The 126,037-nt window shown below is 35.8% G+C and overlaps 1 protein-coding gene across 1 annotated transcript; it reads right to left on the reverse strand.

Annotated features, from left to right (window-relative positions):
* Positions 1-43,819: 43,819 nt before the first annotated feature.
* On the reverse strand, positions 43,820-113,889 carry CHD1 (chromodomain helicase DNA binding protein 1). The gene is made up of 36 exons (XM_044916666.1): positions 113,837-113,889; positions 90,729-90,930; positions 89,213-89,320; positions 88,371-88,435; positions 86,276-86,425; positions 85,864-86,135; positions 84,291-84,516; positions 83,571-83,671; positions 83,166-83,344; positions 82,165-82,292; positions 81,507-81,723; positions 80,774-80,863; positions 79,560-79,750; positions 78,656-78,844; positions 77,186-77,348; positions 76,202-76,354; positions 73,735-73,806; positions 73,152-73,301; positions 70,304-70,452; positions 69,612-69,708; positions 69,395-69,490; positions 67,304-67,480; positions 64,657-64,817; positions 63,296-63,337; positions 62,085-62,215; positions 61,237-61,375; positions 60,862-61,012; positions 59,583-59,705; positions 58,643-58,771; positions 57,921-58,184; positions 57,416-57,556; positions 52,714-52,892; positions 50,080-50,176; positions 49,092-49,143; positions 48,358-48,568; positions 43,820-46,620 (listed from the first exon to the last, which is right to left on the reverse strand). Exons 1-36 carry the CDS (start codon positions 113,887-113,889, stop codon positions 46,275-46,277), a joined length of 5,394 nt encoding a protein of 1,797 aa, XP_044772601.1. The 3' UTR covers positions 43,820-46,274.
* Positions 113,890-126,037: the final 12,148 nt, after the last annotated feature.

Genomic DNA, 126,037 nt, shown 5'->3' on the forward strand with positions numbered 1-126,037 from the left:
TTCTTTTAAGATAGCGTGGACTGCAACAACTTCCTTCTGGTGGGAAAGACTTGGGGGCACGATTTTTTTTTTTTTTTTTTTGGCTTTGGGAACTTGTAAATCTCCTTTTCTTGGGTGTTCTAAAAAGAGACATCACAAGATCTCAACTTGTTCTTTGTGCAAGAAACATGCCGAAGGGTAGCAAAACTTGAAAAAGAATTAAACCCAAACTTCAGTCAAATACTAAATGGGACAAATTACAACTGGAGGAAACCTATATAATCATTTCTTAAATAGAAGGTTTAATCCGTACTCTCAGTGTTCATCTGTAGTTCAGAATTAAAAATAAAAGTCATCTGAAACACACAGAATTGGATGACAGTGATAAAGCCACTGACTACCTAATGCATAAGCTGGTAGTAAATGAATACTAAGAAATAATCCACATCAAAATGAAGTCTATGCTTAGAAGTCAAAATTTCTCTTTCAGTGTACTCTTTATGTCCAGAACCCCAGCTTTTCAGGGATTGAAATTTAAGTGACTGCCCAAAAACCTAACAGAGGTCTTTATTGTCTTTTTTTTTTTTAAAGATTTTATTTATTTATTTGACAGAGACACAGCGAGAGAGGGAACACAAGCAGGGGGAGTTGGAGAGGGAGAAGCAGACTCCCTGCTGAGCAGGGAGCCTGATGCGGGGCTGGATCCCAGGACCCTGGGATCATGACCTGAGCCGAAGGCAGACGCTCAACGACTGAGCCACCCAGGCGCCCCAAGGTCTTTATTGTCTTAAACAGCAAACGGAGACATTAACAAACCCTAAGAATCCTGTTATCTATTTTTCTTTTCTTTTTTTTTTGGTAGCCACAACATTTAGCATTCTACTGCCTGAAGGCAGTCGGACTAATGCAGTCTTGGATTGCAGCAGTCCTTTCTCAGAAAAGATACTTTGTTTATGGGAACAGCAGGAAAAAACTCTAGCAAGGTCTTTGCATGTGTACCAAGGAGTATCTCCACCAAGGAGCATCTCCCTGCATCAGAGAATGTAATTAATAAGACAAGGAGAGGGGAGAGGAAAGGGGAATGGGGAAAGGGAAGGGGAATAGGGAAAGGAAAGGGGAATAGGGAAAGGAAAGGGGAATAGGGAAAGGAAAGGGGAATGGGGAAAGGAAAGGAAAGGGAGGGGAGAGGAGGGGGGAGGGGAGATAAAAGGAAAGAAAGGGAGTGAGGGAGGGAGAGAGAAAGGGAAAGGGGAAGGGAAAAGGGGAGCAAAGGGAGAGGAGAAAAGAGGAAAGGAAGGAAGGAAGGAAAAGAAAGAAAAGAAAAAGCGAGCAGTTCATGGTTCCTTATCTGACTGCCTAGCTCACCATATTGTTTCTCCTTTCATTCATTTTGTCTTCCAAATGGAAAAGGCATATTCACAACATTATTATTTAAACTGTATTTTCCTCTAAACTTACTACTCTCTACCTCCACCAAGTAAACAAGATGTGTAACACTATCAACTAAATAATAGGATATACAGCCTTCTGTACCCAAAACATGAAGCATATGCGTGGAGTGCAGAAGTGTTTGTGTTTCTTATGAGTAACATGTAGATGTATAAGGAGAGTGGGGCATCTACAGCCCAGGAGGATACGCTAATAGATCCTACACAGGTGGAATGTTCACCCTTCCCAGGTTACGATGATGTTCGAACCAAGTGAACAAACCAGTCTGGTCAGCTAACGTATATTAAAGTATGTCCATCAAACTCCAGCAAGAAGAAAACGGAGCCAAGTTTTCTAATTGAGAGTTCTTCATGTAGGACAGTTCAATGACCCCCCAACTTTTTTTAAATTATAATAATGAAAACTCCCAACTCCAGGAAAAAAAAAAAAGGCACTCTGCTACCAGATGGAATACATAAGACCAAACCATACACAAATTAACCAAGTAGGAACTGCATTTGGCATAAATGACATATTAAAAAAAAAAAAAATGATCATCTCAATCACTAATATAGCAGCAGCACCTAAATATGTGAAACAAATACTAACAGACATAAATGGAAAATTGACAGTAATACAGTAACAGTAGGGGACTTTAATAAACCCTATTTACATCAGTGGATAAATCACCCAGACAGAAAATCAGTAAGGAAACATTGGCCTTAAATGACTCATTAGACCAAACTGACTTAATAGATACATATAGAACATTCCATCCCAAACTGCAAAATAGACCTATTTTTCAAGTGCACATGGAATACTCTCCAGTACAGATTACACGGTAGGCCACAAAAGAAGAATACATTCAAGAAGACTGAACTCCTATTAAGCATCTTTCCTGACCACAACATTATGAAAGCAGAAATTAATTACAAGATAAACACAAAACAAAACAAAAAAACACAAACACAAACACATGTAGACTCAATACATAAGTGAACAATTACTGTGTCAGTGAAGAAATCAAAGAGGAAATCAAAAAATATCTTGAGACTAATGGAAATGTAAACACAACTTATCAAAATCTATGTAATGCAGTAAAAGCAGTTCTAAGTTCATAGTGATACAGGCTTTACCTCAAGAATAAAGAAAAATCTCGAATTATCTACTTTATACATAAAGGAACTAGGAAAAGAAAGGTAAAGCTCATAGTTAGTAAAAGGAAATCATAAAGATCAGAATAAAAATAAAGATTTAAAAAAATGAAAATATCAATGAAACTAAAAGCTCGTTCGTTGAGAAGATAAAATTGATAAACCTCTAGCCAGACTCATCAAGAAAAAATGAGAGGTACCTGGGTGGCTTAGTAACACGTTAAGCGTCTGCCTTCGGCTCAGGTCATGATCCCAGGGTCCTGAGATCAAGCCCCACATCGGGCTCCCTGCTCGGCGGGAAGCCTGCTTCTCCTTCTCCCACTCCCCCTGCTTGTGTTCCCTCCCTCGCTGTGTCTCTCTCTGTCAAGTAAATAAAATTAAAAAAAAAAAAATTTAAAAAAAAGAGGGCCCAAATAAATTTAAAAAAAAAAATGAAAGAACTTACAACCAATATAAAGGATCATGAGTGGTTACTACAATTATTGACAAGTTGGAAAATTTAGAAAAAAAATCATTAATTTCTATGAACACACAACCTTCCAAGAATGAATCACAAAAAATAGAAAACCTGCATACAAGAAACAAAATTAAGTCACTACTTTTAAAGCTCCTAACAAATAACATTTTAGGACCAGACAGCTTCACAGGTGAATTCTATGAAATATTAAGGTGTTAGTACCTATCCTTCTTGAATTATTCCAAAAAATTGAGTAGGAAGAAATGCTCCTATATTCATTTTACAAGGCCAGCATTATCCTGATACCAAAACAAGGCAAAGACACCACAAAATAGAAAACTATACACCAATAATCCTGATGAACACAGATGCAAAAATCCTCAACAAAATATTACCAAATTCAACAATACATTAAAAGAATCATACACCATGATCAAGTGGGATTTATCTCAGAGATGCAAGGATGGTTCAACATCTGCAAATCAATCAACATGATACTCCACAATAACAAAAAGGATAAAAGTTCTATGATCATCTCAATAGATGCAGAAAAAGCATTTGAAAGTTCAACATTCATTTGTGATAAAAACTCTCAAGTGGGTATAAAAGTAATGTACCTCAACATAATAAAGTCCATTTATGACAAACCCACAGATAAGATCATACTAAATAATGAAAAGCTGAAAGCTTTTCCTCTATCAGGAGCAAGACAAGGATACTCACTCTTGCCACCTCTATTCAGTGTAGTACTGAAAATCCTAGCTGTAGTATTTAGCCAAAAAAAAGAAAAAAGAAAGAAAAAAAAGGCATCCAAATTGCCAAGGAAAAAAAAAAGTACTCCTATTCTCAGAAGACACAATCAAATATACAGGAAACACTAAAGACCCCACCAAAAAAACAAACAAAAAAACTACTAGAATAAATGAATTCAGGAAAGTCACAGGACAAAAAAATGGATGAACAGAAATTGGTTGCATTTCCATACACTAATAACAAGCTATCAGAAAAAAAAAATTAAGAAAGCAATCCATTTACAATTGCACCAAATAAAACACATAGGAATAAACTTAACCAAGGAGGTGAAAGACCTGTAATCTGAAAACTATAAAACAACAATGAAAGAAATTGAAGAGGACACACGTATAAAAAACATTCCATGCTCATGAATTGAACGTGTGCCTTCGGCTCAGGTCATGATCCCAGGGTCCTGGGATTGAATCCCCCATCAGGCTCCCTGCTCAGTGGGGAGTCTGTTTCTCCCTCTGCCCCTCCTCCCACTCATTCTCTCTTTCTCTCTCTCTCTCTGTCAAATAAATAAAATCTTAAAAAACAAAGCAATCTACAGATTCAATGCAATCACTATTAAATACCAACAGCATTTTTCACAGAATTAGAACACATAATCCTGAAATTTTTATGGAACCACAAAAGACCTTGAATAGCCAAAGCAATCTTGAGGAAGAAAAACAAAGCTGGAGGTCTCACAATCCCTGATTTCAAGTTACACTGCAAAGCTACAGTAATCAAAACTGTATGGCACTGTCACAAAAATAGATACATAGATCAATGGAACAGAATACAAAGCCCAGAGAGAAATTCACTTACATGGTCAATTAATCTATGGCAAAGGATGCAGGAATATCCAATGGGAGAAAGACAGGCTCTTCAACAAATGGTGCCAGGAAAACTGGGACAGCTATGTGCAGAAGGATGAAACTGGACCACTTTCTTACACCAAGCACAAAAATAAGTTCAAAATGGATTAAAGACCTAAATGTGAGCCTAGAAACTATAAAACTCCTACAAGAAAACATACAAAGTAATTTCTTCGACACTGACCATAACATTTTTCTAGATACGTCTCCTCAGGTAAGGGAAACAAAAGCAAAAATAAACTATTGGGACTATGCCAAAATGAAATGCTTTTGCACAGCAATGCAAATGATCAACAAAATGAAAAAGCAACCTACAGAATGGGGGAAGATATTTGCAAATGATGTATTCGATAAGGGATTAAAATCCAAAATACATAAAAAAACTTACACAGCTTGGCACACACACAAAACAATCCAATTAAAAAACAGCAAATCTTGGGTGCCTGGGTGGCTCAGTCGGTTAAGCATTTGCCTTCGGCTCAGGTCATGATCCCAGGGTCCTGGGATGAAATAAGTGAGATAGAGAAAGACAAATACCATAAGATTTCTCTTCTATATGGAATCTAAAAAGCAAAACAAAGACAGACTTACAGATACAGGCAACAAATTGTGGGTTACCAGAGAGGGGAGGGGGCTGGGGTCAGGCAAAATAGGTGAGGGAGATTGAGAAGCACAACTTCATTGACTGGGTTGCACTTAGAAGGTTTGGAGACAGGGCCTGTGATGCTTGCATCATGACCTTAGCTCTTGTCTGTAGATCCTTTCCAGACTAGGCCAGTTATAGCATACTTAACTTTTCAGAATGGCTTATAGTAGAGAATGACAAAAGGCAAGAGGCTCACCATGGCCACTGAGCAAGTCCTCCCATTCTCTGATCTTAGAATTTTTTTCAAATATATCAAGTGAGAGGAGAGGAGTTGTGAGAAACTGCACACAGACTCAATAAGAAAGCAACATGGACAAAGGTTAATGAAAAGATGTTGAAAAGGACTACAAAATAATAGCATTGAGAAGGAGAAAGTGACAAAAAAGTAAACCGTGTAGGAGGGAGGACTGAAAAAATTGTATACCGCTAAAAAAAAAAAAAAAAAAGACCCGGAATGGAGATACAAAAATGCAGGGAATGCCAGAGATATTTATGAAGAAAAGCAGTGGCATGGAATAATCAGATATCCTCTGTATCAGTCAGGGTTCTTCCTGAAATAGAACCAATGGAATATATATATAACCACATGTACATATATAAATATAGATAGTGATGTGCTGCATATATGGCCGTGTGTGTGTGTATACGTACATTACATAGATGTAAATATCTACAGTTGATCCTTAAACAACACAAGTTTGAACTGCATGGGTCCATTTAGGATTTTCTTAACATTTTCTCTCACTTAAGAATACAGGATATAGGGGTGCCTGGGTGGCTCAGTTGGTTAAGTGTCTGCCTTCGGCTCAGGTCATGATCTTTCAGTCAACAGTAGGCTATTAGTAGTTAACTTTTAGGGGCAAAGTTATATGAGGATTTTTCACTGTATTGGGAGTTGGGACCCCCAGGGCCCTGTGTTGTTCAAATGTTAGGTGTGGGGGGACAGGGAATTTGTTATAGAAATTGGCTCATGCAGTTATGGAGGTTGAAAGGTCCCACCATCTGCCATCTGCACACTAGAATACTGGGAAAGCCAGTGGGAGAATTTAGTCTGAGTCCAAAGGCCTGAGAACCAGGGCACAGCTGGTGTAAATCCCAGACTTTGAAGGTCCAAGAACCAGCAGCTCCAATATCCAAGGGCAGGAGAAGATGGACGTCCCAGTGCATGAAGAGAGAGAATTCACCCTCCCTCCATCTTTTTGTTTTTTTCAGGTCCCAGTGGATTAAATGATGCCTACCCATATTGGTGAGGATGGATCTCTTTACTCGTTCTACTGAAATCAAATGCTAATTTCTTCCAGATACACTCACGCAGACACGTCCAGAAATAATGTTGTACAACTCTCCGGACATCCTTTAGTCCACTTAAGTTGACATATGAAATTAAACATCACATCCTCCTTTTATATATTTGCTTTTAAAATTTATTATACATTGCCTCAGGCATTGGAAAGAGTAATAACTGATCAAGACTCTATGATTTCCTCAACAAAATTCAATTTGAGCTACCGCAAGCACAAAGGGAGGAGTGGGAGAGTTCTTCTAAGGTTTCAGAGGTAGCTTACAAAATCCCAAGGGCAGGGTGGAGTCAGGCCCACAAGGCTGAAAAATGCCTGGAAAGGCATTAGGGTCTCATCTCTGCTTTTGATTCTACAAGTACTTTTTTCTCTCTCACTCTGCAGGCTGCTTTCTCTACTTCACAGGAACTCTTAGTGGAACATGGCCACCTCACCAAGTTGTAGTTCCAGCTACCCACAGAGAGTTTAAATCCCTAGGAGAAATCTCTCTGGCCCAGTTTAGGACAGATAGGGAAACAGAACACAAAATGGGCAGGGAGCCTCTCCTTCACTTCATCACAGACTTCCATGAAGTTTTGGGATTTTAAAGCTCTAGGACATTGGTGCCCACTTTTTTCAGGCTCTGGGAGGGAGGGAGGTAAGGAAAGGAAGGAAAAGAAGCAAAGGAAGGAAAAAAGGGAGGGAGGAAAACAAGCTAAAATTCAACTTAGTGATGCCACAAGAGTAGAACTAGGACTGAAATTAGAACAAAGAAGGAAGGAGTGAAGAATAAGGTGACAGATGTAACCATTATCATCATAAAGACTCCAAGCTCATGGTAACCACTTTTTCTGACACTTACCTATTAGGAATACCAAGATGGAGGCTGTGTGAAAGAGATGAAGTTAATACTAGAAATGGGCTGATCTTACACCCAACAGAGGGGAAGCAAAGGGATTTGTTGATCATCTATTATGTCAGTGCAAGCAACTTGCAAACTCCATGTGGTTTGAGGAAAATGAACAGAGGTTGACTAATTAGAGTGTGATCACCAAGCAGTGAGAGGTGAAGCTTACATTAGCATCCAGGTTCACTGAGATTCTAAAGTCCATGCTTGCCATGTGAAACCATGCTCCAGTCCAATCCTGTTTTACTGTTGCTATATGATTTACATTAAATTATAGCACCTACTTGAACGAAAATGTTAAGAAAGTCAAGATAAGTAGCCTATTAAAATCATTCTTTTATGAATAAATATTACAAATTATTTTGTTTGCATCTAAAATATTTGAGGATGTTGTCATAAGAAGGTAAATCACATATCTATAATCTTACTTAAATACTTTGGTCAGTTACTATAAAAATGAACTTCACCATCCCTGTTTGAATCAACAGGGTCAAAATTTTAAAATATTTAGGCTGTTTTCTGTGTAAATACTGATATAAACACATGTATGTGTATAACATCAATAAAATCTTATTAAAGGGGTGCCTAGGTAACTCAGTCTGTTGAGCATCTGCCTTCAGCTCAGGTCATGATCACAGGGTCCTGGGATAGAGTCCTGCGTTGGGAATCCCTGCTCAGCAGGGAGTCTGTTTGTCCCTCTCCCTCTGCCCCTCCCCCACACTCTCTCTCTCTAATAAGTAAAATCATTACAAAAAATAAATAAAATCTTACATAAATATCAACATTACTAACCACCTCACAAAAACATGCTGAAACTTGTCAACTCATCATAACCACATTCTTTGGCAATCATGGGATAGGACTATAAGTTCACTTTATAAAGTAACTCCCTGCAATTGAAGAGGGATCTTAATGAGTAGAAGAATTGGATTGAGTGTAATGTTAAAGGGAAGAGTTACTCAGTTAACAAACATTTCTTGAGTACCTACTAACTACAAAATACTGTTGAATGCTAGAGATCCGAAGCTAAATAGCCTATTTCCTTACCTAGAGAAACTTAAAGTCGAGCAATGAGGAATATTATGTTCAACCCTCAGTGCTCAACTTTAAAAAGGAAATGTTTTTAAATGGGCTAACACAGTTTTCAAAAAGCAACATTTCATTTCTAGACTGTCTATTCACAGTTTCAATAATGTAAAGTACTTTCTGTCATGGTTCTATGGATTAGCTAGACTCAGCCGGGTGGTTCTTCTTTGAGCTCTCTCATGCAGTGGTGGTTAGGAGTCACCTGGGAATACAGTAAACTAAATGCTCACTTGGGGGGACCTGCGTGGCTCAGTTTTTTACGCGTCTGGCCTTTTGCTCAGGTCATGATCCCAGGGTCTTGGGATCCAGCCCCGCATCAGGCTCCCTGCTCAGCGGGGAGCTAGCTTCTCCTTCTCCCTCTGCTGCTCCCCCTGCTTGTACTCTCTCACTTCTGTCCAATAAATAAATAAAATCTTAAAAAAAAAAAGTGAGCAGACTACAAAAGCAGGTTCCTAATGCCCAGCGAAGATCAATCAAATGGAGTTAAGGTCTAATACCAGAAACCAGCAGAGCATCACTTACTTCCACTACATTCCGTAAGTCAGAGCCATCACAGGGCTTATCCAAATATAAGGAAATGGAGAAATAAACCATCTCTTGATGAGGGAGTATCAAAATCATATGTAGACGGTCATGTAGGATTAGACTTATCTTTAGATATCTTTGGAAAACACCATCTGACAGATATAAAAGCATTGGTTTGACCAATATTTTATTTCAAATTATTTTCACTTACTTTTAAAACTTTAAATGCAGTAAATTATCATCTAGCTAGCTTAAGTTATCCTATCTACACTTTCCTAAGGGAAACAAAGAAATGCCTCATTTGGGGAAAGAACTCCCTTCAAATAGTAAGATAAGTACTAGTTCATGTCTAACATGTACATCACACACACCCACACCCCACATAGAACAGACACAAGTCTTCAATATGCAAGGCAAGATCATAAATCCAAACACAACTTTCACTGATTATAAATCTACGTGCTTATAATTCAATTCCAACTGAAATTAATCTACTGAAATCATTTAGATGAGACTGTTAAGTGTTTCAGACTGTATAATCATGTCTTCTTGGAATTTACAACCTATGTCAAGGGGCAGAAAAATATTACCTCTTCTTCTTGATGAGTCTTAACAACAGTTGGTGTGTCCCTTATTACTGTTAGTTTTTTGGCTTTTTTTTTCCCCCCAAATGGCTACCAAAACAAGTTGCACAAAATACAGAATTGAGTGGACTTTTAACCTGTTAATTTAGAAACAGTTTCAAGCATCTCTTGTTGTTCATCAATAGAGATGAGATTACTGTAAAAATCTCAACATTTTTCTATAGTGCTCTGTATAAAATAGAAATGTGAATCATTTTTACAGTAACTAACACAAATTAACTTTGGTGAAACTGTTCTCAACTCTTCATTTCTTAATAGGGTCATTAGGTAGACTTGGGAAACCCCAAAATATTCTCCTGATGCTTAAAAATTTCTAGGTCTCTATATATTTTAGTCTTCTTACAAAGACAATTTACCTAAGTGGGGACTTAGAAAATCCCAGATGGTAAATATATGGGTTCTTCCAGGGCCAGAAGAGAGAAAAGCATATTAGAAGATTGCAGTTTTTCCTGAGAAGGACTTCCTCCTGCCTCACTTTTTGGTGCAATGGAGAGAAGTCCATACATCTCCTATTCTCCATGAGCAAAGATTCAGTCTTCTTTCCTAGCTCCCATCCCCAGTGTAAGCCTTGTTGGCATTTATCAGTATAGAGAGTCCTGAAGGCTCCCAAGCTCTCTGAATGAGGAGGTTAGGAAGAAAGTAGCAGGAGGCTGGTTCACTGAAGCGCACTTTGAATCGATTATTAACATGTGTTGGGTATGCAGGTCAGTGAATGCTGGGAGTGGGCTCAGGTGGCTCACTGAAGAAGGTTACTTCCTTGGGCTACCTTTGACCTCAATCTAAGCAATTTATTTATAGTTGGGATAATGTAGTGATAACATGACCTTAAAGTAAATTGAACAAGCCCATTAATAATGCAATGATCACCCATTATGAAGCCCATTTTTTACAGGAAAGATGCATTTAGGTCTTGGGTAGAACTTGATAGGGACCAAGATGGTAGAAGCGTGGGAAGAAATTGCAGAAACAAAGATAAAGGGTTTGTTTTCTGAGGACTAAATGTGTCAGTGTTCCCAACACTCCAGTTCATTAATCAAGTTGGCAGGAGCATCAATAAGCTTAACTGGTAGCAAATTATTAAAATGGGAAAAATAATATATCCAAATAGGTGGGAAATGCGGTCTAAAGTTTATAAGATTTTAATAGACTCTTTTTTTTTTTTTAAAGATTTTATTTATTTATTTGACAGAGAGAGACACAGCGAGAGCAGGAACACAAGCAGGGGGAGTGGGAGAGGGAGAAGCAGGCTTCCTGCCGAGCAGGGAGCCCGATGTGGGACTCGATCCCAGGACCCTGGGATCATGACCTGAGCCGAAGGCAGACGCTTAACGACTGAGCCACCCAGGCGCCCCAAGATTTTAATAGACTCTTAATGGATTCTTTTCTGACTGTGCCAATAATATGTTAGTAACACTTCTTTGGCCAGAAAAAAAAATCTCAAGGATTTACTTCTTCATTACAGACTATATCCCTATTCTCTTGAGAATCTTACTCCACTTAAGTTTACTGAACTACACTGATGCAATATAAAATTAAGCTGATTTCAGTTACTCTTGTTCATGATGCTAAAATTGAATTCCTTAAGGTCATACTTTGTTCTATTGTCTACACATTTTGTTGTGCCATTCCCAAAAATCTCTAGGTAACTAAAAATGATAAGGGTAAACATGAAATCGCTAAGTGAAAATCAGATGTAATATACCAAAAATTCAGAGAATCAAGGAGTGTTCTTTTAACTCTACCCATAGAATATGAAAATGATAGAGAGAGGCAATGTCTAACCCCAAACACTTGCTCTAAGGACAGGCAAGCAATGTTTCAATTGGGTACAGATGGGTATCTAGAACATTCAATCTCTAAGCCCTGAGCCTTTAACACCTCTGCCTCCCACACTGGATGACTCAGTGCTACAGTCTGGTTTATCTAGTCCTCACTTACCTGGAACTTTTTTTTTTTTTTAAGATTTTATTTATTTATTTGAGAGAGAGAATGAGAGAGAGAGCGCATGAGGAGGGGAGGGTCAGAGGGAGAAGCAGACTCCCTGCCGAGCCAGGAGCCTGATGTGGGACTCGATCCCGGAACTCCAGGATCATGACCTGAGCCGAAGGCAGTCGCTTAACCAACTGAACCACCCAGGCACCCTACCTGGAACTCTTGATTAACTAATCTATTATGTATGTCTTACAAGAGGACTTTCCCAGAAATACTTCTGCAATCTCCTGCTCTTGAAATATTTTACAAGACATATTTACAAGAAAGCTCTCCCTCTGACAGCTTACTCAGCATAATACTGTATTCTGTGTAGCTTAATATTACATTTGTCGGAGCATCAGTTATCTGGAAAACTTGGCTATCCAGAACACAACCACGAGTAAATAGGAAGATAAAAGGTCAGGTGAGCCACAAAAGGAATCTAACAGAATATGTGCACAAAATCTTATGCCTTTTACCCACAGGAAAATTTCTTGGCCATCACTCAGGGCTTAGTTCTATTTTAGACACAATTCTTACATGTTTATCAGCCAACTTCTTATTCACCATCAGAAGGAAAATAACAGATATACAGAGGGAAAAGAGAAGGCTAAGAGAAGCAGACAGTAGAAATCACCAAAAATAAACCCGACAACTGTTTTGGATGCAGAAGTGTGAACTTTAAAACATCCATCAGAGTAAAAGCCACATCATTGTGAAGTAGAGTGCAGAGAGTGTGGGCACAGACAGGCTTCTGCCTCTCGACCTCCCCTGAGGCCATCGGGGATGTTCATGACAGTGAAACTGAGTCCTCAAGAGTAGGTGAAATTATATTTTGAGTTCACCAAATAAGAAGGCAAAATGTGTACTGCCCATTATGTAATGTTTTCCAATAAAAATAGCTGAAATAAAGGATTTTGTTCATTCCTTTATTAAATGGATTTTGAGTGTTTATCATGTGCCAAGCTCCACTCCTACCCCCTGCCTTTTGTTTTTAATTTTAGATAACTGAGCGCTGGAAGATCAGCTATGATCCTCAGGATATTCTCCAAGTTAATCCTAGACTAAGCCAGGACATAAAGATAGTATGTCACTGAGCCAGCCCACAGCTTTCTCCCTTCTGCAGGTCTGCCGCAGCCCCAGGCTGCTCTCCATGGACTGTTTATGATGTGACAGAAAAGGATGATGAGACACAGCCCAGTAAAACCTACTGCTTCAGTAACTGTGAGAAACTTAGTGGCAATGATAGATATTAGGACCTGGGGATGTACTTTTCTCTCTGCTCTTAATATAAGAAACAGTATTATCTCTTGTTTTTAAGTTATGGGCTCTATGAATCATATAGCTGATTGCCTTTCCTATTTTGTCTTTGTCTTGTACCACAAAGCTCAAAGCTAACTAATGATTCCACTACTTTTAAAAAATTTCTTTAAGTAATTTCTACACCCAACGTGGGGCTTGAACTCGTGACCCTGAGATCAAGGGTTGCATGCTCCTCAGACTGAGCAAGCCAGGTGCCCCTCCACGTCTTAGTAATAGTAAGGGATTTCTTTTTTTTTTTTTTAAGATTTTATTTATTTATTTGAGAGAGAGAGAACGAGAGACAGAGAGCACAAGAGGGAAGACGGCAGAGGGAGAAGCAGACCCCCTGCCGAGCAGGGAGCCCGATGCGGGACTCGATCCCGGGACTCCAGGATCATGACCTGAGCCGAAGGCAGTCGCTTAACCAACTGAGCCACCCAGGCGCCCAGTAAGGGATTTCATGGGCATATTTTTGTGTACTGGATTTTGTTTCCAAACCCTTTGTTTTCTAGGTGCCTCATCCTCACTTATTTTATCTCTTTTTGCTATGTTGTTTTATTTTTAAAAACTTGTATGGAATTTACCACATGCTAGACACTGTTCTAAGAACTTTACAAATATTAACTCAGTTATTTCTCATAACTATGCTATGCAGTAGGTACTATTATATCCACTTAGAGGTGATCAAAAATTGAGGCACTGAAAGATTAGTTATCATATAGATCTTTTAGTCTACATAAAATATTTTTGGAAAACAAGAAAATATATAGCAATCCTTAAACAATTAATAAAGTTAACTGGAAAATACACTTACAGATACATATCTTTATTTCCCAGCAGGGTCAAATATACCAGAGATATAGATACAATGCTTAAATTCAGATGATTTTAAAGTGCCTATTGGATTCTTGAGGCCCTTAAAATACACCCTGATCTAATCAAAGACCTTGGGGTGGGAAATCAGTGATTTGATGATTCAGAGAATACTTCCTCCTGGCCTTCCAATGGATGTGCTTCCCACTTCTTTATTAGGAATCTACAGTGCCTGGGCCCCTGGGTGGCTCAGTCAGTTAAAGTTAAGCATCTGCCTTGGGCTCAAGTCATGATCCCAGAGTCCCAGGATAGCATCCTGCGTCAGGCTCCCCACTGAGCAGGGAGTCTGTTTCTCCCTCTGACCCTTCCCCCTCTCGTGTGCGCTCTCTCTCTCTCTCTCAAAGAAAAGAAAAAAAGAAAGGAAAAGGAAAAGAAAAAGAAATCTATGGTGCCTATACATGCCCTGGTGAATGGCCTCAGTCACTCACAGCTTAATAGTGCTCTTCATGCCTGAGAATAAGTATTCCAAGTCTTCAGAAGTTCTGAGAATCCAGGAACAGAATTTCCGTGAGTATTTTAAGGATTCTTTTTGAGGTTTTTAGTGCAGCATACTGTGAATACTTCCTTGAATTATTAAAAATCATGGGACATCTGGGTTAATTAGCAGAGAAATCTGAATGAGTCTTTTACACCCAAAGCACTTCTTCTCCTGGGTTGATATTATGCCCTTGAGTTTAACTCTGGGCAATTCAGCAGAGGCATTATTGGCTCTGACAAGACTAATCCCACTATGAGAACAAAATGGCAAAGAAGATACTTTCTGACTCCTTATTCCCTTTAAAATCAGCCCAGGAATGAGTACAAAGAGAGTCAATTTTTGATGATACTAAAATAAATTCACATTCCCTAAACCATGTTTAAATCAGAAGTGAATAGTGGAATGGTCATGCATTTACCAGATAAAGAAACATCCAATGCAGGTGAAGGTAGATACAGTAGAAAGCAAGTCAATTTGCCCTGAAGCATTTCTGAAAGCCTCAGGAATGGGAGTAACAAGGTATCAAGAAAAGCCTGGGTCATTCGGGCAACTAAACAGAGGGTCATTACCTATGAAGCTGTGAGAACCCAGGTATCCAGTCAAAAACTGGCCCAGAGAAACAACCTATAGATAACTACTCCTGGAGGAGACAACCCTTCATGAATGAGACCAAACCCCCACCTCTATGCTACCCCCTAACCCTACCCTGAGCTTAAAAGGTGCTGGGGAGGGGGCAAGTGAGGGGAAAAGCAAAATGCAGGGAAAATATTTTCACGACCACAGCCAAAGAACTGGGTTCCATTTTTTCAAATCCTGAGAACAAATGAGGAACTCTGGAAAACTAAAAATCTAAGAGCAGAATTAAAGATACTACTAGGAGAATTGGAAAGTAAGTCTAGGAAATCACCAAGAAGGTAGAACAGAAAAACCAAGTAATGAAAAATAAGAGAGAAAAGGTTTATTTGGTTTGGTTTTACTTAGAGTATCAAACCTGGATGTGAACACTGACTCTCAGCAGTGGCAGAAAGACTGAACTAAAAAATAATTTGGAAAAGACAAAAAAGGTTGCAGAATGAAAGCAAATAAAACATGAAAGCACTCCTGGTGGGGAAATTGGGCAAAGTCATACAAAAAATGTTACCGCACACTACTGATCCATTTAAGAGAAATATTTGAGCATACTAATTGAAACACTACATGAATTTAACTAAAACTTGTGATTGCACCATATTGGAAAAATTAGGTGGATGAAAGATATAAGAGGGCAAAAATTATTATCTGCTATAAAAATTAAAAAATGCTTAAAATTGATGAATTATGAGAAAGCAATAAATATATAGAAATATAGCAGTAAATGCCAGGACAAAATCTTACAGTTTAAAGTGGTTGCTTTTGAAGAATGGGATCTGAGTGTGAGGGTCATGGGAACCGTGTGGGGTTTTTTGAAGCCTTTCCTTAAGAAAATTTTTAAAACAGGAGCATGATTATCCTAAAAACTGAAAAATACAATTACTACATCTACACAGACTTTTCAGATCACAAAAATGACTATCCTTTGATAAATGTCTATTCTTCACAGAACGCATATGGATAGTAATGATGATACATCATAGGGGATTTCCTGGGTAACAAAGTGAAATTTAAGGTAGTACTGGTCAGAATCTAGATCTGTCTACATTTGAGGCTATTAGTACAAGTCTTTGGACTGTTTGAGTTCTACTTTTCTGAAACACAATATGGAGCTTTTAATCTCTGAAGTAAATGCCTCAGGACAGTGTGTTTCAAAGTGTTTTCCTCAGACCCTGGGCGGTTCCTGAATCTATGAAGGATCCTCTCTTTGGCAATTAAAACATTTTTTTAATGCTTACAACTGTTTGCATGTATTTCACACATTTGAAATTTAATGTGAATTTTTATTTTTGCTAAAATCTCGTTATGTTCTAACAATTTCTAAACTTTTAGAATTGTACATGTGCTATTTGGACTGATCACAAAATCTTGCTTAACATTCAACTACACTGAAATATTGTCTGCTCATGGTATTTTCAAGTCAATTGAATATTGTCATTTAAATTTGTTAAATTTGAATTTTTCATCCTTACCATCCTAATTCAAAGAAAATATATCCATAGCATGAAGTAGTTCATTAAAGATTAAAAGGAGTGATGAAAATGGTAATGTAAGTACTGGGTCTCATAATAAAGGTAGACATATAAATAGGGTGTGAAACACCTAGTAGTATCTTTAATTCTGCTCTTAGATTTTTAGTTTTCCAGAGTTCCTGGGACTCTGTGAATATAGAAAGTGAATCTGAACAAGCTAGAGCAAGAAAATCTAGACATGTAATGATTTTGCACAAGCAGCCGACAAAAAAAAGTGTGATTAAATACAGTAATGAATAGAAGATAAATGAACTTTATTGGAAAATTGATCCCCTGCCACCAGTCCCAGTACATTATCTGTTAAAACACTTGTCTATGGTGGCATACAGTCCTAGAGGGTTTCATGCACAGTGACTGTTCTTGTAAACTTCATCACAATTTTGTAACACTGTGCAAAATAATGCTATTCAATACACAGTTGCTAAATTTTTTTTTCTGAGGGCAGATGAATGACCAACTACATACTTGTATTTACACACCTGCTACCTTTTACAGCTGTGAAGACTTTAAAACCAAAAAAGGTCAATGTCATAGGTTATATTGGAAAGAATTATTTTCAAAAAAAACCAAATGTTCAAACAACGGGTCTTACCAGGTATCAATAACTTATATAGCACTATGACAACAAATAAACTAGTGAACAGAATAAAGGCAAGAAATTGACCCAAGTACATGTAGGAATTTGATATATTATGCGGATCTATTGGAAAGTTTTCTAAGGATGAAAGCACTAGCAGGCCTGGCTCTCGTGGAGATGTTTTGGACACTATCTATTTACTTGCCCCAGAGTTCCCTGTGGACTCACTGGCCCATCCCACCCACGTGACCCAGAGCCCCTCCTAAACAACTCACCACCCTGCCACACCTGACAGGCACCCATGGCCATCACCAGAGCCCTTTTTTTTTTTTTTTAAGATTTTATTTATTTATTTGAGAGCGAGAGAATGAGAGAGAGCACGAGAGGGAAGAGGGCAGAGGGAGAAGCAGACCCCCTGCCGAGCAGGGAGCCCGATGTGGGACTCGATCCCGGGACTCCAGGATCATGACCTGAGCCGAAGGCATACCAGAGCCCTTTTAAAGTGTCTTATCATCCTACCATTCCCAGCAGGTGGCCTCAGCCAGCACCAGAACACTTCCTAAACATCCATGTCCCCAGAGTCCAGCCCAGCGCATTAAAACACCTACAGGAGTTGCAGCCAGACCTCGTAGCGAGCCCCACTGGAGGCCTGTCTTGCTCACTAGAACGCTATAGTAGTCATAGCCAGGCCTGTAGCCAGCCATACCATGGGTTAGCACCACGCCCAAGTGGGCCCACAACAGTCGCAGCCAGGCCTCTCAGAGACAGAAGCCAGGGTCCAGCCCCAATTACTAGTACCCGATAGCTGTCACAGCCAAACCTCACAAACTTTTTAGATCATAAAACCCTTCATTTAGTGTCTTAGGAAATTTTAATTTTGTCACACTTCTGCACAGACAGAAGAGTCCTACACAACAGTGAGTCTGCACCAATCACAACCCAGCCACAACAGGGAGGTGCATTCAGCCCAAACAGGGGATCCTGGGGCCGCTGGCTCAGGTTACAAGATGGGTGTTACTGAACCCCAAGGGGGTTACTGAACCCCTTCGCGTTTCTGCACAAAGTCACTCCTTTAAGATGGAGAGACATAACTGATCTAACAAACACATAGAAACAGAAAGTTAGGTAAAATGAGGAGACAGAGGGATATGTTCCAAATAAAAGAACAAGAAAAAAAACTTCAGAACAAGAATTAAAACCAAGATAAGCTACCTATCACATAAAGAGTTCAAGGTAATGGTCATAAAGATGCTCACTGACCTCAACAAAAGAATTAATGAGAACAGTGATAAGAACTATAAAAAAGAACCAGAGTTGAAGAATACAAAAACTGAAGTGAAAAATACACTAGAGGCAATCAATAGCAGATCAGATGACACAGAAAGACCAATCAGTGATCTGAAAGACAGTGTGATGGAAATCATCCAATCAAAACAGCAAAAAGAAAAAATATGAAAAAAAAAAAGAGGCTAGCTTAAGGGAACTCTGGAAGAACATCAATGGTACTAACATTCACATAATAGGGGTCCCAGAAGGAGAGAGAGAAAAAGGGTGAGAAAAACTGTATGAAGAAATATTGGATGAAAATTTCCCTAATCAGGTTAAAGAAACAGACACAGTTTTGTAGGAGTGAAATAATAAAGATCACAGCAAAAATAAATTAAATAGAGACTAAAAACAACAACAGAAAGATCAATGAAACTAAGATGGTTCTTCGAGAGGATAAACAAAACTGATAAACCTTCAGCCAGACCCATCAAGAAAAAAAAAAAGGACCCAGATAATTAAATAAGGAAAGAGAAGTTGTAAATATACTACAGAAATACAAAAGATTATACAAGAATAATACAAACAATCCTATGCCAACAAATCCTAGAAGAAATGGATAAATTACTAGAAACATACAATATTCCAACAGAGTCAAAAAGAAATGCAAAATCTAAACAGATCGATTACTAGTAATGAATAGAATCAGTAATCAAAAAACTCCCAACAAAAGTCAATGACCAAACAGATTCTAGGGTGAATTCTACCAAACATTTAAAGATGTATATTTCAAACAGTTGAAATGTAGACTACAAAATCATATCTACTGTAATATAAGAATTAAAAGAAGGTATGAATTAATACATTGATTTGGAGAAAGAAATGTCTTCCTTGAGCCTTAAACAATATGTTTATTTAGATAGAAATGAAATCTGGGGCTTGTATACTTTTCAGTGTTCCTCACATGTTCTTAACTCAATTGATTTCAAAAGTCCAGAGGTGAGAAAAGCCCATATTTTGTTTTAAGGTAGTTAGGACAATGATCTTCCAACTGGCTTACATTAAGACTTTTCACAGTGCACATGATTTCCAGATTCTCTTATTTCATATGTAGTATTTCCTAAAATAGTTCTACCTGAAGACATCCTTGGGGCTGAAGATGATGCTGGTTTTCCCTGCCCACTCCCTCTACATAATCACCTTTCTCCCAATTTATAAATGAAATGCATGTCCCTCACTCATCCCTAGTCTTACCGTGGGACAATGCCATGATTTGAAAAACCTCTGGAGCATCAAGCCACAGGACAAGTCAAAATACTGCTGAAGCAAGTGAATGGATTCTAATGAATGGGTAACACTCATTTTACAAATCAAGTAGTTTTCAGTTCTTTCTTACTGCAATATAGGAGTATCTAAACCAGTCATCAACTACTAGACCATTAAAACATTTCTGATGATCAATCATTGTGACTGTCTGCATGTGACAGGGGAGGAGTTTAAGGAATTTTGTTACTGCCTTGACAAAACACCTGCCATTTCTATCTACATATTTATGAGATTGTTTGTCAGAAGAAATAAAATTGATGCTGAATCCTGTATCATTCTAAAATAAATATATCCTCATCCATCTCATCAATATCTACTTTTTGAGTGCAACTTTACTTTTTAGGTTTAATAATTATCAACACTTAAATTTATGCTATCATGCTTAATTATATATTAGTAATAACTGTAATTATGCTCACTTGAAATTTTTTTAAAACTCTTCCAATTTATATTTGTTGCAGGAAAAGTTTGAGAAGGCAATCTAGAAAACCCTACAAATATATATGTTGTGATGGAAGCTTGTATACGAGAAGTAGAAAAAATACAAATTTTCTAAATGCTAAAGATTTTCCTTATAATATTTTTACATATTACAAAGGTTTTTTTTTTTTTTTTAATTAGTTAAATACAATGATAAGGGGCAGCTGGGTGGCTCAGTGGGTTAAGCATCTGCCTTCGGCTTGGGTCATGATCTCAGGGTCCTGGGATCCAGCACTGCACAGGGCTCCCTGCTCAGCAGGGAGTCTGCTTCTCCCTCTCCCTCTGCCTCTGCTCCTGCCTATTCTCTCTCTCGCTCTCTCTCTCCAATAAATAAATAAAATCTTTAAAAATAAATGCAAGGATGAGGCCAGGCAGGGCAGGAGTAGAGGAGTACCACCCATAGAAAGCACAAGTTGTTGGGCCCTCCCTCCTTTGCTCCCCACCATCTAACTTTTAAATGGATGGTGATGGGGGCGCCTGGGTGGCTCAGTCGTTAAACGTCTGCCTTCGGCTCAGGTCATGATCCCGGGGCCCTGGGATAGAGTCCCACATTGGGCTCTCTGCTCAGCGGGAAGACTGCTTCTCTCTCTCCCACTCCCCTTCCTTGTTTTCCCTCTCTCGCTGTGTGTCTCTCTGTTAAATAAATAAAATCTTTTAAAAAAATAAAATAAAATAAATGGATGGTGATGGCTAGCAAATTGTCATGTGGTTATCTTTCTTTGGCTATATGGAAAAAGTGATATATATTTTAAAATGTCAGTATTTAAAATACACTGGAAATGATCTTTTGTTACATAAAAATTATGCCCTTGAAAATTTTTAGATACCAACTTAAATATATTTTAAATATCTTAAATTTAGTTATCAATTATCTGAGGGGAGTCTGAGAGCATACATTTCGCAGAACACCTGCCAAGTTTAATGGGTGGATTCACACTGCCCTCTTGTGGTTATGATGATGGAACACATCATTGGGACCTGGGGTGTATTGGAAACAAGAATTGCATTTCCTTCTTGTTGCACTGGATAAATAGCAACTTGTAGAGATGACTACATCTCACATATTCTCCCTAGTTTTATGAAATGTGGTTATAGTAAAAGGATTGTGAAAGTTAGGATATGACAACCCAATGGATCAAAAAAAAAAAAAATCAGCTTACTTGCCTTCAATAATTGTGATTTGGTATTGACCAAATAACAAGATTTCTGCTTTCCACAGACATCCAGACCACACATTAGAGTCCAGAGACAAACACAGACACTCCATCAGCTGAATGTAACATCAGCCTATAGTTTCAGGTTGCTCTCAGGGCAACCGTGGAGATTTACCTTCATTCAAACCTCCACACAGCTTCCTCCCTCCTTGCCCCCTTCCTCCTACCTCTGCCCCAAGGAACCCCATACCCTAGTGCTGTCAGCAACTAGGATATCCATTATGGAGAAAGTGTGGCATGGTAGACGGAGCAGGGGATAATGAAATTTCCAACAACAATATCTGAATTTTTACCCCACCCATCACTAGTTGTGATCTTGGTAGAATTAAGAGAATTCTCCTGGTTAATTTCTACAACAGTAAAATATCAGCCTCACGGATAACATGTACAACTGTAAAAACACATAGGTAAGGCGCTCAACAATAGCAACCAACTATAATTACTGCCCTTTTACACATGAGAAAGATTAGCAGGTCTGCCCATATGGAGGATATAGATTATAGCCCCAGGGGGTCACTTACGTTATCTTAGTCATTTTTATTTACTCAGTCACAGCAATGCTATCACATATATCTTCCCTCCTAATTTTCTTTCCTAATCTCGGAGAGAAATATTTCACCCTTTTTAAATCTTTATTAAACTTGCTTGCTCTTCTCCCTTCCTCAGGGGATGGAACTTGGTTTATGAGGAGTCTACAGATGCAGCCTCTACAAATACCAGCCTCTCAGCAATCACAGCCTGAAAGCACTGCCACGCTCACTTCTTTCGCGATGGAGAGGACCAGCTTCTCCCCATATGCTCTCAAACTCTAGCACTCTCACCTTCATGGAGGCTTGATCAGTGCAATTAGCCCCTCTCCTCAGCATCATGTTGCTTCCCTTTCTAATGAGAAATATCCTCAGGTATTTGCTTCTCTTTCAATCAAACAACCTCTACCCCCTAAATAAAAATTGTCTTTGTATTCCACATAACCCTGTAGATAATGATTTATTTCTCTGTTCCCCTTCATCATTAAACATCTTAAAAGAGTTGTTCATAGTCACAGTTTCTATTTCCTCACCTCGCATGCTTTCTTCAATCTACGCCATGTGGAATAAAGTCCTTCCCCTTGACTGAAACTTGCCAAAGTCAGAAATTTGATTCTGATACCAATTCCAATACAACTTTCTCTGTTCTTAACAGATTCCTTAACAGCTTCTGACGGTTCACCACTTAAATGAGAAAAAAAAAAATGGTATGTGTAATGGTATCTTAGGGATGACTTGGTAGTAAAGAATATGAACTCTCTCAAAGTAACTTAAATAGAAAAAGATTCATTTAAAAAAAAAATCTCTATTATCTCACAAAATCTCAGGGCAGGAAATACAGCCAAACCCTATAAGATAATTCACTAGGCCACTCTGGGGATGCATGGTCTCTTGTTCCTCCTGCTCTCCCCAGGTCTGCTTCATTCTTATGTTCCTTTGAAGATTTCCGATATATAACTTTCTAGGTCAAGGGATCAATGAAGACCCTTAAGAGTCCCTAAGTCTCTCACAGTAAATTTCCATGAGAGAAACCTGATTAGTCCAAGTTTGAAGTGTACATCTTTTCTCAATTAGCTATGGCCAAGGAGTGGCAGGGTCACGGTGATGGTTAATTTTTACATCAACTTGCCAAGGCTACATTCGGTGCTCAGTTGTTTCATCAAACACTAGTATAGATGTTGCTGTGAAGATGTTTTTAGATGTGATTAATATTTAAATGAGACTTTGAGTAATGCAGATTAACTCCCTCCCCCCCCAAATTTGAGAGAGCCTTATTCAATCAGTTATAAGCCTTGAGAGCAAAGATGGGTTTCTCAAAGAAGAAATTTTGCCTCAAGTTTGCAACATAGAAACCCTAACTTTCCAGCCTTCTGACTTGTCATAAGGATTTTGGACTCGCCAGCCCCCACAATCATGTGACCCACGGCCTTAAAATTAATCTCTCCCTCTCTCCCCTCCCCTTCTGTATCCCACCCTTCTCTCTGTATGAATACAGATAAGCTGATAGGTAGGAAAGTAGGTAGGTATGGATAGAGATATAGATATTGATTCTCCGGAAAACCCTGACTAATACAGTCACAAAGAGCAAGCTTGACCATAGCAGTCTGTTACTGGAGACGAGCAGAGTGGCCCCAGATGTATGATGCATATAATTACCAGAGAATCTCAAACTTATTTATATTTATACCTCAATGTGCATGCTCAAGTAAAAATTTGCCAATGTATTAACATCTGTTCATTACTATTTAATATAACAATCAATTCAAATATTATTAGTTACCTAATTAAAATTTCAATCTCTTAAAGAACTGCCTATTAATGTTGACATTTTATAGCTTCAAAGGCTAGAATTAAAACACAGAAGATTCTTTGGAACCCTCTGCATTCTTGGAGGGAGAGAGGTGATAGTTTAAAAAAAAATATCCTATATATAAGAAAAGTTCATTTTAAGGGAGAAAGAGGTGGGAAGCCCAAGGACAAGAGTGGGAAGGAATCCAACCCCCTTTATGACAGCAGTTAGTCACCAGTAAACCTTTACTCTTGCCCACTTCTTTCTAGAATAGCGAAAGACGATCTTGAATTCCATCCTAAGTATTCATATAAATGCTAAAATTACTGAAGAAATATAGATGAGGTGGTGTTTTGTTTTTGCTTGTCTTTTTTTCAAAACATTTATAATTAGAGTAAAACCATAATTAACTTGAACTCTGCTTATTTTTATCAACCGTTTTCTTTCCTCAAACCGTCTCTCCTCACCTCAGATTCTGCATCGCTCATTTTCTGCTCAGTAGAGTTCAAGGTGCTAGCAGACAACCAGACTCTAAAAACAACTTGTGAGTTGGGGAGAGGTCACCGTTATTGGACAAGGAGGTGGAAACCATCCACCGAAACAATATACTTAAAGGGGCAAAGGTCCGCGGGATTGCTAAGGGCAAACAGGTCAAGAGAACAAGTAGAGTTGGTCCATTTTTAAGGATTTCAAACAGAGAAAAGAGGTCTGACACCAGGGAGATAGAACATCTGCTATGCAGCAGGCACTATGTTTGCTTGTCGGGGACATTTTTCCTCTTTCACTCTTGCCGTCCAATTCTTAGCGGATTCCACTGGGGAGCAGAGGAGTTACTGCCGGCTCCAGCGTAAATCCTGATTGAGCTAACCCATCACTTGTCCTCCTTTCCTTGTGCCGCAGACTGGGTTAGGCATGTGCACATACACATACATGTATACAGTGCTGGCTGATGGATTATGAGGGGAAACCCAGTGTGGAGACTTCTGAGAAAAATACCTTTGATGTTAATAAAAAACCCGGGAAGAGGAGCCCCCTTCTGCTACATGATGTTTCTCTTAGAACAGCAGAAGCAACAATGCAGTGATGAAGGGCACTATCTCAAGGAAGGCAGAGTAAAAGAGGAAGTAATCTGGGCTCTTGATTACATCACTCAATTGTTGATAATTAGCCTGGAGACAAAGTACTTCAGGACTATCGGAGGTAACTTCCCCTCATTGTTCAAAAACAGTTGAATAAGATTTTCTATTACTTTACTTGCTGCGCAAAGTGCAAATTAATACCTAAAATACAGCCGGAGTCTTAAAATCAAGGCAAGTGAGAATCAACAGTGTCAAAAGCTCTCAATAATTCAAGAAGAAAAGTCATTGGTCTAGATGCAAACTGAAAGGAAAAAAAACAAACAAAATCTTTAATTTTAAGGTACATGTGCTAATTTAATGCATGCAGGTGAGGACATTTTAAGCATATTTGTATCAGGGTTTAATCAGAGAAGGAGGAGGACAGATGGGGATTTGGTACAAGGATTTGAACTTATTGATTGTGGGAGATGCTTAAGGAGTCTCTGAAAGGCAGCTGACCTTGCATGTGATGCTGGAGTTTGATGTGCACATGTCAGACAGAATGGGAAGGGAAGACAGATATAAAGTGAGGAAGAGAACAATCCCAAACTCACAAGCAAGAGCTGGAGCCCACAAAATAGACTGAAAAAAATGTGTCCATTTTTATTGCCTCTCACATTAATTGAGTATCCTGCAGAAAATAGGGCCTTTGATCAAGCCAAGGGGTCAGAGACAGGTGCAGTCCTGGCCACTGCCCATGCTAGGAGGTAAGCCACAGGTAAGTGACAATATGTGTAATGCACAAATGGTGCCTCTTCATTCTACTCTTCATATCCCCTCAGAAATCTCCCTTGTGGTCCAGCCTTACCAGCAACATACAGGAAAGGGAATTCTCGGGAATGTAATGTAGACTAACCAAGTTGACACACAACAGAGTTACCCACATTTGCCAGTCTCATGAAAGAAAGAGAGTCTATATTATCATGGTGTTACTTTTTCCTAATCTCATAGAATGGCCTTTGGAAAGGACATTTGATATTTACATATCAGTATCAGACTACTAGAGTCTTTTAATAACACCTGTTTTGCAAAATACTTGCACCTGCTCAGGCATCCTCCTATTTCAGTAAGAAGTTACTAATAAGGGACCATTTATCAGCACTGGACTATACCCTGAACTTGGTGAGTACGCAGATAGTGAGAAGGTAAATTCTGAAAAGAGTTGCTTTTAAAGACATATATCTCTTGCTATGATGTCAAGAGACTTCTACCAAACGGCCATCCTCTGCTCTCAGTTTTACTCAAATTTATCAAAAGTTCTGTTGTCTCAAACCAGAAAATTTAACCCCATAATGAGGGTCATCTAGAAACAAAATAATGTGAAAAAAAAAATGCTTAACACCTGAAAAATTTATTTTGCCAAACATGTTTTCCTATGTTATAACTGAATGAAAGACTAAGCAGCAAATAAACCATAGATATGTTCAGAACTATATAATAAAGGCCAAGTTAAGAAATATGTACTTACTGTTGACTTCACCAGTAATTAACCTGTAACACTTGGGCAGGTCAGTGTACCTCTTTGTGCTTCTATTTTCTTATTATACTAAGTGAAATAAATGAAATAAATTTTAATTTCTGACTCTTATTCCATACAGATCAAAACCTCTAAATGCATACATATATTTAAGTCCAAAATATTTAAGAAGTATAGAATAGAACAATTTAAAATATAAAGATATTTCCACTAATTCTGACACTGGCATAAATATACTGTGAACATATTATAATGAAGTCTTTAATTATTTTATAATGATTTGCAGAGACCAAAAAACAAATCCAAGCAGAGAAATTTTGCATTAAATGTGTCATACATTTTTCCTTATACATTAATTTGTATGAATTAATTAGAAACCTTAAGGCCCATATAAATAATGTACAAAGAAAGAAATACATTTGCCTAAAGACACATAATTTTGAGAACAGCAAAGAGGGTAGCTTTGCCCTACCATGTAGTAACACTTTTGTAATGCAGTAATGATGCGGTCAGACAACTGGAGGACTGAAACAAAATAGCACAAAATTCCACTTATGTATACATAATAACTTGATATAGGTCAAAAGTTACACCATGAATCAATGGGAATAGGAAGGACTATTATCATATAGTGTTACAGAAACTAGTTCACAATACAGAGAAAAATAAAACTATATCCTTACCTAAAACCTTGAACAAAGTAGTTTCCAAATTAATTAAAAACTTAAAAGTAAAATCTAAAACCATTAAAAGTGAAAAGAAGATAATGTAGAAGAGTGTTTTGTGACTAATGTACAGATAAAGGACATAGTCAAGTTCAAAAGTACAAACCATAAGGTAGGGAAAAGACAATGGATTTGATTATTGTTAAGAATTTTTGTTCAGGGGCATCTGGGTGGCTCAGTAGGTTAAGCATCTTCCTTCAGCTCAGATCATGATCCTGGAGTCCCAGGATGGAGCCCCATGTCGGCTCCCTGCTCAGCAGGGAGTCTACTTCTCCCTCTCCCTCTGCCCCCCTCCTCTCCCCCGCTCAGATTTTCTTTCTCTCTCTCTCTCTTCCAGTCTCTCAAATAAAATCTTTAAAAAAGAAAAGTATTTTTGTTCAATTAAAGACACCATGTAAAAGTTAATGATAGATAATAAATTGGGAGGAGATATTTACAATAGTTTAAACCAATGAGGGACTAATTTTCCAGCATCCCAAAGGAATGAGAATAATCAATAAGAAATCAAAATAAAATAAGAAAAGCAATAGGAAAATGGGCAAACTATATGAACAGGCAATTCACAGAAGAAACTCAAAGGAATATGAACTATAGGAAAAGATGCTCAAACTCATTGTTAATCCAGATGTGCAAGTAAAAATAAAAAATTTAAAAATAACACATGAAAAGATGCTCAACATCCTACATCATTAGGGATATAGTTGCTAATTAAAGTAACAATGAGATACCCCTACACACCTATCAGGATGGCCAAAATCCAAAACACTGACAGCACTAAATGCGGGAGAGGATGTAGAACAATAGGAACTCTCATACACTGCTAGTGAGAATGCACAACTGTAGACTCTCTTTGAAAGACAATTTGACAGTTTCTTACAAAACTAAACATACTCTTACCATATGATCTCTTTGATATTTACCCAAATGAGTTGAAAACTTGGGTCCATACAAAAACTTGCACATAAACCTGCACATGAATGTTTATATGAAAGCTTCATTCATACTTGCCCAAACTTTGAAGCAGCCAAGACGTCCTTCAGTACGTGAAGGGATAAGTGAATTGTTACATCTAGACAGTGGATCATTCTTCAGCACTAAAAAGAAATTAGCTATCAAGCCATGAAAAGATAGGAAAAAACTAAGTTGCACATTACAAAATGAAAGAAGTCAATCAGAACATGCTACATATTGTATGATTCCAGCTCTATCACACCCTAGAAACAACAAAACTATGGAGACAGTAAAAGGATCAATGTTGCCAGGAGTTGGAGGAAAGGAGGGATGAAAAGACAGAGCATAGAGACTTTTTAGGTCAGTGAAACTATTGTGTATGACATTATAATGGTGGATACATGTCATGCATCTGTCACAACCCACAGAATGTATACCTCTAAGATCAAGAACAAGACAAGGATGTCCACTCTCACCATTTTTATTCACCACAGTACTGAATGCCCTGGCAGCAATTAGACAAGAAATAAAAGGCATCCAAATCAGTAGATAAGAAGTAAAACTGTCACTGTTTGCAGATGACATGACAACTACATATAGAAAACGCTAAGTACTCCATCCCAAAATTATCAGGACTGATAAATGAATTCAGTAAATTTGTAGGATACAAAACTAATACATAGTAATTACTTGCTTTTCTGTACAGTAATAATGAGCTATCAGAAAGAGAAATTAAGAAACCACAATCAATTGCAAAGAGAATAAATACCTAGGAATAAATTTAATCCAGGAAATGAAAGACCTGTACTCTGAAAACTGTAAGACAGTGATGAAAGAAATTGATGAAGATACCAATAAATGTAAAGATAGATCATGTCCATGCATTAGGAGAATACTGTTAAAATGTCCACTGCCCAAGGCAATCAACAGATCTAACGCAATTCCTATCAAAATAATAATAGTATCTTCCACAGAACTAAAATAATCCTAAAACTTGTATGAATTACAAAAGACCATGTATAGCAAACAATATTGACAAAGATAAAAAAGCTGGAAGTATCACATTCCCAGATTTCAAATTATACTATGAAACTATAGTAATCAGAAGAGTATGGTACTGACACAAAAACAGACACACAGATCAATGAAATAGAACAGACTGCCCAGAAAGAAATCCACACTTATATGGTCAATTATTCTATGACAAAGGAGGCAAGAATATACAGTGGGGAAAGACAGTTTCTTCAATAAATAGTGTTGGGAAAACTGTACAGCTACATACAAAGGAATTTAACTGGATCGTTTCTTGTACCATACACAAATATAAACTCAAAATATATTAAAAACCTAAATGAAAGACCTTAAAACATAGGCAGTAAACTCTTAGACATTGGCCTTAGCAATATTTTTCTGGATCTGTCTCCCCAGGCAAAGGAAACAAAAGGAAAAAAAAAAAAAGGAATTGGGTCTATGTCAAACTAAAAAGATTTTTAGCAGTGAGGAAACCATCCACAAAACCAAATGGCAACCTACTGAATGGGAGAGGGTATTTGCAAGTGATATATCTGATAAGGGATCAATATCCAAAACATATGATGAATTCATACAACTCAACACCAAAACAACAAATAAACAAATGAAAAAATGGGCAGAGGACCTTAATAGACACTAGTCATAATGGCTAGTATCAAAAAAGACAATCCTCTTGCAGTGTTGGTGGGAATGTAAACTGGTGCAACCACTATGGAAAAGAGTACAAAGTTCCTCAAAAATTAAAAATAGAAACATTATATGACCTAGTAATTCCACTACTGGATATTACCCAAAGAAAATGAAAACACTATTTTGAAAAGATGCACCCCTATGTTAATTGTAGCATCATTTATGATAGCCAAGATACGGAAGCAGTTGAAGTGCCCATCAAGGGATGAATGGATAAAGAAGATGTGTGTATCTTCTTTATATATATACACACACACACACACTGGAATATTTCTCAGCCACAAAAAATGAAATTTTTTTGTGACAACATGGATGGACTTAGAGGTTATTATGCTAAGTCAGAGAAAGACCAATACCATATGATTTCACTCATATCTGGAATCTAAAAAATGACACAAATGAATGAACAAAAAGTAACAGATTCATAAATACAGAGAAAAAACTGCTGGTTCCCAGAGGGGAGGGTGGTGGGGTAATGGGCAAAATAGGTGAAGGGGATTAAGAGGTACAAACTTCCAGTTATAAAATAAATAAGTCAAAAAAATGAAATAAGTCATGGGGATGAAAACTACAGTACAGAGAATATAGTCAACAAAATTATAACAACATTGTATGGTGACAGATGGTAACCACACTTAGGGTGGTGAGCAATGAGTAATGTATATAATTGTCAAATCAATATATTGTATTCTTGAAGGGAATATAATTGTATGTCAACTATACTTCAATTAAAACAAAACAACAATAAAAAAATAGTGACAAAAGAAGAGGAAAGAAGGAAGGGAAGTGAGGGAAGGAAGGAAAGAAAGAAGGAATGACCCAGGCAAATAAACTACTGAAAAAAGATAAAAAGCCATCGGAGGCCTCTTCATCTCTTCCACCCCCACACTATTGCTCTTCTACTCTGCGCACCTCCCTGGTACCCTTCACTTTTTCATTCCAGCTCTCTTGCTGAACTTCTCTTTTTCTCAGAATCCCTCCCTATCCCCCTCCTTAGCACCCAATTGAACCTGCCCCTTTAAAATTAGACCCTGTGAAGATCCTAATGTTAAATCCTTAATTTCGCATATGCCCTGGACTAAAGATTTTCCCAAAGTAAGCGAGGTTTCCCACAGATTTGCTGAGGAGGGGCGCCTGGGTGGTTCAGTTAAGCATCCACCTTCAGCTCAGGTCATGATCTCAGGGTCTTGGGATGGAGCCCCACGTCGGGCTCCCTGCTCAGCGGAAAGTCTGCTTCTCCCTCTCCCTCTGCCGCTCTGCCTGCTTGTGCTGTCTGTCTCTCTCTCTGTCAAATAAATACTTATTTTTTTTTAAAATTGCCAAGGAATTTAACATAGTTGTTTGAACTTACCAACCTGGTTTCTCACACATCACCAGCTAGTTCACGTGCTCCTTGGCAAAGGCCAAGCCCAACACTGGAGGCAAACAGCTAAGCAGGACGATTCTGAAAAATCTCTAGGACTGCAAATGTGAGACCAGCTCCCGGCCTTGTATACTGTCAGGGTTGCAATCACTAAGCGACTTCACCTGGCAATGCCTAGGGCTTTCTCGAAGCCTGTTGACTGGAGTAAGGTTCAGACTTGCATTCAGAAACCCGATGAGCCTGTGCACAACTATTGCAGTTGACTCCAAATTGTTTCTAAGGAAAATTCTGGCCTTCTACCGATGTTGAATCCACTTGGGTAGTCTTCCACTCTGTGTTTATGAACAGGCTGAACTGTGATCTTTTCTTTCTAGCTAAAAGGACCAGGATGGAATGGGAAACCACATCCACTCTAGCTTTGGTTAAGTTAGAACATCGGCTCGTGCTCACCGTAGGTGTTTCAACTAAAAGGAAATCCACTGAAATCCTTAATTTTCAACTCCAACAAATGGAGGCCCCTAAACGAAGCCAAACTTTGTCTGGTCTTTGTCATTACTGCAAAAGCTAGGACACTGGAAGAAAGATTGTTACCAATTTAAGCTCTCCAGGAGCCTTCAGCCCTCCAACCAACCTTTTCCTAATTACAAGACTCTGAGGAATTACAGGAGCATTTCTCCATCTTTCTCCAGGTTGGAAATGAATCTCTCTCTGTGTTTATTGACACCGGAGCTGCACTGTTGGAGCTCAACCCCACTGTTATTTCACAGTCCCTGCCTCGACAGATTCAAATGGTTCAACTAGCAGGAGTTTCTAATAAACCTCAATGCATTCCTGTCTCTAAACTTATTCCCTTTTATTTACGCCCTCTATGAGATACTCACCCTTTTCTCCTGACTTCTTTCAGCCCTATCCTTTTATTGGGCTAAGATTTCTTAGAGAAATAACACACTAAAATTTCTTTCTCCCGAAACGGGGAGATAATTCTAGAATTTGATAGCAGTAACCAAAATAGGCGACCAGATGAATCAAATAACCCTTCAATATCTTTATTTGTTCCATCTCTGGCAACACGAGACCTAATAGTAAGGATACTAACTATGGGTCCCTATTGGATAAGCTGTAGGGCATCAAGCCCATAATAAAAAATTATTAGGAGTATTCAGGGGTTTACGGCCTCCTTACTTCTGCCCTGGGGATAGGATGTGCCAATATCTCCTTACCTTTATTTAGGAGCGTAAACATTACAACTAGACTCTAATGCCCCAAGGATTTACCAAAAGTCCTTCCTACTTCTTCCAAAATTTAAAAGCAGTTTTAGATGATACAGAGTTACCTGGAGGCTCTGCTTTATGACAATATGTAGAGCACTTGCTTTCTCTGCTCCCCTTCTCAGGCCTCTTCGCATGGAAGACAGCATCCACCTGTTAAACTTTTAGCCTTAAAGGGACACAAAGTCTTCAAGGAGAAATTGCAGTTTGCTCAAACTAAACTTTGCTATATGGGGCACCTAATTTCAGAACAAGGGCTACATTTAGATTCAAATGGGCATCTTGAACTTGCTCAAACCCCAAACCAAGTGCCATTTACAAGGTTTTCTTGGCTAGCAGGCTACTGTATTAAAAAACAACATGGGGCACCTGGGTGGCTCAGCCAGTTGAGCGTCTGCCTTCGGCTCAGGTCATGGTCCCAGTATCCTGGGATCGAGCCCCACATCGGGGTCCCTGCTCAGTGGGGAGCACGCTTACCCCTTCCCCTCTTCCCCCTGCCAGCTCGTGGTCTCTCTCTCTCTCTCCCTATCTTTCTCTGCACTCTCTCTCTCAAATAAATAAATTTAAAAATTAAAATAAAAAACTTAAAAAAATAACAAACCTGACCCTATTATTTGGGAAGATCAGGATGATTTAGCCTTTAAAACCCTCAAGAAGGGACATCTAGGTGGCTCAGTTAAGCATTTGCCTTCAGCTCAGGTCATGATCCCAGAGTCCTGGGATCGCGTCCCAGATCAGGCTCCCTGCTCAGCGGGAAGCCTGCTTCTCCCACTGCCTCCTGCCTCTGCTCATGCTCTGTCTCTCTCAAATAAATAATTAAAATCTTTAAAAACAAAATAAAACCCTAAATGAAAGCTTAAAAAAATCCCCTGCCCTTGGACATCCTAATGACCAATTTCCTATTTCCCTCTCCCTCCTGAATTCTCATTACACATACCCACTCCTCACATAACTAATCTTAACCCTGCCACCCTCCTTCCCTCTTCTGTGGATGGTACTCCTCAGGAGTTTTTGTCTCCGACAGGTCACCTCCTGCCCCTGCCTGATGACTTACAGGGAACTCCTTTGATTAACACCAACTTTTTTGTACTGACAGTTCTTATTTAAAAGGATCAAAATGGTAAATATTATGCTGGGTATGCTCTTCCAACTCCTTTGGAAGTCATCAAGGTACCTTGGTTACCTCGCCCCAACAGTCCGAACTGTCTTACTTGAACTTGCATTTTAGCCGAGAGCAAAGCCACATATACGTATATGACAATAGTGATGTCTTTGCAGTAGCTCATGACTTTGGAATGCCACAAAGTACACTGCTCTCAAAGGAACCAACAACCAAACTTCTGTCATGGTCCACGGAGATGTTCCTTCAAATGATAATCTAGAAAAGTTGACTAGAGATGCCCAGCAGTTGGCCCTAGAAAAGGAAAAACAATATTGGAATTCTAGTAATTGTTAATTTGGTTAAAAAAAGAAAACTCTGGCTTACGCCAAAAATAATCCAGTCCTGCCAGAGACTCCAAATTTCCCATTACTGATTATTATCCATGCACTGAATCACTGGTATACTGAAAAAAATGATAATCTTTGTGAATCAGCAGTGGGATATATTAATAAGACTGCAAAGAGTGCTGCTTTGCTTGCCTACCCCTCCTGCTGAAATATGATTCAAGAACACCTGTTCACACTGCTCCCAAGCACTTTAAATTCCCGAATGGAGGTTTGATATTTGGGGCACCTCATTTCAGAATAAGAAAAGATCTTGATCTACTAGAAAAGATCATCCCAACCTGAAGAAGCCCCTGGAACTTCAGAGTGATGGGGGAAGTCCCTTCACTGGACAAGTGTTTTGACAGATCTGGGCTGTTTGGGCAGTTTTACAGCACTTTCACTGTGCTTACAACCCTCAATCCTCAAACATGAGAACAGTGTAATTAAGACCCAATTAGCAAAATTTGCAGAGACCCTTCAAATACCCTGACCAAAGGCACTGCCATTAATCCTTGTAAATCTCTGGTCTACTCCTTTTGATGATATTGCGAACACCTCATTGTTAAACCATGCTTTAGTAAAACAATCTTCAGGCAGCTTGCCCAAGGGGATGAAGACCTTAAACATCTCACCATGCAGCCCAGAGATTTTGTCTACTGGAAAAGATATCTCCAGAAAGATTTCATAATGCAACTCTGTTGGAAAGGCCCCTCTCAGGTACTGTTAACCAACCCTTATGCAGCCAAACTCCAAGGAATCGATTCTTGGATCCATGTGTTGCATCTAAAGAAAGCACCAAACCCTGACTGGACCTGCACACCAACTGGTGGCCTGAAAAATAGATTTCCAGGAATCAAAACAGCTGAAGGAGAGAGCTTTCCCCAAAATGACAGAACCAGGCTTGTTTACCTTCTCCTTGCTGTTGGCTTCTTACCTTATTTCCTTCCTTACTTTCTTGACCCAATCTGTTGCAAAAAAAGGAAACCTTTCTGACTGTTGATCTGTTACCAGAAACTCTGATCTATTTCATGACGTCAGGGATCCCTTGGTTTTATCTGTACGCAATTTTTGTTTGATTCCAAGACCTATCAGTTTAGGCTGTTAGAGCCAGATGTTCTCATACCTGTTTCAACCTTTCTCTAACCATAACCATACCTCTTTAGCTGGTTGTCTTCAAGTTTGGCTCCTGGTTTAGAACTATTATACACATACAAACTGGGGTCATTATTCTGCTATGTAATCATTTTTAAATTTTGCACCTGTTGCCTGTCAAATCTCTACAGAAGTGATGCATCCAGGAGGGTGGTGTTAGCTCAGCACTTACAGATGGTCTCCAATGCTTCCAACCTTGTAAGATCTAGACCTCAGATGGGAAATGCCTGAGAGTTATCCCTCATTCCCTTCCTCGTTACTCAAATGAGGCCTCAAGAGTTTGCAATCTGTGTATTTTCCCTCTGATGTGGAACAGGACAACCAGTAAATGTCCTTCCTGGCACCAAGGGACAAAACCACTAAGTATTAAAAATCTAATCTTGAGCAGCAATGTTTTGAGGAAAGATCTTAATCAAAAGGGAGAAATGTGAAAATAAATAAAAGAAACCTCATTTAAAATTGAATAGGGAAGCCCTGAAGCATGAGCTTTCATGTACTGCTAGTCACCCTAAGAAGCAAACCTCACATTTCCCAACAGGAAACTTATTTTACGTACCCCAGCAGTGCGAAGGAAGAATTTCTCCTTATCTAGCAACAGCCCAGCCAATGAGAACTCAGTGAAACAGCCCTCTCAGCTTCCTCCTTTCTTCTGTAAAAGCAAGCCCCTCTCCTCTGTCCTCCAGACTTGCCTCTGGTTCACCATAATTTGCTTGTCCTGAGATGCAATTCCTCTGCTATTCCCCAATAAACTCATTTTGCTGGTAAAATAGCTGGCTCTTTTGTTTAAGGTCAACAAATATGAAGGACTTAGAGTAGCCACAATAATTTGGAAAATGTACAAAGTTGAAGCACTCTTACTACCTGACTTCAAGAGGTTTAATATAAAGATATAATAATCAAGACTATTTTATTTTAGCATAGGGATAGTCAGTAGAATATTCAGAAATAGACGCACACATGTGGTCAACCGATTTTTTTTAATATATATAAAGAAGTCAAATAACTCAGTGAGGAAAATTACTCTTTTCTGGAAATTATGGTGGAAAAACTGGATATCCACATGGAGGAAAAAATGAGCCCCAAATCTTAGCTCTCATCATATAGAAAATTAACTTGAAATGGAACAATGACCTAAATAACTCTTCTAGGAAAAAAAAAAAAACACAAGAAAATCTTTTTGACTCTAGGGTAGACAAAAGCTTGTTATATGGATGGATACAAAATGTATGAAATATTAAGGGAAAAAATTAGACAATGGACTTCATTAAAATTTAAAGCTTTTGCTCTTTGAAAATTATTAAGAAAAAAAGGCAAGTCATAGATTTGGAGAAAGTATTTACAATACATATATCTAGTAAAAGACTTATTTAAAATATATTTATTACAGAGATGCTGATAATGTGAGAGGCTATGCATATGTTGAGGGCAGGGGACATACGCAAAATCTCTAGTTTCTGCTCCATTTTGTTGTGAACATAAAACTGCTTTAAAAAATATAATCTATCAAAAAAATATAATCTATTAAAAATACAGGACAGAAAAAAATGCTTACAGCTCAATAACAAGAAAGCAAATAATCCAACTACAAAATGGGCAAAAGATTCGATAGGTATTTCACATAGGACCTATAAATAGCCAACGGCACATGAAGAGATCAGTATCATTAGTCATCAAAAACATGCAAATTAAAACCATGCAACTGCATTACATAACTATTATAATAGCTTTTTTAAAAAACACCATAGCTAGTGCTGGCAAGGATGCAAAACAAGTGCAACTTTCATGTATTGTAAAATGGTACAGCTACGTTGTACAAGTTTGACAGCTTCTTTAAAAGTTCAGTGTTTATCATATGATTTAGCAATTCTTTTCCAAGGTATTTATCCAAGAAATGAAAACATATGCACAAAACTTGTAAAGGAATGGTCATAGAAGTTTTATTCATATTAGCTAGAAGCTGGAAACCCATTAAGTGAGCAGTGGATCCATACAATGGAGTATTATACAGCAATATAAAGCAATGAACTACAGATACACGCAACACGAACTAATCTTAAAAACACTATATTGAGCAAAAGAAGTCAAAAAAGAGTGTGTGATTTCACTACTTATTAAACTCTAGTTAGATAAATCTATCTGTAGTAATATAAAGTAATATAAAGCCAATCATTAAGTGGTTTCCTAGGCTACAGTTTAAGTATGGAGATTGACTGGAAAGAACACAATAAAAACTTCAGGGGTGATGGAAATATTCTGTATCATGATTAGGTTAATGTATACATTTCTCAAACCTCACCAAATTGCACATGTATGGTGCATGCAATTTACTGTGGGATATATATTATGCCTCAATAAAATTGACTTAAAAACCCATTTTAGAGTGCCTCTTCTTAGGATACAGTTGTAAGAGAACATTCCTCCTATCCTAACATGAAAAAATAGTTAATCTAAAAAATCATAGTTTTACTTGAACCCATTACAGTATAGAGGTCACCAGGCAACAAAGTGAACTAAATTCTAAAAAATGACAAGATTCTCCAAGGGGAACTGATATAAATGAACCGTATATTTGACAAGACAAGAAGAAAGAGTGCATAAAGCAATTAAGAATAAATCAGTTAGGGGCGCCTGGGTGGCTCAGATGGTTAAGTGTCTGCCTTTGGCTCAGGTCATGACCCCAGGGTCCTGGGATCGAGCCCCACGTCGGGCTCCTGGCTCAGCAGGGAGCCTGCTTCTTCCTCTCCCTCTGCCTCTCTCCCTGCTCTCTCTCTCTGTATCTCTGTGTCTCAAATAAATAAATAAAATCTTTAAAAAAAAAAAAAAAGAATAAATCAGAGGCACCTGGTTGGCTCAGTCAGAACATGTGACTCTTGATCTTGAGGTCATGAGTTTGAATCCCATGTTGGGTGTAGAGATTACTTAAAAATAAACTTAAGCAAAAAAAGAAGAAATCAGTTAATGTTTAATGGATTTTTAAAGGATGACTGTGCTAGGCTAGTGCTATAGTTTGCAAAAACAGCAGAAACAGAGGTGCTACAGGAAATGTTAAATTTTTGAAAGAAACACATTCATAATGTCCATCTGTCCAAAATATTAACCAGCAGTTTGAGATAGTTCAATTTCATCATTAGATCCCACTACATTACAAAGTTGTTTTTTGATGGTTTCTTTGATAAAAAGTACTATGAGAAAATAAATGTAGAATAGGTATTGAGGGTGGCAGTCTCCAATCTGATTCCGTGATTTAAGAAGTTGTACAACAGGTGCACACATCCCAAGGATAAGTACTTGTGGTTACTATTTTCTTTCAATACTCAGAAAGCTAAGATTAGAAGGGAACTTCCTTGACAAGATAAAGGTCATATACAAAAAGGCTATGGCTACTTCCATACGCAGTGGTGAAAGAATGAATTTATCCCAGATGGGAATAAGGCAATTCTTATAATAGGACGCCCATTCTTACCAACATTATAAAAGAGGTCCTAGGAAGTACATTAAGGCAAGAAAAAAAAAAAGGCATAAAAGATTGCAAAGATACAAATAAAACTTTTTTCCAAGATATGATAATCTATGTAGAAAATCTCAAATCTGGGAGAAGCTGTTATAACTAATTATTGAGTATAGCAAGGCCACAGGAAAAAGGTTAAATCCAAAAATCAATAAATACTTAAAAATTGAAATTAGAGGGGTACCAGGGTGGTTCAGTTGACTGAGCATTAGACTCTTGGTTTCAGCTCAGGTCATGATCACAGGGTCATGGGATCAAGCCCCGCATCGGGCTCTGTGCTCAGCTAGGAGTCTGCTTGGGATTCCCTTCTTTTTCTCCCTCTCCCTCTGCCCCTCCCCATGTTCTCTTAAATAGAATCTTTAAAAAAATTGTAATTAAAAAAAGCATTTATAAGGGATGAATTTAACAATTTAGCAAGATTTGTATAGTGAAAAATCACAATGAGAGAAATTAAAGACATAAATAATGGAATATATACTGTATTAAGTCGGACATCTCAATCTTGTTGAACTATCAATATTCTCCAAATTGATTATATGCTCAATATAATCCCAATCAAAATCCTAGCAGGCTTTTGGTAGAAATTTACAATTTGATTCTAAAATGTATGTGGGAAAGCAAAGGAATTTAGAAGGCCCTAACAATTTTGAAGAACAAAATTTAGAACTACCACCTGATTTCATAATTTATTATTTATTTAAAGATTGTATTTACTACTGAGAGAGAGCATGAGAGCACAAGTGGCGGGTGGAGGGGTAGGCAGAGGGAGAGGAAGAGAGATAATCTCAAGCAGACTCTGTGTGAGCAGAGAGGCCCACATGGGGCTTGCTCCCAAGACCCTAAAATCATGACCTGAGCTGAAACCAAGAGTCGGTCGCTTAACCGACTGAGCTACCCAGGTGCTCCCATAATTTACTATTTAAACTGCAGTAACCAAAACAGTGTGTTGTTGGCATAGGCAGAAATATAAATTAATAGGACAAAATAGGAAGCCCAGAAACAGACCCACCTACATATGAACAACTGATTTTCAATAAGGTAAAAGAGAAATTCAGTGGAAAAAGTCTTTTCAACAAATGATGTTGGAAAAATGGATATGCATATCCAAAAAAACAAAACGAAAACCTAAAAATATCCCCCCATAACTCCTTTCGTTCATACTGCACATTATATACAAAAAACTTGAGATGGATCACAGACTTAAATGTAATTCCTAAAAGTATATTTTTAAAATATAAGAAAAATATAAGAAAAATCTTTGTGATCTTGCGTTAGGCAAAGACTTCTACACACAAAGAAGGAACCATAGAAGAAAAGAAAGGGAGAAACTGGATTTTACCAAAAATTTTTAAATTCTACATTTCAAAAGACACTGTTAAAAAAATGAAGACAAGTCACAGACTAGGAGAAAATATTTGCAGTTTATCTGATACGTGAATTGCATCAACAACTCTATTTATAAAACTGGAAAAAAATTTGAAGACTAGAAAGAAGAATGACAAACACATTAAAAGATGTTGAATACCATTAGTCACTAGGGAAATGCAAATTACTCGTTACCACTAGACACCTACCAGAATGGCGACATGAAAAAAACAACAAACAAGCAAACCCTACCATACAAAATGCTCACATGGTTAAAGAGCAACAAGAACTCTCATCTATAGCTGGTGGAAACATAAAATGGCATATCCACTTTGGAAAATAGTTTGGCAGTTTTTTGTAAAGTAAAACATATACTTTACCATACAACCTAGAAACCCCGAAGTATTTCCCAAGGTTAGAATATGCCTATCCAGAGACTGGTCCATGACAGTTTACTGCATCTTTATTCATAATGGCCTAATGACTGGAAACCCAGTTGGTGAATGGATAAACTGTAGAACATTCAGTATGAAGAACAGCACTTAATAATAAAAAGTAATGAGCTACTGTTAATGCAAAACACATTAATCTCAAAAACATTATACTAGGTGAAAGGTCAGCTCAAAACCTTTATTTTGTATATTCCTTTAAATAACATTATGGAAAAGGTAAAACTATGGGGACAAATCAGTGGTTGCCAGGGACTAGGTATGAGGAAATTAGTATAGGATAACTTTTTTGGGGTGCTGGAAAGGGTTTTGTATCTTAAATATGTTGGTGGTTAAATAACTGTATAATATGTCAAAGCTTATTACAATGTATACCTAAAAAGGATGAATTTACCTTATATAAACGTGATCTAAATTTTTAATGGGAAAAAATATCAAAAACCAGCCAGGGAGGGAATTTTTTTTTTTTTTTTTGGCTATTTCACCTTAAAGACATTGGAAATGCAACATGTTTCTCTTGCATTATGGTGTCTTTACAAGTTGTGTTCTTTCCTTATGAGTAGAAAAAGTCTATCACACCACCTAACAACATATTTCCTATCAAAAGATAAAGGAACAGACAAATCAAAATGTTTTATATTTTCCTATTATATATCACACCTCTGAATATCTCTTCACAAAGTATCATCTTTCCTAAGCAGCCGTAAGTTACAAATACCAGTTTTCATTTATATATAAGCATAGTATTTTAATTTTAAGAGGGGACTTAACCTCTGTATTATTCAAGTCAATAAAATAAATATTAAAATCCCCAAAATCGTATTACTTAAGGCCTTTCTCTATTTTAATTTCTAGATGAGACTTAGGTATTTCTCTATGTTTCAGGTGATTCTTATTAGTTGAGTTAAAAAGCAAAAGATAGTAAAAAGACTCTAGTAATAGAGATACTGATAAGCCATATAAATGTTCCAAATATACTAACAGATCAGGTAATAATGTAAAGACAAAAGTTTAATAATGCTGGCCACTTATGGCACATAGCATTTCTGGGAAAGAACCAAAATAATGAAAAAAATGCAACTGATATGTGAGGCATTGGTTTAGCTCCTGGGGTTACAGCAGTGGATAAGATGAAGTCCTTCCCCTAATGGAACTTACATGTTCATGAGGAAGCAATGACAAATGAAAAAAAACAAAGTCAAGTAATGGTAAGTGCTAGAAGGAAAAGCAAAGAGATTAAAAAAGATTGATAGGGGCAGGGTACCAGTTTAGAGACTTGATATGACTTGTGAGCAGACTTGAATTATTTAAGCGAGGGAGTAAGCTTTGTACAAATTAGGGATAAAGACATTCTTGACAGAGGGACCAGCAATGCAAAGTCCCAGAAGTATTCTTTGGGGTATTCTAAACAATGGAGTAGTGTGAGTGAGAGAGAAAGACTAGAAATAGCTAGGGGTAAAGTGCCACATATTATAAAGTTGTGAATGCCAAGTCCATTCATTTATCAAAAATTACGGAACATTGGCAGTTGTGTTTTTTCTTAATGTTATTGGTGGAGAAGGGCGGAGTCTGGTTTTCCGTATTTTAAGATTAGATGCCTATTAGATATCTAAGTGCAGATGAGTTCAGGGGAGTAGCTGAAGCTGAAGATACTCAGCACAGAAACGGAAAGAAAAGGAAAAACAGTAAAGCTGGTGAGACAGAGGACAGAGATAAAAAATGTTATGAGAGTAATACCACAGGTTTCCAGAAAGTAGAAAGAACTGGTCGAGACAAGACCTGATCTAAAAAATATAAACAGTGCTCCATGCATTACGTGCCCTCCTTAATACCCATCACTGGGTTAACCCGGAGCACTGGGTGTTATATGAAAACAATGAATCGTGGATCACTACCTCAAAAACTAATGATGTATTTTATGGTGACTAACAAAATAAAGTTTAAAAAAATTAAAAAAATAAATAAACAAAACCACACCTAAACTCAGCATAGTGAAATTGAAGAACACCAGAGACAAAGCAAAGTTTTGAAAGGTAAAAAGAGGAAAAAACAATGAGTGCCAGGTCAGTTCCACAGCTCATCGACAGATTGGAAACCTAACAGTAGTCTATAATAGTAAAACCACAACGCAATCCACATTTCTGCCAGATAATGTAGATCAGTGAAGTCAGTATCTTAGCTCATTTAAGAGAAGCATGATGAGCTCAGGTTTTGTTTGGGGACTATTTATACCATTTCAATTTAATATTTAGATCAAGACTCAAATGTAGACTGGGACATAGAATTAAAAGCATCTTATTCATTTGGGAGTTTGAACTACCAATCTTGTTTCAAATAAAGATTGGTTAAGTTTGTTTTAATTAAAGGACAAGGTGGCTGATGGCCTTTTAGGATAGAAAATATGGCACATGAAGCCCCACTAAAGAATTTGTATAGATATTTGGAAAAAATCTGGAAAGTATTTTTTAATCCTACTTTACCAAATAATCTTATCTTTCGTTCTTTAATGTAGTTAATATCTCTTACCCTTAGGTCTTTCTTTATAAAAGAATCCAAACATTTCCTGTAATAAAATCAATCTATTAGGTTAAAAAAAGAAGAAAAAAATTAGCATAAAGCATCTATAAAGTCAATTACTGCAGTCATTGTCAGGAGAAAATATAGTATCAACTGTTTTGTTTTAAATGTCTAAATTTAGAAGACTTAAAAATTTCAACACAAGTTTTTTTGACATTATGTTGCCTCAGGATATTTTTGTTGTACTATTGCCTAGTTATCTGCCCTTAAACATGTTCATCACAAATCTTGCATGAAGTGCTACAATATGTATAATCGATCTGTATTTTTAAATTGGGTCTTGAATTTAAGTAATGGGTTTGATAGTTGGTTTATATTAACATGCTTAAATATCAATTTAGAAACATTTAAAAGTATTTTTTGCATTATTTGCTAAGTAACAAACTACTTAAAATTTTAACAATGAAGCCACATTTGTGAGTTCACATTACAATTTCAAATGAAGCTGGGTTAAGTCCAAAAGAATCCCATATTTAAAAATGACCTGTTTTTCCACCACCTAGGCCCACCCCAAATCAATATACTCCTTGCAAAAGAAAAAAAAAACACAACTATAAAACTCCATTATTATTTAGTCAGAAACAAAGTAACGAACAGGAATTATGCCAATTACCCCAGTGGGTATTCTTTAAATCTCATGGAAATGAAATCAGTGTCAATCAGTGTATCTATACAACCTTTTCATTATTTAACTACAAAAATGGATTATAGAAATTATCACATATGTAATCTACTATGTTTCATGCTATAAAGGTTTGTTTTATTAAACCACTCACTCTGAAATTAATGAACAAATCATTCACACTCCAGTTTTCCACAGCTTTCCAGTCTAAAATTATTTTCTAACATATCCTGAACAGAGTATTTTCTTTATAAGCAAACAGGCCATTGCTTTTAATAAGAATCATTTATTGTATATTATTAAAGTGGAGGGTTAACTGGTACAGTACTATGCATAATCTCTCACCCTTGAAAATTTAAACACAAATGGATAAAAATAGCAAAGCAGAATGAGCATGTAAAAGACAAAATTTAAGCATATTTTATAGAGAATGTTCCCTGTGATATTTATGCACTAATGTTCTTCTCCATTGTGTTTTAATAAATTTATGGCTTATTCCTCTTCTACAGGATTGTGGACTTCTTACAAATAATGAACATATTTTCCATCAGTTAATGTTACATACAGTTTTAGATTTTTCATTCAACTCAACTAATTAGGTGACTAAAATATTCAACTAAATGTGGCATTGTTAAGAAATTAGAGCCCATTCCATTGCCTCAAAATATGTAATAATGTTCTTCTATGTAATCTGTACAATAGGATATAATGCAAATATCCCAGCTACAAAATGTGAATTAAAAATGCCAACCCTGATCTGCTTACTGTGTTAATATTATAATTTCATTAAGTATTATATTTTTTTGTTAAATGCTATCTGTGGAATAATCATTTATAATAAACGTGGAAAAAAGTGGAAAAGCTTAAAAAATGTGTACCGGCACTAAACTGTTTAATCACTTTTATATTTAATTATAAATTAATGTTTAGAAAATGAGCTATTCTTCCTATGTTATCTGATATGCCAGGAAAAAATAGATTATTATTTTCCAGGGTAACTAAAAGAGGTATCACTACTCAAAAAAAGGGGGGGGAGGAAAGCTTTGTTTTGTACACATAAAATTTTAGACCTAAATGGATAAAAGGAAAACGTTTAAAAAATACATCCATCTATGGACGAATTTCTGTAGATTGCTCCCACAGTTAATCAACAGGGACACATTTAAGAATATTATAGGCATATACCAATATACTTATATTTGTCAAAGTTAAGATTCAAATTTGCTACAGCACAGCACACATCCAAGAATGTATGCTACATGATTCAAAAAGTTCCACTGAATATAACAAAATAAAAATCTGTGAATAAATATAAGGCTTTCTAAAATAAAATCTGCAGGAAACCAACAAGAGTCCAACAAAGATTTCTACGATCTAAATTTTACTTCATAGATTCATATAGTCTTCAAAATAGATTTAGTTGTAGTGCCACACATTAACAATAGTTAACTGCTTACCAAAATACCTTTTTCCTGGTAGCTAAACGTTACTACTTAAAAAAAAAAGAAAAAAAAAGTTAAGTGCTTGGAGTAAGAATGCAGCAGAAAATTACAGGAGCCCACATATCCTTTTTCTTAAATTTAATTTGTCATATATAAGGTTTTTATATACAATCAGTGTGCATTGTAACAGTTTATATTAAAAGTCAATCAAGTTTATCTAAAATGTTACCTGGCTGCATAGCACATTTGACATTATTGCCCACATGAAAAGGGAAAACAAATGGATTTACAATAACTTTTGGCCATTTTGGATTCTGAAAAGTGTTCATACACCTACCCTTTTAAACCAAATGCATCTGAAAAAAATGTTTCCAGAGCATGCAGTTTAGATTTTACATATTATCTCACCATTTTGTTACTACAAACACAATATTTACTACAAAAGAAAACAAAGAAATAACATGTATCTAATAAAATAGTCAATATAAAAAGAGGACTAATGGAATTAAGTGGCCCCTTTCCCCATTTTTACATTCTAAACAATGATTCCATCAAGACAAATCATTAAAAAGTGTTATTACACTGATATTTTTAAATGATAAGAAGGCCTGAGTTGGTAGGGAAAGGAACAGTCAAAAAAAGCCTGAGAAGGGAAAGGAAGTAAGGAAAGCTCATTTAATCCATTTACAATAATTTACAGCCATTTGTGTGTGTGTGTATGTGTGTGTGTGTAAAAAGGCATAATAATAGATCACAAACAGGAAATTCCTGGCTATTTTACAGATATAAGTACAGAATTTAAATATTCAAGCTTGTGATGAAAAGCGGCAAGGTGGTCGCAGTGTACAATGTAAACAAGTAGCTTTGGAAAGTGAACAAAGTCCTTGAGTGTTTTTTCTTTATTAAGAAAAGAACTCTCTTTCATTCCTTCCTGAAACATGATCACAGGTCAGAGTAAAGTTCATATACAAACATAATTTAAATGGAGGTCAGTCTAAAATCACTGACTTAAAAACAGTTTTATCCAGCCTATATGGAAGGGCAGTGTTGAGGTCCCTGTAATAGTAAACATTTTCCATTTCTTTAAAAAAGAAAAAAAAAAAAAAGTACTACAGTATTTGTAGTACAGTGCAGCATAATCCTTAAATATAAAAATATTTTCTCTTCTGTTGGGATAATAGACCTTGCATCCTGGAAAGAAGTAACAATACTGCTACTGATAGAAGATCTGTTTATATCTTTCAAGTCATGTAAGGCAATTACTGTGTTGGTTTATGATATATGGCTAAAAGAAAAGTCCAGAAAGACAAAATATCAGTTTTTGTTATGTTTTCCGACTACTCCAGGTATGCTCAGGTGTACTTTTGTGTTCAATTGAGTGTTCAAATGGAGATCTGGAGCCATAAGGAGACCTCTGATCTAGTGGTGATCTGGGGCCACTACTGGAAGCTCTGTGGTCCATTTGCCAATCTGAGTGATACCTATAATCCCTGGAAGATTTATGGTGTGTATATTCAGAACTTGCCCAATGGTCTGAATGTAACCGATGGTCTGAATGAGAACGATGATCAGAATGAGATCTATCCTTTAAACTTCCTTCCAAATTTGACCTGTGATCTCTACTCCTGTGATCATCCAGTTTTCTGTGTTTCTCTCTATCACTGTAATACCTAATAAAAGACAAATTAGGAATTAAATTAATAATGCAAATTAAATGTTTCCAAATAAAATAATTATTAAAAAATAAAACACAAAAATACTTTAAGGCATCCTTTTGATTGTATATAAGCTCTGTGTTTCACTACAAAAACTTCCTAAGTGAGCTTTAGTTATTGGACCTATCTCTGCATGCCTCTCTGGAAAAATCATTCAATTCACAAAACTAAAGTGAACCATACAGAACACCTCAGGCAGCATCTAATTTTACATGCCCATTTTATTTTTTAATTATTTTTTTAACTATTTAATACAATTTTATTTTTAGCTAAAGCATAACTGATGTACAATATCACATTAGTATCAGGTCTGCAACATAGAGATTTGAAATTAAACACATTATGAAAAGCCCATCATGGTTAAGTGTAGTTACCATATGTCCAAAGTTATTACAATACTGACTATTCCTAAGCTGTACTTTATATCCTCACAAGTTATTTTATACCTGGAAGTCTGTACCTCTTAATCCCCTTTACCTATTTCACCTATCCCCCCCCATTCCCCTCCCTCCTGACAACCATCAGTTTGTTCTTTCTATGTCTGAGTCTTGATTGTTTTTTTTTTTTAAGATTCCAGACACAAGTGAAATCATATGGTATTTGTCTCTGAGTTTTTTCACTTAGCTCACATGCCCATTTTTCAATAAAGTTGCTACATTTTATTCTACGCAAAAACTGTCCTAATGCATCTTAGTTATCTGGAAGTGAGGATTAAGATAATGATCTAGAATACCTTGAAATCAGAGCCTTTTATAAACCTCTAAAGCAGAAAAAAAATAAAAACCTCTAAAATGCAGTCTGTGACCTAATTTGCGGGAAGGGAATTTTCATTAGTTGGGGAAAGGTCGTTGTTATAAACAACATAAATTATGTTCTATAAGCCTGTGAAATTATAAAAATTTACTACTACAAATACAGCTTTTCGTTTTGTGTGCCCTTTTCTAATTGTGAGAGCCATTCTACAATTGATATATTTAATGACAGTGCTTCTACTACAGAAGGAATTATTACAGTGAGCACAACTAAAATGCAAAGAAAATCTACTAATTTATTTCTCATTTTTTACTTTTCTGTTTTTTCTTTTTCTTTTCATAATTATCATTAACTTATGAAAATATTCCTTTACCAAGTAAAATGTATTTTGTTGTTATTATTTAGGTTGTTTACTACTTAAAGGCTTCAAATAACAATAAACAGAGAAACCTTCCTGATTTCAAGACTTCCCAGATTGCTGTGATTAAGTTTAAAATCAGGAAAGTGTTTTCACGTGAGTTAATTTTGCCCATTTTTTTTTAATGGAATGGAACACAGAACTCCCCCCACCAAATTTCAGTCATATTCCATTGAGCTTTTATTTTACTCTACTATTGTATTTTGAAGAATATTTGAGCCAATATTCTAACACCAACCAATAAAAATGAATCCTATGACTTATCAATTACAGAACTCTCTACACTTTCATCTCTTACTCCACACATGGATCTTAAATTTAGAATTAAAAAAAATTTATAGAAATTCAGTTCTCAATATTAACAAAAAGTGCTATGTATCAGTTTTTTTATTTGTAAACAAACACCTTTATTTCACTTAAGATTTGTTATGATTACCTGAATACTGAATTGACTGATAAAGTATTGTAAATTAAAAAAAGACATGAATAAGCAAAATTTCAAAACTAATTGTCCAATTTACCTGCTTTCCTGCTTGTAATGATCCCAGTCACGATGATCTTTACCATTGCTAAAAGAAGAATAGGGTCTTTTCCTAGAGTCACTCTTTTTGTAAGAATCTCCCTGATGTCGGTCTTTATGATGATCATGATACTGAGATAAGTGTCTGTCAGATGAATAACTGTCCCTGCTGCTATCATCATGATTTGTATTCTCTTTTAATCTTTCCACATCTGTTAGAGAAAAGAATACAGCTTTTGTTAATGATGTAAAAAACAAAACAAAACAAAAACATGGTAAGCAAAATTAACTTTGCTGCTAGGTTATAAGAACTCCTATTTCAACTCCAGAAAAACAAAATCAGTTGCCCAACAGACAGTTAAAGACTTTACAAATGGTCTATAAAGGCAGTATAGTAAGGCCTACAAAAGGGTTACTGTATTCTGAAATGTGAAAAAATATAACTGAAAAATTTAAGGCCCATTTTCTTCTCAGACTACACTTTTGTGACTCTTGCACCAATAGAATACATTATTCGAAATAGTATTTTTAAAAAATACATTCACTTTAACAATTATTCTATAAGTTCTAGGAACTGACAAAAGGTTGATTTATGGAAAGGTTAATTAGCTAAAAAGAATTACTGTTTAAGATAACAGATTCGATATAGAAATGTGGGTATGTATTATGCAAAACAAACCTGAAAGAGGAAAACAATTTTTAAATTTACTCTCTAAAACAATTAGTAACACTTACCTGGATTTCTAATCACTTGAGCATTCAAGTTGCTGTTCTGGTCATTATTTTGCTAAAATAAATGCACATATGTAAGAATCTTTTAAGTGGCTTCAAATACCCTTACAAAATAGGAAAAAGAAAAAAAAAAACAAAACACCCTAAAAAGAAAATTCTGATGCTGAAAGAAGTCCTCATATATTAGAATGTATAAATGTATCACTTCCAGATACCTTTTTTTAAAGCATAGACTATTTGTCCCATGATTTTCTTAAAAATTTGACTTGAAAGACTTTTAGACTTACAGAAAAGCTGCAAAAATAGTACCTAGAGTTCCCATATGCCTTTTACCCAGCTTCTCCTAATGTTAGTATCTTACACAACACCACAGCATAATCAAAACTGAGTAATTAACATTGGTATAATACTATGAACTGAACCTGAAACTTTATTCAAATTTTACATTTTCCCACTAAAATCTTTTTTCTGCTCCAGGATCCAATCTGGTATTCCATATTAACACTGAGTTTTCATGTTTTCTTAGTTTCCTCCAATCTAGGACAGCTTTTTTTTTCTTGTCTTCGATGACCTGGACACTTTCGTAGAGTACTAAACAGTTATTCTGTAGAACATCTTTCAATTGGGTTTTGTCTGATATTTTTCTCATGATCAAACTAAGGGTATGCATATTTTTGCCAAGAATTCCATAAAAGTGATGTACCTTTCCTAGTGCATGTAATGAGGGTTTATGATGTTAACTTTGATCAAATGTTTAAGGTGGTTATTAAACATCTTGGAGGAGATACTCTTAGTTATGCCATATCTTGTTTTCATGCCCACCAATTTTAGCTTCCTTCAGAAGATCCTACCTGTAACAACTTTTATTGTGCTCTAACAGTGATTTTATATTTCCTTCATTCCTTCTACATTTATTAATTGAATTCTTCTATAAGGAGGTATGTCTCAGTTTTAGTAACATAAAGGAAAAAAATATGATGCATTAATTTACCTGAGATTCCTGCCGTTTTTTAATAGCATGTTTATATAATTTGTGTAATTTTCTTGCATCAAACTCCGTAAACTTAGATACAAAAATCCACAGGTTTCTAGAAGAAGAACAGGTAAATTAGTCTGGTGGAAAATATTTAGATTTTTCATGGAACCCCCTAACCTCTAGATAGAAACACACAGTCTTCTATGGAACAAAGTCTAAGGACATTATTTCTAGTATTTTTAAAAACTTTATATGGCTAAGACTCCAATCTTTTTTTTTTTTTTTTTTAAGTAATCTCCTCACCCAACACTGAACTCACAACCCTAAGATCAAGAGTTGTATGCTCCAATGATGGAGCCAGCCAGGTGCCCCCATATGGATAAGACTCCAAATGAGACTAAATACTAAGTTTTACTTCTCTCCAAAATCCCCTCATTTTATAATCTTTTAGAGTGAAAATAGTAATCCATCCTAATTTGAAACCAAAAAACTGTAAACTTACAAATCAGGAAGGGACTCACATTATGATTTATATTAGTATAAAAGAAACAAGCTATGGTAGTAGTCCGACTAAAGATACCATTAGATAATGTGGATTAAGTTTGTTTAAGAAGGGTCCTAAAGAATGTGTTAAAGAGCAACTGTATGGGAGCCATGAACAGAGAAACTTTAACTCTGGACCTTGAATATAAAAAGAAAATGTGGCTATATTTCCATTTAAGCCTAATATATATATATATCTATATATATCTATAAAATTGATCTTCACTGTATCCCTGTTCTATGGTTCTGTAGTTTGAGGGACATGATATGAGTTGAAAGAGCTTGAGATGTATAGAATTCTGTTTTACAGGGCGCCTGGGTGGCTCAGTTGGTTAAGCGACTGCCTTCGGCTCAGGTCATGATCCTGGAGTCCCTGGATCGAGTCCCGCATCAGGCTCCCTGCTCGGCAGGGAGTCTGCTTCTCCCTCTGACCCTCCTCCCTCTCATGCTCTCTGTCTCTCATTCTCTCTCTCAAATAAATAAATATAATCTTCAAAAAAAAAAAAAAAAAAAAGAATTCTGTTTTACAGTATCTAAAGAAAGCATTAAAACTCCAGTATATGTATTTCAGCTATAAATAAAAGATTAAGCTAGACAATATAGTACTTTAGGATTATTTCCTCTCCTTCCTCTTATCATCTTTTTTTAAAGATTTATTTATTTCAGACAGAGAGAGTGAGCAGGGGGATGGGCAGAGGGAGAGGGCTTGATCCCAGGACCCTGAGATCACAACCTGAGCCAAAATCCAGAGTCAGATGCTTAATTAACTGAGCCACCAGGTGCCCCTCCTACTATACCTTATCGTTATCATTCAATTGAAAAATATACAGTCCCTTATATATAGTTTATAAAGGGTTTTAAGTACAGATGATGTTATTTTGTGGATGATTACTAGTGGGCTCAGAGATATTCTGTAACTGTTCAAGGTCACAAAGCCAATAATTAGCCAAGATGGGGACCAAGCATGTCTTCTGATGCCAACTCCAGGAATCATTCCATGGCATTATAAGCACATTAACTTCAGGCTATTATTATTGTCCATGCATGGCTTCAGTGTCTTCAGACATGATAGCTCAGTTTCATTTGTTTTCAAAAGCCTAGCGATCATAATCAACTTCCTGTCTCCTCTAACATGGGTCATGGTTGATTTTAAGGAGAAAGGGGACAAGGATAGAATCTTTAGTGTAATCATCAGTCCTTCAGAAATATGTCATTATTACAGTTTTTTGCTTTGATGTGTAGCTGCACTGCCTAGAGCAAGGAAATCAGCAGGCTAATAAACTGATATGACTGGCTGTGGTCATTTTGCAGTATTCCTAACTTGTCTAGTAGCTTGACTTAACACCGATCTCGGTCTGGTAGTCATTAAGTGATTTGTGTAATATTATAGCAGCTCAGATTTACAATTTTAAGACCAACTGTGTTGCTGCTGCTTCTAAAGCAAAGGGGAAGATAAAAATCTGCATTTTACACTGCCTGAGAATATTAATTTTTACAAGGCTGTATACTTACACCTGGAAGATGAATTGCTAAATTCATGTAGCAATAAATTTATTTGTTTGGTGCTGCAAATTCTGAAGTTATTACTAAGAAAAATTTGGCAAACTAGAAATTTCTAAAAATAAAATGCAACCTGAATTTTAATGAAACAGGTTTCACTTTTTTTTTTTTTTAAGACTGTAATTATTTGAGAGAGAGAAAGAGAGAAAGCACATGCGAGCACAGGCAGGCAGAGAGGCACAGGGAGAGAGACAAGCAGAGTCCCCACTGAGCATGGAGCCCAATGCAGGGCTCAATCCCAGGATTCTGGGATCATGACCTGGGCTGAAGTCAGATGCTTAACCCCCCAGGCACCCCTTCACTATACTGTATTTAAAGGAAGAGGTGCCACCTGTAGTTTATCATGATGTAAAATTAAGCAATCATTCACAAATAAAAGCTTTAAAGTTAAAGGAAAAAAATGAAAACAATCACCCTCAGATTACCTCTTTAAACATTATTTTGTTACCTAAACTTCAGAATAAGAAAAATAAATTGAAATATAAGACACAAATAGATGGTTACATAATTACAAATTTAACATTTCCTGAAAAGTACATCACTTACTTTCTCCACTGCTTGATTTGTTCAGGATTTGTATACTCTTTCAGACATTCTGTGATATGGTCTCCAATTTTTATTAAACACTGTCTAGTATGCTCCAGTTGTTCTCTTTCTGAAAGGCCTTTTTCAGGCCTATCAAGTTGTTTCAAAGCTGCTTTGACAGGCCTCATCCTTTCTTTACACTTTAAAATGGGAAAATAAGAACATGTATGGAAAATAAGAACATGTATTAAAAATAAAAACTCAACAAAGATCTACTTCCTTCAAATGATATCGATATGAGTAAATACAGCACTGTTTGATGCTAAAAAAGCATTAAAGCTTGCCTCACAGGTCTTAAATATCAGGGTTTTTCCTCTCAGATTTTCTTCAGAAAGTAAGGTTTTCCATTATCATTTAAATTCAATCTTTCTGTATGTAAAAGCTTTGGGTTTATTTACCTTCTGTAAAAATGGTTATTTTACACCCTGTAACACATCATTAAGCAGTCTTAAACACAGAATGTTAAAAAATAATATATCTCAGAACACAACTTAGTATCCTAGAATCACTCTAATATAGAGTAAAATGTAAAAAAAAAAAATAAGGATCTTCATAAAATAAAATATGCTGGCAAAGCTATTAAAACCAATATAGCTATAAGTATAAACTGTCTATTCTTCTAAACCTTTGGAAAGTAAGAAAAAGAAAGTAGCTAATGAATTTTGCTCTTATATTTTGGTTGGTCAGGGAATTGGGGATGCGTGATAGGAGCCAACCTTTTCCTTGGCCTACATATCACTGGCATGCCAATAAAAGGATGATGTATCAAAAACTGTATGATTCAGTTAAAGTCCAACATGTGCAATAAACACTATAACCTTAAGCCAAAACTAAATTAAGAATATTACTAAAAAAGCAAACTATACATAAATTTTATTTATGTATCCAAATGCAAAACAAATTTAAAATGAACGGTAATTATATCCTCAAGTAGCAAAGTTGGGTTAGTTCCAGGAATGTTAAGGATGATCAACTACAGACAATATATTTAGCTGATCCAACACCATTTATTTAAAGAAGAAATCCTATCACTGCTGTGGAAGGGCCAGTCTTATTAAGTGTCTATATATGTATGGAATCGTTTCTGAGTATTTTATTCTGTTTTACTGACCTATTTGTCCAAATCACTTGGAAGTTATCCATCTTCTGTCAGGAATAATTTAAATAATATTAGAATTACATGCTTTTTAGTTATTAGAACTCAGCCAGGCCTGATGTCTTTTTTTAAAAGGGGAAAATCTTTTCCTTTCTAATTTTTAGCAGTACTCCTATCTGTTCTCTACATTTCCTGCTTCTTGCTTGATTTTGGTAGTTTCTATTCTGCTAGAAAATGATTCATAAAATGTATATAATTTGAGTGCATACCATGTTCTCAGCATTGTCCCAGACCCAGGAAACAGAGCAGTAAATACAAGAGATTTGCCTTTGCGGAACCTGTACTCTACTAGGAGAAAAGAGCCAATAAAGAAACAAGATGCAGCGTGTTGGATGGTGAAAACTGTGATAAAGAAAAATAAAGCAAGAAAAAGGAGAGAGATTCCTCCTTCACATAAGACTTCAGAGAAGAGTGATGTTTGAGCATATATCTACAGAAAATGAGGGAGTAAGCCACTTTTGAGCAGAGGGACGAACAAGTACCTATGTTCTAAAACTTGTATGTTCAAAGGCATAGTATAAATGCCAGCGTGGCTGGAACCTACTGAGTGAGGGAGGTAGCAAGAGATGAAGTAATAAACCAGGTGCAGTATCTTTTAGCCTATTATCATGAATCTTTCATCCTGAGCGAGGGAAAGCCACTCAAGGATTTGAAGTGAAAAAAAAAAGAGGGGGTGACTTGACCCTCTCTGTAACAGTCATTATCACTCTGGTTGCTGTGTGGAGTATGCACTGAGGAACGAAAAGGGTATAAGCACAAGAAGAGTGGGGAGCAGTGAAAAACAGCTATGAAGCTATTGAAATAATCGAGGGCAGAGATGGCTGTAGCTTCAAGTAGTATGGGAGTGCCAATATGATTTGCTCAATGACTGATAGCGGTAAAGAAAAAAAGAGGAATTCATGACTAAAATCTATGTTAAGGCCAAGGCCTGAAGTTGGGAATTGGAGCAATGATAACAAATATTTATAAAGCACTTATTAGGTATCAGAAGCTATGTGTTGTGTAAAGGCACCTCATTTGATTCTGGTAGTAGATCTATGCAACACTATTTTATCGAAGAAACTGAAGCTTAGAGTGAAATGACATCTGTCAAACCCAGGTCTGATCTCAAAGGTTGTACTCTTTCTTAACTGTTAAATTATAAAATGAAATTTAGGAGACAAATCAATAAGACACAAAATCAAAAGGTGTCAAATTAGGCAAAGATGTGAAGGAAGGAAAATGAAGACCAAGAAAAGGCCACTGAGTTTAACAGTCAGAGCTAGTCCCAAATAAAATTTATATAGCAGTAAAATCCTAATCATGCAAGCTCAGAAAGTCTGGCTCCAGAGTCCATGTTTAAAACTATTCCATTCTTCATTTCCATAATACAAGTGATTTTAAGATCTATCATGAAAGTTAATGGAGAAGAAACTCGTGCACTGGGTACAACAGGAAGTCTTCCATTTCAGCAGTTATATGAACAAGGCAGAAGGCTAAGGAGGAAATGTAGGCAAAGAAAGGTGGCAAGAGGTACAATTTCACCTCTCAGTAATGAACAGACAGAGTAAGGAAAGCAGTTCAAAAGAGTTCAGTCGTCACTTCAGAAAAGCAAAAGCACACCACCACCTCCTTATTCCCACCCAATAGAGAGGCTTTTAAAAGAAAAAAAATCAACAGAAAATGGATAGAGAGGCTAGATTAAGAACCAGGTCACAAACAGAAAGGTTAACCTTAAAAAGATGCTAAGGAATCAGCATGTAAACCTGAAGAGATAAAGATGAAAGTCCAGAGATATGTTCAAGTAAGATGGAAGACAGGAACAAGAGTAGCTTATTCTGACTGTCCCCAGCATTCTTAGGGATTGGAGGGATGTAAACAGCCAAAGTGAGGAGGAGAGTAAAACTGTGTTAAGGAACTACTACACTTAAAGAGCATGAAAAATATTTGAAGCTATATTAGGGCATGCCAAAGAATTAGCAGGAATGAATAAATGGGTTCATTGATCAACATTCTCTAGTTAGGGTACAGAGTAGAAGAAAATGAGACAAGCAGGTAACCTGGGCATCAAGAATGGTGTAAGAGGTAAAACAAAAACATGATTTTAGAAGTGAAAATTTCCATCTTTCAAGTATAGCATTTGATTAATATTAGCAATAAAACTGACTTAAGATTACACCCAAACAGCAAAAAGATGCAGATTCTAGAGATCCTAAAGAGGAAATATTCTTTTTTTTTTTAAAGATTTTATCTTTTTAGAGAGAGAGAGCATGCGTACTCGCATGTATAAGAGGGATCATGACCTGAGCCAAATCAAGAGTCGGAAGTTTAACCAACTGAGCCACTCAGGCGCCCCAAAGAGGAAATATCTTATATGAATATATATTTACATATATTTGTGCACACTGTAACTGTATATAAATAAGATACATTTATATCAGACTATAAATTTTCCCTTTAGGTGCTACCAATAATAACGTATCTCTTACTGAAGGATAATTTGTACCTGTCTCATATCATTCAGTCTTTTTTCTCTAGTAACATTACTACTCCTTCCTGATTTTGCTCTGTATCTGGATTTTTTAGTCCTTTATCAATCGATCTGCTGGCATGTCTATATTCAATAAGAACATCCACCCCAACCACTACCAATTTTTTGAGCAAAGCACTAGCTGAAAACTTTCCATGTATCAACTCTTCTGGTCATCATACTGACTATCCTAACAGCAGCACTCTGGCTCCAGAGCCAGTACATTCAATTGCTACACATAACTGCTTTCCCACACTGCAACCTCACTATAAAGTTTTTCTCAAAATATTTATCACAATTAATTTCAGTTGAGACTATTTTGGGTTCCTGATTATATCCAGTAAATAACTCATTTGGAAAGAGGCCAAGATAGATCCTCCCTGACTTTGATGAACATAAAAGCATGACAGTATGTAAGACCAGTGTTACTTAAAGTGGCCTATGAACCTGTACTAGTCCACAAGGGGGAATAGGTACAGAAATTTTAGAAACCTTTGTATCAATTTGACAGTGAAATTTTATGTCTACTGAATCTAATAACATAACGGGGCTTACATTTTGCATTTTTTTCCTTATTTTCACTTTTCTAATGAAATATTTTCACTATTTGTTTTTATTGTACTTTCTAAGAATACTGGTCTACAAAAGATTGGGAAAAAAAGCTAGTTCTTCACCGTAGATAAGAAGCGATGTTACAAAGATAAAAGGTTCAGGAACAGAGTAGTTGACAATTCTAAAGCTGAAGGGAAAAAAGTTTGCTCCAAGTATTCCCTAAATGCCTCTCCTTAAAGTCTTTAATTTATTAAAAAGTTTTTCCAAGTTAATTCTAAATTTAAGATAACTTACAAAATTTAAATTTATTGCCTTTATCAATCTGAACTGCAATACTACCCAATTCAAATACACTTCTAAATTAAAAAGCTCCAAAAGATAAAACTTCCAATTAACATAAAATATTGTATGAATTCTTACTAATAACCAGCAAGTCTACTACTTACAATGCTGAATGTCTTCTGATCTAGCTCTTCAGATTCTTCAGATATGGGAACTGGTTCACCACTTGCGGTGATATGAACTGGAGCATCTGACACTGAAGATTTCTTGGATCTTTCCTTGCTATCAGACTTGGATTCGCTCAACTAAAGAAAAAGAGAAAATAAAAACAAAAGCCAACAAAAACAAAGGTGAAATGATTAAAACTTCCAGAAAACAATTAATATCTCACTTTATTCTACAATAGTTTGTTCACATTCCATACTCTATTTTATCTTTCTGGGAAACCAAAAATAAATCTACTCTGTAATGTTACCCTATATGTAAAGCATTCAAAAAAAAAAAAAAAAAAAAGATTCAAACCTATTTTTCTCCTTTTCTAGATACCCACATGTATTTTTAAAGAACTCAGTTATTCAGGCTAATTTGGGCTGACAGGCAATTTATTTTCCTAAAATGTAAATATGCTGATTGTGTCACTTTCTAAGTTTTACATTACGATTTGCATACCTTTTCTTCCTTTATGTCTTTTTCTTTCTGTATAGCTTCTTTTACTTTGTTTTCTCTTTTCTCTTTAAAATCTTTTTCCTTTATATCTTTCTTATCCTCTTTTTCTTTTATCTCCCTCTTAAGTTCTCTTTTATTCTCTTTTTCTTTTGCTTCCCTCTTTTCTTCTGATTCCTTCTTTATAAAAACATCTGGCTCAGGTCTTTCTTCACTGTCTCTTTCTGTTTTAATTTTTTTATTTGGATGTTTCACAGAAGTGATCTCATCCTGAAAAGTGCAAGTATGGCCAATGTATTACTAACCAAATCTTGACAAAGACTAATTTCTTTTCTTTGCATGACTACGGAATGCATGTATGTGGATTCAGAAAGAAATAACCCAGAATCCCATTAATAATGATACATGCAATGTTCACCTTCCTATAAAAACTAAAGGAAGCCAGTCCCATTCAAAATTCAAAATAAAATTAATGGAAACAGAACCTCATTTAAATGGCAAATGTTTGAAAAGGAAGGACCTTTGCTCTATATTCCTCTTAGTGATATTCATTAGATGAGTAAAATTATGTTCCATACGTGAGACTATGTAATGAACTACAAAAAAGGAACTTCAAGTACCTAAAAGTAAAATTTCAGGTCTTAGTTCAAATTTTAAATGTCAAGTATACTAAAACATGCTATGTCCCTTTCTAATACAAAGTCTGTTTTTCTAAAACACATTCTTACCTTATCATCATCTTCATCGGATTTCTCTGAAGGCAGGGGCGAAGAATCACTCTTTATTTCTTCTTTCACTTTTATAGACTTCATTGCTTTATTCTTCTTAGCTCTTGCTTTTCTCCTCTTTGACCCTCCCTAAAAATAATTATTTTTATTCTAACCAACTCCACAGATTCAGTCAAAAAAAAATTTCTTAAATACTAAATCTAAAAAGCTAAAAGAACACATATTCCTACCCAATCCTTAGTCTAACAGTAGTAAGCTACACCAATCTTAGAAAGTCAACAAAAGTGATATAACTTAATGAATCAAGTACATATTATGTATAATAGATACTAACTATAACTATCTTTTCAAAAAGGATTAGAGAAAAGTGGAGGTTGAAAGAAACAGAAGGAAGGTTTTTCACCTTCCTAAATTACTATTATCTGAACTAAATTTGATCCTATCAGAGATAGCATTAGAAATATTTTTATTGGTACACAGTTACTGACATTGTGGTTATAATGCAAATGGTTAAAGGCTGTTAGTTTCTAATCACCTCTTCTTCAGTGTATTTTTCCTACTTTTTTGGCCCCTCCCTAATAAATAAGCTCAGTGATCTTTATGCTGTACCTTCAGCTCTCCAACACCAAATAAAACAGTAATAAAGGCTTGACCCCTTAAAAAGTATACCATTCTAAACAAGATGCCCCAGTACCTATCCAAACACTAGGAAAAAAAAAAAAAAACAGGATCCCACCTCTGAAAGAAAGGACTTACCAGTTTTAACAGGAATGCAAAGATAACTTAAGGCAAAATATCACAATATGCAATTAAAGTTACCAAATTACAGAAAAATACACTTATAAGGTCATATTAGCCTCAGATGTCTAGGGCTATCAGTAAACTAAATTTATCTTACTGAAAAGTAAATCGCTCTTTAAGCATCTAAATTTTAACTTACTACACCAGAAAGTCTCTGAGCTTCTTTTTTTGCAAGATCTCTACTAAGTAATTTGATGAGGTAGTCTGCACGTGTCTGCAACTGCTTTGCTTGTGGTTTTTTATCAGGATCATCAGGAAGAATCTGGAAAGAAATTAATTTTTTCAGGTTGTCTTTAATAAATAATATGAGAAATTTATTGCCTATAAAAGGCTTACTCATTTAAAGAAATACATATAATTTACTGGCAAGTTACAACTGTTAAAATTTGTAGGAATAAACAACTAAGAATGCAAAATACATTTTTTTTATACTACACCACAGCAAAGATTTCATTTGCCTGGGAATGAGTTCTAAATAAATACTTGAAAAAAAAATCCTTTCATTCAAAATAATAATACAAAGTGTGAGACTAAAAATTTCTTTCAAATATACAAGTGTATTTAGCATCCAGTGTTATTAAACATTACAGTATTTTTAGATTTCTTTCCTCTCTCAATAACAGTATATATAAAGTATATAAAAATTCCTTAGGTACAATGTATCAGCTATTTAGGTGACCCAAAGCATGCACTCTGAAGAAATTTTTACAGTCAAGTTTGGCTTCAGAGGTAGCAAATGACACAACACCAATATCAAAAGTGACTGTGAAGAAGTAAAACATAAAAAGATAACTTAAATGATAATAAGGCAATGTTTCCAGTGTTTTCCAGTCTAGGCAAAGAAATGATTTTAGCTGTGGTAGTATCAAATCACTAAAACCCCTAAACATTGTTTGATAATAAAAAAAAAAATTTATTTTGCTCTTGAATAATATGACAGAATGAGAATTTTACTTTAAGCCTAGTAATATAAAGAAGAATACATCTATGCCTTAATAATAAAAATACAATTTCAGAGGTAAAGCAAAATTTCAGAGATCATTTAAATTCAACCCCTCATGAAAACCAAGAAGCCAAGGTCATACAGCTAGTTAGAGCCTTGGTTTCCTATCAATCAAGTTTATTTCTAACATAATTAAAATTTTTTTTTTTTTAAAGATTTTATTTACTTATTTGAGAGAGAGAATGAGAGAGAGCAAACATATGAGAGGGGGGAGAGTCAGAGGGAGAAGCAGACTCCCCGCCAAGCAGGGAGCCCGATGCGGGACTCAATCCCGGGACTCCAGGATCATGACCTGAGCTGAAGGCAGTCGCTCAACCAACTGAGCCACCCAGGCGCCCCTATTTCTAACATAATTTAAAAAGCAAAAATCTAATTCAACATCAGTAGTCAACGGAAACAAGAAATATTTAAGTACCTTGTGTGTTAAACTGAGGTCAGGATCCATTTTAATCATTTCCCAGCTTCCATATCCGTATTCGTAGATACCAATTAACAAATTGGAATCATCTTCTTTGCCCCAGTCTATATCAAAATGAGCTGCTTTTGTGTGGCATGGGATAGTATACCTGTATCAAAGTTAATAACCATGGTCAAGTTTTTAACTGCCATATTAAAAATTAATTTTGAAGAATATATTTAAGTTATTGGAACTTCAAAATACTATGCCTTATTTTATTTTTAAAAACATTTCATTCAAAGTAGCCAATGACATAAGACATTTTTATAACATACATACCCAAATTATTGAATAACAAGAAATAATTTACAATGAATAAAGTGAACAACTCACTGTTTTCTTTCTTCGGGATCTGACGGAATGGATTTGTGCAATGGTATTAATTCTTCTTCATGGGAGATGACAAGCTTGGCATTCACCTGTACACCTGATATTCGGAATGTTGGACCCTTCACTTTTCCAAGTCTACCACCTTAATTTTTTTCAAGACATAAAAAAATATGAAATATACAATTCTACAAAATACAAAGCAAGATACACTATTATTTACATTAATAAGCATCACTTATTTAGCTATATTTATAAGTATTACTTCTTTCTATTATTGGGGGGTGGCACTTGCTGGCAAACCTTAAATTTCACTACAAGATTTTTCAGTACATACTACAGAGATTATAATATAGCAGATGTGGATTCAAAGAAAGCATTTCATTGAAAGCATTTCCATAATTGTTTTCTCAATTGCACAAGATACATCTATTAATACTGTCACCTTCTAAATAAGTGGCCTAGTATAATTTTTTTCAGTATACCTTATTACTAAATCTTAACTAAATATTTTCATTTAGGTAAATTACAAAATAAGCATAATGAAGTAACTATGCCCAAAGCCAATATCACATATGTACACTATCTTTTCCCAGCCATCTATACTAAAAATACAGTAACTTCTGATATTACCAACTAGCTCGAATATACCAGTTAGACATACACTATTGCTTTCAAGAATACAATTCTGTTACCCATTTCCTATTACCCAGGAATGGTCCTGCTTTGTTTTCTAAAGCGTCTTTTAAGAGTAATGAATAGGTGGCTATGATATAACAACCTCTTAACTCAGTAAAAGCATTATGTGAAACTTCCATTTACCTCTCTTTAAATCACTCTCACTTAAATATTACCTGTTCGTTCTGTTCCTGAAGAATTATCCTTTAAAGCTTTAATGCAACCATTATGCACCAATTCTCCTAGTCGTCTGAGGTCTGTCTCTGACTTATCAACTAATTCAGCATCCCGAGCAATTGCATCTAATCTGTTAATGAAATAATACAATTTTCAGGTAAATATGCAGAATAAAGTGGTGCCATTTAAGAGAGAGTAAGTTTCACCCTGCCTCAAGCTCTACAAGTCACTCTACATGCCCTACGAAGTCTAGTTCACATAACTGGCACAAGATACATAAAAAAGGAGTTCAAAAAATGTTTAAAAAATTTGGCAGGGAAACAATTCATTTATATATTCAAGAATAATAAAGTTAACCAATTAATTCATTATAGAAAAAAATGGTATGCTTCCAACTTGAAAATTATGTAATAATTCTATAAAAACTTTTCATAACCAATCAAATCTTAAATTCTAAAGCATTGTAATATAGATGACCCTTGAATAACACAGACTTGACCTGGACAGGTCGAGTTACATGTGGATTTTTTTTTTCGATAAATACAGTATAGTAACTCTAAATATTCAAAATAAAACAGAAAGTATCTTTAAGAGGGAGTTTTGGAGAGAAAAAATAGAACTGAGCCAATCTGAGTCTTTGCCACTGTATATTCAGACATTGGGCTTGCCACAACAAGGGACAAAGAATATTCAAATCACCAACACGTACTGAAATTAACCACTAACTTAAAACACACACACACACACAACTGTCCTGATATTCTGAATTTTAATAGTTCATATAAAAAGGAACCATAATTAGGGAAACTTAAGAAAATTTCCCTAGTAAGGGAAAACAGAACTGTTCTTTAAGTCAAAAGACTAAGCTAGCAACTCACCTTCTCTAAAGGATAAATCTGCTATTTATAAGTTTGGGATGAAAAAGATGGGATAAAGACATGTGAAAAGTACAATTACAAAATGCTGAGTATTTTACAGACATATGTATTTTATAGAAACCTTCATTTGTAGATAAAATTTTAGAGCCTAGAAAGAATTAAGAATATGAGAACCTTTTAAAAAATCTGAAATTTGCTTTCTACGGACTAACGTTGTAAATGATTTTTAAAGCAAATTTAACAAAGTAGCTAAACCCAATAGCAGTGTGTATAAAGTTGACAGCATGTAAACACACATTCTGTAATTCTATGAGAATGACAAACGTATTTACCTTTCCAGAGGGCCACCAAATTTCTTGTAACTCTTGATAAACCTAACAGAAAATAATTGTTTGGTTAAAGTGTGGGTTTCACTATCCATTAAAAAACAGATTTATAAATACGTGGAAATAAGAAAACAGCTGTTAGTGCAAAAATTAATTCAAGGCACTGTTACCATACTAACACAAATGAATAAACTATGCTAAAGACAAAAATGTTAAAACATTAAGATATACCAAGCAAGACATATTTTAACACCCAGGATGATGTTTAGAAACCAATATAAATAAAACAATAGAAGCTAAATTTTATTTTAGAAATTACTTTATTATTTTCACAAGACAAGTTCAAGGCTACCACAGGAAGTGTGTCCAGAATTATCAATCATACTACACCTCCTCACATTCGAAGTATTGATAAAAGTTTACTGAATAATAGCTTTATTTCAGATGTATGGTATAATACCAACAATGGAAAATAAAAATTTTACTTAAGAACAAAGCTACCCAAGTGGTTGATGGATGAGGGAAAATATCCAGGAAAAGTAGAAGCTGAAATGTTCTTCAACTAAAGACAAAGTCCAGCAAATCAGGTGGTCATAAAAATACCCTTAATAAAATCTAACAATGTATTTAGTTTTCTGGTAGAAAGAATGAGGAAGAACTTTATCGGTCAGGTCTATGATTAAAAGAAAAGAGTTACTACAATGGCTTGAAAGAAACAACAAACTCAAAATATAACAGTGAGCAAACCTTTTTACAAATTTCATAAGCAAAAATATTACATAAACAAAAGTAGGCTGTTATCCCAGTCCCCTTATATGAATGTATATAAAGAAACAAACATATTTTGAAAGAAAACTGTAATTTATCCTACATGACTATCTTACCTCAATTCCTACTTGGACATATCAGAAATGCTTTTAACACTGTTACTTTCAAAAAGCAAATCTCCTCAGTGTTAAAAAAAAAAAACTAGAAAAATTTGGAACTACAGTATTCCCACATAAAAATAGTAATGTTGGGAGTCATAAATGCAGGGAGAAATTTTAATAAATAAGTCTAATGTACTAAAATATACATTCATTTTTAAAAGGGCCACTATTCTGAACCACATTTTTAATAAAGCCAAAAAAATTTAGCAGTCTAAGTAGATTAACAATAAATAAATAACATGCAGAGATTAGATACCAAACTTTATTTTTCATAGCTATAAATGAAGACCCAAAAGCAGAACCATTCAATCCCTACACAATTATATTTGCCTTCTCTAAAACTTTCATTTTAATCTTTGAAAATTATGGGATTTGTCTATTTTAATTTCACCTTGTAATAAAAGGAAGCTGAAGTAAAATAGCCTTATGTCATCTTACCGCCGAATTTCTGCATCACTAAATCCTTTGATATTCTCTCGAGGAATAGTCCGTGGTCTTCCACGTTTCTTTGGCCTTTTCCTTTCTGAGATCGAGTCACTATCAGATCCAGAGTATCTCCTACTTCTACTGCGCCTCCCTTCACTTCCATTAAAACTAATCTGGAATTGGAAAACAAAAATTTATCAAACTTCAGACTAAAGAAGCCTTCTAACTATAAGAGCAAAGAAAACATTAAGAAAGAAAAGACTGAGAGAATTAACAAATTCAAATTTTGTCTGTATATCAAAAAATTTTCTATAAATAAGATTAAAAAGCAAACAAAACAGAGAAAAACATGGTAGGTTAATGACAAAGAGTTATCAAAGGCCCTAACATTTTTAAAAACATTCTTATATATCAGAAATAAAATACAAATTTTTTTTTTTTAAGATTTATTTAGAGAGAGAGAGAGAGAGAGAGAATGCACACGTGTGAGGAGGAGAGGGAGAGAGAGAGAAAGAGAATCTCCAGCAGATTCCCCGCTGAGCATGGGGCCCGATGCTGGATCTCACAACCCCTGAGATCATGACCTGAGCAGAAACCAAGAGTCACATGCTTAACCGACTGAGCCACCCAGGCGCCCCCAAAATTGTCCTTTTGTAAAAATGAGAAAAATTATTAACAAGCAATTAATCAAATACCATAAACATAGAATTAAACAACATCAATGGTAAATTTTTTTAAATGAGAATTAAAGCAACAATATTTATTTATAACACTCATTATTTAACAGAAACATCAAAACATATTTTCTGTAAGTCTCTGGAAGTCACTGTGCATTTTCTGAACCCCTAATATGTTGAAAGCTAATTGAAAGTCAAAGACAGTATTCAGTTCTTACTCATTCTAACCTCCTCTCATCCTTTCAAAAGTAGTAATATAATGCTGTGCTTCCGTGTACTATAAAAGGAAATCATTATGGGCTCGGCAGGAATAAACACTAACAAGAAACTACATACATGGTCACTTTCAGACCACACACATCACTTGGCTCCATTTCTGCCTATTGATAGGATGCCCCAATCCTAACAACAAATCTCATCTACAAAATCCTAACTTCTCTTACACATGTCAAAATCACAAGGCAATCTAATAGTCTAAAATATAAGAAAATACAGCAGACTCATAAGAAAAGATGGAACCTGAATTCTGGCTCACCTGTGAAAAGCATGAGTTGTGGTCATCAAATAACATAAAAGCAGGCAAAAGGAAGTTAGCTAAAATTTACTAAAGGCTTTGTTTGGGTGACTATGAGAGTCCTGGGAACGAAAGGCATGGAGAACAGAACCTGCACCCCCTCTCAGATATTCCTCCGCAAAACTCCCAATAGGTGCTCATGAGTAAGACTGGGCAGGAGATCAGAAAAAACTTTCCTTCCAGATGATGGCCTGGAGAAAGGGAGCAGTTTTCTACTGCACTGAGGGCACCTCACCGAAGAAGACAGAAGACACAATACTGTTGCGGAAAAGAAAAACAAAACACTCTACCCCTGAGGGAAGGATAGCAGAAGGATGACTAAGCAATTCCCTCATTTGCCTCAGACTCAAAATTTAAGGAGGCACCAAAAAAGCTCAGAAATATAATGCAATATTCTAAAAAACAGAAGTTAATTCAAACAAAAAATCTAGTATTAAAGTTTCTTTCCTTTTGTTGCAGTATCTGATGTAGCCTGGCATGGCCCTGTTACCATTATTTTAAAATCTCCTATTTTCTTCATTTGGGTCATAAAATAAACAGCAATAAATTTTTAAAAATTCCTATCACACAAGGTATGCTGATGATGACAGAATTAAAATAGAAATCAACTAACAAAAATAATCAGAGTATCTCCCAAATATTTGGAAATTAAACACACTTCCTAACAACAAAAAAGAACAAAAACAAACCAACAAAAAAATACCTACAGGTCAAAGAGTATGTCCATCAGGCAAATTAGAAAATACTCTGAAATGAATGAAAATGAAAACACAACAGGTATCAAAATTTACAAGATTCAAAAAAGGCAGTGCTTAGAGGGAAACTTGTAGCATTAAACGCTAATAATATTATAAAAAGAAGGTCTTGATTAAATTGTCTTAAGAATATATCTTAAGACACTTAAAAAAAAGTAGAGCAAATTAAAGCAAAGCCAAAGAGTAATAAAGAGCAGAAATCAACGAATCTCAAACAGAAAAATAAATGAAACCAGGGATGATTTTGGGGGGATTTTATGAATAACTTTATGCCCATAAATTCAACAACTTAGATAAAATGGACAAATTCCTTGAAAGAAACAAACTACCAAACTCACTCAAGAAAGAAATATTCTGAATAGTTCTATATTTATAAAAGAAATTAGTGTTTCTAACAAAGAAAACTCCAAGCCTAGATGGTTTCCCTGACAAATAGTGCCAAACATTTAATGAAGAATACCAATTCTATACAAACTCTTCATAAAAGCAGAGGAGGGGTGAACACTTTCCAACTTATTTTATGAGGCAAGAATTATTAAATCAGTTGAAAACACTAAAAAAGAAAACAATGGACCAGTATGCTTTATAAACAAAACCAGATAGTCCAGGTATGAATACCCTTACAACAATAATCTTTTAAATTAAAAAGTCACCTGTTTTGCACAGTTTCTCATTCTTGGGAGCATATAAATTTCTTCAAGTTCCTTTTGTCTTTCTTCCTCTTCTAATCGTCTTCTTTGATCTTCTGGAATTATTTCTTCCCAATTCTTTGAATTTCTTTCTGGTTCCAACTCAATGTCATCCTCATCCATATTTGAAAAGTTGGCAACCTTAAATTCAAGAATTTTAACAGAATAAGCATTAAAGAAAAACTCATCCTTAAATTACATTTTGCATTTTAGGAGAGAGGACGTGACATACCAGAATAAGGCAATAAAACTTAAATATCCTCAGGATAATGAATAGGACTATGGATTAAACCAAAAATGACTGCTAAACTATCTAAGTTCTTTATTAGTTCTTTATTATTTATTATTTTTTATTAGGTCAAAGTAGAATAAACCAAAAAACTTCTAAGAATGATTCTCTTTTGTCCTGCTGCTCAACAAAATTAGTTGACAGACCAACAAAATAATTTATACTAACATGCTAAATCATCTTCCGCTGAAAATACCACACCAGTCCGTTAACTACAAAGTGCTGTAGAATAAACCAGTATTCTTATTTTTATAATCATAAAAAGTAACACAAAAGCTACTGACAAGACACAAAGAACTCTGGGTCCATAGATAACCTGAGGTTCCTAGTTTCTTCATCTTAAAAAAAAAGGGATAGACTGAGCTCACTAAATTTTGTGAAGATTAAATAAGATAATACATTTAAGGAACTATGAAGACTCTGGTACATGGAAGGGATTCGTTAAACCTAACTGCCAATAGTGGCACATTAAAACTTAGAGAAAGTGGGTGAAAAAAACCTGTGTTTATCCTGTGTTAAGAAATGACACTGCAAATAGTGTTCATTCTCTCATGTCTTTATTTATTTTAAAGATTTATTTATTTGAGAGAGAGAGAATGCACGCGTGCATGCATGGAGAGGGCAGAGGGAAAGAATCTTCAAGCAGACTCCCCGCTCAGTGTGGAGGCCTACATGGGGCTCGATCCCAGGACCCATGAAATCATGACCTAAACGGAAACCAAGATCAGATGCTTAACCGACTGAGCCACCCAGACACCCTGTGTCTATTATTTAACTGTGATGAAAGCCCAAAGCTAGCAGTTTAGGAGAATTAACTCACTGTTATAAAAGTAATCTGTATTTACTTTACTTAGCTTATCAAACTGCCAATTAGTCAAATTAAAAGCAAATAGTGTAACCATGTAGAGTTAATCAGACAATACCCAGATTAAGTACAGGTTCCAGAAACCTTAACTTCTCCTCAAGATTAAAGAAATAGTCCTCTAACTTATCTCCCTGCTTTTAATTCTTGCTCCATTATGGTATATCCTCCACATTGCAGCCAGAGAGATTCATTAAAATTACAAACATTTTTATTCACTGTTGTGTCCCTGTGCATGGCACACTACAGGTGCTCAATAAATATTTGTTGAATGAACAAATGACAAACTGAACTGCTCTCCTTAAAACCCTCAGTTCATGAAAATGGCTACAGAGGAACCTGCTTCTTTACACTAAACCACTGGCATACAACTTACTCTGTGAGGTTGGCTGACTTACACTGCTTTAGGACTCCTTGCAACCTTTTACCCCTCACCAAACCAGGGGTATTTACAGGTACTAAAAGGAGCTCATTGCTTACATGGACTGAATAACTTGAGTTTTCTTAGGTGTGATAATGCTTAACTTAATGTCAAAAACTGCTCCAACATATAGAAGGCTAAAAGCCTTTTGTCATAGAAATCTCCATTAGAGATCATGTTCACTCATTTACCCAAATATTTGAGGATGTGCTAAGCACTTTTTTAGATGCTAATAACAGCCTTCCTCATTCCACTGTATGTACCTATTCATAAATGATTTGGTCCTTTTCAAAACAAGTTGCTACTGGTTTGTCAGAATAAGAGAGAAAAACTTTCATACACCATAGCAAATTTTAAGCCAAAAATACTGAGAAATTATCATCTTGATTGTGCTTAAAGAGATTAATAAAATGCAAAATGACAAAAAATCATTTTTTTTTCTATTTAGATAATTTGAAAGAAAAATTAAAAAGAAAAATCTACCTTGAACTGGGAAAGCAATTCATCTCCTACAGTTAAAGGGCCTGGTTCGTTTTCATGAGTTTCAGCCCTCTTCAAGATCTCATCTATATCCATTTCCTATAATTAGAAAGAAATCTTTAAGTATAGTTTAACATATTTTGAAGTAGATACACCTTATACTTACAAGTTTAAAGAAATGGCACATTTTGAGGCAAGTTTTTTTTTTTTTTTTTTTTACCTGGGGCTCTTGTTCTTCTCCTTCAGGTTCCTTAAAAAGCTCCTCAGCGCCAAACTTTAAAATGGCTGATAATTCTTCTTTATTGAAAGGAGTAGAACTAAATCAAGAAAAACAAATAAAAATGCTTAATACTAACAGTTAACAATATTTACATTGCACTTTTATTCATTATTGACACAGTCAACTTTATATAATTTATATGACAGAGTTAGACATGTTAAGTATTTTAAGTGTACTTATTTTAAAAGTTAAGAACTTGAAACCTAGAAGTTAAAGGAATTTCTCCCAAGATTTATAAAACTTGAGTGGTAAAATCAGTACTAAATGTATGCTTTTGACTAAAAATTAATCCAGTGCTTTAAAAAATTACAATACTAAATATGGTACCTCAAAGATCTGCTTATAGCATGTAAGATTTCACGAAAATGAGTGCAGAATGATTCTAAATGACTTTTTTTTTTTTTTAAATATTAAAGTAACTACCAGGGCGCCTGGATGGCTCAGTTGGTTAAGCATCTGCCTTTGGCTGAGGTCATGATCTCAGGGTTCTGGGATAGAACCCCGTGTCATCGGGCTCTCTGCTCAGAGGGAAGTCTGCTGCTTTCTCTCCCTCTGTTCTTCTCTCCCTGCCCCCGGCTCATGTTCTCTCTCTCACATGAAAAAATCTTAAAAAAAAAAAAAAAAGTAACTACCTTGAGGGGGCAGAACCTGTATGTAGTACTGTCTTCCCAGTTGTGTCCATTCTCTGAATCACAAGGTGATCCAAAACCATCTTCTTTTTCGCCCTTTCAAGTATATCCTCTTCAACTGATCCCTTTGTAACTAGACGATAAATATTCACCTGTAAAGATATGCATAATGAAACATAAAATGTAGTAAAAAGGATTCATTTTGCTCATCTGAAATACCCAAAGGTCAGCAGCAGTTCTATATCAAACAGTACCACCATATAGGGATATTTTGAAAATTTATGGGAACATTTTTATAGTTTTTGAAATCATTAGGTGGGTTTACCAATACTTAAGAGCAAAGGGACCTGGGATACCAGACATTCTGCATTAAACTGGACATTCAGGTACAAAGAAAAAGTATCCTCAGTCTTTCAAGTCTTACAAATGATTTTTAAAAACCTTTTTAAATTATTTTGAGTCTAAATTTGAACTCCATTTTAAGGTAAACATGAAGAGTTTTAATGAAGTTATAAAACATATACTAGTTTTTTCAGCATTGTAACTATTGCATAAATCAGTAGATAATTGGATACCCTTTTATTTAAATCTCTGTCAAAGTTATTTCCAAATGTGTATAGTATTAGTGTCACCAATAAAACTCATCTGTACTACTCATCTATACTCATTTTGTAGTTGTTGCACGTAAATATTTAATAAGAGATATGAAATACCTTGTGTCAGATTTAGAACCAAATACTAGTAAAGCCACAGGTACGTGCATGATTTCACACATATGTGGAATACTAAACAAATGATCATAGGGGAAAAAGAGAAGCAAACCAAGAAACAGACTCCTAACAACAGAGAACAAATTGATGGTTAGCCTGGGGAAGGGGGGGGTGGTTAAAAAGGTGATGAGGATTAAGGAGGACACCTATTGTGATGAGTACCAAGTGTTGTATGGAAGAGTTGAAGCACTATAATGTACACCTGGAACTAATATTACACTGTAGGTTAACTAGAATTTAAATAAAAACTTAAAAAGCAAAAAACAGCCAAGTACATGAGGCATAGGAATCTTAATACACCAATAATGAAATAATAAAGAATATATCTCAATAATCATTAATAAAAATATGTATTCATATTTATATATTTTAAATGTATTAAATGATAATGTATTAAATAACTTTTATTTTAAAATATAGTCATATTTATGTCACATTTATTTTTTAAGTTTTGTAACAAAATAGTAAGAAATCTGTTACCATTATTTTACGATCTTACTCAAATATTCTTCCTAGAGGTCTACCATGCAACTTTCTATAGTATTTTATCTAACTGGTTCTTCTAATGTATCCTCTACTTTCTATCACCTATTAGAAAATGGGGTGGCCTTTAAGAAGTATTTAAGTAGTATAAATGGAATATGAGCCCAACCATGTATTGAGGATTTCAATATAGGAGGGTTTAGTGCAATTAACCGCTACTCCCTATCTCATTCATAAAACAGGGCTATTTTGACTATTCACATATACATTAGGCCCAGCTCACTGTGAGATTATCTTATTTCCTCACCCTCTCCTCTCTGACAGTCTATAATTTATCTTGGCATGTTATTGTTATTATCCCTACTTCAAGTTTGCTTCTCTTTATAATGTGTAAGTCAGTGTTGTTATCTAATTTCAATGCTAATTTCTATTGTCTTATGCACCAATATACCCGATCTTTCCTTCCTTTGTACTTTCTATGGAGAATGAGTCCTGCTCTAATTTTCCCAACTCTAAATTTGTTCTTTATATTCCAGTGTAGTCCTATATATTAAAATACCTATTTTTTAAAAAGAGTTTGTTTTTTACCTAAATTGCTATTAGGGCATTCAAATTATTTTCAAATTCATGTATTCAATTCAAGGAAAAGGGGGTGCTAAAAATAGCTGTTGTAAAAAGGGGTCTCTGGGTCTGACGATGTTAAGAACCACTACTGTAAATACAAGCTATCACACTTAGGGGTATGCAATGTTCTTCCAGAGTATAAAAATTACAGAAAGAAGCATAATGTATTTCTGATGAGAGTTTTATGAGAATTATTTGGGCAAAATATTTTTTTTCAATTAAAATTATAGACATATTTTTCAGTAGAAAACATGATTCTTAAAAAGGTAATATAAACGTGATCTTTCTGTGCTATTTGTTCGTATCTCTTGCTTTGGAGAAGTTTGAGAAGCACTACTCTAGATGGAGGTAAATGAATTAAAATACAAGGACCAAGGCATCAGAATGATGACATACAGTTTTTCTCAAGGCCTATTACAACGGTGTCAGATAGCTGTACAAAAACTATAAAATCAGAATGGCTTTTTTGCATAAAGAACCTTACAGGCAAATGGATTAATAAGATACAGGTTAACAAAAAGGTAGCAATATCCTAACCATAATCATAGTTAAAATAAAGACATTTTAATGCTTATGTTTTGAATGAAAAACATTGGTACTCTACAGCTGTAAACAGAATGTATGATTAAAAGAGAATGCATAATCCTATTATGGCAGGCCTTGCAGCTGTTAGGTCTCTGAAATCCAGGTCTGACAGCTGTGTGTGTATGCGATGCGCGGTGCCTGCCGTGCCAGCCCCAGAGTGCCGCCCGGGCGCCCTCCATCCACTCCCCAACCCCTCCCCGCTCGGGTATTCAATTCTGCCAAACCTTCCAGGTGATTTTGGTAAATCTGAGTTCCTGAGTACTTTACCTGTTAAAGAGCAACATGACTGTGTTCCAATGATCTGACCCAGAAGATAAACCAAAATCACTTCCAAACACTGATGATCATAAAAAAAGAATCTAAAAGTAAAATAAAAGAAAAAAAAATACCTGTTTCTTCTGCCCAATTCGATGAGCTCTAGCCTGTGCCTGAAGATCATTTTGTGGATTCCAATCAGAATCAAATATAACAACAGTGTCAGCAGAGGCTAAATTAATTCCCAGGCCTCCAGCTCTTGTGGAAAGCAAAAAGCAGAAATCCTGTAAGGAATTATAAACAGGCTCAATTTTAAATTCGTCTTAACTGTGACTGTGAATAATTAGAGAATTTTACAACTGATTTTTTGAATTTAAAAGTATTTTACCAATAAAAGTAAAGGGCAGTTTTAAAAAATAAAATACAAAAACCTCTAGCAAAACCAATCAACAAGACTCCTAAATACAAATATACATGGGAATAATATATATCAAATTTAAAAATTTGTAAATGAAAGTGGGCTAATTTATTTTGAATCAAATTAACTCTCCTATGCTGAAATAGTATTGATTAAGAAAGGGTAAAATTCTTCAGATTTAACATAGAATATTGATTTTAAAACCTCACTTACAAAGAAAAACTGGGTAACAATAAGATTTCTTAAAAAAAGCACATTCAACTAAAATGATTAATTTACAATTTTAAAAGCATTCATACCTCTGATCCTTCAGCATTAAAATGATCTAGAGCTTGTTTTCTCAGTTCCCCTTTTATTGATCCATCTAATCTCTAGAATAAAACACATTAAAATACTGCATATAACAGATTCAAATATTTAAAAAAGATAATAAATCAACAATGAAATTAAGTATGAAAAGGCAGTATTGCTTTTGCTAAGGCCGTAAGAGTAAAAGGCACTTAAGAAGCAAGAAGACAATACCCAGGCATTCTGTCTCTCAAGTCTGTGTTCTTAACCACTAAAACTATTTCCCCAGATAATAACAGTAAGTAATGACAATGGCTATCATTCTGCCTGAGTCTCACTGTAAGAAATACATTTTACACATGAATGTGTACACAGCTGTATACCCGAAGCAAGTTACATGACACAATGTACCATGATATACTCTCATATATTAAAATCTATTTCATTTTTTCAAAATGTTGGTACAACTCATTGAAATGATTCCCAGATCCATTAATAGGTTACAGACCACAGTTTTATAAATGCTGATTAAGTCCAGTGTGGTTACTGGACCAACAGCCATCAGTGTCACCTGAGAACTTAGAAATGCAAATTTTTGAGCCCCATCCCAGATCTACTGAATCAGAAACTCTGAGAAAGGGGTCCAGGGGCTCAGTTGGTTTAGTGTCTGCCTTTGGCTCAGGTCATGATCTCAGGGTACTGGGATTAAGCCCCATGTCGGGCCCCCACTCAAGAGGGGAGTCTGCTTCTCTCTCTCCCTCTGTCCCTCCTCCCTGCTCATGTTTGCTCTCTCTCTCTCAAATAAATAAAATCTTTAAAAAAAAAATTTAAAGAAAGAGAGAGAGAGAATGAAAGGGGTCCAGCAAAAGCCCTTAAGTCTGAAAGTCACTGATTTGGGGAACCATGGGTTCTAGTCAAATAGCCTGCATTTGAGTGTCTTCAGTATTCATGAGTGCCTGGGCAAGTGATCTTGACTTTTCACCTTGTTTGTTTCTTTCTCAGGGAATGAACATAATAGTAGTACTTCCTTCACAAAATTCAGAGCACTCCGTGAGAGAACACAGTAAAACACTTAGCTCAGTGTTGGATATATACGGAATCCTTACTAAATATTAGCTGATGTCCAAAATAAAAAAAAAAAAGAAACTTAAATAGTGCTATTTGTTTCTTTTTCATTAACAATTACAATTAGTAAAGACTTTTAAAAACAGTGGGTATACCATTTATTGAAGTATGACCTAAATCAGAAGAGTGGTAAAAATAATTTTCTCTGGGAATTAATCTGGGAATGAGAAGGGATTAGAGGCATAGAATTGCTAATAAGCACTTCTTTACTATTTGTTTGACCATGTACACGTAATAGTTTGTCTAAAAACAACCAACAGAGGGTTAGGGTGGGGACAGAGGGGTGATATGGAGAAACACGGTGATAGCTAAAGGGTACAGTTTCTTTTTGAGGGGATGAAAACATTCTAAGATTGTGTTGATGGCTGCCCAACTCTGTGCATATATTAAAAAATCACTTAATTGTACACTTTAAATGGAGGAATTGCATGGGAAAGAAATTACATCTGAATAAAGCTGTTAAGAAAATCAAATGATAACTTTTTCCATACTTTTCCCCTAGAGTGAATGACTATATATTTCTCAATCATGTTCATATCACCAAAAACCTGTCCTTCAAAGCAGACATTACCAGAGTTGTAATGTTATTTTTATTTGTAATTACCTGCTTAATGTCTATCTTCCACATTATGATGTAAACTCCAACAGAGCAGGGATTATGTCTGTTGAGATTCATCTTTATAATTCTGCTTCTATTTTATATCCTGCACTAAATATATATCATTTACTAGTTGTATGAGTGTTCACTAGGTTCTAGGCACTGTTCATAAAAGGATTAAATAAGGATTAAATTATTAGAAAGTACTGAGACTAGCACCTGTCTCTTAACATTAAACACTCATTCATATTAGCTTTAATTACCCTGAATGGATTTCAAAATAAATACTGAATAGATGGAATATAAGACCATTCTGGTCTTTAGTACCGTCCTTGGAGTCATCTATCATTTTATACAGCAAGCTATGTATTAGAATAACTGTGAGAACATGATTCTTCAGAATGTGTAACAGTCCTGGTAACATTCACAAGGACTGCTCTCTCTTTCCCTTCCTCAAACTAAAGCCTAATACATAAAGCTGCCCATTTAGATTTGAGCACAGAAGAGAAGTACAGAATTAAAATAAAAATTAGAGAAAAGAAAAATTGCTTTGCTGCTAAATATAAGGTGAAGAAGAAAAAAAGGAATAATGATAAACAGATTTTTTAAATTTTTATAAATTTTTAAAAGATACATTATCTTAAAAGTACAGTTTATATAAAAATCTATACAGAAGAATTTCAAAGGTAATTTTGTAGAACACGCTCAAGAATCAGATGAAATTTAAGTCAACAAAAAAAAAATGAAATGCTTACTTGAAAGGGGAATTGACGGTATTTCAAATATTCTGCAAGTATATCTAACATCCGCACCATTTGAGAAAAAATAAGAACTCTATTGCCTCGTTCTCTTAGGCGAATTAACAGTTTGTCAAGAAGAATCAATTTTCCGCTACTACGGATTAAGTGCTAGGAAACAATAAATTACAACTGTTAGAGCATGTGAAAAGAATCAAACAAAACAAATACTCCACTTAATACTTCATCTTCTTTAATTTATATTTAAAATCAAAATGTTATGTTTTTATAATGTTGGAAAACAGTTTCAGTTTTCAAAATTTTCTAGGACTTTCTAGGATCACTTTAATCTATGCCAGCTAAGATTTTCCTTGCCATTTAGCACCTAGGTTTTTGTCATGTTTTGGAGTAAGGGGATGGGGGGAGCAGTTTCACTTTATTTGCTAGTTATTACACTACTTCTCCAAAAATCTTTGAAAAATAATATACTGAAAGCAGCAGCAACTAAAGGTTTTAAAACAGTAAGAAAACCTATTTTAATTTATACATATCAGTCACTGAACCTAGCACTTTAAAGCACTACTATGACTGGATGGCAGTTGTGCCTTCTTCATACTTTCCATTTGTCTTCCAGAAGTGATAGGAATGGTAAAACCTGAGGTCAAGATGTCTTTCTCAAGCCTACCATTTGCCATATCACAAATTAGCACATTCACTGATGTGAATTTTTGTCAATTAAGAACATAAGGGATTTCTGCTGGATAAATCTTGGTAGTCCATACAAATCCATTTTTAGAAAAATGATCAAAATAATTAATTGGATAAATTATAATTTTGAAGCCTTTTTTAAAGACTAAAAAAAACCCCATTATTTAATTATACCATAACCAAAGAGAAATTCTAACCAATTATTAAAGCCTCGTGGCATTTTTAGTTATAACTGCAATAAGCATTCCCAGAATTTTGTTTTACTATAAAGTAACAATATTTTAAAATCCTTACTTGTAAGGCCTCCTGTTTATTATAGAATTCATTATTATCTGGTGGTTTAATGAGGTAGCAATGGTTACAACATTTCTTTAGCTCCATCATAATGTTCAAAAAGCCTGAGGTACTGCCCTTGGAACCTTTGCTGAGGGCTTTGTAATTCCTAGTTAATATCCATCTGTTTAAAGAAAAAAAAAAATAACATAAAAATGAGCTTTAGCAGAATACTTACCAGGATGAATTCTAAAATCATGAAAAAACAATCAAGCACCAAAGCAAAATTGCACCATTATGAAGTTTACAACTGGATAATACAATGGACCAAACCTCATTCACAAGACTAATGAACTTCATTCATAAAATTAATGAGAACACAACACATAACTTGTTATCTGTGCTATATACAGTAAAGGCTTAATGTAACATAGTGAGTGTAGTGTATTAATCATTTTTACCCCAAAGTTACTTCAAAAATGGGTCAGCTATCATCTATATTAACCTTCCTACAAATTTTACTACATTAGGCAACCAAAACAGACCTATAAGAAACCTCATGAGCATACCTGGTTTACCCACACTGCCTTCTCTAAATTACAATTAAACAATACATATGCAACTTGTAGAAAAATTACAGGTGGTTATTTTATCACTATGTAACATTTCCTCTCACCACAATATACTTTGTCTTCTACCATCTTTTATTTTCTTCTTTTTTATAAGGTTAATCTTGGAAGGGACTTGAAACAATTTTATCTCTGATTTGCCTCAAAATGATAGGAGGTGGGGCAAGTGGGAATGGCTAGAGATAAAATAAGACTGGCTATGAGTTGAAAACAAAGCCAAGTGTTGGAAATTTATTATGTCATCCTCTTTTTGTACATGTTTGAAATTTTCCACAATACAAACCTAAAATTCATGCAATAAATGTATTTTCTTTTAATGTATGGCACTTTACAGATGTTACCATAAAGTAAGTTTCTGAGAATCTAAATGCATGTAGCAGTGCATTTTATGCAATTAAATGTTTAAATAACTATTAGGACAAATACTACCTTTTGATTCTTTGAAGTAGTACTGTATAGATCTTACATATAAATTTAAAGTATGATTAATATTCTTCAACAGGGGGCCTAAAATTTTAAGTTTCTTTTTCTGGCCTCTACCTCTGTCAATTATATAATTATCATAACTACGAAATAATGCCTTAGTATCACTAACACTTTAGTATTAACACTTAACAGAACTCTCTATATGGTAACAGAGCATAAAATAGACAAACACAATTAAGTCTTAGGTCACCCATGATCTTGAACATGCCATTCAATATCTCTTCGCTTCAAGACCCATAGAATAAGCCTATTCTAAAATTCAAGAATTGTTATTGCTCTAAAAACCTATTGTGGGGTGGGGGGACACCTCGATGAGACGTTACAGAGGGTTATTTAGAATTAAACATCCAGAACATGTGGTCTGTTTACAGCTTACTTGTAATACTGTTTCTGTAAAGCACTCATTTCCATTCTTAAAATCTGTTCAACCTTGGCAGGAAGAGATTTTTCCACATCTTTTTTAACTCTGCGTAACAGAAACGGCTCAAGCTCCTTGTGGAGGCTTGCATAACCATATTCTCTGCCTTTTCCATGTTCTTCTTCAAAATCTTCCCAGGAAGAAAACCTTAGAAGTTTAAGAAAATGGAAGAACCACTGAAAAAAGTCATATTGCATATGAGTTTTTTGAGAGTAGTTATATATAAACAAAACATAGACTTTCAGGAAAAAAGATCTGCTAATATTAGTCACTTCTAAGAACTATCCTTCCCAAGAAATGTCCTATATATATATAAAGGTGAAACATAAGTTGTTTTACAAAAATTATGATTCTCTTTGAGCTAAAGATGTTAAATAAAATTAAAGTATTTTCAAATACAGAATTATCACTAAAATATTTCTCAAAGAATATAATTTTAAAATTCTGAATCTATTGAAAAAAAATGTTTGTCATCTTGAACAAGTTATATGACCCTTATCTAGTCTAGTTTCCCTCAAAAGGGATTACCAGGACCTTATTATTGTAGTTATTGCTACTATTAAATACTAAGAAGGATACTGTTTCAGTTTTTCAAATGAATATTATTTTGAACAAGGGCAAAATCAACTGTTTAATTTATTACACATGACTCAAACTTCTTTACAAAACTGAAAAATTAAAATATTAGAAATACGAAATGTTGCATCCCATTTCCTTTTTTTATTTTCCTTCTTAAAAATCTGTGGTCTAATGTTCTAGGACAATAAAACTTCTACGGACCTTACTACCTACACTAATTATTTTCCTGCTAAGCTTAACATATGAAACTAATATTAAAACTGTATATCCTAATTTATCTTACTTTTCTGGCATAATGAAATGTAGCAAAGACCAGAGCTCTTTGAGGGAGTTTTGTAGAGGAGTTCCAGTAATAAGGAGACGGTGATTGGACTTAAAGTCTATTAAAGTTTTATACAGGAGAGAGTCATCATTCTTTAATCGATGTGCTTCATCTACACCTATAAATGCCCAATTCAGACCTCCAAGGAATGCCTTAAAATGAACAGAAAAACACAGTTAATGTTTTAAGAGAAAAATTAAATTCAAATTAATAAACCGAGGCAAAGTAAAATTAAAAGCAAACTTGTCTTTTTTCAAATAAAAATTATATATTATTTCAAGATTTATTGAAATCCTCAAATAAAGTAACTCAACATGCAAAACAAAGCTCCTTGCATGACTAATTCACCCACTGGAAAACAGAGAAAAGCAAATGAAAATTTTTACTAGCTTACACATTCAAAAAAAGGAAAAAGAAATACAACAGTATCATTAAAATAGTATTTAAAATTTTTCACAGATTTTTAGCTTAAGGCCAGCAGAAGCCTCTAATGTCAATTTAGAGAAAATATGATATAAATTTGGAAGCGTCTTATTCCAAGTGTAGAAATAATTCACCATATGATTTTTATGAACTGTGGATCTCTAATATATAAATGTGGGTCTCTGACTTAAAACAGAGACAGGCCTCATTCTGCTATTTAATGGTTGTATGACCTAGGAGACAAGAACATTAACCTCTTTTGACACTGGATTTTTCTTTCCAATAAAGCAGAAATAGCAATATCTTATAAAATAGATGGGAATTACTTGAGATATGAACTATAAAGAACTAAATAAACAACATCTATAAAGCATTTAGCTTAGTGCTTCACCCAGGGGTAGCTTAATTCTTTTAGGTACTTTCCTCCTCTTTAAAGATCTTACAAATCAACACACTATACCAAACTAGCTTTATATAAGTCAATAGTTGGCAAACTTTTCCTGTAAAGACCCAGATGGTAAGTATTTTAGCTTCTTGCAGACAAATGTGTGATGGTCTGTCACATACTCTTTGTTTTTACACCATCTAAAAATGTAAAGACCATTCTTAGTTCAAAAGTCATAAAAAACAAGCCAGATTTGACCCTCAGGATGTAGTTTGCTGATCCATGATTTATCTTCTCACCCTATCCACAATATATGGTAAAGGAAAAATGGATATACACCAAACAGAAAAGCATAGGTAATACACACCTTATCCTTCAATAAAATTTCGTAAGTTGTTAAAAGTATATTAAATTTTAACCGTTTGGTCTGGGGATGCATCCATTCATGAGTTCTTATCTATCAAGAAATTTTAAAGATAATTTTAAGACAAACATTAAGAAAAGTATACTTTTATTTGAATATCTAAAAAAAAATCCCTCCAAAATACACAAAAAATCTATGTTTATATAATAAAATCATTTTAATTCTTAACACAGTCCAACAAGCTACACTCATCTTACTTATAAATAAAATATAAATACCACAGCATACCAAAACCTATAAAAATAAAGCAGACACATTTTTAAATACACACTTTCTACTGAAGGAAGTTCATATTTAACAAAACATAAGTGATTAATTCATTTATAACATAGCATTTATGGATGAAATATGATGTCTGGGTCTGCTTCACAGTATTTGGGAGGAAAGCACTCTGTAGAGGTACAGATGAAACAAAACCAGCAAAGCATTAGAACTGTGAAGCTGGAGATGGGCACACAGAGGTTTATTATAGTCTTCTGTTTTCATGTATATTTGAAATTCTCCATAAGAACTTAGAAAAAATATATATTACATAAAGTAACACTCAGATGAAAACTGCCTTTTATTACAGCCAATTAAATATGTATTGAGTACTCTGTGGCAAGTTTTATACTAGAAACTAAGACTATAAAGACAAGTATGTCTAGATTTTTAAATGTGTGGAGAAACAACTTACCATATTTCTGCTGTTAATGTCACCTAAATAAACCACAGCATTCATTTGAGAAGCCCATGTCTGAATTTCCCTTTGCCAGGAAGTAAGAGTGGAAAGTGGTACTACTAACAGAAAAGGTCCATATAATTGATGTTCATGAAATAAATAGTTCAGAAATGAGATCGTCTGTATTGTTTTTCCAAGGCCCATTTCATCAGCAAGTATGCAACTATTTCCTCTACAAAATTAAAAACAACAATTATGTATGCAATAGATTCAAATTTATAAAGAAACCTTTTTACATAACCCATATACAAATTTAAAGTTAAAATTAATCTGAAAGGTATACAAACAATATACCACTTTTATTAGCTATAAATAATAAATGTAAAGGCCTCTGTAATAGTATAAAAAAAGTAGACAAAGTTTATCATTTTAGTCCAAAGGAAGCTTAAAGAGTAACAGTAATATGAAGTAGTGCAGCAATTAAGGTTAAACTCAAACTCCCCTGGATTTTCTTCTTAGTATGTAATAAATATTACTATATACTAAGGAAATTCAAAAGCCTGCATATAAATACCAGTCTTCATCCTTGATATTGGTGGAAATCTTTTCCAAATCCTGTATTTGTAAAATTAGTATGCCCTCAAATTAAACAGACAATTCAAAATATACTCACTTGCACCAAGAGTGAGCAAGCCAATTTAAACCATTCAGTTGATAATCTCTTAATTCTAAACTCTCATGTCCTCCAATATAGGATGGCTGCTTCTTTAGGGCTACAAATCTTGGCCTTTGTTTTAATACCTTTAGTAGAAATAAATGTAATAAGAAGAACTATCAAATGTGAGAATCTTAAAAGATCAAAATCTCAGATTTTACCATAAATTTTGAAATTTTATCTCAAATTTTCAAGCTCAGAAATTCCATGACTCAAAATATATCTCAGGATTCATTCAAAGAAGACTGTTTTCTCTTACTGTAACAACATCGTACAGTGAAATATTTTGCCCTCTTTTTTGGACAAAAAATGATAGAAATAAGTAAGTTCCTGCTGAAATACTTGAGTCTTACACAGTTCAGAAGCAAGAGCTATGTTAAATTCATTCATTTAACTGCTAGTGCAGCCCTGACCTAGAAATAAACCATACAACTGGCTTAACTTTCTGATTTCTAAATTACCATTATCAGTTTAATTCAGTCTTATAGTAAGAAAACAAATTCTAATAGTACATAGACCCTCAAAACTACTGCTGATAATGTCTCTAAGTAAAAAGATCTTATATTAGGCAAGGTAGTCCTAAGTACCATTTCTTTTCTTATGGGTACATCCCTCTTTTCTTTCCTACCTTCAAAGAAAATATTCACTACCTTTTAAAGCAAGCATATATATCTATTTTCCAGGTAATTTCCCCTATTTGTTCTCCCCAAGACACTCCTCACAACTACAACCACCAATTTATCATCTTCCTGACAGTTCCACTTACCAAGGCTAAAAGACAGCACCACATTAAGACCGCATGGCAATCACCGGAACACCTTCTCCCCTAAGACCTATCAACCAAGCAGTTCTCTCTCTTAGTCTACCTGAAATCAAGATCCAACTCTCTATTTGGGCTTGTAGTATTTATGATGTGTAAATACTATTTTCATTAATTAAAAATTTCCAACAATACTCACTTTGCAGTCTTTAAAAGGAGTGGTTTTTGACTGATTCCTGCTAAAATACTCATCTATGCATGCTTGAAACTTTTTGGAAATTAGAGCTCCATCCTCCCAGCTGCACTCTGAGTATGGAAGGCCCTGCCATTTGCAATAATAATCAGGATAACCAGCTGCTGACTTCTGATTGGAATGAGCTGTGAGATAAATCAGATATTTATTTATTTATTTTCACATTGAATCTTATCCAAGGACTAATGTTTGGTAAAAAAAAACTACACAAGCAAAAATTAGTCATCTGGTTTACAATACCCTATGACAGTAAGACTAAACTACTGTATTTGATGTATAAGCAATACATTTAAATTTTTCTCAGATCGAAATGGAAAGATAAAACTTTAGTGAGAATCATTTATTACTAACCAATTATTCGTTCCACTATTTGATACTGTTTATGTAGATCATCTGTGAGCTCTTGCTGGCAATTATAATATTCCACATCTTCTGGAGAAGCATTTTTCAACCTGAAAGATTATTAATCCAGAAATAAGACTTCAAAATCTCCCCTAAATAACCATTCCCCCAAATACTATCTGTAGCACAAAATCTCCCATTTGCCACTTATCATGTGAGTCAGCTGAATAATGAAGAAACTGAAATAGAAATAAAGTGAAGCACCATTAATTTTCAATTTAAAAAAATGTATAATTTATAATTTATGAGATGACATTCTACATGACTATTATTAAGGAGAAGTTTAGATATGGCTATTTCCAAAAAGTTTTACCTTCAAATACAATTTAAGAGTATAAATAGTTATTTTAGGTTATTGGATTCTCTTTTATTTTTTTAAAGATTTTGTTTATTTATTTGACAGAGAGAGACACCGCGAGAGAGTGAACACAAGCAGGGGGAGTGGGAGAGGGAGAAGCAGGCTCCCCTCTGAGCAGGGAGCCTGATGTGGGGCTCGATCCAAGGACTATGGGATGATGCCCTGAACTGAAGGCAGATGTTTAACCGACTGAGCCACCCAGGGCTCCTCTTAGGTTATTGGACTCTTGACTATGTATTCCTTATTAACAAAAAGCTTAGTAATCATCTTTGAACTGTTAAAAAATTAAATGTAATATAAAACGTATTTACCATCTTTTTGTTTCCTGATCTTTTTTCTTATAATTATCCAATTTTTTCATTCCTCTAACATTCTGCTGCTTAAGGGTTTCTTCTGTCTCCCAAGTATTGTGAATATGGGACCATCCTTTCCATTTAATTAAATATTGGATCTCGCCTGGTTCCTTGTTTTTTTCAAATCCTGCATTTGGGTCACCATCTGCTTCAACTGCATAGATGGTTGTAGTAGCACCAGTAGCTGAAAAAGAAAACACAATACATTCCATGTAATTCTGCTATAAGATTGTTTCCTTCAACTCAAAAATTCAAGAATATGAAGAGAAAAATATATGTACTTTTAAATAAGTAAAGAATCAGGGTACAAGAATTTAAGGAAAATTGTATTATACATACATAAAAGAAACTCCAAATTTTAGAATGGAAAAATTATCTAATTTAATTCCCTCAGTTTTAAAATTAGAAAAAACGAAGTCAAAAGACAGTGGCACACCTAAGATCATACAGTAATTTATAATAACCGATGACTGGATGCCTGATAACTGGAAATAAAATGATGAAAAATCACCTTTAAAAACTCCAAAATTATGTTGGAGATATGTGTACCCTCGTGTTCAATGCAGAATTATTTACAACAGCCAAGACATGGAAACAACCTAAGTATCCCATCAACAGATAAAGAAAATGTGATTCACATATATAATGGAATACTATTTAGCCACAAAAAGAAGGAAATCCTGCCATTTGCAACAATGTGGATGAACACTGAGGGTATTACACTAAGTGAAATAAGTGAGACAGAGAAGGACAAATACCATATGACCTCACTTACATATGGAATCCAAAACAAACAAAGGAAAAGCTCATAGGAAAAGAAATCAGATCTGTAGTTACCCGAGGCAGCTGGCAGATGTGTGTGGGGGGTAATAATGTAGATGTATACAGACTTCCAGGTGTAAGATAAATAAGTACTGGGGAGGTAACGTACAACATAATGACCATAGTCAACACTGCTGTGCAGTATATTTGAAAGCTACTCAGAGAGTAGATTTTAAAAGTTATCATAAGGAAAAAAACTTTCCTCTTTTTCTTCTTCTTATTCTATCTATATGAGATGATGGATAAATATAAACTAAACTTACTGTGGTAATCATTTTGTAATATATGTAAGTCATGCTGTTCACCTTAAATTTATACATTGTATGTCATATGTCAATAAAACAAAACAAAAAAATGCATGTGAAGATAACTAATTTGAGATGAAAGAAAAAACATTTAAAAATAACCAAACTATTTGTGAAATTGAAAGTACCTAAATAACAACCATTATTTAGGCATGACAACTGAAAAGCTCAAATACGTAGATTAAAAATTTTTCTAATTATCTGTAATCAATGAAGTGAGGTTAAGTGGATTATTCTGTGGGAAGAAAACTCAGGCGAAACAAAGTATATTTTATAACAAATAAGTATAACAGATGAAAAGCCACCCTCTTCACTTTCAAAACGGAAATAACTTCAAGAAATACTTCACTTTAGTAAATATTACTGAAACAACCAAACAATAAATATGTTTTTTAAGAAAATACCTCCTTTTCTCCCAATCCGACAATCCATAAAACGTTCTATTGTTTCAAATTCCTCTTCCTCAGGTTGAGGAACATCCTCCCCACAGACTTCCAGTAGATCATCAGAATCTGTTTTCATTTCTTCATCTTCTTTATAGCTAACATTGACAGTTGCTTGGCGACGAGAACTTCTTTTATCATTATCATAATCTTCTTCATCATCTTCCTCCTCAGATGAATCAATCTGTCTCTTTTTTTGTCCAAGAATTTTCTTCCCATTTTTTGCCTTAGATCTAGGTAGGGAAGACCAAGGGATAGAGGTGTTTTATAGAAACACTAGCATAGAAAACAAGACCCAAGACACTATATACAAAAAGAATACCTTCTGTAACCAACAATTTTCAGTGTCAAATTGAGAACATACTATACTCACCTATTTTGAGGTTTTCTGCTTTTAACTTTGTTTTTTGGCTCATAATCAGATTCTGTTTCATCACAACTGCTTTTATCTCTTTCTTCTTCAGATTCTGAATCTGAACCAGATTGAGATGGAGATCCTGACCCAGACATTTGCCAATCTTCACTGTACATAGAATATATAAAGTATGTTTATCCTTACATTGTATAGCAAATTTTATCTCTGGTAAAAGTACAAAAAAAAAATCAAACTGAACTACATTTCAGTTACTATAAAAAAAATTGTTGCTTTTACCCACACCAACACATTAAAATGTGAGTAGAGTAAAAAAAAATGCTAGAAAATATTCTTCACAGATTTCTGCTATAATGCCAGAGTTTTGTTAATCATTTAGTTATACCTCAATGAATGGCAAATAAGGAATTGTTACTCTGATTAGCACTGTGGATGAAAACATAGTATGCTATTTAAAGAATCACAGGGTTAATTTTGAAAATCTTGTAGAATTATACTTGCCATCTCAAAAAAAAAAAAAGATTCTAATCCCTTTCACTTCAATTTTCTGGAGACTGTGATTTTTAAAAAAAATACACACATCAGTTTAAAAACTGATTTTTAAAGTACTGTACATGTTCATTAAGAAGCTTAAAATACAGTATAGAAAAATGTATTTAAAAAAAATCAGTCCATTTTAAGCAACAGTCAATGATTACCTTACCTTTATTGCTATTTTTAGTCTACTTGGGGTCTACTTAATTCTAATACACATGTAGAGAAAAATTACTGCATGAATGCACATGTTAATATTCTGCTATAATATAAACTTCAAATGGAAGATACGTATTAGATTCTTATATATACGCCATACCCTCTCTCTCACAGCTACTGCTTCTACTCCATTCCTCTGTATCTCTTGTGTCAATTATAACTATGTCAAGAGTTACATAAGCACGCACATATGCTAAAATCTGGTTTATGATAAAAACATGAGAAGCAATTTCTTTTTTATCTTGAGATCTTTTTAGAGTTTGCACATTAGAAGTAGCAGTAGATAGAATATGTAAAAGTATCTCCAATTCGTATTTTTTATAATACAAATTATAATGATTTTTATATCTAACCAAGCCCACCCATCACCCAAATCACTAGATTTTTTTAAAAATATTATTTGGCTGCACCTCTGCTAAGTTTACAAATTACTAACTCAGTGGAAGAGTTTATAGAGCTGATGAGACATAGTAGTTGAAAATGTAATTCATAAACTAGAAGACATATCTGAGGAAATTAGCCATAAGGTAGCATAGAAATAAAGGGATAAAAAACATGATACAGTAAGATTTATGAAGATGGATGATCCATTAGTATATATAATAGATATAATCCAATATGACTGATATATATTAATAGTAGTACCACCAGAGAAATTTATAGGATAAGAAAATGTCCAGAAAATAGGAATCTTCACATTAAAGATATATAAAATGAGTGAATAAAGTGTAATAAATAAGTAACAAATCCAAAGCTAGACACACCAAAGTGAAACTGCAGAATATCCAAGACAAGTAGAAAAATAAGACCTAAGACAATGGAATGATATTTTTGACAAAATGAGACAGAAAAAAACTCAGACCATCTAAATAACTGAACTGAGAATCTGAAGTTCCCTTAAACACCTTCTGGGTCAAGATGTTTAGGAAATTATATTGAATTTCTAAATGAGTTCTACGGGGAAAGCGCATTTCATGTGCAAATGAACAGTAAGATAGCTATTAACATAAATTAACAGAAATACCCAAAATTCCACTGGTCCCTACACTTCCACATAGTTTTCCCAAGTTATTAAGATTTTCTGATATTATGACCAACTACATCTCTGGAGTTTAAAAATACATAGGAGAGAGGGGTTAGAGAAGATAAACAAGTGGCACAAAAACCTCAAGTCCTCACAGAAAGATAAATGCTAAAGATTAATAGTTTAATTAACCTAATAAGATACCATGAACCAAGACTTTACAAAAGTCTACTTTTGACAGTTTTTCATAAAAAAAGTAACACAACATCAATAAGGTATTCCTGCTATGAAAGTGATCGGTTGGACAACATGACATACTCTTTATGCTTTTTCCTTTTGACCTCATTCGATGAGTCATCAGAATCTTCACTGCTGGAGGAATCCTACAAAGAAGAAAAAAAACAAAGCTAATGTTATTAATGATTAGAATTTGACCATGGTATCAAATTTTTGCTTGTCATACTATTTGACATTCACTTTGCTAATAATGCTAACTATAAAGCTTTGTTCCCATGTTGTTATATTTATACTATTAGCACATAATTAGTAACATCTCTATTACAAATTCGTAACATAGCCACTGACATCAGGTAAGTATCACAATGTCAGCATTTTGTATAACACCTTCAAATCTACCATCTCTAGAAACCATTATTGTTGCCCAGTATGGCCTCAAAAAGGAATTGTAATTATTTGTATGTTCAAATTTTGATTTAATATTTTTCTGCCCCATTAGACAGTTTTTGATATAGTTCTTTCTGAATGCTTCTGCACAAACACACATGCTGGTATACTTACGTGTGCACAGGAACTATACTGTTTAAAGCTATGGCCTATTCTTTTAAAAAGATGTTGTGACTTGCTATTCATCTATACTGATTTAATAGACACGTTTGTCTATGTATATTTTCATAGTATTCACAGTTTATTTCTAGTTTTGCTGTGATGAGCAAATGTACACACGTCTGTTGCTTATTTTGGATTAATCCCTAAAAGTAGAATTATTGGATAAAAACATACTGATATTTGAAGGCTCTTGATACATATACTTAAATGTAGTTATTTCCTCATCCTTTCAAAACACTTACTGTTTGTAATAATTTCTTAAATACCTACACCCAGTTAAAGGGGCATTATGTCGACTTTCAGTGAAAACTCACCTCCTCTGATCCACTATTAGATGAAGCCTGCTGCTGCTGCTGCTGCTGCTGCTTCTTGAGCATTGCAGATCTCTGAACGGCCAGAATACTAGGGCTAGATTTCCAAAACTGCAACAGAAATATACCCAGTGAAGGATGAAATCTTGAAAAAACTGAAAAAAAGTTAATTTACTGGACAGCATTATCACTGCCTCCAAATACTAAGTTAAGACACTTTTCTGTACTCACATTACGTGTAATACAATATTATGGCAATTAAAATAAAACTGAGCTTTAGTTGCATATAAAAAATTTATGGTGTGCTGAGTTTCATAAACAATATTAATCAATATATTCTTTGGTGTTGAATATTATTTTCAAAAAACAAAGTGACAATATGTGACACCAGTGCTACTTGAAAACTGGTTGCCTGGTTTTTTAATTGATGTGAGGTGAAGATGAAGAGCTTAAGTCAGAATGCAAATCAACTATGTCACTAAGTATAGTTTCAGTTCAACTGACTTTTATTTTTATTTATTTATTTATTAGACAGTAAGATTTTCTCCATGTCAGAAGCTGTGTGTTGATGTACATTCTGGCCCAAAGATCTCATCATGACTGGTACTCGAAGTAACACTACTGTATTCCATTATGAGGTACAGATAGGTTTTAGTAAATCTTGTACTAGCTTTTTTCAAACAGATGACCCTTAGCCTACTCTACCAAGTATCTTCAAGGAAGCAAGTTCTATTAGATTCTCCTGCTATTAGCAATAAAGTACCTCCTTTGAAGATCTTGAAAGTAGAGATCAAACACTCAAGATTAACAGAGAGACCTCACAAAGCCTTTAATTTTTATCCATGAGACAATGAATATTTATGAAACTCAGTTTCTGCCTTAGAAAGTGTTTGGGGGGCCCCTGGGTGGCTCAGTCGGTTAAGCGGCTGCCTTCGGCTCAGGTCATGATCCCAGGGTCCTGGGATCGAGCCCCGCATCGGGCTCCCGGCTCAGCGGGAAGCCTGCTTCTCCCTCTCCCACTCCCCCTACTTGTGTTCCCTCTCTCGCTGTCTCTCTCTGTCAAATAAATAAATAAAATCTTTAAAGAAAAAAAAAGAAAGTGTTTGGGGCGCCTGGGTGGCTCAGTCGTTAAGCGTCTGCCTTCGGCTCAGGTCATGATCCCAGGGTCCTGGGATCGAGTCCCACATCGGGCTCCCTGCTCGGCGGGAAGCCTGCTTCTCCCTCTCCCACTCCCCCTGCTTGTGTTCCTGCTCTCGCTATCTCTCTCTCTGTCAAATAAATAAATAAAATCTTTAAAAACAAAAACAAAAACAGAAAGTGTTTGTTTTGTACTTGCTTGACTGCTTCTTCTCAAAGCCAATCAAGTCCACAGATATTTAACTACCAAGTTTGAGAAAGTAAATTTTAATGTTTAAAATTAATGTCTTCTAAAAGCTAGATTAAGAATGCTATAAACCAATGTTATAAATTTTCCCAAAGTAGTAGTACAAGAAATCTGTCTTTCAGGATACTTTATTACCTCAGCTCCATCAACTTTCGGTGGTTTTGCTTGGACTTTGTTTTCTCGGGAAGTGTCTGATTCAGACTCTGACTGACTGCCCGATTCAGATCCAGATTCAGAGTCACTGCTACCTGACTGGCTACTGCTTCCATCACTACTGCTTCCAGAACTTGAACCAGATCCTGAGCCTGAAGCTGACCCAGAATCATCATCCGACTGGCTACAATTTGAAAATAAACAGATTTCAAACAAAATTTATTAGGAATTTAATTTTTCTTAAAAGTCAGCAGAAATCCCCAGATCATTAAGCCTTGTTTATTTCACATTTCAACATTCCATAGCCAAACAAATAGAAAAAAGAATTAATGTTAATCTATAACAAATGACTTACTTGATAGATTTAGTACAGTTTTGGTGAAAACATAAGCAATCAGATCACAATCTTCCTCCAAAATAAGAAACAAAATCTATCAAACACAGAATCCTGGGCTAGAAACTTGGGAAAACAAGAAATTGAAGCCATAGTCGCTATCCTTAAAAGGCTATTTAACTATAGGAAATCTAATGTAGAAATTGTGTGAAGAAAAGGATTAATGTGCTGAAAATTCCCAGTCATACGTAGAAAAAAAATTGTAGTTTTTACTTGTCTTTAAATTATATCTGTGTTCTACCATTCTGGGGAAAAGTGATTTATTAAAATTAAGCTATGAAAAGGGGCGCCTGGGTGGCTCAGTTGGTTAAGCGTTTGCCTTTAGCTCAGGTCATGATCCCGGGGTCCTAAGGATTGAGCCCACACAATTTACTAATAGCTCCGCTGAGAGTATCACTGAATCTATCACGTTCCACAGTAATAAATCTGAAATAATAGTAAATTGTCACAATCCTTCCTAACCTCTGTATATCACATGTGAAAGCAATTACCAGTTCATTGAGAAACCACCTTTTTTCCCATTACTAATTTTCAGTCCAAAGTAGCCTAGAAATGGTCTGGCCTAAACAGGTGATTATGTAAATTACTATTATTCCCAAGGTCATTTGTTCACATAGTATTTACATCTGAATTGTTGAAAACTGGGGCATTAAATTCTTTATACACACATTTGACTCAGCTTTTGATGTAATTTCACTTAGCTTTCTGACAAACAGCAGTTAATGCAGTTTATGTACACACAGCTAAACTCAAGCTTCATGTCCTCTGCTGTAATTTTCAGAAATACCACCAGATGGAGGTATTACTCTAAGGAAATAGACTGCACTATTAAAAGTAATTCATTTATAAAATTTTTCCTTTTCTAGAGTGAGTTTAGTATTCACAAGGAAACACAGACATAAAAGTTTGAAAGAAGACTTCTGATTCCAAAAGTTAGATATAAATTAAAATGCTTAAAATGCAAACATATGTATATTTTTAAAGTCGAGTAGAATATTCACAGAAACAGCGAACATTTGCCTTTTAAAGTCCATGATACCAAGATCACTTTTCTAAAAGATTTATTTATTTTAGAGAGAGAGAGAGAAAAAGACCATGTGCATGCAAGTGACAGGAGGAACGGAGGAAAAGGGAAAGAAAATCTTTAAGCAGACTCCCTGCTGAACGTGGAGCCCAACTGGGGGCTCAATCTCTTGCCCCTGAGATCATGACCTGAGCCAAAATCAAAAGTCAAAAGCCAAATGAGCCACCTAGGCACCCCTCAATCACTTCTGCCGCAATTTTTAACTGTTGGTCACATGGTTCAGAGATCCAAAAACAGCACAGTGCCTCCTAATAAACAAACCCCACTTAACCATATTTCACTTCGGTCCCTTCAGAGAAATTTCAGCAAGAATATTAAGAGAAGATATTTTTCCTGACATACAATTTTATTTTTTTTTTAAAGATTTTATTTATTTATTTGAGACAGAATGAGAGAGAGAGAGAGCACATGAGAGGGGGGAAGGTCAGAGGGAGAAGCAGACCCCCTGCTGAGCAGGGAGCCTGATGTGGGACTCGATCCCAGTTCTCCAGGATCATGACCTGAGCCGAAGGCAGTCACTTAACCAACTGAGCCACCCAGGCACCCAATTTTATTTCTCCTTTAATCCACTTTCATTTACTCAATAAACTTCACTGACAGTATTGTGTATTAGGCACTGGGCAAGACCAAGAGCATACAAAATCCTTACCATTAAAAAACCTCTAACCTGGGATGCCTGGGTGGCTCAAACGGTTAAGCGTCTGCCTTGGGCGCGGGTCATGATCCCGGAGTCCTGGGATCGAGCCCCACATTGGGCTCCCTGTTGAGCAGGGAGCCTGCTTCTCCCTCTCCCTCTGCCTGCCACTCCCCCTGCTTGTACTCTCTCTAATAAAAAATAAAAAAATCTTTAAAAAAAAAAAAAAACAAAACCTCTAACCCAGTATGGAGAGATAGTCATGTCAACCAATAAATGTTGTTCTGCGCTATTTTTAAGATAACTGATCTAGGTGAATGGGGAGCACTGCATATACAACCAAGAAAAAAGTGCGACTGATAGAAAAGGAAAATTGCTTGTAAGCTTTTTGAGGATATCATTTATTTTTTTCCAGAGTACCTAAACAGAGAACTTTACACAGGTGAGGATGCTTAACAGATACTCGAAAAATAGGTAGATAAGAATGACTGAATTTGGGGGGGCTATCATATCCCTGTATTCTTGATTATGTCTTGATTAGTCATTCCAGATGAATGGCTAGTCAAAAGTCTTTGTTAATAAATCAAAACTCTAAGGGAAAGGAGGAATCTTTCCCTTCATATTCTTTAGGTTGTCGTAGTTCTGGCTGGAGATTAAAGCAAACAGTCTGAATCTAGACTACTCTAATGGCACAGACCTATCATAGAATGTCTTTACCTTATGTATTGGAAGTATAAAGTATTTTATTTAGCTGTTCTTAGTAAGATTAAGAATATACAAGATTAAATAAGAAATATTTTACATACTGCCACAGAACAATCTCCAGAATATAGTTAAGTAAAAAACAAAACAAAAAAAACAAGATACAAAACAATCTTTATAGTATGCCTCTTTTGTATAAGGGAAAAATATACATAACTTGCCTATATTTTAAAAATAGCAATAATGGCAGCATACACCAACAATTAATTTAAAAAATGGTTCTCTACAGAAGGAGGGATAGAGGGAAGAGTAGAGGGAACAAGGTTTGAAATGAGTCCTCAGATTCAAAACATGTAAATGTTTTACATAATTTTTTTAAAAAGAAAATCCTAAAAATTTTAGGAAAAACACACAGGTTCAGGAAAAAAAAATCTATATTCAGACAAAATTTTGAGCTAAAATTGTTGAAAAACCTCCTTATTAATTCAGCCCACTGCTGTAAATGCTCTTTCCAGAATAAAAATCTGGGCATGGTCTAACTTTCTTTTATAAGTCTTCAGTGTTTCTATAACAAAGTGCAAACACCTATGAGGGCATTCAGGAATTTGTCTTTGCCAGCCTATTTCCAGCCAGTTTCCCACTTAAATCCTTAGTTCTAGCAATGGCAAACTACTTAGAATTCTGAGAGCCAGTTTCTCTTTCCACTTCCTGCTTTTGCTTAAGTACTTCTCTTTTTTTCCCCCACTATGTAATTCCTACTTGAGCCTCATCTCAGAGGCATTTCTCCAAAACTCTCTCCTAACTCCATTATTCTCAATCCAACCTTAAATTAGGTATCCTTCCTCAGCACTTCCAAAACACTATTACATACCACTATCTTGGCTGTGAGTACACTATGTAATGAACACTGTAGTATTGTTTTCTTTGGTGTTTTTGGTATCCTACCTTTCATATTCTACTATATGTTTCTAGAGTGTTGGGATTTTTACTTGTTGTCCTTTGTATAATGAACACCAAATGAAGAGCATCTTTGATGGGTGGATGGATGTACATATAAACAAAGATATATATGGCTTCAAATTCTTGTATAAAATTCACAAATATAATCTGCCTACAAGAAATATTGCTGAGCTCCAACTAACATTTTATTTATTTAGGTAAAAACCAATAACAATGATCTTCTATACAACAAAGTTACTTAAGAGATTACTTAAGAGTTACCCTTATTAATTATATTAAATCCCACTAGCACATTAACAATAAAGAAACACTGTATTCCTTTCCTTACCTTTCTCAATTTACAAAACAAAACCCGCCATAAGTTGATGGGCACTTTGATAAAATTAAATTGTTTTCTGAGGGTAAATTAAATAGGAATACATTTAAAAAATAAAATAGCAATTCAAATTAAAGTCTCTTTTCAGGCTTGTTTTTATATTCAACTTCAAATATAAACAAAAGAGCAATATAATGAATTACCATATATCTAAAAACCCACCTTATAATTATCAACTCTTACCAACCTTGTTTCAACTAATCCAGCTTCCCAAACACACACAATCTCAGGCATTTTAAAATTTTATCCATAAATACTTAAGTACTACAAATAAAAAGAAACCAACACTATTTTTAAATACCACAATACCAGTATCATATCTTTAAAGTACCACTTACTCCTGAATTTTAATATGAAATCATTTTAATATGAAATTAAACATTAAGTCACACGATTTCGTTTCCTGGACTGACTGAATAGGAATCCAAATAAGGTTCACATACTGCCCTTGAATTATATTTTTTTAAGTCTCTTTCATCTTATTTATTTAAATTCCAGTTACTTAACATACAGCATGATATTAGTTTCAAGTGTACAATATAGAGATTCAACACTTCCAAACATCCCCACCAGGTACTCATCACAACAAGTGCAACTCCTTAATCCCCATCACCTATTTAACCGATCCCCACACCCACCCCACTTATGGTAACCATCAGTTTGTTCTCTGTTAAAATTCTGTTTCTTGGTTTGCCTTTTATCCTTTGTTCATTTATTTCCTTAAATTCCACATATGAGTGAAATCATATGGTATTTGTTTTTCTCTAAGTCTCCTTCATTAATTTGACAGTTCCCTTTTCCTCTTTGTTTCCTCTTGCAATTTATTTTGTGAAAGAAATTAGGTAGTTTTTTCTGCTTTTTCAGATTTCACTTACTGTAACCCTGTGGTATTAACATATTTTTCTGGCCTTTATAGTTCTTGTAAATTCTTGGATCAAGAGACTCAGATTAAAATTCAGCTTTTCTTAGCAAGACTATTTTTTCAGTTGTTGTGGACTTCTATCAGAAGAAACTTAAGTTTGGTTGTCTCTTTTTGAGTGAGGTTAAGGTTACGTTATGGCATTTTCAGCCTTATCTGTTCATTGCAGTTCCCTATAAGCTCTCTATCTAATGTTTTTAGCAGCTATTGATCATGATGGCTTTATCACCTATTTATTTAGAGGCAGTAAAATGGTGCTGTATCTTGCTTTATTTACCCATTATATAATTTCTTCATTAACAGGTGGAAAACTTTTATAATGAGAAACTTTCATATTTGTTAACCTTAAGGTACAGTTCATACATGAAAGCCATTTTCATTTCTTTTCCTTGTCAGTTTTGAAAGTTAAATGCATCCTTTCAAAGTCGGCCAATAATTTTTATGTCTCATGAACTCATGGATTTGAATTATGTGATGAATTTTAATCCACTGTATCATTGTTGATTTTCAAATTGTCCCATCTTTAGCCAACAGGAAACCCTTTATTAGTTCCTGAGTCCTTTTGACAAGAACTCAGTCTTTGATAGCTTCCTCACTTTCTGGTCTGACAAGAAGAACCAGGCTCATCTTGTATATTTCTTGTTTCAGAATGTAACTCAGACATTTCATCAAAAAGCCCTGCTTCTGTTTAGATTAGAATTTAAATTACAATCTGAGTACTAAGTGAGCCTCTAAGTACAGGATTGGTCGCTGTTTTTACTTTTGTTTTTAGGGGCGCCTGGGTGGCCCAGTCAATTAAGTGTCTGCCTTCAGCTCAGGTCATAATCCCAGGGTCCTGGGATAGAGTCCCACATCAGACTCCTTGCTCAGCGGGGAGCCTGCTTCTCCCTCTGCCTGCCACTCCCCCTCTTGTGCACACACGCGCACTCTCTCTGACAAATAAATAATATCTTTAAAAAAAAAAAAGACTTTTTAATGGAATGACCTAGGATAAATACTTTTAGAGACAATACATTAAGAATTTATACTAGCATTTCCAATTTAAATTTGCAGGGTTTTTATTTCTATTTTATAATATCACTTGGGTTGAGTTTTTTGGTTCCAAATGACATTAACAAAATTACTGCCTATCTTAGATTATATGTAATAGTTCCAAAATAATACCTATATTATTAACAATATGATTACTAAATGTCAAGATTTCTTTACAATTCTTTTTGTCCTTCAGGAATACTACTAGAAGCAAATTAGTTTTAAAGTCAACTGAAATAATTTATTTCTATATAGCCACCAATTTGGTTTCCTCACGGTCATTTGCTTTTTTTTTCATTTTAGAGACTGCTTTTTATTCATCTCAATTTAATCTTGCTTTATTATTTACTTGGGTCCAACCTGAGTTTACAGAAGTTAGTCAAAATCCACTACGCATCCTTATCTCCTCTACATTATGTCCTCTCTCCCCTATACTTTTTTTAAAGTTTTAAATTTATTTTCCCTTTTTTCAATATAAGCAAATTATGAGTAAGAATATACGTTTATATCTCCTCTTTCATAATCATTAACATATTTACACTATTACATATTTTTTTATATATATATAGTATTCTGGAGATCATTCCCACAGCAGTAGATATGTTCCCCCTTCCTTTATGCAACTGCACATACTCCATTTTGTAGATACATCACAGTTTCAACTTGTCCCTCAATGATGAACATGCTTTGCTTCCATTCCTGTGATACCACAGTGATACAAAAAGATGGCCTTTGCATATATCTTTTTGTATTTATGGCAGCGTATCTTCTGATTTGCTATTTATCAACTAATGTAAAAATAGCCGCTTTGAAGTGTTAAATTTATAATCACATAGAGCCCAGATCCTGATAGCTATGTACTATTCCACACTTACATGAACTGAGAGTCCTTTCAGAAATGGCAGATTCTAGGGGTACCTGGGTGGTTCAGTCAGTTAGGTGTCTACCTTCAGCTCAGGGAATGATCCCAGAGTCCTAGGATGGAGCTCCACATCAAGCTCCCTGCTTAGTGGGAAGCCTGCTTCTCCCCCTCTCTCAAATAAATAAATAAAATCTTAAAAAAAAAAAAAAAAAAAGAAATGGCAGATTCTAGGAACAGGAAAATAAAAGATGAACCTAAACTATCTTGCTATGCCAAAAAGCAAAATACTTGGAAAGGAAGGAAGGAAAAGTAAAAATGGGGGCATGTCAAAAGAACAGGAGAAAAAACCACAACAGAACACAGGAGCCAACCTGAGGAAGCTTTCATTGGCCACATCTGACCTGAGCATCAAAACAGACCATAAGAAGGTTATTATCCGGGGCGCCTGGGTGGCTCAGTCGTTAAGCGTCTGCCTTCAGCTCGGGTCATGATCCCAGGGTCCTGGGATCGAGCCCCGCATTGGGCTCTCTGCTCGGCAGGAAGCCTGCTTCTCCCTCTCCCACTCTCCCTGCTTATGTTCCCTCTCTTGCTGTGTCTCTCTCTGTCAAATAAATAAATAAAATCTTTAAAAAAAAAAAAAAAAGAAGGTTATTATCCAGTAAATAAAATAGGAATCCTTGAGTCCATGCTGACGATAAGCAGGTAGGTAGATAGACAGGCAGAAAGACAGGGGAGGGCTCTGATAGGGCTCTGAATGCCAAATGATTAATGTGACCAGGAGAGTAGTGTTAGAAAATTACCATTTTGCAATCATTATAGAAAATACTGATTTGGGCAAGAATCATCAAGACATGCTAAATCTAAGGAGAGTCTGATGAGTAGAAACTTGCACAGTCTCAAGGTAACTTCTCAGAAATTGCTTTTTAGTGTAACAGATAAATCTGAAACTAGTTGAAAAACCAGATACCACCTTGTCCTGATGATCACAACATCATCATTGGGACAGGAAGACAACATGAGCCTCCAGATATACCTTTGAGAAAGATGTATCACCACTTACACAGTACTCCAGCCAGAGGTGCATATGGTAGGCAATGCATAACTTAGATCTAATCATAAGTGAACATAAGACAAGCCCAAACTGAGAAATATATTCTGTAAAATAACTAGCCTATCATCTTCAAAATGCTAATGTCATAAAAACAAAGAGGAAGTGTTCCAGATTAAAGAAAATTAAAGAGACATGACAGCCAAATGCAGTATGTGATTTTAGACTGGACCCTGTACTGAAAAATGATTAGGACGATTGGCTAAACTGGAATAATGACTAAAGATTAAAGTATTATATCAATGTAAATTTTCCTGAATTTAATAACTATACATGGCTTCTGTAAAGGAGTACCTTTGCTCTTAGAAAATATATACTGAAGTATCAATGCCTAAAGGGGCATCATTTTTGTAACATGCTCTTAAAAAACGCAGGAAAAATAAATATGTATTACAAATGTATCATGTATATAGATAATATACGTATAAAGGCAAAAAGTTAAAAATTAGTGAATCTGGGCAAAAGATATACAAAGAATTTCTTGGTACTATTTTTGCAACTTTTCTGTACTCTTCACTAGTACTCCTCCTCTATTCATCCTTCACATCTCCAATTGAGTTTTTCTAGATCTCCACAGGTTACATAAGATACCTAGCAGGGTGCATGGCACTTATTAGTACATGTTTTAACATAAGCTAGTTGTATTATAGGAGTGTTATTACTTAAATCTGTCTCTACCCTCTAGAACTCTGACTCTAAAAACATGTGAATTAATAAACAGTTAAAACTACCACCTCTCTTTTTTATTAAAAAATATCATTAAGCCTACATCTTTCACAATTTTCTTGTTCTTTCCTCCTGGTTTCTTTACCTCCAATCTTCTTCTTTTGCTTTTTTTTCTTTCTCTAAGTCACCTAATTTAAAATTGTTATGGGGAAAATAATTTTGAAGAATCAGAATATGTAGAACACTAAATACTAGGTCTATTCCCCACATGGTCACAATTATCTATATCCAAGTAGCACTGGTTCCTTACAATGATGCATATAATCACCAAATCTCTGTATGATCTTCACTAGTCACCTCCCCCAAACAAGTATCTTATACCCAGACAGCTTCATTCATTTATGTTATCTGCTTGGTTCTTATGGCCCTTTCTCTCATTTTACTCTAGACAGAATTTAATAGCTCTTCATAGATTTCAAAATATCTTCATAACTATATTCTAATTTATCTTTACAACAACAAAAAGTGTCCTTGAAAGCACACATAGGAAGTTTTTCTAGATTCTTTCCAGAGGAGGCAAGCCTTCTGGGGTCCCAACTTTAAGGAGACTTAATTCCCTAGTCAAATACTTAATTTCAATTCCAACCTCAGCCTCCTGTTCAGAGACCCTGTATCCCTCCAAATATCCCCTGTACTGCCATGTTTGCTCGGAGCTTACTTACTGCTGACTTCAAGGTCCCTTTTGTTTCTGGCACATGAAGGTCTTCTCTGAAGTTTAGCAGTACACTTACTTTTTGCCCATTTTCCCAATCTTTTTTAGGATTTTCAAGTGTTTGTGGGTAGGAAGTACTTTACTTTAGGAGAGTCTATGTTAGCTCAGCCTCGCATATGACAGAATAGCAACACTTCCTTGTTCTGCACTCAACTCTCCACTCAAATCAATCCTTTAAAGAAAACACCAAGACATATAATGGGTAGATGAGAAAATATTCTCAAGTGAATAAACAAAGATTCTTCTATATTACAAGAAAAAAAATGTTCAAGTATTTTTTGGTTTATCACAGAAATTGGAAACTATGTCTGCAACAGCACATAAAGGAAGAATGAATAAGATAGTGAATGATCGTCTAAGAAAATGGTAACAATGAGCAGCTGCTTTCCTTACCATCAGATCAGCAAAAGAAGAAACTGGCCCTGATAAAGGGATGGAATAGACTGAAAAAGCCAAGAAAGTGTTATTGGAATGGGGGGGGGAGGAGAAAGAAAGTGTTACTGGAGTGGGTGTGGAAGTACCAAAGAGCAATAAAAAGAACCTCTCAAAACAGTAGCAGTAAAGAAGAAAAAAAGACTGTGTCTTCAAACATTATATATAAATTAGACTGCCTGTATCAAAGGTTTACATCAATGATTTCTCATTTTAAGTCCATTAAATAATGTATTCATTTATTTTCTTCTTTTGTCCCTAGGACGTCAAGATTTTCTTTCTGGTATATACCATTTCCCTACTTTATCATTTTCAAAATTTTTTAAACTGGTAGTAGTATTTAAATATAGGAGACTCTGAGAAGGTAGGGGAGGAAGGCTTATAGGATACACTGATAAAAGGTAAAATGATTTTCCACAGAAATATTAACAGAAGGTTGTATGCCTGACAAACACAGTAATACATAAAAAAAGAAATTTACTATTCTAAGGAACAAACATATTATACTAAATTCTCACTTCGTGCCTTGTTCCCTCCCCTGATTACTATTTAAGAGTCAATACCATTCAAAAGGACTTCTTTAGGGGAATTCTGAAAGAATTTTTGAAAGATACTTATGGAGAAAATTCAGAGCTAACCTGATGAGTGCTCTGAAGTTCAATCAACCCTAACTTATTTTTTCCTAGCTTTCTAGCTCCTTCTTCTCATTGCAATTATATTTATATATGTACACCCATTAGACAAGCCTCAAGTTTCCGCCACGTGGGAATAAACATACTTAAGGATTACTGTGAAGATTAAAAGAGATGTAAAGCATACAGTCTGATATACTGTAGGAATTCAACACTGACAGCTATTAGAAATAAAAAAAGGCGGGGGGGGTCTTTTTCCTGAGTTCAAGATCAGAATCATTACTTCAAGGACTACTTTAGCTGTTCTTCGGACTGTCATAACTGTAAATATAAATATGTAAAATGCCTATGAGTTAAACCTACAGATATACTAAAATTTTCAATATAAATTCCTTAATAAAAATAGGGAAGAGGGCGCCTGGGTGGCTCAGTTGGTTAAGCGACTGCCTTCAGCTCAGGTCATGATCCCGGAGTCCTGGGATCGAGTCCCACATCGGGCTCCCGGCTCGGCGGAGAGCCTGCTTCTCCCTCTGACCCTATCCCCTCTCATGCTGTTTCTCTCTCTCTCTCTCTCAAGTAAATAAATAAATAAAATCTTTAAAAAAATTAAAAAAATAAAAAATAAAAAAAGGGAAGACATGATAATTACTAATTGGTGCTATATGCCAGATCCTGGGTTCTCATTTAATCCTTTCAATTTCATATAATAAATAAACTGAGGCTCAGAGAAGAATAAGTTACAAAACCAAATACCAATACTAAGATAACCAAAGTGTACAAATTATGAATACATATAAAGAAATGAAAGAAAATTGAGAAAATGAAAGCCATGAATTTCTTAGTATGATAGGAGTGATTTATTTTAAAATAACATTTCTATTTGTGCCATATGTTTATGTTGTCTACTTGCTCCTCCCCACTCACCCAGTATCCATTTTGTTTGCCCTTTAGTAGTATATTAACTGTCCTCCAGGTTTCACTGGTATATGCCCAGCTTTTAGCTACATGTGGCCATGTAAACAGGTTCCAGCCAAAGAGATATGGCTAGAAATGATATGGGATTTTTACATCACAGCCTTAATAAAGTGGCTTGCCTTAAATCCTACCCCTCCCCATTTTCTTTGTGCTGGCTGAAAAATGGCTAGTAGGGCAAGAGAAGCCATGTATTAAGATTAAGTTTAGCAAAGCTGTCTCACTAGCCACAGTACCTTAATAACCTCAAGGGGTAGCGCTCACTTATCTGAGAATGAAAAAGAAGTAACTATTTGAGCCCCTGTGTTGTGAGATTTCCAGCCTATAGAATACCTTAACTGGTTCTCTAATATACTATGTTTATGCAATAAACATTTTTAAAAGAATAAGTTCTGTACATGGATAATGTGAATTCATTGGCTCATCTCTTCAACAAACGAATATTGAGCAAGAATTTCTAGCAGAGACAAAATACCATGGGAAAAAGTAAAACATGAGCATCAAAGATACAAAGATGGACTGATTCCTTATTAAAGAACTAGAGGTGAGGGAAACAGCTTTATGGAGGGAGTGATTTTAGAGATCAGTATTGGTAGTATTCCCCATACTTTTCACTCTGGAGAATGATTCCTCTCTGAAAGAACAGATAAAACTTTCCACTCCAACATTATTTAAAATTATCACATTCTTTATGTAACCTTCTCCAATTTCTCCAGGCACATCACTGTTCCAACCCACATGTTCACAATATTTTGCTCATATGTTATTAGTAATGCCTTCACAGTATTATAATTATTTGTATACATGTATCTCTTTTTTAAAAGATTTTGTTTATTCATCTGACACAGAAAGAGCACAAGCAGGGGGAGCAGCAGGCAGAAGGAGAGGGAGAAGCAGACTCCCCGCTGAGCAGGGAGCCAGACGCGGGGCCTGAGCCGAAGGCAGAGGCTTAACCAAGTAAGCCACCCAGGTGCCCCCATGTATCTCTCTTCTAACTACATCCTGGAATTCAATATGTCAGGGACTTCATTTTAGTTGTTTTTATAGGCCATTATTCACTTCAACAGGACTAGAGAAACAATATGGAAATTTGTAGGTATTGAGAAAATACTTAAAACTAAAAAAATGAATTAGTGGCCAAAGGCACTGGCTTTCAAACTTTTTGGACTATGACTTATATAATACATTTCATATCATGATGCAGTATACACATGCACGCGCATGCACACATAGGCATTAAAGTTTGATGAACTAGTACTCTACAAAAGGGACACTGTATTTTCTATTCTAGCTTACACTATTCTCTTTCAGTAAAAAAAAAAAAAACTGATCCTAATACTTTAACATACTGCAACTTACTATTTAAAATGTATTACCCTAGAGTAGTCATTTAAAAAATGAGAAGAGTTCAGCTAGATGATAACTAAGATCGGACTACCTTTAAATTCTATAAAATTACACTGTATTAAAATCTGTTGGGGTGCCTGGGTGGCTCAGTCGGTTAACTGTCTGCCTTTGGCTCAGGTTATGATCCCAAGTTCCTGGGATGGAGCCCCATGTTGGGCTCCTTGCTCACCAAGAAGTCTGCTTCTCCCTCTGCCTACTGCTCCCCTCCCCCCACTCGTGCTCTCTCTCTCAAATATATCTCTAAAAAATATTTTAAAATCTGTTATCCGCCTTATCTTTTATTATAAGCCATCAAATAAATATCAAAGGTTTGAGAAAATCTGGAATGTATCTATCCATCTGTATGGTTCTGAAAACCAACTAATGCCACTGCTATGTGAGGCACAAAATAGGAACCCAACAGTTCCTTTTAGCATTCTAAGTTACCAATCCAAATCAAAATGCTACTATAAACTCAAAGTACAGTATGCTTCTACCACCTTAAAGCCTCCAACTGTCTAAATGAGAATAAAACTGCTAGAAATAGATGCTAGAAAGAGTCACATTTAGCATGACTAATTTTAAAGATGACTGTTTGGGTTTAGACATGTTGAATATGAGGTAGAAAGTAAACTCAAAAGTTTCTCTAGTAAACATTCAGAGAATCAGATGAGAAATAAAGGCTACTATATATACATTTGCAAGTCACTAAACGTTAGTTTCATAAAATACATATAAAATTTGTTGTAATATTAATAATACAAATCTCTAATTTTGTAATTTTGGGTTATTTTTAGATGGGGAGGAGAGAGGAGAGGGAGAGAGAAAAGGAGAGAGAAAGAGAGATGGGGAGAGGGGCAAAGGGAGAGGGAGAGAGAGAATCTTAAGCAGGCACCACGCCCAGCGAGGAGCCCAACACTGGGCTCGATCTCACAATCCTGAGAGCATGACCTGAGTCAAAATCCAGAGTCAGACGTTTAACTGTCTGAGCCACCCAGGTGCTCCTCTATTTCTGTAATTTGTAATTGTAACAAGTAGACAAAGCTTAACCGGTAACATTTGTTTTCCCCATTAGCATTATCCATCATGCAGAAGTCTAACCTATGTAGAAATTGTATTTCAGGGACGCCAGGGTGGCTCAGTCAGTCAAGCGTCTGCCTTCCACCCAGGTCATGATCCCAGGGTCCTTGGATCGAGTCCCGCATCAGGCTCCTTGCTCAGCAGAGAGCCTGCTTCTCCCTCTGCCGGATCTACCTGCCGCTCCCCCTGCTTGTGCTCACTTGCTCGCTCTCTCTGACAAATAAATAAATAAAAATCTTAAAAAAAAAAATTGTATTTCAAAATAATCTTCAAAATAACTGAGTGGGTGGATTTAGAGATTAAACTAGATTGGCCATGAGATAAAATGTGAAGCTAGATGATGTCTACATGAGGGTTCATTTTACTACTGTCACTACTTACGCATATGCTTGAAATTATCATCCACAACTTTTAAGTTAACACTAATAATAAATGTCTATATTTAAAAGCTCAATTTTAAAGATATTATCCATTTGATTAATTTGTTTTAAAAAAGATTTTTGGAGTATGTATATGCTTTTTATTATTTTAATGGATACTGTTGCAAAACAACTAAGTTCCCAGCACTATATGCTTTACTTTCTAATAAAGTCATTTGTAATTTGGTATTTCATCAGTCTGCAGATACACATAGGAGGTGCTGCACCTAACCACCACCTCCAATTACCGTGAGCAGTTTGATTAAAAAAAAAAAAAAGAGGTGAAATCATCAATGTAGTATAATATGACTGAGATAAGTTACTGAACATTAGGTCAATCCTTTGGTATAAAATACAGGCTAAAACTGGAATAAAGAGATTATTTACATTTTTTGTACTCATATACAACTGTAATTCTTTTCTTATAAAATTTCCTTTCAGGGGTGCCTGGGTGGCTCAGTCGTTAAGCGTCTGCCTTCAGCTGGGGTCATGATCCCAGGGTGCTGGGATCCCTCGAGCTCCCTGCTCGGCGGGAAGCCTGCTTCTCCCTCTCGCACTTCCCCGGCTTGTGTTCCTGCTCTATCTCTCTCTCTGTCAAATAATAAATAAAATCTTTTAAAAAAAAAACTTCCTTTTAGATCAAACATCCTCCTTTCATAAATGCAAGATTTACTCAATGAGAAATGGGAATACTGTAGTAGTTGCATCAAATGGCAATAATCATACTACAACCTACTTCAAGCACAGAAACAATATTCTCCTTTCAAGGAATTTAGACTGTAACTCCACTCTTGTCCAATGGCCCCATTGCTTCACATTAACAGCTCTTCAGCACAGTATTTACTGCCATCTAACATCATTTTCCTGAGTATAAAAGTTAATCTGCTTTTTGCTTAAGCCTGTCAAAATACCTCACCATCATAAAAGCCACATTATCAGAACTTTTAACATGTAGAAAATCTAAGATCACCAGGGTTTTACACATTTCTTTTAAAAACAACAACAAACCTCATTCTGACACTGGGCTTGATAGAGAAACTATTTGCCGTATGATCAAACTTCTCTGGCTCCCACCTTTGAACGGCTGCACGCTATTACCTCTTTGTATTAACTATAACCACTTGATACTACAAATACTTAAATTCAGTTTCTTCACTATAAGCCTCATAGGAGAATCTCCAATTTTAATATCTCGTACAATCCACCACAAAGTAGTTGCTCAATTATCTAAATTAAGTATCTGAAGACAGAGACCTGTACTTCTGAAAGCAGCAATGAGAGTTGTGAAATAGATAATATGAATGGTTTCTCATTAAGAGCTGCCACTATTTTTGTGCTGTATAGACAATGGATGCCAGAAGCCAGAACTGTTTAGCCAGAACTTACCATGTCTCTGTACTTTATTCTCAATGATAACTTAGATACCAATCTATCCACAGCAAAGAACTCTCAAATGCAGTTTAACATTTACTTAAAGTTGACTTTTGACTAAGCAGTCACCTCATATCACAATGACAGGTAAGATACCCTTAACTATAAACAGCAATTTTCTCAGCCATTCATACGTAAGAACTTGAATCTGGTACAATAAATTTCTAGAGTATCTCTTTAAACCAGTGGTTCTGACCAGTCCATATATATGAGTATTATTCTCTCAACACATATTGCATTTATTCAGGTATCCTTCCCTTTTTAAACTCCTTCCTTCACTTGGGACTAAACCATACAATAACTTCAGCATAACACTGAATAAACATCAGACTAAAGAACTGCAAAGCCAGCATCTCCACCACATTCTTTATTAGGGAACCTGCACTTCTTTATTGGGGGCCTATGACTCTGTAAAAACCTTCCTCTCCATCCCACTTTTGAATATATACTATTTGTTCTTCCTTTCTTTCCAAACTAAATCATTTCTTACCATTAAGGTTATAAAAATTAAAGAGCTCCATGAAAACTTTCCATATAGCCCATTACATTACTCCAGTACTTTGCCCAATTCCATTTTCTTTCACCTCATTTGTTTACCTATATGGTTCCATGAATTTGAGTATACTTACTTAACCTGATGGGTGTGTTAAAACCTAGCTATTGCTCTAAATCATAATAATCTTTCTTCATTAACATGGCAAGATATTGAATGATTCCAGGTGAACAGCTTCTCCTATATGCATATGAATGTAATATGCATACAAATCTCCTGGGAATCTTGTTAAAATGAAAATTCTGATTCGGCAGATCTGGGACAAAGACGGGAAATTTTAGGGTGAAGGAATCATTCTGCACAGTAATGCAATAGAGGATAAATGATTCTGTGCATTTGTCAGAACACATGAAACTGTACATCACAGAGAAAATATAATACATGCAACTTTAAAAGATCAACCTGTGACTGAGGAACACAGAATGAAATGCAAACTGTGCCAAATGAATCTAACTTTATTACAAATTTATGACAACCACACTGAAGAGGGTGCGAGGAAGAAGCTAAATTTAGTAACTTTAGAAAACAGTGTTTTGACTAGAATCTGTAAGGCTAAATATAATATGAACTGTATACTGTACATAAACATTGTATTCTAGTTGATAAATTTGTTTCTTTTGGGAGTATGGCCTAAAAATTCTAAAACTCCTTTACCTGTATCTGACCTTGAAGTGCATGATGGGATGGTGGATGGTATGAGCCAAGTTTCTCTCTGAAGGAGATTGAAGTTATAAAGGAGCAAGAAAGGAAAATTAGGATGAATCCTGTAGTACAGAATTAGACATCAATACGAACTCATGTCTACCTTAATATGCATACTAATAGATAGCAAAACTAGAGATATGTAGATATACTTGTTTAGTATATATGCATATTCTACCTAGCTCTGTCCACTTTTTCCACTGCAAGGACCTAGAAGCGGTGATACCTGGGTAGCAACAAGCATACCCAGCACCCAAACCTTGGTTCTAATACCTTTTCCAATAAAAGGATCCAGAGCTCTTTGGAGAAATGGCTGATTCTAGGGCAAAAAGATAGAGGAGTATGTAAAAAGGATACAGAGGCCAACTTGAAAGATAGCACTTGATGGGCAAGGCTAAAACAATTTGGGCAACAAAATAAATAACTTACTGGATTATAACCCAAAGTATAAAATTCATATACGTAAGTCCAGGCTTATATAAATGAATGATTGAATAAATGGAGGAGAAAAGACTTCTTTACAGAGGAATTCCACTTAATATATGTAGATACTCTCTCCTAGCAGGAGACAGAACTTAATTCCAACCTTCCCCCCAACCATTTGCAAGAGGGATAGACATAGTGACTTGCTTCCAAAGAATACAGTATGAGAAGAAAAAAGCAGTAACTTAAAATGGCTAAGTGATGAAGGTTAATATCAGTAATATCATGTGGATATTACCCTTTCCATTTTTGTGACTAGAAGAGCACTTCGTCTCTGTCATATTTTTTCCAAAAACTGATAACCCCAGTTTATCTTAAACATCAGATAAATCCCAGCTGGGGGATATTCTATTGGCTACCTGGCCAGCACTTCAAGACCTAAGGAAACCAAGGGAAGACAGAAACTTTCACGGACCAGAGGATACTGCAGACAGCTGACAACTAAATGCAACATGGTACCCTAGATTGAACCCTGGAACAGAAGTGGCATTAATAGAAAAACCAATGAAATCCAAGTAAAGTGTGGAATTCAGTTAGTAGTTTCCCCTTCTGGAGAGTAGGAATCATAATACTGCATACATCACAGGAGTTTTATGAGGATAAACTATGATAAATTCATGTAATACTCTGTGCACTCCGTATACCATGTCTGGTTCAGTCAGAGTAAGAGCTCAATAATCACTGCATGCCACATTACCATCATTTCAAGAGAAATGAAATGTACTCAATCTCTTGCTGGCATGGGCCATGACACCATCTTTTGGGGGTTCCCAGGAAAAAAAATAACAGTATCAGTAACAACAACAACAAAAAAAGCGGCAAGGTGCTGAATGACTCCAGGCAAACAGATCCCTGTGTGTGTGTGTGTGTGTGTGTGTGTGTAGATATATATACACACACGCACAGGAATTTAACATGAACACAAATCACTTGGAAATCTTGTTAAAATCAAGATTTTAATTCAGAGGGATTGAGGTGGGGCCCAAGGCTGTACATTTCCAACAAGCTCCAAGAACCACAACTGCAGCTTTAACTTTTCTACTTATACATTTTTTAAAATTTTCTGTAAGAAAGCTAAAGTTTTTTCTATTTATTCTTTATCTCTTCCCTGCAAAGAAATACTCTTTATTTTTAAATATAGAACCATACCAGATGTAACCAGTCACCAAGATCTTAAATAACTACTTAAGCAGTATAAAAAAGGGGCAATTACCCATTAACATTTGCATCCACATTATCTCATGCCTATGTAGATAAAAGTAATGTATTTGAAAGTCAAATCATATACAATTCTCTTATCCTTACCAGTTGAAAGTCTAAATACTCTACAGTAATCTAGATTAATCACAATCCTAGGAAATACTATGAAAATTTTAATTCAGTAAATTGCATTTGGAGAGAGAGTAACCTATTACTAAAGCTCCTGCTTAACAGTTTATTCAATTTTCAAAATGTTAAGAAATGGTACTTAATCTCAGATCATCTAGGATCGTGTATAGGATATTTGAGAAAAGAAAAAACTAATAGGAATAAATGAAAAAAGTACATATAGAGCTGAAAAACAGGGATTAACAGAAAATGGAGTAAAAGAGCCATACTTCCCGCAAATAATGACATCATGGAAAAGTTTAAACCAGTTTCCTTAACTCAATGATTTCTAGCTATTCTGACTTTACGATTTCATGTTTTCCTGCCTTTCTTAAAATGTTTCTTAGCACAAACGTTTGAAATTTAAGAATGAACTGACTTTAAAACTCTGAGATAACTGCAAAGTAAGCTTAGAAAATACCATTTTAACTGGTATTGCCTTTAAAAATTATTCAAATTTACTTAGTGAAAAAAAATGATTTGGATGACAACAAATCTTTCTGGTATGTGTTGTGTACATAAACACAAAATTGCCAAAATTGGTGTACCATAGTAGTTTTCAACAAGACATTAACAAATAAATACATGGTAAAGAAACATGGCCTGTGTTCAAATTAACTTTGACTTGGTATTCCTTAAATTTAACAGGTCCTTTAGACTAGACTTCTCAAAGCCTTTTAAAGATGCTGAATTTCTATAAAAGGATATATTCATTTAGAACATTTCCACTGATCATATTTCCTACTCATTACTTACACAAAACACTTTAAAAGTTCAGATCCAAAGATTTTTGAAGTATATAACATTAACAAAAATATTCTCTATAAACCAAGGAAATTTGTGTGACACAGAGTTCTTCTAAATAAATATAAAATTTACACACATATATATTTAAAACATATATTAAATATATTAAATCAAGCATTGTTAACGCTATGAAAAGCAATAATGAAACAAAAGAATTCTAAGAATCAGGTTAATAAAGCTCAACTGCCAGCCACATACTAACTATAAATGGTTAAGACCATTGTAGCACATCACAAACAATTTCCCTCTCTGTAAAAATTTTTCAAGAGCATCATATGTAGATACTAATTAAAGTGACTCAAATAAATTATCAAATTTACATGTACAATTTTAGATTAAAAATTTAATCTGCAGGCAAGGAGAGAAATTGTTCTGAACATTAAGCATATACTAATCACCCAAAAATTAGCAAATGTGACTATGTATTTCTGGTCTTCATCCACAAATCTATTCCTGGATTAAATCATCATTCAAGAGAACTTTAAAATAAAAAGTCTAACCAGGATTTGGAAAACTTGATGTTTTTGTTTTTTCTCAAATCCACAGCCGGGAATCAGTATTTTAAAATCTTCCAAAAGCATCTTTAGAAAGCTTAACTTCAGTTATATAATAAACTTTGTGCTGAGTTTAAACTGATGTGCAGGTGCATCCTGACCCACATTTCTTAGTAAATAAGTTTCAAAATTGTCAGTTATAGCATAGCTAAAGAGACATCTTCCTGTGTATTCTTCCTCCTTTCACTCAATGGTCATAGACAACGTTCCACATGGAAAGAATCAAAGAACATTTTTTAGTATAAAATTATACTAATTATACCAACCAAAAATATCAAATGACTTCTTACTTGATTTTATTTCATTTCATAATGGAATTTCCACAAAGGAAGAAAATCTAAAAGAAAAATCCATTTAAAAATTCTACCCAATAAAAATCAAGTTTTACTTTAAAAACTATTTATATTATCAATTTTAAAAGCAGAGCATATCTCTCCTCTCTTCACTCTATATTAATATTCATAGTTACTAGAAGTGGGTTTTTTTGGCAAGAAAATCCCCCTACCTATAAGTTCATGTCCTTAAGCACAATCTCCTTTCTCTGTACTGCCCTGGTATGAAAGCTTTTTGGGGGGGGCGGGGTGCTGGGGAGAATGGTGGCTGAGGGTTGGTAACAATAACAGTAGAGAAAAGGAAAAGGACAGCATAACAGCAGTAAGGAAGAAAATGAAAGCAGATGAGAAGCAGGTCTCCCTCCTTCTGATAAACACCAAGGCAGTTGCAAGAACAAGATAACTTGACAACCACACTTCTCAGAAGCATGTAAAACCTGTACAGCAGAAATAATAACTCACAATAATTAGGGAATATGATTTGCAATTATTTCATAAATATGCACTGTAAAAGATTTCTTTAAGTAAATCTGATTTCACAGGGTTTAACTTTTTTCACTTATACTACCAAATCTACCTTATTACTCCCCTTTAGATACGGCAGCAAAATACATAAAACATCATTGGAACAAGTAAGGGCTCAGAATGTAACAGCACATAACCTCTCTGAACACTCAACTAGAGGATTTATTCTCGAGTCTTATTTCCTATTTTGTGAGTAGTTTAGTTCCTGTGTTTCCTCTAGATATTTCTACCTATTAACCATTCCATTGTTCACTAACAAAAGAATGTGAACAATGTGACTCTTCTAATCACTTACTATAGTCAATATACCTGTAGAGATTTGAATCAAATATGAGATTCAAAACTCTTCCAATTTAGCCTCTCAACTCTGTTGATTCTTGAACTCTATTGTCTGAAACCGTATTATACTTTGTAAATTAAGTGGTGGGATGGAACTTCAAAACCATTCAGTTCAATTCTTTTTTTAAAGTTGAGACGATCATTCAAAGAACTAGTTAAAGCAGAGTGTCAACTCAGGTTTTGTAATGTTTAGACCAATACCTGTTCAACTAAATAATGCTGCTTTCCATAATTGCTCCTTTCTCTGTGTTCTTGTTATCCAAACAGTCTGCCTATGAAAGCTGATAAAGTACACCTAGCATGACCAGAAAATACCAAGTTTCAAGTCAAATACTTATAACACTGCTTCCTTCTCTATCCAACATTTTTTCTGAAACGCTCCCAACTGCCAAAACTTTCCTGTTTCTTGTCCATCACATTTCTCTACCACTGTAATTAATGTTCCAATTATGTAGTATCCTATGGTACATAAAACATGATGCTAATTATAATAAGCAAATAGTGAGTGCTTATTATATCAGGAACTATTTTAAGCCCTTTCCACGTAACACCTCACTATTCCCAATTTTAAATAAGATAAATAACACTGTAATTCATGTTCTATAAGTGAAAAAGACAAAACCTCAGAGGTAAAGTAATTTGCCCTAATTTACACAACTAATAAAAAGTAGAACTGGAAAAAGTAATCAGTCAGTCTGACTCTGATGCTCACATTCCTGATCTCTACTGATAAGTGTATATATAACGACATGGATTCCATCAATGTGCAGGTAACTCAAAATTTGGGGGTTAGAGAAGAATTTAAAGAGTCTTTGTATTTAAAGAGGTTTCTTACACAATAAAACAGCTTAATATGGCTTATTCCCATTAACTCTATCTTCTTTGCAAAGACATGGCCCAAGTAACTCATTCATATATAATTAAAACTGAAATTTAAAAAGAAAATTGGGGGGAAAAAAGGGTTGCAGCAATATTTTAACAAATGTCCAGATCAGCGTTGTCCAAAAGAACTTTTGCAATGATAGAAATGTTTTCTATCTGTGCTACACATCATGGTAGCCATTAATCACATATGGCTTTCAGCGCTCGAAATGCGTCAAGTGTGACTAATTGCATTTTGAATATTTTGTAATTTTACATAGTTTAAATAACCACATGTGGTTAGTGGCTACTACACTGGACAGGAAAGGGATAGAAGACAAAATGCCAGAAAAAGGTGAGTAAAGAACTCCTTATTGCCTTTATTTGGAGAGTGAACTAACAGTCAAAGCAATTTAAAGGTCTCTTTTTACTTGCTTTAGTTTCAATAATTGACCCAAACAATATAAACCTCCAAAGAGATTTAAGTCACCTAAACTTTCCATATTTAAATTCATCTTTATCTCAATGGAAAAAATAAAACCTGTATTACCAACAAAACTTCATGTATCAGAAACTATTTATTACTGTTTGGATAACTAAGAGGAAGAATCTGATCTGAAAACTCTGCCACCTACTAAGAAAACTAAAGAGTCATTCAAGTTTTACATTCTCTTCATAATAAATACTTGATAATAAAGTGCTTACCTTGATTCTCCACTACTGTTTCTAACACTTTCTTCATCACTGTGTCCATTCATTGTAAATATCAATAAGTTTTAAAATAAAATATAAATCTTCCCAGTTTAAAAGATGAATACAAATACGAACTCCTTAAACATCAAAAATTCACAGATGAATTTTCTCCAACATTCATAGGCTTCCTGGGCCCTTTTTGATTCACCTAAAGAAAATATATTGAGAAAGTAAGAAAATTTCCTATCCAGGAAAAGATGAGTTAAGTCTATTTAGAACTCATACAAATCTACCTAGGCCAATTAAATTAGAGATGGTAAGGAAGGGTTAGCGGTCTTTCACTCAAAATACTCAGGCTTCTATTAACTACATTCCTGACTACTTACTAGAATTTAGCACTACTGCTTATTTTTGACAGAAGAAATTAAAATATTTGTGGAGTGATAAAACTTTTAAACTGACTGCAACTGTGTAGCAATACACATATATACGTATTATACAGAAACAGATAACTAAAGCAAAGTGGTAGTATGTAACATATATATATATAACTCAAGAACAGAAAAAGTCTTATTAGAAACTTGGTCAAACAAATGAAGGGGAAAAAAACATTACCTTTAATCAAGCACTAATTCCTATTACCCAGAACTTCATGTAACTGAGTGAGGGAAAGTTTTGAAAATGCTCACATGAGAACAGAATAAAAGTGTATCATACAATTTCAGCGAAAAATGTATAGGTCAAAACAAATGTATTCTTTCGCAGGTAAACCAAGAGTGGAGTGATAAAATTTAAATAGTATTTATCCAGTTCGGACTTGCAGAGGTTCCATTAAAAAAAAAAAAAGGTAATAGAATATACAGTAGGATTAATTAAGACATGGGCTTGGGGTAGAAATCATGAGCCAAGACACAGCATTTCCACCCTTCAAGATTTCAGCCCAACACTGGAGAGTCACCTATAAGCCATCCACGAATAAACAAAGGAGATCTCTGGCAGGGGAGGGAGAGGAAGAAGCGGGGGAAGGAGACGTCAGATCCTTCCCCAGCCAGAAAGTACCGAGACAGGCGACTGAGAGCAGAGCTGTCCGCCGACCTCAGCAAAGAGAATTTACTCCTACGATTATTTCCACTCCACAAAAAAAGAGGGGAGAAATACGCTGTTGCCAACCCAATCATAGTAAACTCTGCATCTTGATCGCTTATTTTAATTCTCGAGACTACAGTCCAGTAGACTCTTTCCAAGAAATGGTCATCCAAAAAGTAACTATTCCACGCAACATTTAGTCTCAACGTTAAATATTAATTCCAACTAATCAAAGAGCTTTACTATTAAACAATGATGTCTTAAAAATCCAGGTACTCTAACAAACTGCCTCTCTTACCCAAAGTCTCTCTTTACCGAGAAAGTTCACAACTCTTTTCGTTCTTTCCTTTTCACCCCTCAAAATGGCTTTCTCCGTACACTGTAACTTCCTTTTCCCCCCTCATCTTCCTTCTCCGAGTAAGTCCTCTTTCTGAAACCCTTCTCACAACCGTAAATTCTGAAGCTCCAGGCGCACGCAGCTCTCTCCTGCCTTTCACGCGTCTTAACAATGACTCTTCCCTAAGTCACTATACCTCTCTGAATCTTCCTTTTCTGCGCCCGTCTTTTAACAGTTGCTTCGCTCCTGCTAAGTTTTCAAAGCGGTACTCGAAAGGAGGCTGGAAACCTTCCTCCTCCCTCATCCATACTTTGCAGCTTGGCTCCAATCAGCCTCCCAACCAGACGCTCACCATCCCCCCCTCCAACCCTGTCCCTCTCCGGGCCTTCATCCCGGTCCCCGGGTCTCTCTTCCCGCCTCAAACTTCCCGCAGACCCGCCCCGCGCCCTCCCGGGCTCGCCCGGGCCGCCGCCCCCTCCCCCTCCCCGCCGCTCCCCACGTGCTGGGAGTCCGGGTCGCGGCGGGACCAAAGCACCCGGCAAGTGCTCGCCGCTCTCCCCTCACCGCTCTCCCCTCGCGGCCCCGCCAGCCCCAAGCCGAGGAGGCCCGGGCTCGACTGCCCAGCTGCCCGCCCGTCCGGCGCGAGGATGCGCTCCTCGGCGCCGGCCTGCGCTCGCCACTCACACGCCCCCTGTGCACCGAGCCCGTCAGCCCCTGCCGGCCTTCACAGAGACGTCCCGGCCTTCGCCCGGCGCTCGGCCGCTGGGCCGCCGCCCGGGCACCGCGCCGCCCCCGCCCTCCGCCTGGCCGGCTCCCGTCCTCCCCGCCACATCCTGACCCGCCCGCCGCCCCCTTTCTTACCGGCGGGCGTGCAGGCTTCGCGGGGCGGAGGGAGCCGACTCGGGTCGGCGGCCTCCCCCGCGCCCGGGCCCGCGGTCTCTGCCGCCGAGTGAGTCCTCGGGCTCCGGGCGCCTCGGGGTAAGCAGGAGTCCGTGAGAAGGAGGGGGAAGGGGAAGGACGCGGAGGGGAAGGGGAAGCCCCGGGCCGCGGCACCAATGCGCGATCCCCTGCGGAGCGGATCCAACAATCAATTCATTATTGAAGCACCAACGGCGAAGGCAGCAAAAGCGAGAAGTAACGAGCCGTCGTCGTCGCCGCGGCCACGCGCGCGCTCCCGCTCCCGCCGCTTATCGGCTCCCGGCAGCCGCCATGACGCCGAGAGAGCGAGCGCAACCGTCTCCGTCGTAGCCGCCTCCGCCGCCGCCACCACCGAGGTCGCCGTCGCCTCCGCCTCCCGCGCGACGTAAGCTCCTCTGCTCACTCCCCTTCCCCACTGGGCGCGAGGCGGGCCGGCGGGCGAACGAGCGCGCGCACGCCGAACACCTCCGGCTGGCGCGCGGGCGGCGGGAGGGGCTACGCTGTGGAGTCGTGGGCTGTAGAAGGAAAGCTATTGGTGCTGAGGAGGGCGAAGAGTGAATGCGCGCACGCGCATGAATGGGAGCGCGCACGCTGGCCGCGCGGGGGCCGCCGGACTCTGGCCACGGCCGTGGGCCGCTGATCCTTGCTCGGGCGCCCTCTCTTAGTGGCCGGGAATTGAATTCCGGGAAGTGGGAGCTGCAGGCTCGCTCCGTGCGGGTATGGACGCTACTGTCACTCGGAATGATTACGCAAGGACGTCGCGGCGGAGAGACTGAGAAGCTACGGGGGAAGCAGAGGGGTGGGGAAACGCTAAAAACTACGTTGGGGCTCGGAGTGCCGCGGGAGGGCCAAGTTGGATAAGCCGAGGGAGCAGGTCTTGCGTGGAGTCTGGTTGCCCAGGCCTGGAACCATAGCTCCCTCGGCACAGTCTGAGCGCCTGTCCGGAGGGGTGGGGAGGGGGCTGTGCGTCACACCAGGCAGCCTGGGAACCCAACTGTTGGGCAACTGTGGTCACCTCCCGCCGCCTTCTACGCTTAGGCGACCTGTGACACGGGCTCTCTCGGGGGTCTCATGCCCCGAAAGGGCGGGGCTCCTGAGGAGACGGAGAAAAATAGAGACCGAGTTGTCCTCCTGTGATTGATTCATTTGTGGGGAGCCCTTGCCTGGTTCAGTAAAAAGCTTTTACTACCTTTCTAAGTCCCTTCCTGGAGGGCGGGGTGGAGGGTGCGGTGCCGACTCGCAACAGAAAAGCAACTCCGGGACGTTAGTAACTGTGTCGGTTTAACCTGCTGCAATTTAGTTGACGGTTTCTTTCATAACTGTAACTGCGGGCCTAAGTTACAACCCTTTACAAGTGTGGAAGGAAACACCTTTCAAGCACGGTGGTGTCCTGCTTCACTCTTTTTGAAAGCATTTTTTAAATCAAAATTCTTTTATACTTTTTTTTTTTCCCAATCCATTGGTCAGTCTTGAGGTTAATGATAAAACTCTAATCCTATTCGCCAGTGATTGGATTTGGTGCAAAGGCCCACCTTCCAAGCCCAATGAGTTTGAATGTGGTAGCTGCATTCCCAAAATAATTCTTTTCGTCTGTGGGAAATACTCGTGTTCTAGTCCACTAGCTGTTGAAACAGTTTGGTTTAAAGCCTTCAAAAAGATCTCAAAACATAATTCCAAATATGTGTTCATTGTATGGAAGGGTATATTCACCTTTGGGAAGTAGGGAAAGGCAAACAAGTACACATGGTCTACTCGAAAAAAAAATGTTTATCATGAAGTAGTAAAACGTAACACTACCATAATTTGTAAAATGATCTGTGCTCAGCCATTTTTTAAAAATTTTCTTTTTTTCCTAGTTATTAAATAGCTGTAATGCTGGGTTGTGAAGAATAAGGTCATAATAAATACCCATTTCTAAAGTCCCTAAAAGTAGGAACTAATTGCTAGTTTTTAATGTTATGCTTTGAAAATATGATAAAGGTGCCTTAAAGATGGGGGCTTCCTGTGCCTCAGACTAATTTCTTTATTGGATTACTAGAGTGGTAAGTAAAAGGAAAAAGCTCCAGAAAAACAGTAACCATTGCAGATAAAGAATTTTGTAATCAAGAATGATTTGGATAATAAAGACTTGAATTATATCTGTACTACATTTTATCATTATCTTACAAAAAATTGTATGAATTATATATGTTTTCTGAAAGCACCTCACAAACCTTTTTAAACTATGCCATTTGGATGTGACATACTACACATAAACTCTATAGACACTTTTTTTGCAAAATAAGTCTTAATAAATTTGTAACAAAATACTGAACCTTTGAGATTTATATTTCTGGTAATATCATAATATACTTTATGACTCCACAGAATTTTAGAATTACTGTTGAGAATGTGGAGAAATACAAGCTATTTGTGGAAAATGGGAACAGTCTTGCCAGTTAAGTTTTTTAAAAAGTTATTTGATTAATAAGGCAAGAGTATTTTTTTGACCATTTGTTATCTGCACAGTTAAATTTTTAGTTTCACTTTGTTTGGACAAACTGTTGTTATCTCTCTCTGTTGGTACTAAAAACAATAGACAGTTGATAATCTCAGCACATGACTAGCAAAAATCCTTGAAAATTAATGTCAACCAGGAAGTCTTTATTATTTCCCATTTGAGAAATTTCATATTCTTTGGGAAGCATATTGTGTTTACAAAATCTAGGACAGCACATTGTGGGACCTTGATTCTGATATGCTCTGCTAGGACTAGTTACTGATGGGTATCCATAGGTGGAGATAGATTGAGAACCACTTACCCAGAATTGTGAGATGTTCAACACTAAAGACAATGATAACTCTTGCTTTTCTCATGAATGTTTTGGATGCCAAGATAGGATTTTAATTCCATAATTATATTCTTGTTGCCTAGAGGATTTGTGTATGAGAAGCTGCTAAAACAATCAGAACAGTATTAAAATAGCCTAGAATCTAAACCTATGTCATTATCCCCCAGATCCTTCCCAAACAGAGGAATAGCTTTCCAAATATACTTAAAATTTACAAAGTCCTTTATAAATAGAACCCATGAAATTCTAAGTCACCTTATAGTGAATATTTACATTTTCTGTTTTTTTAATCATTAAAATTATATGACAGGAGCTGTGGTTCCCAGTGTTGAACAGGGGGCAGGAGTCAGTAACTGAGGAAATTTTTTCCTAACTATGCATGCTGGACACTCCCTTTCCTTTCCTCTTCTGATAAGCAGAATTTTTAGGTTCTAGATAGTGCTTAGAAATTTTTTTCTGGATTTTTCAGATATCCACCAACAGTTCATTCACCTTGCTTATGGCCATTGTATATGGGGGTTTTACTGATAAATTCTTGAATCACAAGTTAAATTTCAAATGGAAGGTTCTTAGAGGTTATACCAAGAGGCAACTATATATAAAATCTAACCATTGACCTGTTTGTAAATATTCTACCTCCTTTAATTTCAAAGTTAAGTGCACCCAGAAGTAAGAAAAGTAAGTTTAGCTAACTAATATCAAATTGGTACATTAATGCTGTATTATTCCTCTCCTGCAGATCCTTTAGTTGCTGTTCATTTTACCTGGTGTATGCCCTCTTCACCCTTTCTTAATCTCTACTACTTTATATAAGCCCCAATTTCTCTACTCTTTCCCTCTAGCTCACCCTGTGCCTTCCTTCAGACTTGAAATCTAATGAAATCACTCCCCTGCCTTAAATATGTATTTTTAAATATACTACAAATTTGCATAAGTAATATTTTAATTAGTCTTTTCACAATCTGACCCCAGCGTTGCCTCTCATCATTCCTAGGAGATACATAACACTCTAGCCACACATTTCTTCAGGTCATTGGAAAGTTACCTTTAATTGTAAATGGATATAGTCCATCTATCTTATGAAGTAGTCTCTTACAGGTTTAAGTAAATCATCAAGGATTGTTGAATGTCCTGATGCAATTGTACAGACACCTTATGAGACATGTCAGGCAGCTCTCCACCTCCCTTTTAGGACATCAAATTGTGTATTCTGTAAGTGCAGCATGTCTTTGTATTGTAATAAAGCATTTGTTTCCATACTACACTGTGAGCCCCTTGAGTGGGACTCTCTGTGTCCCCAGTGCACTATTGTTGACATTTATTCGAAAAATTGCATACCAGACTTTTTGCTAGGGTGGGGGTGATTGTGGGGGGATTATAATAGAGCAAAACCAGATACTTTCAAGAGTTAAAGTCTAATAGAGGAAACCATCATACTGCAAAATCATAACTGAGAAAAATGGTATGAAGAATCAATCACATGAGAATTCATAATGGAGAGCCCTAGTCAGAAGAGTCTCCAGGGGTGCCTGGGTGGCTCAGTCAGTTGAGTGTCTGACTCTTGGTTTCGGTTCAGGTCATGATTTCACGGGTCCTAGGATCAAGTCCTCTGTCAGGCTGCATGCTCAGCACGGAGTCTACTTGAGATTCTCTCCCTCCCCCCCTCCCACTCATGTGCTCTCTCACAAGCTCTCTGTCTCTCTAAAATAAATCTTAAAAAAAAAGGCTCCAAAGGATGTGACATTATTGGAGAACTGAAGCATTAATATGGAGTAGAAAAGCAAAAGAGAGGTGAAAGAGCTTTCCAGGTAAAAGAAATAAGATGGGCAAAAATTCTGGGCCAGAGAGATGGGGTCAACTTACAATTCAGTTTGCCAAGGATAGGCATTTTTTACTTTCAGAGGTACTCTGGTTTGGATTACAAGGAGCATAGTACTGCTGGAGCAGACAGAATTGAGGAAGATGAAGCTGCATAGGAGCCAGGCTCTTCAGGTCCCAAAGCCAGGTAAAGAAGTGGGTTTGGGGCACCTCAGTGGCTCAGTCAGTTAAGCGTCCAACTTTTGATACCAGCTCAGGTCATGGTTTCAGGGTTGTGAGATCAGGTTCCATGCTAGGCATGGAGCCACTTGGGATTCTCTCTCTCCCTCTGCCCCTCCCCACTCTCCTCTCTAAAAAAATAATAAGTAATAAAAATTGAGTGGGTTCTTTTCTTGGAACAAAGGGAAACCTTTGAAGGATTTTAAACTGTGGTAATGAAGGATTTGCAAATTGGAAAATTTAGCCAAAATTAGTGGCATGTCAAAGAAAACAATATTCTTAAGTGAATTAGGCTAAAAGATAAATAACTTGATGGACCAGGGTAGTGTTATGGAAGAGAGAGTAGTTTTGGAAGGAAATGTCCACAGGGTTTGTTGATGCAATTGGATTCAGGATTAGGAGGAGGAGGGAAGCTGTACATTCAATGGAATGGAATAGAACTGAATGGTAATAGCATTCATTTCAATGGTAATATATTTGGAGATGGGTAGGTGTGAAGATCATAAATTTGGCACTTACTGAGTTTCTGACACCTTTGAGTCATTTAAGAGTCTGGTATAGAAGTCTGGAGCTGAGAAGGGAGATGGACTGAATAAAAACTGTTAAGTGTGTGGGGAGAAATTAAAGTCTGGAGTATACATGAAATAAACTTGAAAGACAGTCTAGGAGTACACAGTCAAGAACTTGAATTAATTTTTGGCTAGGTGGAAGAAGATGAGCTGGATAAGGAGTTGCAGATGTCAGGTGTGTTGTGGAATGGATAACCCCCTTCATATGGGGTTGAATCCATATAACAAAGGCATAAGTACTTGAAGGAAGGAGTGGTGAATAGTGTATAACACTATTGAGAATCATGTGAAATAAGGTCAGCATATCCACTGGATTTAGTGACATGATGAACATCTGTTACCTTAGAACTATTTTGTTGGAATAGTAGGGCCAGAAGTCAGATTGGAGTGGAATGTGTTAAATGAATCATTGAGTCTAAAATCATTGACTTTGACTTGGGAGGGAATATGAATTGTTGGGGAAAGGGTTGTGGATTTTTATTTGTTTAGGTGAAAGACTTCAGGTGTTTCAAAAACAATGAGAAACATCCTTTTGAGAGAGAGGTTGATCAGAGAAGAGTTAGCAATAATTAGCTGAAAGGATTAACGATAGCTGGAAGGATTAACAATCATTCAGAAAAGGAAATACATTAAAAGTCTGATTTAGGAAAAAAAATAATTTTTTCAATCAGGAACTAAACACTAGATACCACTATTTATAGTTATGGGCCCCAGGTGGTTATCGGTATGATTTGAGAGTTTCTGTGAGCTTTCTATTCCCCAAATTTATGTATGCCTCATATTCTACTAATGTTTGAAAAATTGTTGGTAGAAATCTATTTTAAAGCATATACTCCTGGGAAGAGTAATATGTTAAGAAGTTCTCAACTGTGCCAAAATTTAGAATTAAATTTTGGGTAGCTTTGCCATAAAAATGTTCAAGCCCTACCTCAAGAGATTGCATTCCATTGTTTTAAGATGGGTCCTTGGCCTATGCATTCTTTAAAAGCTCACCTTTTCTTAAAGATGATTCTGTGCTATAGCACTGGAAAACTATGGGCATCATTGTATTAATATTGCATTGACTCAAAACAGTTTAGATAGAGTGTGGAGAGTCCAGGACACTTATTTTTTATAATAGTGGTTATTAATGGGGCAAGGGAAGAGTTTGCCCCACAGGTGACATTTGGCAATATCTGAAAACATTTTTGGTTGTCACAATGAATGGCAGGTGCTGCTGACATATAATGGGTAGAGGCCAGGGGTACTGCTAAAGATCCTACAATGCACCAGACAGCCCCAACAACAAAGAGTTATCTGGCTCCAAATGACAATAGTGCCATTGTTGAGAAACCCTGCTATAAAGAACGGCAAGCTAAGTAGTTTTTTTAGTGAAATCTTAATGGGTAGAGTTGTGGTTTGGTAAGGGTGCTAATGAAGGAGGATCTACTCTACCCAATAACTTAGCCTAAGCTCAAACTTATTTATAATTAGCAACAAAAGAACCTCAAAACACATTTGCAGAACAAAGAAATATAACTAGCACAATAGACTGATTATGTTATTTTCCTTGTTTAAAATATTTATTTAATTGACAGAGACAGCAAGAGAGGGAACACAAGCAGGGGGAGTGGGAGAGGGAGAAGCAGGCCTCCCTCAGAGCAGGGAGCCGGATGCGGGGCTGGATCCCAGGACCCTGGGATCATGACCTGAGCCGAAGGCAGTCACTTAACCAACTGAGCCACCCAGGCGCCCCATTGTCCTTGTTTAAAAGAAAATATAGTGTAACTGAAACTCTTATTGCTGGTGGAAGTGTAAATTGGATTGAAAAATCGATGGCAGTATCTATTATAGCTGAACTTATGCCTACCCTATATCAGCAACTTCTATCTCGATAAATTAATGAAGGTTTCTGCTAAAAGTCTCATATACAAAAGTTCATCGCAGTTTGATTCATTATGGCCTCAAACTGGAATAAAGTGAAATATATCCATATAATGAAATAATACCCATCAATTAAAAAGAATAGATTGCTACACACAATAACATGGATAGATCTCAGAGGTATTGTGTTGAGTGAAATAGACACAGAAGAATTCATATTGTATAATTCCATTTATATAAAATTTAAGAACAAACAAAGCTAATTTGTGATGATAAAAGGATAGTAACCTCTCAGGGCATGGGTATTAGATGGGGCATAAATGATGAAATGATGGAAATGTCCTTCCACATCTTCATCTGGCTGGTTATATGAGCATATACATACGAAAAAGTTTGAACTGAACATTTCAGTTTTGTTGACTTTACTGTGTATATGCTATATCCCATTTCTTAAAAATTAGGGAAAGAAACTGGAAAACCTAATTTTGAACTACTTGAAAACTTGTGTCTCAAGTGCTTGGTTAAATACAGGGTTAGCTGCATAATAGATTCACTTTGTGAACAACTCCAATGCATTGTTTAGTGAAAATAAATTTTGAATTTGGAGTCAGATCTGGTTTTGAACCATAGCTTCATCCATTATTATGACATTGGTAAAGTCACTTATATTGGTATTTTTTGTGGCTATGGAAGATCTGTGAGTTAAGAGAAATAGAGAAAAATCCACTGTTGGGGCACCTGAGTGGCTCAGATGGCTAAGCATCTGCCTTCTGCTCAGGTCTTGATCTCCAGGTCCTGGGATCCAGCCCCACGTTGAGCGCTACGTCAGGCTCCTGGCTCAGTGGGAAGTCTGCTTCTCCTGCCTCTCCCCTTTGCTCCTGCTCTCTCTCTCTTTCTCTCCCTCCCTCCCTTTCTCTGTATCTTTCTCTCTCTCAGATGAATAAATAAAAATCTTAAAAAGAAAAATCCACTGTTTTGTTTTGAGTTTAGCCTTATTTCATGATCACCACCACCACCGAGAAATATTCATAAACATTCAGGAGTGGGCCTCAGCAGCTGTGTATGTATTAGGTAACTTAATGCCTCTGTCTTTAGCTAGGATGAACAACTATACCCTATCTGAACCAATCAAATTATCTTGAGTATTTAAAATTGGGGTTGAGAATGTTTATCAGACAGTTAATCTGTTCTGAGAAAGGAAGTTAGGTCAAGGCTACCTTATTTGGGAGCAGCATGTGGAGAATCTGAGTTGTGTTGCAGAGTAAGAATGATCTCACATTACTGTGTCACTCAGTGGTCTAAGTGTTATAATTCTGTGAGGTTGGTACTATTATCCCCACTTTGCAGGTAAGGAAGCTCAGAAGCTTGACTAAAGTAAATATGTATTGCAGCTAAAATAAAACTCAGGCTATCTGACTCCAGTCTGTGCTTTCATGAAGCAGTGCTGACATATCAGACACAGCTATAAAAGCTGCCTTGGTTCCCGATAGGTTTCCATTTCTTGATGTCAGTCTCTTGAGAAGATTGAGTTTGCTTCCTATCTTTGAATTATTTATCATAATTTATCCTTATAATAAAATTTTATGTCTTTGCTTAAGCTAGCTTAAGTGGGTTTCTGCCAATTGCAACTGGAAGAGTATTTCTCCAGTTCGACTGTGAATGGGATTGAAAATAACAAACCTCAGAGAAACTGAAGCTGGCTGAATCAAGGTGGAATAGCAGGCAATAAAGACTTTCCTGCCCTAAAATGGGAACTTGTTAGCTTCTGTTATACAATTGTGAACCTTTTACCCAGACTTTCTCCAATAGTATCTTAAAACTCAAGAGTATATATTCACTGAGGTGAGGCATTAGAGAATTTTCTAGCTACATATTAAAAAAAAAAAAAGTCACATGCATTGGTTACTATATTGTAGGGTTTTTAAAAGTATGTTTGAAAAGAGAAGTTCTGAACAAAGTTCCCAGATGAAAGTCAATTGCACCAAATTTGTCCATTTATGCCAAATTTAGCAGATTTGACAATTATTGAAGCCAATTTGCCTTTGGTCTGAGAATATATAAACAGATCAAGAAGTTAGTCAAGGGAGGGGCGCCTGGGTGACTCAGTTGGTTAAGCATCCCACTCTTGATTTTGGCTCAGGTCACGATCTCAGGGTTGTATGATCGAGCCCCACTGGGTGTGGAGTCTGTTTAAGATTCTCTCTCTCCCTCTGCTCCTCCCCACCAAAAAAAGAAATTAGACAAGGGATTTACTGAATTGCAACATATTTTTTTTTTGCCACCTTGTTTCTAACACTGCAGTTTTACATTTGCATTCCAGAGTGAAATTTTAGTAATAGCAATAGGACTCTCAAGAAGAAGCAAAATGAGGGGTGCCTGGGTGGCTCAGTCGTTAAGCGTCTGCCTTCGGCTCAGGTCATGATCCCAGGGTCCTGGGATCGAGCCCCACATCGGGCTCCCTGCTCAGTGGGGAACCTGCTTCTCCCTCTGCTGCTCCCCCTGCTTGTGTTCCCTCTCTCACTGTGTCTCTCTGTCAAATAAATAAATAAAATCTTTAAAAAAAAAAAAAAAA

Source organism: Neomonachus schauinslandi, chromosome 7 (assembly GCF_002201575.2).
Source record: "Neomonachus schauinslandi chromosome 7, ASM220157v2, whole genome shotgun sequence".
NCBI classification, from domain to species: domain Eukaryota; kingdom Metazoa; phylum Chordata; class Mammalia; order Carnivora; family Phocidae; genus Neomonachus; species Neomonachus schauinslandi.

Bases quoted from the DNA above. Each gene is read 5' to 3' on its own strand.
- CHD1 (XM_044916666.1), bottom strand. From the start codon at position 113,889: ATGAATGGACACAGTGATGAAGAAAGTGTTAGAAACAGTAGTGGAGAA. The intron at 83,345-83,570 runs GTTAGTAATAAA...TTTATCTCACAG, and splicing joins AATAGTGGAACGAATAATTG to CTCATTCCAATCAGAAGTCA. The intron at 76,355-77,185 runs GTAAGGATTTTA...ATTGTTTCCTAG, and splicing joins ATAAACAGGAGGCCTTACAA to CACTTAATCCGTAGTAGCGG.